Raw genomic sequence first — 144179 nt, 5'->3', positions numbered from 1 at the left:
GTGACTCAAGTCCCACTACATGAGCAACATGGACGCAAGGGGATGACGTCAAGGGTTGTTTGTGGATGTGTCAGAGTGTGACCTGCTCCTTTACGGATGTGGTCCACACTCAGTCACCTCAGTGTCGTGGCGTGCACCATGTCATGATAATTGGAGTGCAGCCATGCTAATCGTCATGCAGTGTCACTTGCATTGTCAGTGTGGCTCATGGACCCGCAGCTTTGCTGGGTTCAGCACATGTGCATGGGTTTGTTGTGAGATTAGTGATGTGTGGGAGGGCCCCCTCTGGGCAAATTGTCGACGGGGGCCTACTTGCTGTTTCTATGTGTGCTGCAGTATGCCAAGGAGATCAGGGACATGATCCAGAGTCATTGTGGGTGTGCACTGTGCTATACTTAATTATGCATGTGTGCCATTGTGCTCTTCTCCCTCTGTCCCCCCAGTCCCTGGTCGTTACTCACCCTGTTGCTGTTGGTCATGTTAGGCAGTGTCCGGTCCCCAACTCCTGTCAACGTCTCCCCACTGATGACTGGACATAATTTCCTCCATCTCATCCAGCTCCTACTGTGGCGCTGGACTCCCACCTCCAGTCTGCTTTGCTGCTTTCCAGTTGTTAGTGAGTTTCAGCTTGGTTTTGCGCTTCACATCATTCCAGCGCTTCTTGGCACTTCACTCCGACTGCATTCACCTTGGCCAAAATGGACTGCCATATTGCATTTTTAGTTGCCAATGACACAGTGGAGGTGATGAACAGTTGTTGGTGGTGTTCTATCACCTCCATAATCGAGATCTTGTTTTCCTGCGGACTCAATCCAGGGTTCCTCTTCTTCTTCTCCTTGCCCTTCTCCTTCCCCGAGGACCCTGGCTGGTCCTCCGGGGGGTTTGTGGGGTTCTAGTTGGCCTCTGTAGTTGCTCCAGCTTCCTCCATGGTGCTTCTCAGTTCTTTGGGGGGGGGGGGGGTGTTTTGGCAGCTTTTATGGTGAATTTTCCCACCTGACGTGGGAATAGCAAGCCTGGCTCTGATTATCGCTGATATTTTTATCGCTGTTGGGCCCATCGCAACTTTTTTCATGTTCGGGTTTCCTTTTTTATCGGCGTCCCGGTAATTTTAATGCGGACATTTGACGCATTATCGGGGAACTATCGCCTGTTGTCAGCGTGTTGAGAATACGCCGTTAACACGGCGTTAGTTTCCTGAGATAGACGGCGTTATGTAAAGTTGCGTTAGCCTAGGTTGGCGATGATTATTGCATGTTCTTGAGAATACCCCCCTCAGAGTTATGTATCCCTTTTCTTCAACTTTTTGGTATTTTCTGCACAAAAGGGAAATACATAACCATGTATGTGGCTTCAGAGTGCCATCATAGCATGCAAGCAGTATTGTATGCAAATCCTTGGCATGAATACAGGAACCGAATTGTGGGAAGGAATTAAATAAATGAAATATTGACTTGTAAACCACTTTAGAATTGCACGTTAGAATATGTTTAGATCGCTGTAGAAATGTTTTCACATAGAAAATGACATGTGGGAAAAATTAGCTTTCTTCATAATTGAAAGAATCCTTTTTTAACGCATTATTAATAATCACAAAAGAATTCATAAATGAATAACACGTAGAGAAAACTTGTTTGCTTGTAGACATATGAAATACTGTAAGATTGTTTTTGTACCAGGCTATCATTCTTAAATGTTCCCCTTTAGGTAGGCCCAAAAGACTTTCTTTTTGAGCTATAAGTGGTTGTAGAATTACTTTGGTGCCCACCCTACCCACAGTGAAAACGAGACTGAGAAACTGTTGAGAATGCAAAGAAAATGATAGGAAGTTGTGGACCAACAGCAAAGAAAACCAACCCGCAAAATCGCAAGACCCAGAGTTGTGGATCCCTTTTCTTCATCTTGTTGGTATTTTCTGCACAAAAAGGAAATACATTCTGGGCAAATCACTTAATCTCCCCGTGCCTAACAAAGAATGAATGTGTGTCCTCATGTAACGTAACTGGTGCTATGTAAGCGCTCTGATACCTGATTGGATTCGGGTCAGGTTAGCGCTATATAAAACTCTGCAAAAAAAAAAAGAAGTAATGAAAACCACCCCTCACAACTACTAACATATGATAAGGGCATGGATAGTAAGTTCTCACTTCTATGAGTTACAGAGGGCAACAATCCACATACCCAACACTTTGTCGTATTATAAGCAGTGTGCGTCTGGTGTAAGGTCTGGATGAAAACATTGGAGTGTGTCCATGTTCTAGGTAGTGGGCAGTGAGACGACTAATGTTCTTTTTACATCGTATGGTGCTCCTGTGTTCAACTACGCGTGTCCTGACTTCGCATGTGGTCATGCCTAAGTAGCGAAGGCCACGTGGGCATTGGATTAGGTATATCACATTAGTTGAATTGCAGTTGGTGTGTTGTAACTGCTTCCATGTCTTCCCTGGTTCTAAATTGAGGTTTTCGATGAGCTTGTGAGGTGGCATACGCAGGGATAGTGTCCTGTTATTTTTGGGAGGCCCCATGCGGTTAGGATAGTGTTGGTGGGTTGTCGGGTGGTTTTGGGGTGTGTAGACACCAGTCTATCCTTCAGATTGCTGCCTCGTTTGTAGGCGAACAAGGGTGGTTCCCAGTTTCTGGTCCCAGATTTTATGATGCACCAGTTTTTCCTAATGATGTTAGTCACCTTGTTTGAGGCTGTGTTGTAGGTGATGACACAGGTAATAGGCGGGTAGGTTGTTTCCCGTATTGTGTTCTTCCGTAGGGCTTTGCGATTTTGGTTGCGTTCTCTCTTTTTTGTTTTCTCTATGATTTTCTTGGGATAGCTGCTTTCTACACATATCTCACTCCCTACAGGTTAGCCCGCATGTACCCAGCATCTATTGACAGGTAGCCCAGGTGCCACGACCCGGGGGCCACATTCACACATATGGTATGGGCCTGCATAAGCATACATAGATACAGGAGCGCAATAGCCACTGTACATGCAGAAGCAGCCGAAACCCAGGTTTCGGTGCAACCCATTCATTTCCTACTAGGTGCTACAAAGCGCTCTGCATCGCGTAAAGCCCTGAATAAATTCCTAGACCTAGCTCTGGGCCTAGCCAAATGCAAAATAGGCATGACATGGAAAGCCCAGACAGGCCCCAGCGTACATTCGTGGCTGCTGGATCTCCGGAGGGCGCTGGTATCAGAGCACACAAACCAGTTATCGCAGATTTCACAAGCGCCGGTGCCCCCGCGATGGCCTCTTACTCAGTGGGGGGACTACATGTCGCTAATTGAGATCAGGCTGGCCGAGATGGACCCCCCTCATAGGCGGTGTCTCCCTCCCTCTTCCCTTTTCTCTCGCCTTCTTTTCCCCTCTCTCCCGCCCTGTACCCCCCCCACCATTGACACACCCAAGCTGAGTGGTGCACGGCGCGCGACTATCCACGTATGCGATACCCACTGAAACTATACACTGATGGGTGCGCACTGTTCTGTACCCATAGGTAGAGATCGACCTATAGTTCTGTTTTTGTTTTTATGTATTATTTTATGTTGATGCCTGCATGTGGATTCATGTCGGAATTGCTTTGTGTTTCACAGAAGGACCATATGATGTATAGAACTTTTGTATCTAAGCTGTAGAAAAGGGCATTCTAATAAGTACATGTGTGATGTTACAGAGTGCGCAATGGGCCTCCCTTGTCAGTGGCAGGAATTTTCCGGACATCCCGCCCAAGCCATTCAAACTACTGTTATTTAACTATCACTATTGAAATGTGTGGCAATACAGAAGCTGATAACGTTCTGTTGCGGAACATCAATAAATTATTTATTTTTTTAAAAACTCGTAAAGATAATCAATAAACAAGGAGTATTCAATTTCAGAGAATCTGCACAGTCGCGGGACGCCCCAGACATTTGCGGGGCATCTAAACATGACCTCATATGGGGACAATCCTTTTCTAGAGTGAGCTGTAACTTTCTTAGACATTCATGCTAGGGGTAAAGAATCGGGCCACTGCAATCCTGTGCTCTCTTTGATCTTAGCCATTTTCAACTTGAGAGTACCATTGTACTTAACCAGCGGATTGGGGGTGGTTCGCTGCATAAAACTTCTGCCTAACGTGCAATCCATTGCACACCAACTGGATAACCTTAGCATTGAAGGTGCTGCCGTGGTCACTCCAGATCAAACAAACGGTGCAAACCAAAACGCGGGAAGAACTCTTTCAAGAGTTCCTTCGCCGTCGCCATGGCGGTGTTCTCTTGCGTGAGGTAAGCCTTAACCCATTTACTGAATGCACAGACAACCACCAGTACATATTTCAAGTTGTTCACTCATTCCATTTTGATGTAATCCATCTGGAGAATCTCGAAGGGGAAGGAGGGCAGTGCAAAGCTGCCAACAGGAGCGGGAGTACCTTTTCCAGGGTTATGCATTAAACAAACCATGCAATACTTTACTAGATGAGCTGCAATTTTGAGAATGTTGTTATTTCGCCACACAGGGTCTAACAGCTTACAAATACCCTTCACACTAATGTGTGCTTGCCCATGCGCCATGGTAACCACAGGGAGGACATACGCTACCGGCAGCATCCATCTCTGCTTCTCGGATTTGTTTGTCCAACACCCATCCTCATCCAAATTACCCATGCTCTTCTGCCCTATTGCTAATTCTTCAAGTGTTGCCTTGCTTTGGATTTCTTTCACGTTCTCTAAGGTATCCTCACACATCCCATTTTCAGGCACCCATCTAACTGGACCTGCCACAAACATCCTCTTCATTTTAGTCCAAGCTGTCTCCTTTGCTGTCTGGTTTGCAAATGATTCCCCCTCCCAACATCATCAGTTATTGCCTTATGAGCGCTACACTTCGCTATTGCTAGTCTCTTAGGGAGTGTCAAGGCTGAGAAAAGTCTGTGTATTAATGGGCCATTCTGTATCCTCATGCCATGGGATGTCAAGAACCCCCTTTCTGCCCAAAGGCACCCAAAATTATGGGCCATGCCGAATGCATACTGACTGTCAGTATATATTGACAGAAAGTCCCTCACTCAACTCACAGGCACGAAGGAGGGCCACTAGCTCTGCAGCTTGTGCTGATTGGTAGGGAACTCCGGATGTCTCGACTACAGTGCGTAAGGTGGTGATAGCGTAGGCTGCTGTTGTCATGCCAACTGGTGATTTAAAACAAGAGCCATCGACGTATAGCTCCCCCTTGGGTTCAGATAGGGGAATATCAGTTTACTACCCGTGAGGATAGGAGGGGCCACGCCTGTATGGGGCGAGGATTTAATCATGTAACCCCTGTTTTGACTAATAATGGCCACAGCAGTGTGTGTAACTTGAACGATATAGATTGACCGGAGGTAGTTCATCTTAGTGTATTCGTTACTGGGGGAGCTTCCTTTATTGCTGATGTGCCTCAGGCGTACCCTGATGTCTCTTTTCAGGTTCAGTTTAGCACCCCCTCCCCTTCTGGGGAAAAGGTCCTAAATTTGCCCACCCAATCTTTGAGTCACCAGGTAGCCATACCTTGTCTTGACACCCAGACTAGGGCATTAGGATTCAGGTTTGGTTCCCTGATTTCCTGGAATGTTGCTGGCCTCAAGGCGAAGATGGACTCTCCCGTATGGTTAGAGTTCATAGGTAACTTTGACGTCTGTTTATTCCAAGAGACTTGGTCGGTTGAGCCTTTGTTTTTGCCAGGCTATTTAAATTTCCATATTCCAGCATCCAAGGGCCCTATAGGCCGCCCTATGGGTGGCCTAACTATTTGGGCTCGTCAGGCTCTATTCCCTAAGGCCAGTGAGTTGCAGACTGGGTCCTTAGACATTCAATTAATTAGGTTGCCTTTGGTCTCTATGCAGGATTTGGTTATTTACAACCTTTATCTCAGAGGGACAAAGGGGAAAAGGTAGCAAGTGTTGGCTACCTTGGATTCTCTTATGGATACCTATGGTAGTAAGGAGGGTACGATTATCGCAGGAGATTTTAATGTTACGTTTGAACCCCTTTTAGCTTTGGATTCGGAATGGGGTCTTGATCCTGAGGAGGATCGTCAGTGGGATATTCCAGCTTTGGATCTCCCCCCAATTAAACGTTGGACCGAGGTCATAGTTCAGATAAATTCTCTTTGTTATGAGCATGGTCTTAGGGCTTTGAATGGCAGAACCCAGGGTGATAAGTTGGGTGCTAATACTTTTGATAATGGTCGCTCCAAAAGTAGGATAGATTATGTCCTCTGCCGTAATAATTTATGGCATTCCATCAAAGATATGGTGGTGGAACCCAGAGTCGAGAGCGATCATAATCCCATTTGTGTCACACACCAGTGGTGGAGTGGTACCTCTTCTGTAGCTGGTGTAATTGAACTCCACCCGCCTGTAGTTGTCTCCTCTAATAATATGCGCAGGCTTAGGTGGCGGGAGGTGGTGACTAACGACATGTCCATAGCAAAAATAGAAGCCGACTTGGCCGGAGCTATTCTGCATCTAGAGGGCGTACTGGCAACCGACGAAGGTTTGACCCAAGTAGCTGACATACATGAGTTATTCTTTGAAGGATTAAAGGGACATTTTCTGAAGTCAGTCACTAAAAATAAAAAGTACCCTCCTAGGCGGCTCCGTTGGTACGACAGGGAATGTAGAAATGCTAGTTCGAATCTATCTGCTGCTCTTTCAAGTAGCAATAGGACTTACATCCAGTTGGCAAGGCAGGCTTACAAAAAATGCCTTGTGCAAGCCAAAAAGAATTGGGATGAGCTCTTTTGGCAAGATCTGAAGGGAGCCAGTTATGGGAATGATCCTAGAAGGTTTTGGAATATTATTAAATGGAATATGGGTGGCCAGCCTGATATTCCTCTAAATTATGTGGCCCAGGACGAGTGGCTTAAGTATTTTAAGCCCCAGTATGCCTGTAGCCTTTCACATATTCCTTCTGTAACAATCTCATACGTTTTTTACAGCAAAGGCCCTTTCAGTCCTAAAGATGCCTTAATAGCATTGGCCTCAGTAGCTACCGGACGTGCACCTGGATCTGACGGAGTTCCGTCTGATGTCTTTCTCCAGAATAGAACCTGTTGGAGCAAGTACATTGCACTAGTGGCCAACGCGGTGGCTGAAGGTGCCCCTGTACCAAAATCGTGGGGGGCGCTATTATTATTCCAGTTTTTAAAAAAGGCAATAAGGCTCTCCCGTGTAACTACAGACCCATTAGTCTGATAGACACCATTCAGAAGATCATTGGGAGGATGGTCTTGAATCTAATATTAGATTGGGAAGAGGACAACGGGGTTTTATCTACATTTCAAGCTGGCTTTCGTAGATCCATCAGCACAGTGGACCAGGTCTTTCGCTTTATCCAATTATATTGGAAGGTTGTGGCTCTGGGGAAAGGCAGTCTCTTTGTTGCTTTTGTCGACTTAAGAGCTGCCTTTGACCTAGTCCCACGCTCTAGGCTGTGGCTTGTCTTAGCAAAGTTGGGACTTTCTCCGGAAGTCCTGACTCTGGTTATGAGACTACACGAGTCCAATTTTGCTAAAGTTCAATGGGGAGGTTTTAATGATGTTACTCCTGAGTTCCCAGTTGAGCGTGGTGTACGCCAAGGCTGTACTATGGCTCCGACGCTCTTCTCTTTGAATATAAACGGGATTGTAGATCTTATGCTCAGTGTTCATACAGATGCTCCCAAGCTGGCAGGGATAGTTACCCCAATATTGATGTTTGCGGACGACACTCTTATTGTGTCAAAAACGCCAAGTGGTCTGCAAAGAGCCCTGTCTGTCTTTGACGATTTTTGTTTAGCCCAGGGTCTGGAAGTAAATGTGTCTAAGACCAAACTCATGGTTTTTAATCCACCTTCTAGTTATAGAGCGAGGAAGTTTTTCATGAATGCTCAGCCACTAGAGGAGGTCAATAGTTTTTATTTATCTTGGTATGCACATATCTAATGACAACAAGTGGAGCAAGCATATCATGACAACCTCCCTGAAATTTCGGCAGATTACTGGGGTCTTACTCAACGAGTTCAAAACCTCTCTCACCAAGCCGATTAAACCTGTTCTCCAAGTTTATGAGGCAAAGGCTCTAAGCTCTGTCTTGTATGGGGCTGAGCTATGGGGTCTTGACTCGTTGAGCCCATTAATGGTAGTTGAAAATAAATTCTTACGTAGTATTACAGGCCTTCCCCAGAGTACTCCCTTGGTCCCTTTAAGATATGATCTAGGTAGGAGAGCTATCCTGGAACTAGCAAACCTCCGTCCGGTTTTATACTGGCGGAGGTTGTGGACTACTCCGGAGCTCTTGTTTTATGCCAGGGGGCTCTTGGATGTCATCAAGTCTGATACTTTTCATAAGGTTGGTTGGCTGAGGAAGATACGTGCGGCCCTCGTAGACCTGGGCTTGGTGGGGTTGTGGAATGATCCAATGACAACGATATTCCCCTCAAAGAGCTCTTTGAAAATGTTATATTGGGAACATATTGATTATAAGACCTGGAGCCAAGTCAACCGTTCTTGGATGACTAATTGGTTCTTAGAGATAAAGATTACTCCAGCCCTAGAAACCTACTGGGACTTGATTACTAAACCAAGTGACAGGAAATTATATTTTCAGCTACGAGTAGGTTCCTTGCCACTCAGGTCCCTTACAAGTAGGTGGTCGAGTGCTGGTAATGATACATGCCCCGCATGTGGCATGCAGTCTGAATCAATTGGCCATTTTCTGTTTGTCTGCCCCGTCTATATTGACCCTAGGCGTATCTGGTTGTCCCCATTGTGTAGGGTTTTGGGCACAAGGAGTAGTCTTGCGGCCCTAAGGATCTTACGTACTAATACCCTTCCGATTATTTCCATTGGTCTTGCCAAATATTTGGGCTGGGCATGGAATTTAAGGAATAAATCGGTACGCTCACTCTGCTAGTTCTCAAGTGAGCCTTGTACGGTAGGGCCAGGGAGTACTCTTGCTGTTTTATCTTTTTGTATTTATATATGTTATCTCACCATCTAGTCATCTGAATTACTGTTTAATCTCTTTTTATATTCATATTTTAATATTTATTATATGATGTAATTTATGGTTCCTTGCATCCATAAGGGGGCTTTTATTGTACTTGTATTTATGTGATACTTGTGTCTTTTATGAAATTTGAATTTTCGAATAAAGACTATGATGATGGAATATCAGTCAGGTCCACCCGTCTCTTCATCTCTTGCGGTAGATGCAATCATGCACGTACGCCTCCTCACTCTCAGAAGGGAGGGGTAGTAACGTGGCTGGGTTCAGAGTGGTACATCGTTTGATGGTGATGTGTGGTGCAAACAGGGTCAGCTCTAACCAGTCAGACGTGCACTGGTAAGGTGCTGTGTCTTTGTTCTGTTCAAAAGTATGTCCACAGCATGCGGAACCATAACTGTGAGATCAGTATCAAGGACGAGCCCTGTCGATTGTCGGATGGAAATGGCCACTGCCGTGGCTGCTCTCAGACAGCTCAAGAGGGCTCTGGCGACATTGTCTAGCAGAGCGGAGAAGTAAGCACACAGACTTTGCTTACCTCCAAAGGCCTGTGTTAAGACAGAGAGCAGCCAGCCTGCCATTTTGTGTACATACAACACGAACGGCTTCTGGTAGTATGGGGTGCCAAGCACAGGTGCAGAGCAGAGCGCTATTTTTAATTGCTCAAAAGCATACTGACAATCATGCGCCCAGGGCAGGGGGCCATGCACATCTTTAGTGATTAGTTGCAATAAGGGTTTCATTAGTAAAGCAAAATTAGGGATCTAGTGGTGACAATACGAAGTAATGCCTGTGAATGTTGGCACCTCCCGCTGTGTCTTAGGGATGGCCATCTTAGTTATAGCAGCCACACGCTCAGGTGTTAGTATCCTTCCCTCCTTCCACAGTAAGTGACCTAAGTAGGTGACCTCCTGTCGACAATACTGAAATTTAGAAAGGGATACTTTATGTCCATGGTGTGCCAAATGCCGCAACAATTTAACTGTACTCTTCTTACACCCTTCTTCAGTGACAGCGGCAACGAGAAGGTGTTCCACATAATGGAACAATACATTATCTGAGGGAAGAGCGAGGGAGTCCAACTGGGCTTGCAAGGCTTTACTATGTATACTGGAACTCTCAGTATAGCCCTGTGGAGTCCGGCAGAATCTAAAACTCCGGCCAGCCAGGGAAAATGCAAAAAGATACCTGCTTTCTGGATGTATGGGAATGCTGAAGAACGCATTCTTCAATTCGATGGCGAGAAATATGTAGCAGTAGGGGGAATCGTTGTCAGGAGAGCAATGATGTCGGGAACAACAGGGAACTGGGGAAAATACTATTTTATTCACCTCACGCAAATCAGTCAGAAAATGGTAGACACTGGGGTGATCATCCGGGGAACCTGAGGGAACCCATTTTTAGAATGGTAAGAATAGGGCTATTGCACACATTAGCATTTGTCTCCTCAACCACACCAGACGCAATAAGATCCTGTATAATCTGCAGCAGCGCCCTTTCTCCTGCCTGCGGTATCTTATACTGGGGAAGACGAGGTAGGACTGCATTGTCTGATGGAAACCGGAGGTATCTGCAACAGCCCTACGTCTGTGTCACCCGTAGCCCATAATGTTGTCGGCACCTCTCTAAACTCAACAGGAAGAGGCTCATCTTTTGACAAACATTGCTTAGAAGTCAACACATTTGGTCCTATGGTCAAATAGACGCCATCCGAAGAGTAAGAAATAGTCGCATGTAACTTCTTCAACAGGTCCAAACCCATTAGGTTTTCTCCACAATTTGATGTCAATAGGAAGGGTGAGTCTACTGTAAAAGGACCAATAGTCAAAGCCAGAGGCTCGGAGATGGGGCTCACAACTGGTACACCTGAGAAGCCTACCGAAACATTTTTTTGGCCAGACAGGGCTGCCCCGGGGACCAGTGAATGAGAAACAGAGCTATTCATTGCGCCTGTGTCCACCAAGATTTTTTTCGCTGAGCACTGTAGATCAGCAGTGACATAGTGTCCTTGCTGGTCCACAGGGATCTGGACTGATCCCCCACCCTGTCCCTGGCTGTCGTAGCCGTGGTTAAGTCCCGTCACTTCGTCAAAATCATAGTCATCATGGTAATACTGGCGCCCACTTGGATCATAAAAATAGTTCTGCTCAGACCGCCCGGGCTGTTCCTCACTTCCCCGGCTCCCGCCATATCCGACTGCTCCCCTGCCTCTCCCTTGTGACCCCTGCCCTCTCAGAGCCTCAACCCTTTGCAACAGCGTTGGACACTCACTATGCCAATGTCTCTCCTCCTTACAGTACGCACATTGATTTGGTCCCACTGGCATAGTATTTCGGCTAGTGCGGGGTAACTGCCGGGCCGGACCTATGCCCCGCCCTCTACCACTGCCCTGCCCTGGGACACCTGCTGCATCACCACCTTCATCTTCAAGTCTTTGCTTTTCTTCTCTACCTTCTCCTTCTCTTCGTTCTCCCTGTGCTCATAAAACTGGGCCATACTTAATATTACTGGTGGGGAGGTTGTAGTCCAAGTGCTCTCTGAAGCCTGCAACTGAGTCGCGATCTCAGGAAGCAAGTTCATGTCAAACCTGTTAACAAACAATCGGACACCTCCCGCCATAGACGAATCCTGTCCGCTAAAATCCAGAAATACCCCTTCAAACCGGGTGAAAAAGTCAGATACACTTTCATCTTTCTTCTGACGACATGCTGTCAATTTAACCCAATCCACTTGTCTCGGTGTGATCAAGGATTGCATATACGTGATAATCCGGCCTGGCAAATCTAGTATCTCAGCTTTAGGTTTCTCACCAGGTTTCTTCTCCTTATCCCATGCCTTAATCTCATCCCAAGTGCCACCCAACTCCATTACGTGTTCCTGCATATGCACCGGCCGCAAGATATCAGCCTGCACCAGTAAGCCGAAAAACATCTCAATGTCGGCCAGCGTCATCACGGTCGAAGACGCAGCCTCCGCCAATTCTTTATAATAGGTAGTCGGATTTTTTCTAGAGTAAGGCAACTGGGTCTTAAGAGATAAAACCTCACTCCTTTAACCCACTGCTCCTGAAAACGGCCCTCTACGCATTGTCTGATGACCTGGAATTGTCCATTTCGAAGCTCTGGTATTTCGGGGTGATAAATGGGATGCACCTCCCTCATTGGGAACTTAGACACTGCAATCGCACTCCTTTGGATCAATCTGCCTCGGTATCCAATCAATGTGGTAACATTACTACAAACGTCATTAGGAGCCATGCCAGTCGCATACACACTATCCTGTATATCATAAATAATTTTATGGGCAACACCGCTAAAGCACTGTTCCCATAGCCCAATCAAGGTAGCCGACATATGCTTAAGTGCATGCTGCTGCACAAACGGCTCATAGTCTTTCAACACACTCCACACATCCTCTACACTGTAAATCGGACTCCTGGCCCACTGAGAGGCCTGATCAGCCACCATCTTCTTCTCTGCAACACCAACATCACCAGAATCAACACTCGCCCCATCCGTTTTTTAGCAGCCTCCCGATCCCAATCACCCTCTCCTCTCAGTGGTGTACCCGCATACAGCAAGGGCGGGTGAATGGAAGGTAGGGAGGACGTACCTATAGATGTAACAGGAACCGGGGACACTAGTGTCTGTGGAGCGGGTGTAAACGAGAGGGGCAGAGAAGAGCCTGGGACAACGGGCACAGCAGATCGGTCTACAATTGCTGCTGTCGCAGCTGCTGGAGCCAAAGAGGGCATGTGGGGTGCTCCATTTGAAACGGTCGAGTCAGGGACAGGGATAACAGGGGTGGTGGCATGAGATGTTGGTGGGACTGCTGTGTATACCCACTGCGGTGCATAAGGGGGTTGTGGCCACATATCTAACAAATTCTCCACAAAAGGATCAGCACATTCTATGTCTTTCTCTATCTTCTCCCTCTCGTACGCTATAGCATTTTGCGTTATCGTCTGCATCTTCCCTTTAAGGGTCTCATTCTCCGCTTTTATCCATCTTTGCTTAGCTTCCTTTTGCCATATCTGAAGATTGTCAAACATTGACTGTCTACTTCTTTTAGCAAACAATTTATCCTGCAGGAAATTCAACTTCTGTTCTTCAAAGGTACCTGTCAAAGGCCACTGTAACTTGGCGTTGACCCTCATATATTTGTGCCAAATGTACTAAACATAATAGGGCCAAGGCCATGTTTCACATACATGTCATAATTCGGAGAGCCTTCCGGAGGCCCAGGCTGCCTCTCCTCCAATCGAGCATCAGCAGAGCAACAACGGCATCCAAAATAGCAAACCTTGCTAAAACAGGGCATCTTCAAAAATAGAATTCACCACTTGCACCCAGCAAACACTCCAAACCCAAAGATCAGTCCACAGACTGCACCAATTTTTCAAATTAGACTCTGCCTCGCGAATCTCAAACCCTAACCAAACCCGGGCGTTTTCAAGAAAAGCCAAATTACCAAGTCGCCTGGCAGAGGGTCCACACAGACACCCTGTATCTCCAAGTCGGTCTGCAGACCTGTCAATTGTACAAACAAACCAAGAGAAAAGGGTCTCCTGACCACATCCAAAATTATTCAACACGGCGCCATATTTACTAGAAGTCAAGACAAACTCACCTGGTGCACACAGGTCGAACAAAGTTATTCTCTACTGCCGTCTCTTCGGACCAAATGGCCTGTTTCAAGGATTTCGCCTTTCAGGACCCCAGCCAGGATGACCACTAGACGAGGCACTGCCCAATCAGACAGACAGGGCAGCTGCAAGAAATAGGCTCGGTCGTGTGGGGATCCCCGATCCGCCCATCTGACCGGACTTGGCCCTGACCTCCACACCTGTTTGTGGGCGAGGATGGGTCACCTGGTGGAGTCCCCATTCGGGCGCCAAATGAAGGAAATGGCCCAATTAGGGTCACTCGGGTCACTCACGACCACCTATATGCCTTCTCAATAAATGAAGAGTCGGTGTGACAGTAGAGAATACAAACCAGTCAGTTTATTGCAAAATACGCTGCAGTGGAGCCCAGTCTGATCAGTCTCCTTGAATGACTGCCATGGGGACTGACTTCCGTCTACACAGTAAACCAAAATATACATTTCCACCATCTCTATAGTCCCACCCAAACTGGAATTTTCCAGCTCAGGCCATGGTGAACAGAGAAGGCACACAAAGAAGGGCTATGGCACAGGATGGGAACATGCTATCTCGACCACAAGGCCACTCGGCCGGTGCCTACCATTCAAAGATGTGGGAACAGGTCTCTGTAACAGCAAAGGTATGCAACAATAGATGGTACATTCATTAGTGCAGCGAAGCCTCAACCTTGAGAAGTACAAGCTTGAGACGCAGGTGTAGCCTTTCTGCTGAGGCAAAAATTAAGCAACAGAAGTCCGATCTTAGTTACAGGACAAGATGGCGTCAATAAAGATGGTGCCATGAATGCTAACTTAACACAGAAAAGAGCTTGGAAATAGCAAAGGGAGCATTTAGAGGCTGTGCATCACGGAAACAACATTTCAAATCTAACAATAGTGTAGCACTTGAGGTTTGTATATGCAGAAATAATATATTTAGAATGACTCTGAAGTCACATAGCATCAAAATTATATTTAGAATGACTATGAATTCATATAGTATCAAAAGGCACTCTAGAAACTTTGAGATGAGCCATGGGTGTCTGTTCTGGCTGGTTTGGGAATACCACATATTTACAGTTAATTGTTTTGTCAGGAAGCTTGCCTCTCATGGGGCATTTTTCAACTGAGCCCTGTTGAAGAATCTCATAACATGCTGGCGAATTCTGTCTGAATGTAAAGTGAAATAGTCTATGAAAGAATCCTTCCATAAATCTTAGAGAGAGAAAGGACAAATGCTATAGACACTTTTTGCAGCCTATAAATATCAGCTGCCCATGATCGATAACAATATCACACAGTTTTCATTTTCCAGGGCTGCAAATCTATTGGTTACCCATGTCTGTCTTTCATAATCTCTGCTTGTGCATGTTAGTTATTATGCTGATGTACAACCTTGCCTTACTAGCAAAGTTGATAGAATTTCTAGGAGTTGCTAATCATCATCTTTACTCATGTTCAGATGGGACTTGGTCCTATGGCATTCAGACCTATTTATTATACCATCTTTCACTAAATTACTTTGTCAAGTGTGTATTATTTCCAAATTGAGTAACCAAGAAATGATAACATGTAGTGACATAAATCTAGCACACACTATGACAGAGACTGTTTGGACAGGCTCTTGTGTACAGCCACATCTCATGTGTCTGTTTTAATTTTGGAAGGTCATTTAAGGACGATGTATTGAAATATGCCAATAATATGTTGCAGGGCTCCTTTTTCCTTGGGTTAGAGGAGGGCAGTAACAGGACTTCAGCCAAAAAAATGACAAAACTCCTGTCTACCCTCCTCTTCATTCCCCTACTCTTCTATGATGGTAGTGTTAGGTACCCTTTCTGGTGGGAGAGCTACCACCAGCTCAGTCATCAGGAATACCAAGTTTTCAAGATGCTGATGGAAATGTTTACTGATTTGCCAGTTTGCCAGCCTGCCACTGTTTTCTGTGATGCCTCCTTTTAGATTGATTAACCTGGTTTATATTTTGTGCATTTATGACAATGAATGTGCTTTTTTATGATTGATTCTCCATATATAGGCTAAAATAACATGCCTGGCATGAATTAACATGCCTGGCATGAAAAATGCATGGCAAGCAGGGACATAGATGCCACAAAGTGTGCAGGAGAGGCAGCTGGTACAAGTCAATTGACTGTGGTTGGTAGTAGCAGCAGTGTTAGTGCTTTTAGAGATGCCATTCACCAGTATGGCCCTGAATTGAGAGGTTATCCTGGCAACACAATACAATGCAATGCTACAGATAGTAAAAGTAACAGTGAGGGCAGTTACAACTTATAAGGCTTATAAGGCATATAAGGCACGAGACACAGAAATTACTGAGGCTGGAGAGCATTTTTCTCCCTGACTGAGGGGTCACAACTTTACCGTTATGAACATTACTCATCTGGAGCAGTCTCCGGTAGTAGTTGAAGTGATTCAGTCGAGAAAAACGATTCGGCAGCGGCTGATGTTGCAAGGCATCATAAGCGGACAAGAGGACGAAAGACAAGGGGCAAGGAGAGTGATAATCTAGCTACTGCTAGTTGGAAATGGGATTCTAGCACTACTCAACATGTGTATGAGGACCTAGTTAATCCTCAGCAGATCCTAGTCAGTCCTCAGGAGAAGCAGAATGAGCCACCTTCGCCACAACCTATTTATCATAGTATCATGCAGCATTGAGGGTATACCTGATCTGACAGTCAGACAGCTAGGATGGCTACCAGGACACTGTAAGGAATCTAGATCCTTTGTAATAAAGATGTTTAAGGATGCCTTTTCAGAACAGGAGAACTGGAAATCCAAAGGGCCCGTAGGTGTCCACTCATGTTGAAGAGAGGCAATCAAGCAAATGAGGCAGGATCACCACAGCCCAGGGCAATTATTGTTTATTTTGGAAACTTTCTTGTAAGACAGGCTGTTTTTGAGAAAGCATGCTCAGACTCCAAACGGAATACACATGGATTTTCTTTCTTCACTAGACTGGACTTCGATCACATGACTGTGGAGAGACACTGGAGGCTTATGTAACTCCTAAAACCATGTCAGGAGAAAGGGGCTAAGGCGTATTTAATGAACCCTGCTGTATTGCTTTGTTCTCCCAGATAATAGAAAATACTTCCCTCCCACATGGAGGCTCAAACATGACAAAACCATGAAAAAACAACAAAATCACCAACTGGAAATGGATTTCACTTACATAAAAATGAAACCCATCTAAACACGGTTCTCAGAATAAAGCATGGGGTTTTATTTGTGCAACATTGTCTAACAGAAAGGCCTTCCAGATGTCAAATGAACAACATTCAAATGTATATAGAGATATATATATATTTATATAGATAAAAAAACAGACTAAAGATTGTATAAAAACAGACTCTGTACCGCCAAAGCGCATCATGTGATCAAGGCTCCTCGGAGCTAAAACACGTAATGCTGCTAGAACTTGCCCGGATGAAATAAAATAAGAAATCTGCACTTACTTGTGGTCCATGCGCCTGTCTTTTTCAAGAGGATCGAAGGAAAGTTGGAGTTTTGCTGATATAATTAGCTGGTTCTGACTCCTACAGCTATACACGGACCCCCTTCAAGATGAGGCCAGTTGCTGTCAAAGGAGCCGCTGCTCGGTAACGGGCAAAAGGAGACGAATCCGGGTGGATTATTTCCAGCGTGCCCCCCTGCACCGAATATAAATGGCACCAACTTCCCCAGGACAAGACAACTTGAAGGTACGAGAACACGAGTCGAGAGACGCGCAGGGCGCCTAACGGGCAGCTGTTGAGACTGGGATACTGCCTTTAAGGATCGGGTTGCGGAGTTTGAAAGTTGTGCAGTAGATGCTTGGCGAGCAAAACAACACAGGACCAAGGATTCCTCTCGCAGAGTATCATTTGTTAAACTTTCACAAATACATTCATACAAGCACGATGTCAGCTGATGAGCTAAAGGAAAGGGAGGCAGCGGCAGCAGATATGTTCAATGATGGCAGTCTTCAGTTTGGACTCAATTCCCCAGCATGCATCACAGGGGTTGCGTAATACCAGCATAAAACACAAAATTAAACAATTGGAAAAATTAAGTAAATCTGAAAAAAATAAATGGTGGGAAGCGAAATCCCTCCAACGTTACCTAGATTTTGGAAGAGTACCACGGGGATTAAGAATATTAACGGCCCCAAATTATGAAAATCCAGACAGAGATATGATGAAGGAGTGGGAGGAGACCAATCTGGAACCATCCAGAAGACTAGTGGTAATTATTGAAAAAATATGCAGAAAAAGACTGGCTAAAACTACAAGAGCAAATTGAAATGCTTAATGCTGAATTAGCCACAATGGGAAGTGATGATGAAATTACTAAACTAAAAGAGGAAACGAATAAAAGACTAAAATGAGAAGAAGATAAAATAAGGGAAAGAAAAGCATACAAATTTCATCATGATTGCACAGATTACAAGACGGGGCGTATCTTTACATTCGCCAAGAAGTACGATGCATTAAAGGTATCAAAATATTGAGAAACTGGAACCGGTAAAGTGGGGATAAACAAAGTGGGGCCAGGAACTTCATCTCATTCGGAGTTCTGCTCTGCAATGGAAAGTGAAACAGAGGCCAGTGATCCCAAGATGCAAAACAAGCAAATACCGGCTAAAATTTCCCTAGTGGAGGAGGTGGATTTTTTGGTATACGAAAGGCACAATACACTTTGCCCAAGAACTCAACAAAACAGACAACAAAAAGTAAATCCACCAAGCGCCGCGAAAGGCGAAAAACAAAATCAAGAAGATTCAAAGAAACAACAAACACGCCAAACCAGACGCAATTGGAGACATCAATAGAAAAAACAAGCAATAGTAGTCAAACAGTCATTAACCTTACAGATATTGATCTTAATAAGGCGGAGGAACAGTTGCTAACATTGGGGCTATCCTACTGCCCAGTAAGCTCTTTTGACTATCCGACTACAAGGTTTGACGTCTTCAAAAGCATCAGGAAATTAAAACTTAAGAAATATCATCTTCTAAACAAAAATAGACTTGTGGAAGAAACAACGCGACACCCTAATCCTACAATGAAAAGTCCCTTGCTCTACAATTTGACAGCCTCAGACCAGTTACTTCTAGAGGATTTAGATGAATTGGCAAACGAAAATAATGCCCCAGATGAAAATATTGTAAAGGATAATACAGCAGAAGAGGATATAGCGCTGATCAAAACCATCACTCCTTTCAAACCTGTCATCAAGTTTAATCCCATCACAGTGAGGGATTCAATTGATATTTTTCAAGAACAAATAGTAAGGGGCATCAAACAACTACACCACAAGGTACAAAGAACAAAAAAACACAAAAAACACAAAAGCAACAGGAAAGAGCTTCAGTATCATCAATTAATGAAGAAACTAAAAACAAACAAAGACTTAATTATCCGCAATGCGCATAAAGGTGGAAACCTGGTTTTGTGGAAAAAGAAAGACTATATAGAAGAAGCCATGAAACAACTGGCAGACACAGCATGTTATCGTAGAAGTGACTACTTAGAATTGAGATCTACGTACAGTGCTTATAACATGAAAATACCAACATGGAAAAATGCGGGACAGCTAACCACCCAGGAGTACAAGTTTTTGAGGAATGGAAAACCGGTCACACCGATCTTGTACTTCATCCCAAAAATCCACAAGGATGCATTAAATCCTCCAGGAAGGCCAATAATTTCGGCAAGAAACAGCCTCCTGTAGAAAACTTCACAATATGTGGATTATTATTATTTGAAGGATTTTGTGCAAAAGTTGCCATCTTACATTAGAGATACCGGAGACTTTCTTTTAAAGATACAAAATATTGAATGGCATCCAGATTTGTTGCTCATTGGAATAAATGTGACGTCATTATACACATCCATTAATCATCAGGACGGTCTCCGAGCTCTACAACATTATCTAGGCAAAAGGACTCCCGAATCTATACAGCACAATAAGATGCTTTTAATATGGTTGAATTCTGTTTACAAAAGAATATTTTTCTTTTCCAGAATGTTTTATATAAACAACAGCGTGGTGTAGCCATGGGTGCCAGCTTCTCCCCCAGTTATGCCTGTTTGCATATGGGTTGGTGAGAGGAGTTGTTACTCATGAAAGAACACACAACTACAGTTAAGACCAAAATTAAATGCTGGTTGCGTTTTATAGATGACTTGTTTTTAATATGGTAAGGTAACCCTGAGGAAGCAGAACAGTTCATCAAGGAGTTAAACACAAATAGTCTCAATCTGCACTTTACAGCCTCCATCAGTGCAACATCTATTAATTTTTTAGATGTAGAAATTTTAATCAAACATGTCAAATTAGAGACTAAATTACACAGAAAGCCCACTGCGGGCAATTCAGTATTGCACGCAGGTAGCTTCCAGCCACAGCATCTGATTCAAAGCATCACCTATGGGGAGATGCTGCGACTCAAACGAATATGTAGCCATGAGGAGGATTTGAATTTGGCCCAAAAAGCATGTGGGAATAGATTCCGATTCCATGTGCCCTACGATATGTAGGGAGCACAATATTACAAGGGCACAAAAGGATACTACAACATATCAGAGCCATTAAGAACAAGGACATCACTTACTTCGTAGCGAGACACTTTGGGGAAGCACATAATGCGGACCCCAAAGAACTCAGGTATTTTATAATTGATGCCATCTTCCCATACAAACGAGGTGGGGATAGAGAAAAGGCACTCAGGCGGCTAGAAATTACATACATTCAAGACCATAGATATCCGGGAGGCCTGAAAATTACAGAGGAATTATACACCTGCCTCTAATATGAATTGTAAAAGATGAAAAACAATTGCCGAAAACAAATTGCCAGATTGATATTAAGACTAAAGGATTTTTAGATTTTCTGATTAAATATAGATTAACACATATATCATGCTGCCGTAAATCCCACTTTTTTAAAACAATTTTTACATTATTTGTACACAGTTTTTTAGAAGGGTTTTAAGAATTTGTAAACACTTTTTTAGTAAACAGTTTCACGGGTTTTTAGATATATAAAAGGCAAAAATATATTTAGCATATTAATACTGTTTCGCAGGTACTGTAAATTGCATTAGCACTTTATGTATTGATTGCAAATATGTCATAATATGTTTGATCAGGTATTCAAGCCTGGATGAAACAACAAGCACACAGATAGAGACTAAAACTAAGTGTAACGATACATGATTTGAAAAGGTATTTAAACCTGAATGAGAAAAAATTATGATAACAGTTACAACAGTTGACACTATGTTGCTTATGTTTATGATATATTTTGCACTTTGGGCACATGTCACTTTAAGAATGAACAGAGAAAAAAGTAAAAAGCAAAAAAAGCAAAAGAACTGACTAAAAGTTGTATAAAAACAGACTCTGTACCGCCAAAGCGCGTCATGTGATCAAGGCTCCTCGGAGCCGAAACGCTTAATGCTGCTAGTGCTTGTCCGGATTAAATAAAATAAGAAATCTGCACTTACTTGTGGTCCGTGCTCCTGTCTTTTTTAAGAGGATCGAAGGAAAGGTGGAGTTTTGCCGATATACATATGTATATATGTCTATGTTCAAGCAATAATAAGACACTTATAAGGAGGCAAATGCAAATGTTAAATGCGTGGATACTAATATTAAATGGAATGCAAGCATATAATACTGGATGTCCTGCAAGAAATCAGAAAGATATATACACTAAATACTTCAGATGATTGAAACAACCGAAGATTTGGATGTGCACACAGACACTCACACATCACAATGAAAACACCTCAGATGATTATAGCCACTAGAGCCTTGAATGTGCACACAGACACTCACACATCACAATGACAATTATAGCCACTGGAGACTTGAATGTGCACACATACACTCACATATCACAATGGGAATAATCAAAAATAAAGTACATCACCGGCTGCAAACTTCATCTTAGCCCACTCCAGACTGGGGGATTCACAGCCGGGGTCAAGAGACTCAGCAAAACCGGAGCTGCTGCACTGTAGATGCGTCCGTCGTTCAGGCCCAAATCCCAGTTACTAAGTCAAGAAACCCCAGCTGTATAATCTCAAAACACACAACAAGGTTCTGAGAGGCCCTCCTCTGCGCCAAGAAAACTTACTGGAATTGGCCATTTTCCATGCAAGCATTCCAAAGGCAACATAGTTCTTCCGTTCCTTCTGCACTTTCACATGTTCCAGCCTTTATCTTAATGAAGCCTACCAACGTCTCCAGCAGTTCATTCAACAATCTGCAAAAGCACAGCAAACAAAATATCCTTGAATGTGAAAAACCTAAACAACTTGAGTAATCGGGGGGCCTGCTTGTGTGCACAAAAAGTTCAAGCAAGACAGAGTCATAATTCACAATGACACGAGGGCATGTCAAAGCCGATAGTAAGAACTTCATAATTCTTCCCAAAGTACACCACAATGTACATTTTTGCACCACTGCCCATAGCAGTGCACACTTCTTCTCCCACTGCACAGCAAAATGCACATTTGAGCACCACTGCTTATAACACTGCACTTCGAGACCAAGAATTACATTCCACATCTCTCTCTCTCTCATGCTTTCAAATGCACATCCCACACGTTCTGGTGCTGGCAAGGCTGATATATTCTGAGAAAGCTCCCACTTTAATTCTACTCAGAGACATGAAAGAACTCTTCCAAGCTAGGATAAGGTAGAACACCAAAAGTCAATTAAAACAATGGTAGTCAAAGGTCATCACATGGTCTCAATACATGGGAGTGCTCTAGCACTACACCTGCGTGGTAAGGTAAACTTTAATGTATATAGTTAATTTAAACTGATACAAAGTTTGCAAAAATGTTTTGTTTTTTAAAACAGCATGCAAATTATGCTCATAAGTGACTAGGACAAAATTTTAAAACCAGATAAGAACATTTGATGATTAAAAGAATTATCATGTGAATTGCCGGGCCTAGTTAAGACAGTGTTCATGAGTCCTTGGGTCTAACCCTCTTGAGCATTTGCTTGATTTGTTCTTCAGCCAGCTTATGGGGAGGTTCATATCAATTCAATGATTGTGTGCAGAATTTCTCCTTGATGGTCCTGGAGTACCCGGCCTGCACTAAAGTATGGTTGAGGTCTCAGTGATACATGGCCGTTTATTGTCATCCAAGCTTGTTTTCTCTACACGAAGGTAACTTTATCTTCTACAAGTGACATACTCCTTATTGTCTACCCCACAATTTTCTTCAAGACAGCATGAGTGGTTGGAATTTCCCAGACCTGGCTGAGACCGATGTTCTTAAGGCACTGATATAGATGTTTACTTGCTGGAGCCGTAATTCTCTTTTGAAGCTCCTGCCACAGTAGATGGCTTAGACTGTTTGCTGTGGTATTCTTGATCTTGTGCCAGCAAGTTATGTACGCCCCCTGCCTTGCTAACTGTTGTTTGAGGAGGCCAAATTCCAGCCGAATCTGGGCAGCGGATGTGTATGAGGGGATGTTAAACATGATTCTGTAGGTCCTGATTGAGGTTCTATCCAGGGTGTGTGCTTCTCTTCCTTTTAGTGCTTCACTGCCGTATGTAATTGTGGGCAGGATTTTGGCTTGCACAATCTAAAGAAGTGGAGAGAGCCTCCGATCCATAAGCTGGGTTTTTTTTTGCCTCAGCATTGTCGCAAGGGCCACTCCTTTCCTTTTAATTGACTCTGGCTGACTTGTAAACTGGCCTCTATTGTCAAATATTACCCCTAGATATTTGTAATTTGTTGTGTTTTGTAATTGGTTGTTCCCTAAGTGCCAGTGGTGGGGATTTTCCTCTTGTCTTTTAATGGACAATGATTTCGTTTTTTCCAGATTTACTTCCAGAAAATTGACATTGGAGTATTTTTGAAAAGCGTTTAAAAGATGTTGCATACCCACATGTGTGTGACTAATTAGGACTACATCAGCGTACAGGATGCTGTTTACACCTGCGTGACTTAAGATAGTCTTTAAAAATAAGAAACATGTTTTACCTTGGAAATTCAGGCTGAGGAGTATCTAGAGAGCTTAGGTTAAAGGACTAAAGATTTAGAAATCAGTCAGGGGAGTTTCCCAATGGCTAAATGCAGGATCTGATTTTTGCCCGCATCTGAGCCATTGCTGTATTCATTGACATGCCATCTTTCTAGGGTTGTTTTAAGATGTCTTCTCCTTTTTCTTTTTTGATTTTTGTTTTGTCTGTTCCCTAGTTTTTTTCTTCTTCTCTCTCTTCTCTTCTCCTTGGAGGGCATAGGGGAATTTAGATTGGTATAGCTAGAAAGGAAAGGGGCACACCATCCATCATTTCAGACTAGTGAGGGCCTGATCGGTTTGCATGGTTGGAGGGGGGATTCGGGGAGGGTGGAATACATAGGCAGGGATGGGTAGAGGACGTGGAGGAGGGAGTATGGCTGGGAGATAAGAGAACATTTAATCATAAGAATTATGAGCTTTGGTTTAAATTATTCCTCATTACTGTAAGATAAAGTACTACTTTGGTTGGTGAGATGCGGGTTGTCTGATACTTATCCAAATGTCTTGAGTAAGGAAGCTACGATTTGGTACAATTAATGTATGTGGGTTGAAGACCTGGCTAAAAGGAGGAATGTGACAAAAGGTTTGAAATTACTGAGAGCAGATTTAATTTGTATGCAGGAGGCACATATTGAAGGTGCACGAAAAGAGCTGCTGGAAACTCTGGGTTCCACTTTACTGGTACATACTATACAGGGAACCACTACAAGGGGGGTAGCAGTCTTGGCAAGCAGTATTATGTTTGAGGTGAAAAGGAAACTTTTTGACAAATATGGTTGCAGGGTGTTATTAGAATGCCCGGTGGCTGGTTTAGTTGTCACCATTTGCTCTATTTATTGGTCTAACTTGGATGATTTGCAATAAGAGATCATATATATACTGAACTGGCCTGATGGGTAACCCCGGTGATACTATGTGGGGATCAGAATCTCCATATTTGAGGTGTTTCAGGAGTCTCATCATCTCGACAATATGTGGGTAGGAAATCCAGGGTTTTTAGGGCAGTGCAGCAACTTTTGTCGAATCATGGGCTTGTAGATGTTTGGGAAAGGTTAAAATCCCCAGACCTAGGCTACACATTCATTCCCCCCCCTGCAAGAAAAACTTCAGATTGGATTATTTTTTAATTTCCTCAGTATTAGTCAGGGGGGTAAAGATTGAGAAGTTCCTATGAAAATCTTTCAGATCATAGCTCCCTGAAAATAGAAATGCAGACCTCGGTAGGCAAATCTCTTATTCAGACCTGATCATTCAACAGGGGGTTGCCGTCTAATGTAGACTACTGTGAACACATGAATAGATGCATTTATGGAGGCTAATAGAGGTAGTGCCTCTGGTGCAGTTGTCTGAGAAGCATTAAAACCTGGAATTAGGGGGGGGGGGAGACCCTCCGTTTTAGTTTGCATAGGCAGAGAACCCAGACTCAGCTGTTACAAGACAAGTGCAAGGATCTTGGCAAATTGGAGGCACAGCTTGCCAGTGCAGCTGAGGGAGGGGATGATCTGCAGGAGATACTCCACAAGATCACAGCAGTCAAAGCCAACTTTAACAACATATATATGCAGAGAAGTTCGCAGAAAAATACTTAGCGAGCAGGGTCGAGTGCTATGAATATAGCGAAAGAGTGGGCAAGCTATTGGCTGTTCGGACAAGGCAAAAGACAGCTTATGGAGGCATACAGTAAATAAAAAACAAGGACGGGTGAGGTGGTCACTACTTCAGATGCGATCTTGGGGTTATTTAGATATTTCTATGTGTAGCTTTATTGGGCAGGGGATGCGCCCTCTGAGAACGAAATTGAGCAGTTGGATTTATCAAAAGGCGTAAGCTAGATTATGAGCAGCGGGTCTCTCTAGATGCCTTGCTTAAGGTAGAAGAACTCAAGGAAGTGCTTAATGCATTACCAGCTGGAAAGGCTTTAGGCCCAGATAGAATTATGCTAGAATTTTATAAAGTGTTCTATTCTGTGATGGAAGATGATTTAATGAACATCTTCAGGAAAGGACGACAGGTGCTAGTGTCCTGGGTTTCTATGAACATTGTGGTATTTAGGAAGAAGCCAAAGCCACCACTGGAGCCTGGGTCATACAGACCCATAGCACTGATCAACAGTAATGCCAAACTGCATTCTAAGATTTAGGCTTCTCGGCTAAGCAGGGTTATAGGAAAATTAGTATCTCCATGGCAACATGGTTTTATACCTGGTAGAGTAACCAATGATCACACCAGGTGGGTAATTACCCTATTTGACAAGGCTAGAGCATCAGATCATCCCATTGCAGGGATGTCCTTGGTTTTTCCTTCTGTTTGCACTATATAGTGATGCACTGATAAGGAGACTAGAGGAGAATGTGTTAATGAGCTGAATATTATGTCACGGTTTTAGTACTCAGATACTAGCATACGCAAATTACATTGCGTTAGTCACACAGTCCACCTGACCCATTAGGGGCTGTAGGGGATGTAAAGATCAAGGCTCTGATGTTTGGGAGGGTGTCTGGCCATTATTTGAACAAAAGCAAGACTCAGATAGTAGTAAATGACTGGATCCAACTGGAGGATAAGCGTAAGGTCAATCATGCAGTATATGTAAATGTAAATATTTCGGATAGAGTGGAACAGATAGTTGAATTAAATCTCACTCCATTGCTGCAGAAAGCTAAGAGCGATCTTGGTCGAATGGATAGCCTGCACTTGACAAAAATCGGGCGGTGCAATGTAATTAAAATGGTGTTTTGCCCAAAAACCTTTAATTCTTTCAGGGCTGTCCACCTAGACATTGAAAAATATTGGTTCAAGAGGATGGAGGAGTTCTCTAGTAGTTTGGTCGTATTCAAGAGCTAGGAGGGCCGTTACATTTCTGAGGCTGCCCAGAGCAAGGAGTGGATGGGCAGTACCTAATTTCAGGTATTATTATTGGGCAGATGCATAACAATATGTGGGAATATAAACTTTGTGCGGGCAAACTGAGTATCAGGCACCCATGGAGTTGCCCTCCATCTATGAGCTGTTAATGGGTGTGGATGCCAATGTATGCTTTTCAAGGATAGTTGAGCCCAGTTGCTTCAAGTAAATGAAGTTTATGGCAATTCAGGGTGCATTCAAAATCTGGGTACAGGTTAAACAGAAGCTGGGAATTTGGCGGTATGCCTACTATATACCTCTGTGGCATCCCAGATCTTACCGGCTATCTTTCATGATGGATACTGTACCAGGTGGGATTCACTAGGAGAAGAGAAGTTTGGGGACCTATTCAAGCTGAGTTAGTTGAAATCATTTGAAGAATTACAACTGGAATATGAGCAAGAGAGGAGTGATTTTTTCAAGTGCCTCCAGATAAGGGATTTCATGTTAAAAAGGGATAGGGGAGCTGTACTAGTAGCGAATGTGCCTATATTGGAACAGCTTGGTGCTGTGGGAGGCTGTAAAACAAGGCAGATTTATAGGGTATTAATTGAGTTAATGCCAGATGATTCGGAAAAGCAATCAGAGAAGTGGGATAGGATGCTGGGGACCTCGAGGGTCAGATTTCTGGATTCACGGGAGATAGGGCATCTAGTATTGTTGTCAGCTGGCTTGCAGGCCTAACTCTACAAGACATTGTTTAATCTGTATTACACCCCAGCCGAAATAGCTAGCCGGGGTCAATCTGCCCGTGTTGTAGCAGCCAAGAGGCAGATTTAGTGCATAAGTAATGTGACTGCACAAAGTTGGAATCACTTAAGAAAGGGATCACCCTGTGTTTCGGGGCATCTCTGCAAATGTAGATAATATTGAGATACCGGTTTATGCCCTTGGGTGTAGGTAAAAAAGCAGTGAAGGGCAGTGAAAATCAGTATTTTGTATTTGTGGCGGTTACCCACATTCGTATTGCCACAAGACCTGGAAGCTGAGATCGGTCCTGGACCAGTGTTCAATTCCCCGCCTCGGCGGGTCTTGGGCTAAAAATTCCAAGGACTCGATAATTCTCGCCCCGGTGCCTCCTCGACTCACGGGTTCACACTCTGCGACTCTGGGCAATAGCTTGCTTAATCTCCACAACGGCCCCTCGCGGCGGGATGCCTGACTTTCACCTTGTGGATACCCTGCTATCTCACAGGGGAATACCAGGACGGGTTCCCTAAGCAAGCGCCGGGAAACCCACAGCGGGTAGCTGTGCGCTATATAAGCTCAACTACATTTACATTTACATTTACACCATGGCTTAACCCAGATACTCCCACTTACAATCAATGGTTGGCGAGGTGGCGAGGTGACTCAATGTTTCATCTGGAGAGTAATCTGTATCAGTGTAAGGGGTGGAAGACGAGGAAGAGGGGAGTCCAGAACTGGGCCCCATTCGTAAAGTGGCTGAAAAAAATGGGGGGCAGATTTACAAGCCCCTTGCGCCACTTTTGCGTCACTTTTCCCATGTTAAAAGTGACGCGAAAGTGGCGCAAGGGGCTTGTAAATCTGCCCCTGGATGTCTAATCACTCGTATGGGTGCATTATTAACACGTCACTCAGATATGCTGATAAACATTTACTGGAAATTGTTTTCTGGAAGAATAAGAAGCTTGATATGAATTATAAGCTGCGTTTGGGGACAATGAATCCAAAGAACAGTAACATAATGTTATTTGGTTTATGCTCCTGTTGTGAAAATGAAAATAAATATTTAAAAAAACGGTGTTGTTAGCTCAACTGGATGACAAAGGTTGAGAGTGTCCCGTAGCATTTATTAGGAGATTACTACCCAGAAAGCAGAACTGGGTAGCTACTTAAAAGGAATGTTTTTGCTCTTTTCAGAGTAGCGTTACATTGAAATGGTCATATACATCTGTCAGAGCAAAACCAAAACTTATGGATGCAGAAAACAATGGTCTCACCCCACACACCACTTCCTTTAACAAGGGCTGTCTGGGTGTGATAAACTTTGTTTCCCGCCAGATCAACTTTCTAAGAGTTATTCTTTCGGTGGACCACCTTCACCATGCTCCGAAGTGGAAGACATGTTCTGCTTAGTCACGTCATTACTTTTCCAGAAGCAGGAAAACCCACCCCAACCTCACTCGTTGGGATTTGAAGTATGCAGGGTATGCATGTATTGGCCTCTATGTAGCACAAACGTAGGAGGGAAGATATGGAGCACTGTAAATTCAAGAAAGGATTTTGCATTTTGGAATGACACAATTACTTTTCACATACTTACAATTTTAAGCAAAGAGAGGTTCAGGGGTTTGTTCTCAATCATATAATGTTCAGTCAAGTGCTGAGACTGCCATCAGAAACTAATCCCCAGGTTTCAAGGTCAACAGACCACATCTTTTCTATGCACTGATTGCAAGTTTATGCCTGAGATACCATGCAGCTCACTGAAGAGTGGCTTAGAGGGGTGCAGAGGGAAGTGTCATAGAGTGTCATGGAAATGCATAGAATAGCGCAAATGTAATGGCAGTGTACTACCACATCACACATACTTCACAATACGCTACTCCTCTGCACTCTGCGCCACTGCACTCTACGTCACTGCACTCTATGCCATTTCACGCTATGCCTCTCTACTCTACCCTGTAATCTCTACTCTATGCCAATGCACTCTTTGCCACACTACTCTACAGCACTGCACTTTTCACCACTGTACTCTATACCAGTTCAATCTAGGCCACACAAATCTACTCTGCACAACTCCACTCTATGCCACTGTAGTATACGCCTCTCTACTTTACCCTGTAATACTCTACTCTATGCCAATGCACTCATTGCCACTCTACTCTACAGCACTGCTCTTTGCCACTGCACTCTACACCAGTTCAGTCTAGGCCACACCAATCTGATTGCCACTGAACTCTACGCCCCTCTGCAACACTCCACTCTGTGCAACTGCACTCTATGCCAGTACACTCTACGCCAATGCACTTTACTCTGTAACACTCAACTCTATGCCTCTACACTCAACACCAATTCACTGTAAACCACTTCAATCTACTCTGCACCACTGCACTCTATGCCACTGCACTCTACACCACTTTACTCTATGCCATTACACTCTTTGCCACTCTACACAACTGCACTCTACCCTGTACCACTCCACTCTACGCCACTTTACTCTACTCTGAAATAGTTTACTCTACATTACTGCACTCTAATCTGCTCTACTCTACTCTGTGCCACTCCACTCTATGCCACTGCACTCTACACCACTCTACTCTTAACCACTGCACTCTATGCCACTGCATTGTACTCTGAATGTCTGTACTTTACACCACTGCTCTCTATGTCTCTCTACTCCACGCTACACCACTGCATTCTGAAACTCTACTCTGCAACCAGGGCCGGACTGGGAACCAAAACCGGCCCTGGCAAAGTGCTCGGCCGGCCCCCCGGGGCTTGGGGGTGCCGCCGAGCTTTTTGCCAGGGCCGGTTTTCGGCCGATTTTGTTACAGGGCTGATTTTGCAGCTATGCTGCAAAAACGGTCCTGTAACAAAAACGGCCCCCAGGGACCCAAAACCGGCCTCCACCCGTGCAGCACACCGGGGGATTGCCCGGTGCCCGCTACGGCCAGTCCGGGCCTGTCTGCAACACTGCACTCTCCGCCACTGAACTCTCCCCCACTCTAGTATGCACTACTCCACTCTACGCTACTCCACTCTACACCACTTCACTCTATGCCACTGCACATTACAGCACTACCCTCTGCTCTGCACCACTCTGTGATACTTCACTCTGCACCACTCTACACCACTCTTTGTCAATTGACTTTACTCTGCGCCACTGCCCTCTGCATCACTCAACTCTTCGACCACTCCACAATGCACCACTCGGCGCCACTCTACACCACTGCACTCTGCGCCATTCTACTCTGCCCCACTCTACTCTACTGTGTACCACTCTAATCTACGCCATTGCATTCTACGACGCTGCATTCTATTGCGCTGAATTCAATGGCGCTGAATTCAATGCCAATGCACTCATTGCCAATATAGTCTGCAACACTCTACGCAAATGCACTGTGCACCAGTCCACTTTACTCTATGCCACTCGACTGTACACCACTCTATGTGACTCCACACTATGCCACTCTAATACACGATACTCTCAACAACTTCCAATATACAACACTCCACTCCACTCTTTGCCATTCCAGTGTACAACACTCCATGTCACTCTCCTCTACGCCACTAACTTTTAGCTGTGCTGAACAGGAGTCACGCTGGTGAACAACATGGCTAACACACATTGGCAAAGCCCATAGCTCTTGCATAGGCGAGACTTACTGGCTTTGCCACTGCTTGTCTCTGCTAGGATTTACAAAGTATGGTTATTTCATCCATGTGCTTTGCATAAGTAATCACGAGGACGAAGTGTGTTGAGAATCTCTTGTTTTCTGTATTCACTAGCAAACAACTAAAAAAGTTTCAAACAAACCAAATAATATGAAAGTGAGAAAGTTGGCATTTTGGTTTACTGAGATTCACGTAGATTTGACCCTTCTCCCTCGCGGCCCCTCGGTATTAAGTGTACCAAACGTAGCATATGTACTCTTAAAAAAGAACTATGAGAGCAAACAATGCGGATAATAGCACCGTAAAACAGTAAGAACTGAAGTAAAACTGCGGGAATCAGAGATTAAGATTAAAAAGTGTGACAAGTCAAAGTGCCTGCAGCATTTTATGGATAGCATAGAAGTTGCTCTCACACAGAAATGCTCTTCATCTCTGTTTTTCCGACTCATCAGTTGTTGTGAGTTAAAGCTAGATGTGGTTGTAGAAAAAGTTTGGTGCTCACCCCACCACACTGAAAACGAGACCGAGAAACTGAAAACCAACCCGCAAAATTGTAAGACTCAGAGTTGTGGACTCCTTTTCTTCAATTTGCTGGTATATTCTGCACACAAAGGAAATACATAACCATGCATGTGGCTGCAGAGTTCTAACATAGCATGCAGCAGTGTTGTTTTCAAATCATAGGCATGAATACAGGAACAGTATCTACGTGCTTTATAAAAAAAAGCAAAGACAAAGACAAAAGAACGATAATAGATCTCGTAGTTGGGTCCTATTGGCTTTGATGGTGATTTTCAGCCTTCCTATTTAGCATCCTGATGCTGTGCCACATGGCTAAAATAAAACAAAGTTAAAACATAAGGCGCCACGGCACAGCAGTCTCATCATTTTGTTGGTGCGTAGACCACACATGCTTATGTCTACAAAATGATGTGAGCAATTGTTTTTTACTGATTTGGATCGGTTGATTAAAAAAAAAAAGTAAGATCAACATGGAGCCGGCGAGGGGAAAGAACACCGGCGAGAAAGCAATGAGGGAAGTATACAAGGGTGAGCGCACTATAGGGAGGTGGGGAGAAGCACACAGGCAATAGACATCAATGTGAAATGTAGAGGGAGAGAAGTATTCAATGGAGATGGCTTGAAAATACTTGCACTTTAATGGAGTACTTAACCCAGAAGAAAACAAGCATTTGCAATGCAATAGGTCTCGCATTTACGAGAGTTTGAGCTACAGGAATTGTAAATGACAATGTATAAGAAAGTGCCCTCTTCTTGCATGGTTGCTCCCACTTTTTGCCAACATGCTGATGTACTTTGACTGAGTGTGCCCTGGGTTCCTGCCAAACAGGTACCCAGGGCCTATGCTCTTTCCCTAAACTGCATTAAAAACAAAACCCAATTGCCACTCTTTGGCCACAGGTCAGTCCCTTGTAAATGGTACCATAAGTACCAAGGGCAATGTGGCCAGGGAAGGCCTCTAAGGGCTACTGCACTTATTGTGCCACCCTTAGAGGCCCTGTACCTTTACACACACAAACTGCCTATGCAGGCTGCGTGTTTTGGTGCAGAACAACGCGAAGAGTCGGCATGGCATACATCCCTATGTGCAATGCCTACAATCCTCTGCCCTGGCATAGATCAGCCACCCCTCTAGCTGGGTGCACTATACCAATGGTGAGGGTACAGGTGCATGAGCCCTGTAGCCCTACAGTGTATCCGTCAATTCTTAGACATTGCAAATGCAGTGCTGCCATTAAGAGTATATGGTGCTGGGAGTTTGTCATTACGAACTCCACAGTATCATCATGGCTTTATTGAAAACTGGGAAGTTTGGTATCAAACTTCTTAGCACATTAAACCCATACTGATGCCAGTTTGGGATTTAATGAGAAATGCACTCAGAGGGCATCTTAGAGATGCCCACTGAAAATCGGCCTAACTCTAGTTTCCTGGCTGAGTGGCTGCTCACCAGCTGCCACCACCAGACATGTTTTTGGACCCCTGGGACGAGAGCCTGCTGCTCCCGGGGGTCTGAAACAATGCACATTCTGGACGAGGTGCGAAGCCTCCTCCCCCAGGATGGGCAGGGACCCATGAAGGAGAAGCTTCAAAACTTGCTGCCTTTGTGAGCTACCCCAGCCCTTTGTTGCTTCCAGCAGCTGGCTCCCATCGGTTCTGACCCCCACTTTTGAGGGGGAGAATTGGCGGGAAAACCAAGTAAGGAAGGGAGTTGTGCCCAACTTTGCCAACCCCAACGCTCAGGTGGGGGAGGCGAGGTGAAGCATAACTCTCAGTCCCTGGCATCTTGCAGTTGGGGGGACCAAGCCAACCAGAGAGAGGCATATGCTCCCCTCCCACAGGAGGGTGGCATAATAGGGGGTGTACCCACCCCAAGGAAGGGACCCATTGGTCCAAACCTTTGCTTACCTGTAATGCCCCTAAATCTAGTATTTAGGGACAACCCCGAACCTTGCCTCCTCAGACAAGAATCAACAAGAAGAAGAGAAGAAGAAGGACCAAAGAAGCTGTGCTGAACTAAGAAGAGGAGGATGCCCACTGACTTGTCCCCAGCCCTACCTACCTGTCCCCATCTCAAACCCGCTCTAGCGAAATCCCGGTGTGTCCTGCACCCAGCAACCTCAAGAACCCAGAGGACCATCCCTGCCTTCCAAGCCTTTGTCTCCCATGAGCACTAGATTTGCTCACCCACTGACTCTGGCTAAAACCACGAGTCTGCACCACTCTGCACCCGACGCCCACGGCCCGAGTTTGAGTGGCCCAACACCACGAGGAGGTCTCCCCAGTGATACTGACCTGAGATCTGGTGATCTCTGACCTGCCTTGAATCTCCAAGCAAAGCCTGCAGCCTCTTTCTGGAGGATCCCCGCAACCGCAACTCGATCTGGCAAGAAAACCCGACGCCTAAAGACACCCCTGCACCCGATGTCCCACGGCCTTAGGTGGCCTAACCGACAGTGTCTCTGCATCCCCAGGCATCCCAACTTGCCTCTCCAACCAGTAGTCACCTCCAGAAGATCTTCGTCCCCGAGCCTGCAGTCTTTGTTGCATCCAGAGAATCCCCATTGAAATCAACATGGCATACAATGCCAAAACAGCACCCTACACCCAGCCACCCCTGCGCCATTGCGGGTGTACTTGGGTGTTAACTCGGATCCCCCTTTGCCCTGAGCCTAACACAGATAGTTTTGCGCTCACAACCTTGTGGCCTGCTCGTGATCAGCCACCAACCGGAGGCTCCCTACACCCATTGGATAACATTGGGCCTCAGCACTCTGCACCCGGCCACCCTACTGCGCTGAGTGTGTTTCGAGGGTGCATCCTTGACCCTGGGGAAACCCTGGTTCTAACCCCAGAATACCAACTCCCACAAATAACTACTTACCAATAAACCGATAACTCTATTTCCTTCCATTGGATAGCATTGACTGTTTTCCTTCAAAAGTGTGGAGTTGGTTTGTATGAAACACTGAAAAACCGCAAATGTTCAAAAACTGATTTACTTACCTTTTCTCTAGGAAATATCCAAGTGTGATATCTAGGCATATCACACTGAGTAGAAAAAGTTACTTAAATGTAATCTAAAAAGTAACGTACAAAGAAATCTGTAAAGTAACTGAAAAGTAATTTAGAAACATTGACTTACCTGTAATTCAACTAACTGCATTTGAACCTGCATTCAACTGTAAAACAATGCATAAGATTTTGCAAAGCATTTATTTCACTTACCTGCCCCAGGCTGGGCTTGGTTCTAGAAATAAAATAACGTAATAATGTTTTTGATACAAATAAATTAGTCTGAGTTCAGTCTTTGGCTTGTGTGACATCATTGTCTGCTTGAGTGTGTACAACAAATGCTTAACACTACCCTCTGATAAAGCCTTACTGCTCGCCTACACTACCACAAATAAAGAGTAAGGTGCTATCTACTTTTACCTCTGCCTACCTTTGGAGTTCCACTGGACTCTGCACACTATATCTCATTTTGGTATTGTATATACAGAGCCAGCTTCCTAAATAATGCCTTTATTTATGTGTTATTTTAAAACAGATAAATAAAAGGCAGAGTCATTTACAATGCCAATAGCTTAAACTCGCAAATGTGAGACATATTGCATTGCAGGTGGTGTCGCCAGGGGAGGTTACAAAATAAGACACGGAAGTACTAAGGAGGGACAACTAAGCCTATTGACCAATGAACAGTTTGCAGTGGACAATGATACAAGCCAATGAAAAATATGGGCAGAGAGTGGGCGGAGCTTCAAGTCCCTACCTGAATATAGCATGCCTCGCAGAGCAGTATATGCGCTGCCCAGGCTCGACCTAAAAATAGTGCCTCAATCAATCACAGCGCAATCAGCAGAAGGCCAGCAATCAAGCTGAAGCAATCAGTACTTGGTGTATGATCCAGCCAAAAGAAGATGAAGTCAAGCCAGTACACGCTGGCAATTAGAAGACAGCAAATAAGAGTGACAATGAAACTAACAAATGGTACGCAAAGGGTGGGCTGCAAGCCCCTTGTTGCATTCAATATCTCTCGCAAGCGAGAGTACATGTGCTGTCCCAGGTAAGACCTCGAAATGGCCAACAGTTCACTGAAAGGAAAGGAACCAGAAAGAGGCGACAGAGTGAAATTTCACAAACAAAAGTAATTCACTTTACAAAAAGAAAGGCTATACAGTGCTACTTCAATATTAAACAATAATTACTGCAAAGTAATTTTGCACAAAGGTAACAGGTGGCATACATGTCGCTAAAATTCTGTAGCCTACTCATCTTGTAGATAGGCAGGAGTCATAACTAACTAACTATCTAATGCTTAAAAGAATAGACTCTTTGCAAACATACACCAATACTTACCTACAGCTTCTTCTTTCTATCCACCTAAAACAATATACACAAGTGACCTGATTCTCAGTTCCTTACAAAGTTTACAAGAAGGCAGAAAAAGATTTTAAGTTCCACTTGTACCATTGTGGTATGCAAGGCGGTAAAACAATGGCAAATACAGTTCCCAAACTATATTCCACATTCCCAGGAGGAAGATGGGGCAAAACTGACCTAATACTGTGAGATAACCTTATTTCCCAGGTGGTGTCTCCATCACTATAATAAAGCCATCTCATTGGGGTCATTAGTACCTTTCCAAACTTCAGTAAGTCAGTATGTGAGTCAGCCAGTGGGTAGGCCATGCCAGTTATTTAGGGGAAATCACCAGAAGTATACCAGGCCATGAATGAGCACATATGTGGGTGAACTGGCTATATGAGAGTGTATGTGAGCATCAGCTGTCCTGCTGCATGCACATGCATTTTAGACTGAAGCCGAAACTGGTCATGGGAGTCCTTACCTGGCCATACTGAAGCTGGGCCGGAGTGTATGTGATTGTGAGTGGGTATTTAATGGTCGTACCTCTTGATATGAAACAACACCTGGAGAGTGAAGACACTACCAGGGCATATGAGGCTGTTCCTGGCATGTGTGTTCATTTCCCATGGTGCATGTGGCATCAGCCCAGTTGATACATGGGGTCAACTTAAAAAAGCTGTTTGTTTTAGTATATTTTTTGTTATTTAATTGCAGTTGCGTAAAGGCCTAGATTTACTATTGTTAAGGCAACATAGAGCTGCATGAAAAATTGCAGCTCTGCTTAGCATGAAAGGGGAAAATGTGTGCAGTGTCAGAGTTAGCAAGATTTCTGCTCAAATTAGGTTAGTGGAAGCACACTTTCTAAAAAAGTCATTGTAGTGGGATGCTCGGCATTGTACCCTTGCACAAAGGCAACCCAGCCATGCCGCAAGTGAGATTTTACATGTGGTAAATGTTATAGTAAATAGAATTAATGAAAGGCCAACCATTCAAAGGTAAGCCACATAAACTGTGTAATTTTGCGGCAATTACACAACTTGCGTGTATCAGTTTCACACATTATTACATTTGTTACTTGTTTTATTTGGCGCTAAGATTTCCAGCGAAGCCAGGTACTATTTTGTTGCTCTGTCTTTGCATGAAAACTTATGGTTGATCGTTGGTGCGGTGTCTGCACTCCTACACTTTCTTTGCATAAATTACCACTCGCACAGCAATCCACGGTGCAAAGAAGTTTTGATGCAGCGCTCGCGTAAAGTTTCAACTCAAACAACGTTTTTGTATTTGAAAGCAGATGAGCATTGCCGTTCAAGCCAGTTTGTGCTGAAAAACCCCATTCGATGATGCGCTATTATCAACGGAAAGAGTGCATTTGGGCCAAAGTATTTTTTTAAGTTGTAGTTTCTTTTTATTTAGCAACTGTAACATTTTGAAAAGAAACCTCAGAGATATCACTCTGAAATGTCGCCCCCCTATTGAGTCATAGGTTACATACAGTCACATTCTGTGATGTCAGCCAGTCGGTTTCAAAGCACACAGGCTACCACTCCTAATGAAACTGGTAATTGTGGTGCAGATATGGCAGTCTAGAGTGACAGAAGTCTACTTTAGATGAGGCTGACTCAGGGTAGAGGTTCTAGAGCCAGGAGAATTTAGATCTGCACAAGTCTGTGATCGTGGTTGATCAGAGGAGGCAAATCAATCAATCATAAGCTGTTATGTGGCCATTAGGGTAATTGTCGACACTGCTGAGTTAGCATGAGCTTTGCTGCCATGATGCCATTTTTGCGCACGTTACTAAAGGACTTTATCTTTGCAAGACTCTGTTTATGCCTTTCACATGAGAACTGTCTGCTTTTCACGTTCTGTGCTAAGTTCCTGGAGTGCAAGGTCGATAAAAAATGCCCCTGGTTATTCTGTTCTGGTCAGTCCCTAGCACCTAGACATAACATGCTAAACACAGCTGCACTGCTGAAGACTCGTGCTTTGATATTACGGGGATGCATGTTGTTTTAACACACATTTGGAGAGAGCCCATTCCATGGAGAAGAGCTATGCTGTTCCTATGAATTAAACCTTACATCCAGGCTTTAAGGTATGGGGTTTGCTGACAAAGCCCAGAGATCTTCTTTTATATAATAAACTTCTTCCAGTCAAGGGGAGGGTGGTTAGGCCTTATAGTTCTTTTTCCACTGTCTTTATATAATGACATCCTCATTCGTACTCTATGAAATTGTAACAATGCTAATTGTTTTGAGTTTATGCATTTTGCTGCTGGTAGTGGTTCGTATACTGTATTATAGAGCACAATAGTTAAAATAAACATTTTAAACTATTACGGTGATTCTGCCAATTCTTATTGTGGACAGGTACGAGTGAACGAGTGAAAGGGTATGTCTTCCTACCGCGATTCCTGAGAGAGTCGGAAGTGTTGTGTTCTGGGTTGTCTAATCAATTGTAGCTTCGTGATTTTGGAGGAGGACGAATGAGACACTATAGCTAGTCGGTTTTGGGATTTTGGGTACAAAGGTGATAGGTTGGTACACCCCTACACACCGAGGTCCTGTTTTCCTGCACATAGTCCTGTGTAGGTGCAGAATCCCCGCAACATGGTGCCGCCATGTGCTTGTCCACATGACCCTCACTTCTGTTTCCGGAGATGGCTGTGACGGTGTAACCTCCTAAATTGATGTTTTATAGGTACTTTCAAGCTTGAAGTTTTCAAAGGTTCCTTCTCTTTCTTCTTAACCCGTTATTGCACTGGCACGCTTTAGGTTGTTGTTCTTTGTTATTCATTATGGTGGCTGTGATTGCACTGCCTAATCGGGCTGCAGTCACAGCTTTTGTGACTCAAAATGGGGTCCCTAATGCTGGTGTTGCGCTCATTTTTGTTGTAGAAGCGGATGCAGCTTCGAAGTGTTTTATTCTTGGGTCACCTTTCTGGCGGTGGACGGAACAGATCCTTTGTTTCATGAATATACTGCAATGACCCTTCCTCAAGTTTATCATCCTTATAGGGCTCTCGAAGTTCCACTGTGAACTTGGCAACTCCAAACATGGTTTAATGGCACCCTTCCTCACCCAATAATGCTGGTCCGTATAGGCTCTTTATCAATAGATGGGGCCACATGGCCCGTTTTGGCAGGATATACCCCACACCCACGTTATGTGACAACTGCAATGCTTGCAGAACTCCGCGTATTGCCTACATCCTTGATACGTGTGCATAGGGCTAATATACAGTTCATGTCGCGCAACTTTCAGGTGGAACCACCTAACGTTGCTGCACAACCCGCTGGACCTGGTGGTGTAACCATTAGTCCTCTTATGGTTAATTCAGTAATGGGCAAGCGTCCTCAAATAAGGATGAATTCCCTTATTGGCTTGCTGAAAGATTTGGACAAATCGAGGCAGTTTTTCCAAATACCACTCTTGTAGAAAAACAGAGGATCCTAACTATAAGTTTGCCTAAAGACTTAATTCCCGAATTAGCTGATTGTAACACCCGGGGGAAGGTGTTTGGGACGGTATATTCAAAGTGTTTCGGCACTCCCTCCATGACCGCACTCCCTTCCGTGATAAAGCGTGTTCAGGATGAACACGGGGCCCAGGCGGCTCTGGAATTAGGGATGAGACTGGTGGGGGTGTTCGATGTGGTGGCTGATATGATCCTTGCTAATGTTAAGGGTGATGCTGTCAGTTTACCAGTGGCTAACCGCTTGGAGGCTGTAGTAGACGCAGACAAGCTGCACGAATTACCAAAGATCATTGCTAATGCTTATAAAACCATAGGCCGCAATAGTCTGGGAGTTAAGCCTTTTACTCAAACGCAGACGCAATCTCAAACTCAACAAAAAGCCCAGACTTATAATTACGGGCGTCCGTTCTTTCCAAAAAAGAACTGGAAAAATAAAAAACAGGGGCAGCAACAGCAGAAGCAAGGGTTGCGTGCTGGTTCAACACCTGAGTCTTCTGAGCGTACTTATGACTTGCGCGACCATGTGAAAATTAAGACTCCTGATAGATTTCAGGTCCCTGATCAGCGTTCTCTTCATTCTTTACAGGACACATCGGACTCTCAAGTCAGTGGAGGGGGGCGCCAGGATCGTAGCAAAGGTCCAACCACTAAACAGAGACTAGATCAACCTCGACAGTTTGACATTAAAGCCAAACAAGAGGACCTGCCTCATTTTCGACCCCCCGTATCAGAAGAAAAAAGTTGCTGCTTTAACCGCGAGATATGACTCAGACAGTGAGAATGCGACTCCTGGACTGGACATGGGCAGTGACTGCTCGACAGCGCGGTGGAGGTTACCATAGTGCGGAAGGCACTGCGTCCCTATCTGGAGGTGACAGCAACTGATACATTCATTGCAGTAGAGACAGCAGATACCCGGGTTGCCCCCCCCTGGATAGACTCTATGAGATTATTTTCCAAATTGAAGGTGATATACAGTGTACAATCAAAGCGGTTTTCTGGGAAAATCTAACCTCCTCATACGACAGTGTACCATAATCAGCTAGGCTGGGATATAGTTTCACCAGCTCATGAGATACCTTTACGATCTATGCCACAGCCACAACCGCAATATCCAATCAGACGTGAAGCTAAAGCTCACGTTTGTGACATTCTAACACAGTTAGAGTATCAAGGAGTGATTGAATCGTTTACATCACCGATGATTAATCCTTTATTTACCGTATTGAAACCTGACGGTTCATATCGCATTGTATTGGATTACCGAAATTTGAATAGTCATTGTGGCACTTTTGCAGTGCAAACCACACACAGCTCTGCACTGGAGAACAATCTTGTTCGTAAAAAATATAAAACTACACTGGACATTTCCAATGGTTCTACAGTCGTTATCTCGCTCCTGGGAGCCGTGACTTGACAGCATTTACTGCCGTCGGAAATCAGAAAAAGGTTGCGCTTTTGCCTATGGGGTATAAAAACAGCCCCGGGGCATTTGCAGCACCTGTTGTGTCTTAGTTGCACAACATAGATCCAGATGCGTTCTCGTACGTTGATGACATTTATCTGATGGAAGATGAACTTATGAAGCATCTCATCCGAGTCGACCACATCACTTTATCATTTGCCGACTATGGATACAAGTTCAATTTTGCAAAATCTCACATCGCTCATTTGGCGGTGCTCTTTTTGGGCTATGAGCTCAATAACGAAGGTAAGGGGTAAGCCCCCAACTTCCTGGAGAAATGTGCACAATTGCAACCCCCTCCTACACTTTGCTGGGATTTCTGAATTTCGGGAGGGCATACATTCCCAATTATGCCCACCGTATCAAACCTCTTTGTGCGTTGATATAACCAACATATTCTTCTGCCAGCTGGCTTCCGTAACATACCACTATCCTACAATCTTTGCAATCTGACATGCTTGCAACTAACTACTTGTTGACACGTAATAACACCACGAACCTGGTAATACGTATAGTGCCAGGGGCGGTGGGTTTCACTTACTTGACATTCAATGAGGGAGACACAGGGCCCGATTCACAGAACTAACTTAAGACAAAATCCTAAACTTACTATCATTTTGGTATTCACAGAAGTTAGGTCCTAACTTTAGGACTCCTAAATGGCTTCTGTGAATACCGAAAGTCTTAAAGTCAGGATGTTTCTCAGTTTAGGAGTAGTAAAGTTAGGACTCCTAACTTTAGGACTCCTGAAAGCCTTCTGTGAATACCGAAACTCTTAAAGTTAGGATTTTTCTCAGTTTAGGAGTAGTAAAGTTAGGACTCCTAACTTTAAGACTCCTAAACTGAGAAAAATCCTAACTTTAAAACTTTCGGTATTCACAGAAGGCATTTAGGAGTCCTAAGGTTAGGAGTCCTAACTTTACTACTCCTAAACTGAGAAAAATCCTAACTTTAAGACTTTTGGTATTCACAGAAGGCATTTAGGAGTCCTAAAGTTAGGACTCCTAACTTCTGTGAATACCGAAATGAGTAAGTGCCTTCTGTGAATACCAAAATGGTAGTAAGTTTAGGATTTTGTCTTAAGTTAATTTTGTGAATCTGGCCCACAGTGCCTATTGCATACAAATCACATTTATACACTGCAGCTGAAATGCGTTTTTCAAATCTTGAAATTTTTTTGACGGCAGTCCAGATGGCGGTTCTAAAAGAACGCTCACTGGCTCAAGGTAAACACAGTCTTATGGTCACGGCTTTTCCTGCTTTAGAGGCCATGACTAAGGCAAGTGTACCTAGCTCTAAGGCACTATATCCCCGTTGGATACAATGGGCTACGTCTTTGTCATCATCTGATGTCATGTTTATCTTTGACCCTGCACTACAGACACAGGAGTTTTTATAATATGAACATGTTCATCCTCCTCCGTTGTCGTTGCTTCCTTACATGAGTACAAATGTATAATTTATACCAATGGCTTGTCTCAACCGGCTACCGGCTCTAAACACGCTCATTCAGCGGCTTGCGCAATTGTTGCTGGCTCCATTGTTGATGGTGAATTTAAGTCTTCCATAGTGCATACTCATGCACTTGGAGACTGTACTGCACAATTGGCGGAGCTGCTGCATGCTCTTGTTCTTGCTCTCGAGTTTGCTGATCCTAATGTGAATACTCTTATTGTGATTCTTTCTACTGTGTTCAGTCTCTTAATGACAACTTATTCTTTTGGTCTCAAAATGACAATTGATCAATCAATCAATCAATCACTGCATTTGTAAAGCGCGCTACATACCCGAGAGGGTCTCAAGGCGCTGGGGAGGGGGCGGGGGGTGCTACTGGTCGAAGAGCCAGGTCTTGAGGAGTCTTCTGAAGGCCATCAGCTCCTGGGTCTGTCGTAGGATGGTGGGGAGAGTGTTCCAGGTCTTGGTGGCGAGGTAGGAGAAGGATCTTCCGCCGGCGGTGGTTTTTCGGATGCGAGGGACTGTGGCGAGGGCGAGGTTGGCTGAGCGGAGGCTTCGGGTGGGGGTGTGGAAGCTGAGTTGGTTGTTGAGGTAGGTGGGTCCGGTGTTGTGCAGTGCTTTGTGTGCCTGGATCAGGAGCTTGAAGGTGATCCTTTTGTTGACGGGGAGCCAGTGCAGGCCTCTCAGGTGGAGTGTGATGTGGCAGCGGCGGGGGACGTCGAGGATGAGTCGGGCCGAGGCGTTCTGGATGCGTTGGAGTCGTCTCAGGAGCTTGTTTGTAGTTCCTGAGTAGAGGGCGTTCCTGTAGTCGAGTCTGTTGGTGATGAGGGCCTGGGTAACGGTTTTTCTCGTGTCGTTGGGGATCCATTTGAAGATCCTGCAGAGCATACGGAGGGTGTTGAAGCAGGACGCGGAGACGGCGTTGACTTGCCTGGTAATGGAGAGAGTGGAGTCGAGGATGACCCCCAGGTTGCGTGCGTGGTCCGTGGGTTCCGGGGCTGTGCCTAGTGACGTGGGCCACCAAGAGTCGTCCCAGGCTGATGGAGTGGGTCCGAGAATGAGGACCTCTGTCTTGTCTGAGTTCAGCTTCAGTCTGCTGTCCTTCATCCAGTCGGCTACGGCCTTCATTCCTCTGTGGAGGTTAGCTTTGGCGGTGTGGGGATCTTCGGTGAGGGATATGATCAGCTGGGTGTCATCGGCGTAGGAGATGATGTCGAGGTTGTGTTGTCGTGCGACGTGGGCGAGGGGGGCCATGTAGATATTGAACAGCATCGGGCTGAGGGAGAATCCCTGTGGGACGCCGCAGATGATCTCGGTGGTTTTGGAGCGGAAGGGTGGGAGACGGAAGCTCTGGGTTCTGCCGGAGAGGAAGGATGTGGTCCAGGCCAGGGCCTTCTCTTGGATACCGGCGTCATGGAGGCGTGCTGATAGGGTGCGATGGCAGACCGTGTCAAAGGCTGCTGATAGGTCCAGGAGGATGAGGACGGCTGTTTCTCCTTTGTCCATCAGGGTCCGGATGTCATCAGTGGCGGCGATGAGGGCAGTCTCGGTGCTTTGGTTGCTGCGAAAACCGGATTGGGAAGGGTCCAGGATGTTGTTAACTTCGAGGTAGCAGGTCAGCTGTTTATTGACAATCTTCTCGGTCACATTTGCCGGGAAAGGGAGCAGGGAGATGGGCCGGAAGTTCTTGAGGTCCTTGGGGTCCGCCTTGGGCTTCTTCAGAAGGGCGTTGTTCTTGGCGTGCTTCCAGCTTTCTGGGAAGGTTGCTGTCTCGAAGGAACAGTTGATTGTTTTCCGGAGGTGGGGCGCAATGGTTGCGCTGGCTTTGTTCAAGACGTGGTGAGGGCAGGGGTCCGATGGGGATCCAGAGTGGATGGAGTTCATGGTTTTGATGGTGTCTTCGTCGCTGATGCTGGACCAGACGGTCAGGCGACTGGTGCGAGTGGTAGTCGCTGGGGTGGTGGACTCGGTGGTGGGTGCGGGGGGGGGTCGGAGTTGAGGCTGTCGTGGATGTCGGTGATCTTGCGGTGGAAGAAGGTGGCCAGGGAGTCGCACAGGTCTTGAGATGGCGGGATGACGTTGGTGTTGGAGCTGGGGTTGGAGAGTTCTTTCACGATGCTGAAGAGCTCTTTGGTGTTGTGTGCGTTGTTGTCTAGGCGGTCCTTGAAGGCGGTCTTCTTGGCGGTCCTGATGAGTTGGTGGTGTCTGCGGGTGGCGCTCTTGAGGGCTGTGTGGTTGTCTGGTGTTCGTTCATGGAGCCATTTCTTCTCCAGCTTCCGACAGGTGTGCTTGGAGATCCGGAGGTCCTCGGTGAACCAGGCGGCTTTCTTGTTGGTGTGGTTGGTTGTAGAGGTCTTGAGAGGGGCGAAGGTGTTGGTGCAGTCGTTGATCCACTGTGTGAGGTTGGTCGCGGCGGTGTCTGGGTCGGTGGGGTCGGTGGGTGGTCTCAGGGCGAGGGCGGTAGTCAGTTGGTCCTCGGTGACCTTGCCCCAGTAGCGGCGTGGTAGCTGTTGGGTGCGGTGGTGTGTGGTGGGTTTTCTGAAGGTGAAGTGGACGCATCTGTGGTCGGTCCAGTATGGTTCGGTGGTTTGGTTGAAGGACACGTGGGGGCTTGCGGAGAAAATGGGGTCGAGCGTGTGTCCAGCGGCGTGAGTAGGTGTCGTTACGAGCTGTTTGAGTCCGAGGTTGGCGAGGTTGTCGATCAGAGCGGTGGAGTTGGCGTAGTTGTTGTTCTCGAGGTGGAAGTTCAGGTCCCCAAGGAGGATGTAGTCCATGAAAGCGAGGGCATGGGTGCTGATGAGGTCGGCGATGGTGTCACTGAACTGTGGGCGGGAACCGGGAGGTCTGTAGATGAGAGTTCCTTTGAGGGTGGTGTTGGGGTCGGTGTGGATCTGGAAGTGCATGTGCTCGGCGGTGGTGAGGGTGTCATCGGTGTTCGTTGAGATTTTGATGGAATCTTTGTGGATGATGACGATTCCTCCTCCCACTCCGTTGGTGCGGTCTCTGCGGGAGATCTTGTAGCCCTGTGGGATGGCTATGGCGATGTCTGGTGCTGAGGTGGCGTTCAGCCAGGTCTCCGTCAGGAAGGCGACGTCGGGGGCGGTGGAGTCTAGGAGGTCCCAGAGTTCGATGGCGTGCTTGCGAGCGGAGCGGGTGTTGAGGAGGATGCAGCAGAGGTGGTTGGGTTCTCTGGCTGATGGTGTGGAGGGTTGGATGCTGGTGAATCTGCAGTTCCGGCTGGTGAAAGGCCCCTGGGTGCGTTTCGGGGTGGCCCGGTAGCAGGGGTGGTCTTGTCTGGTGTTGAGAGCATGGAGGGTGCTTGCGTCGTAGTGCAGTCTGGCGTTGCGGGGGGTGCGGAGACCAGGGGTTCTGGCACTGGGTGTGGTCCAGGCGCGGACAGGCGCAGACGGGCTTGCCTTAGGCGCGGCCTCCATATGAGGGCAGAGGGAGGGAGGAGCAGCTGGGAAGTGGGAGCTGGGCGGCCAATGGGAGTGAAGGGGGCGGGGCCGCAGTGGCTCAGCGGCGGGGGAAAACCCAGGGAAAAAACGGCGGGAAAGACGGCGGGAGAGGGACAACAGAGCACAGGGGTACAGAAGGCAAAACACAGGGGCACAGAATGAAAAAACAAAGTGGCACAGAAAGCCAAGCGCAGGGGTACAGAATAAAAGAGGGAGCAAGCAGTCAGGCGGCAAAAGCGGCAACGGAGGTTCAACCCACAGGGGGCTGCGTGGTGGATGGGGGAGCGACCTGCCTGGTGACAGGGTCAAAGGTCACTCTAAAGGCAGCGCAATAAAGCATAAATCGCTTCGGGTTTGAGTGGCAGACCTTAAAAAATGTCTGACCCTCACACAGGTTATACATACCCTTGGCAATCAGCGTGTGGGATGCTCTTGGTAATTCTTTGGCTGACGAAGCGGCCAAATCTGCACTAGCCACGTGTTCCGTAGCAGCAGTTACAAGGTCCATGACTAAAATAGATAATGATATTCTGGCAGCGGTGGCTGCTACTAGGCAGGGAATTGCTTATCCTCAGGGTTTCCCTTCAAAATATTTTTATCATATATCTCCCGAACAAGTTCCTTATGCTGAGATTCCATCTGTTGGGAATCGGCTGATTGGACCGCAGACTTGCTTTGGTCAAGGCCGCACACGAGGGCATGGCTTCTGCACATGCCGGGGTGTCTCCTACAGTCTCGATTTTACAGCAACGTTATTGGTGGCGTGGTTTATATAAACAGACCCATAATTATGTACTTACTTGTGACATTTGTCAACAAATTAAACCGTCTACGGTCGAACGCCCACCTTAAACACAGCTCTGTATTTCTAATTAACCATTTACTGTTTATATCTTGATCACTGCAGTCTATTATCTTCTGATATTGTGTATAAATATATATATGCTGCATTTGATTTGTGCACTAGATTCCTTTGGGTTTGGCCACAACGCAGTGTTGACGCTCAAAATGTCATCAGGGATTTGCGTGTCTTTGTCAGGATGTTTGCCTGTGGCACCTTCCATTTGGACCAAGGTCCAGCTTTCGCCTCTAAGGTGTACAAGGGCGAGATGAAGTCATTGGGGTTACTGGTGCAGTTTTCGTCTCCATACAGGTCTGAGGGCAATTCAATTATGGAGCGTGTGAACCGTGACTTAAAGCAATCTTTGACAGCTAGAGTCTTAGGTACTGGCAGGAACTGGCTGGCCCATTTGTATGGTGTTCAATGTGCACTCAAGATTCTCCCTAGAAGATCTCTGGGTGGGCGGACCCCAAACGAAATGCTCTTTGGCATTAAAATGTTTGTGCCAGAACTTCATGGTCTCGACGTTGGGGGCAGCCGCAACCTTTGACGTAGATAATCATTCTACTGTGTTACAGGATCTACAAAAGACCCATGCCAGCTACGCAACTAAATATTTACCATCTTCCAATGATGCAGCACTGCTGATTCTGGTTGCCGGATGGCTTTCCAACATTGGAGATCTGGTACGAGAAAAGCTAGAGAACAAAAAAGAATTTGGTCACTCATATTGTGCACCAGTTCCAGTACTTGGATTGAAGGCTACTCGTACCGTAGTTTTACCACCTTTACCTGGTCACAAAGACAACAGATACATCTCAGTGGACAATGTCAATTTACACCATCTGGCCGATTCTGAATAGTGTAACACCTGCTGTTTCCAGCAACACTATTTTTTTTAATCTAGTAACCTTAACCTCTACGACTACAGCCCGTACCAGTGAGGGTGAGATGGAAACTTCTGTTGACCTTTCAACTGTTCTGCCTCCAACCTCTTCCAAGGAGGATGTTAAGTATACATATCCCACAGATGAGTCCCCGAGGGAAGTGCAGAGCGGTCCTCAACAACATCATGCTGATACATCCCACCCACCATTAATACCGAGGGATGCAAATGGTTATTTTGGGGACCATGCCAGCTTCTCTTATAACTCATCCTCCTCGTCTTCTAGTTTGGTGCTTCCACCGAAAAAATTAAGCATTTTCGTCTCTTGGTTCACAAAGACTTACCTGGTCCCCCCATGGACCTACATCTGGTTGGCGCTCATCCTAATTTTCCTCTTTACGTTGATTGGATTTGTGACAGTATTATTTTTACTCATCAATGGTTATTATTTGCCAGAACGCTCTGCTGTGAACTTGGTCGATGGAATTCTGGCCCCACAAACATCGTCCCATATCATGAAACATGATCAGACTCTTGTGAACACTTCAGCATTCCCGGTTACAGATGGCATAGTTTGGGATAAAGTAGCTTTTGAAATTCATTGTCCGACTGAGGTGCTCAGGGTGAAATACGTGTTTTGCATCTCATTAGGAGATGTGGTAACAAGGGACATACATTCTGACGATTGGGATGTGCAAGCAGTACATGTCTTGTTTTCCGATTTAAAAATATAATGCTGCTTTTGATGCTGAAGATTTGTATTTAAATTCTGCCAATGATGCTGATCTCTTCTGTTATCAACATTATGGGAATCATTTTTTGCACAAAAAAAACAAGTTAATACCTGTTCTTAATTACACTCAATGGGAACATTGTCCTACTCCCGTACTAAAACTCTTAGAGATAAGTTCACTTACATTACCGATTATGAGACGTCTAATCCGGAATCGTATTTCTTTAAACTGCAAATTGTCTTCACAATCCAAATTTATCTTTACCCACACTAAATTGATTAACAACAACTCTTTTAGGACTAAATTGCCCACACAGGTTTATGATCATTGGAAAGAGACCAATTCGATCTGGGGCACTAAACAATGGCAGGTTCAGGGGACTGAAGCATTACATTCTGCCTGCCTGATCCCAACTCAAATTTTATTTTTAAATGATACAGTGTACCAAACCACATGTTTCGGCCTGGCAACTGTAAAAAATGTAAATGTTCCATCCATAGCGGAATACAACAATTGTCGTGCTCAGACAAATTATACCATCAATGCATTGCAGGCTTTGTTTCGAAATGAGACTTTCAATGTCTCTGAAATTTAATCATCCGGGTGGTTGGTGTGGCAAGCAAATTCAAATGCATGTCTATTGTGTTTTTATAATGTAACACCTGGTTTCACACAGACTAGACCGGATCCTCGTTATCCACTTACACATTCGGTCACCACATACTCAGTGGGTAAATTATGCCAACAATGGTCGGAATATTCCACCTTATCATCAGTGAAACAACACCTCACACTCTTGTCGAATGACATCAATTTGGCTGATTTTATATTAGCACCTAGGATTCCTAGATCTAGGCGGTTTATCTGTGCCGTTTACAATGAAATATGGAAACTTTTGAAGATTGTAGCAGCCCTTCGTCTGCGCCAAATTAACCAGGCCAATATAGAAAAAGTCCTTGCCGTAGTCGACAATAGCATCAATACACTTTCATCACGCATCTATATATTGGTTAATATTGTTTCTTCTGTTATTGATATTGTTCAGAGTGATGGGACTGTGTCATATCATCATCAGAATCAGTTACGATCAGTTATGAAGTTTGCATGGACGTTACAGACCCTTAAAATAGGAAAAGTCCTTTGGGGTTATTTGAATGCTTCTGCTTTGTTTCTACCTTTTAATCTGACTGATAAAGAGAAATTTATGTCCATGAAAGATGCTGCATATACACTGTTGCCCTTGCTGTTCTCTGTAGCGGATATGGACTCTGCTGTTTGGTTAATTCATGGGGCTATATCTCTCCCATTTTCGTTGTTTCAATTTAAATCATGCATGCAACATTTTCCGATTGACCGTTTTGAACCCCTGGGTAGTGCATTTCTCCATGAATTATGGTCCCTACCTTTCGCTTACAGATGTCGACGGGAGGATAAGGAAGTTTTCCTAACAGAGGAGGACTGCGATTCTGCAGTAGGATATTCCCTGGTTTGTAAACACGTTAAGTTGCACGGCGCTTGTAATGTATCAGTGGCTAATCTTGCATGCTTTTTTAAAGGAACACCAGTCCCGTCAATAATTCCTGCTTTTACCTTGCTTACTAACGGCAGTTATCTTATTTTGAACAACCAAGACTGCTGTGGTTTACGGGCAGGAATCCCGTATTTAGTAACTGTTTCACAGCGTGTTACTTGTTGTAGCAACATGCTTTTTCCGTCCCCGCATGGGAGTGTAGCTAGTTCCATTTGGTCTTCCTTTCTGACTTTGAAAACAGATTTCAACAAATTGAGCAGGCTCAAAGCGCTATTATTCCAACAAGAAGTGGCTCTCACTTCGACTCGAGAGACCTTCGAGTTACAGGTGGCTAGGACCTCTAGCGAGATTTAGTCACTTCTGAACACCAACCTCCCACTTCACTATGGGGAGCTTATGCATCAAATATTTAATACGTCTGACATTAAAGGCCTTGCACACTCTTTTAAACAGGTGAGGTCCGGCCTTGTGACTTCTTTTCAGGTAATACTTGGAGTAATACCGGCTTTTATTCATTCTATTTTTTCCAGCGTCTTCGGCGGATTCCCTTTAGTACTAGGGTTAGCTGGTGGAATCCTGCTTCTTCTGTTCCTGTTGCGCAATGGCTGCTCATCTTGTGGTAATACAAAGACCAGGCCAATTGCAACTGTACCGCAATTAAATGCAACAGGTTTTTGGATCCTTGCCATTAGCAACGCTTGGCGTGAGTTATGGATTAACTTTTCTCTTTGCCTACTTTACTTGCTTGCAACCAGTTTTCTACTGTCAACGGTGCCCCTTCTATTGCGCTATGGATTTATGCCTCTCCAATAAGTCTATCTAGTCCCAGATTTTAACCAGTTAATGGGTCCCTTACAGGCTCATTCCAGGCTTGTTCTGGGGATGGCTGTATGGCGCGTGATGCAACAATTGGAGTATTGGCTGAATGGGATATCTGTGCGGCTGCGCAGATCCTCCTGCATCAGAGTTTCATCGACTATCACGCAAGTTGTCCGGTTAGACTAGACCGGATCCTCGTTATCCACTTACACATTCGGTCACCACATACTCAGTGGGTAAATTATGCCAACAATGGTCGGAATATTCCACCTTATCATCAGTGAAACAACACCTCACACTCTTGTCGAACGACATCAATTTGGCTGATTTTATATTAGCACGTAGGATTCCTAGAACTAGGCGGTTTATCTGTGCCGTTTACAATGAAATATGGAAACTTTTGAAGATTGTAGCAGCCCTTCGTCTGCGCCAAATTAACCAGGCCAATTTAGAAAAAGTCCTTGCCGTAGTCGACAATAGCATCAATACACTTTCATCACGCATCTATACATTGTATAATATTGTTTCTTCTGTTATTGATATTGTTCAGAGTGATTGGACTGTGTCATATCATCGTCAGAATCAGTTACGATCATTTATGAAGTTTGCATGGACGTTACAGACCCTTAAAATAGGAAAAGTCCTTTGGGGTTATTTGAATGCTTCTGCTTTGTTTCTACCATTTAATCTGACTGATAAAGAGAGATTTATGTCCATGAAAGATGCTGCATATACACTGTTGCATATTGAACAGTTGGAGCCCTTGCTGTTCTCTGTAGCGGATATGGACTCTGCTGTTTGGTTAATTCATGGGGCTATATCTCTCCCATTTTCGTTATTTCAATTTAAATCATGCATGCAACATTTTCCGATTGACCGTTTTGAACCCCTGGGTAGTGCATTTCTCCATGAATTATGGTCCCTACCTTTCGCTTACAGATGTCGACGGGAGGATAAGGAAGTTTTCCTAACAGAGGAGGACTGCGATTCTGCAGTAGGATATTCCCTGGTTTGTAAACACGTTAAGTTGCACGGCGCTTGTAATATATCAGTGGCTAATCTTGCATGCTTTTTTAAAGGAACTCCAGTCCCGTCAATAATTCCTGCTTTTACCTTGCTTACTAACGGCAGTTATCTTATTTTGAACAACCAAGACTGCTGTGGTTTACGGGCAGGAATCCCGTATTTAGTAACTGTTTCACAGCGTGTTACTTGTTGTAGCAACATGCTTTTTCCGTCCCCGCATGGGAGTGTAGCTAGTTCCATTTGGTCTTCCTTTCTGACTTTGAAAACAGATTTCAACAAATTGAGCAGGCTCAAAGCGCTATTATTCCAACAAGAAGTGGCTCTCACTTCGACTCGAGAGACCTTGAGTTACAGGTGGCTAGGACCTCTAGCGAGATTTAGTCACTTCTGAACACCAACCTCCCACTTCACTATGGGGAGCTTATGCATCAAATATTTAATACGTCTGACACTAAAGGCCTTGCACACTCTTTTAAACAGGTGAGGTCCGGCCTTGTGACTTCTTTTCAGGTAATACTTGGAGTAATACCGGCTTTTATTCATTCTATTTTTTCCAGCGTCTTCGGCGGATTCCCTTTAGTACTGGGGTTAGCTGGTGGAATCCTGCTTCTTCTGTTCCTGTTGCGCAATGGCTGCTCATCTTGTGGTAATACAAAGACCAGGCCAATTGCAACTGTACTGTGATTAAATGCAACAGGTTTTTGGATCCTTGCCATTAGCCACGCTTGGCGTGAGTTATGGATTAACTTTTCTCTTTGCCTACTTTACTTGCTTGCAACCAGTTTTCTACTGTCAACGGGGCCCCTTCTATTGCGCTATGGATTTATGCCTCTCCAATAAGTCTATCTAGTCCCAGATTTTAACCAGTTAATGGGTCCCTTACAGGCTCATGCCAGGCTTGTTCTGGGGATGGCTGTATGGCGCGTGACGCAACAATTGGAGTATTGGCTGAATGGGATATCTGTGCGGCTGCGCAGAACCTGCTGCATCAGAGTTTCATCGAATATCACGCAAGTTGTCTGGTTATGCTTTTGGAAGCATCAGACTACGAAGAGCATGTTTGTTCCTTTGACCTACTTGAGTGGATGGCATCCCTTTTTTCTACACCCGCTAGGGATGATCTTTTGGAGGGAATTGCATTCTTAAATTCACGTACCTCGATGGATTTACCACCTCCTTCATAATGACATTATCCTGGTGACAACACTCTTTCAATAATCACAAAGAATATATTGAATGTTTTTTTTTAATGTGTTTTTTTCAAATGCTTTGAACTCTGTTTTGGTGCTTTGTCTGTGTCCTATGTCCTTAGCAAGAGGAAGGTGTTATATGGCCATTAGGGTCATTGTCAACATTGCTAAGTTAGCATGAGCTTTGCTGCCATGATGCTGCTTTTGCACACGTTACTACATGACTTTATTTTTGCAAGACTCTGTTTATGTCTTTCACATGAGAACTGTCTGCTTTTCACGTTCTCTGCTAAGTGCCTGGAGTTTAGTCTGACCACGATGTGCAAGGTAGATAAACAATGCCCCTTGTTATTCTGTTCTGGTCAGTCCCTAGAACCTAGACATACCATGCTAAACACAGTTGCACTGCTGGAGACATGTGCTTTGATATCACGGGGATGCATGTTGTTTTAACAGACACTTTGAAAGAGCCCTTTCCATGGAGAAGAGCTATGCTGTTCCTATGATCTGAACCTTACATCCAGGCTTTACGGTACGGGGTCTGCTGACGAAGCCCAGAGATCTTGTTTTATTGAATACACTTCTTCCAGTCAAGGGGGAGGGTGGTTATGCCTTATAGTCCTTTTTCACTGTCTTTATATAATGACATCCCCATTCGTACTCTATGGAATTGTAACAATGCTAATTGTTTTGAGTTTATGCATTTTGCTGCTGGTAGTGGCTTGTATACTGTATTATAGATAAACATTTTAAACTATTACGGTGACTCTGCCAATTCTTATTGTGGACAAGTATGAGTGAACGCCCAAAAGGGTATGTCTTGCTACCACGATTTCTGAGAGTCGGGAGTGTTGTGTTCTGGGTTGTCTAATCATTTGTAGCTTTGTGATTTTGGAGGACAGCAAATGATACACTATAGCTATAGCTAGTCGGTGTTGGGATTTTGGGTACTAAGGTGATAGGTTGGTACACCCCTATACACAGAGGTCCTGTTTTCCTGCACATAGTTCTGTGTAGGTGCAGAATCTACGCAACAAAGCAATGCCCCCAGTTTACTTTTTTTATTTTACAGATAAATACAGTCTGGAATCTATCTATATCCCTGTCTGACTTTCTTGTTAAATATGGATAAAAACAGAAACATTAATTTTGAGTAATTTACTATGCTGTCTAGTATGACTGCCAGATCTATAACTGTGCAGAGTGACAGGCAGGATAGTTAAAAGAGGTTTCCTTTGTGATGTTGACCCTGATATGGTCTTCTTAGCTGAAACGTGACTCCATGACGGTTCCTCACCTGATATAATTTCTACTCTTCCTGCTCATTTTCGCCCTTATGGGATTAACAGACCACATAGAATAGGTGGAGGCATTGCCATCATTTTCAAAAAAGGATTACAAATGCAATATTAAAGACCTCCAAATTCCTAATTGCGAGTTGCGAGGCTCTACTTGTTCCCTTCTTGTCTTGCCTAAATGTACCCTTTCAGGGGCCCTTATTTAGCATTCCCAGGGCCTCCTAGTAATTGGTGTTCAGCATTACCAGACTATCTGGCTCCACATATCTTGCAGGCAGCCCATATTACTTTGCTTGGAGACATCAATTTGCATCTTGAGGACCCCAAAAATAAGCTGGCCCTAACCCTTATAGATGACTTGGGATCACTTAATCTTTCCCTTCTTAACCACCCACACTGCTGGCCATATCTTGGACCCCGTATTTGGGAAAGGACAAGGGGTCCCCTGCAAAAAGGATAAGCCTTAGCAGGGAAGTTCAATGTATGTAAAAAGTGACGGTTGCACCAGGCTAAGTGCAAAGATTAAGTTACACAAAACGTAGCAACTTCAGAGATACACAACAAACCATAATTTTTTCAATACAATAATGTAACTTAAACAATTAGAAATTTTGTATTTTTTATTTTAATATTTCATTTTTATTTTTGTAGTTTCATAACCAATTTGATATTCATGATGGGTATTTAATTTACTCACAAAGACTACATATATAAGACAATCAATATGATACAAACAACAAATACATGAAACAATCAAGCATTAGCAATTGGATATATTGCTAAGATGCGCAAAGGTGATTTCGTTGATTGATAATTCACTCAATGACATTAGATTAATTCAAGAGTATACAATTTTATAACAAGATAAAAACACTGAGTAAAATCACAGAAATATGAAATGACGCGTTTCGGCAAAGCCTTCTTCAGATTATTCTGTGTCAGTGATTGCTGTAAAAAAAACAGACATTTTTTTATATCCTTACTTCTCTGTAAGAATCTAATACAATATGTAGAAACACAATTCAACAACCCAATATGACAATACTGGTATGTATTATTTTCACTCTGAAGTTACCTAATTTTGTTGATACTTGATAAATGAGTCAGGAGACTCAATGGCAATTAGCTCATATTTAATATTAAAAACAATATCTACCACTGTACCCGTTAGGGAACCCACATCCAAGTAATGTCATAAAATTTAGAACAATTTGAAAGACCAATTAGTGACAAATGATACAAAAATTCTCCTCTATAACACCACAAAGAAAGGATAAAAGAAAAAGAAAACAGAAAGAACTAAGAGGTGATAATGGTACAAAAAATAGAAAAGAATTGTTAAAGATCGTCTCCTACCTATAGTTTTAATTAATTGACAATTTGATTCACAGCTCTATGATTGATCAAGTAGCTCTCTGGCAGTCGGATTTAATCTTAAAAGAAAAGAATATAACAGAATACAATATTGATTAACTCATATATGTATAAGAATGATTATGGTCCCACAAGTCTAAAGCAATGAAAATGGATAAGAGGGAGGGAAAGAATAGCTGTAGACTCTTACCCAATGATGCTATATTGAGACAACCCTCGATGGTCTTGATACGAAAAAATAGGATAAGATGGCCCCTACTCTTATCTTCTAAAAGATATGCCTAGAAGAGATGGAGGGAAAACCTCAATGTCGTATACTATAATCTGTAATGGGACTGGTACAATATTACAATAGTGATCACTGTTGACGTGCATGAACTAATTGATTACACTTACCCAATATCTCGGTTGTGAATATTTGAAAATTTGATAGTTTACAAATGCCGGGAATAGGATGTTTCTCTCTTACACAAATCTGGCATTAGTCGTTATATGGGTGACCTCTCTCGTGGACATAATCAGTATAAATATAAATGCTACCGGAGAACGATATCCTGGACTTCAGAGGGCATTCACGGGTATGACTGTGAATGGAACAAATTGATGTTTTAGCGTGGGGAAAAAAAATTTGCAAAGAAGCATCATACATACATAATGTAGCGAAAAGCGGATTAGTTATATTTACTACTTGATTTAATCCCCTTGCAGTGAAGTGCACGTGGGGCCAAATTTCTATTATGGATATATGCAAAAAATTTTTTTGTTCTTGACCCCCTTGATGCCTAACTGGCATAGAATCTAATACGCCATTCTCTAAAGAAAAGGTGGCTACATACTAATCAAGCACAGAGGTAGAAGACCTCCCCAAATTAACTAGTCTAATCTGCAGTTTAAGTTGTTGGTACATACCAGAGTGGGGCAAAGATGCGGCGTGGCTAGTTTCTCTGTATCGCCATACGGAGGTAAACGCTCGCAACACGAGAGCTTATATGTGGTGGAGTGAACCATTGGGTTCGTATTGATGACGTAAAGAACAAGCGCATGCGTGTAAGATTCAGGTATGTAAGGTCCTAATAATTCGGCCATTTTGGAGTGGTGAATAGTTACGGAGACTTGACATGGACGATAATGGGAGATAAGACTAATCTGACATGAAGATACGCACCCTTGATTAAAATTTTTTTGAAAAACAACCCTCAATTTATCCTGTAACGGGGAGGGACTGGTAATATCACGATATTTACCAAGGTGACTAACGTGGCAAAATATAAAAAAAATTTTATTGCCTGTATCGTGCATAAGTAGTCGCCAATGATACGGCCATCTTAAAATGGGGCGCTGTACGTGTAAAGAACGTGTCCGAATAATTACACCAGATCAAAACCGTGTGTTAACAAGAGAGAAATATATAGAAATTAGGGGCATTATGTTACGTGTAGTACGAAGATAAACATGATAATCTAATCCATCTGTAAATAGGTCCATCCATAACAAACGTAATAATCGAATAGACAAGTGGAACACTATATGTCATGACTTAACCCTGTCTAATTGGTATGAAATGCATGTATTAGTCTGTTCGAATCAAAAGATTCAAAATAGTTTGAGCCAAACAAGCCATGAGAATTAGCTATGTAATTATAATACTACTTTATAGCTTGATCCCATGGAATGGACAAATTCAAACCCTTGGTGGCCGTGCCCAAAGTGAAAATCCAGTACACTTCCCTGAACTTTCTAATGGTATCCATATTAGTTCCTACTTTCTTTATGATTTTTTCAATAATATACCATCGCATCTCGTCCGGTTGGTGATTATGTTCCAAATAGTGAGTCACCATTGGAGCTACAGTCTTTTTAGTCCGTATAGCGGACCTGTGTTCCGTAAGTCTAACATTTATAGGTCTGCTGGTTTCACCTATATATCCAAGACTACATGGGCATACTATCAGATATATTACGTTCGATGTTTTGCAATTACTCATGCTGGTCGACGTAAGAGTCTGATTGTTAAATTGATACGTTGGGCCTTCTATTGCTGATGGACAGGATTTGCAACTCGTGCATTTATATGTGCCAACCACCGGTTGACCATCTGTGAGTCTGGTTTGATGCAATGGGACACTATCAATATTCATACGTGAGTTGACTATGTGATCTTTTAAATTTTTGTTTCGTCTGAACGCAAACATGGGTTTAGGTATGATATCTGTAGTCAATGTATCCACATTGAGTATTTGCCAACTGGAGTAAACTGCATGTCTAATCCTGTCATTGAGCATGGAATGACGGGCAATAAACACTAAGGTGGGTTCTACTCTGTCCTGCTTAGGAGTGAGCAAATGCTGTCGGTCGAAGAACCGAGCTCGCTTGTATGAATCCCTAATAATCTTTTTGGGATAACCTCTGTTCTTGAATTTAATTTTCATTGCTACAGATTTGGTATCAAAATCCAAGATGTTAGTACAGTTACGTCTGAGACGCAAAAATTCCCCGAAGGGAATACTGTTTTTCTGGGTAGCAGGGTGAAAACTGTCATAATGTAGAAGGGTATTCCTGGCTGTCGGCTTAATGAATAAATCAACAACTAAGGAGCCTGATTCATGCTTAATAAGTATGTCCAAATACTCTACTTGTTTGGAACTAATAGTATATGTAAAATGAATATTCGGGTCACATACATTAATCCATTCTAGGAATTGTTTAAGATTTTGTTCATCATCAATCCAAACAAAAAAAATGTCATCAATGAATCGTGACCATTTGGTCACAGATTCAAAAAAAGGCGCAATTTCATTAAAGATGAACTTGTTTTCAAATGAAGACATGTAAATATTGGCTACCGTGGGTGCGCATGAAGCGCCCATACTTACACCTTGGCTTTGCTTGTATAATTGTCCATTAAATTCAAAAATGTTATCGGATAATACTATTTGAAGACATTCCAAAATGAAAATGCTAGGACCTACAGTCTTATAAGCCTTGATGAACCAATGTACAGCTTCAATTGCTCCATCTATGGGGATGTTGCTGTATAAAGATTCAATGTCCATGGTAACTAGAAATTGAGTTTGAGGGTGAAAAATTGTACCTTCAACTAAGTTAATAATATGTCTTGTATCTTGTACAAATGCAGGTGTCTGAGTGACATATGGGCAAAGTAGTGCGTCCACATATTTAGCCAACGGTTCTGTAATCGACCCTATAGTTGTAACGATGGGTCTGAGAGGGGGATCTTTTTCACTTTTATGGATTTTGGGAATGCCATAAATACTGGCTAATTTGGGATTATCAACATTGAGATACTCCCATTCTTTCTCACTGATTTCACCATCTCTCAGTGCTCGATCTGTGATTTTGCGTATCTTGGCAGCAATTGTTTTAGTTGGGTCTCTAGTGATTTGAGTATAAAACCGAGTATCTGCCAACATATGTTCCATTTTGGTGACGTAGGTGTTAGTGTCATACACAACAATACCGCCCCCTTTATCACACGCTTTGACAGTTTGTTCTTTACTGGTTTTCAGGTTTACTAATTCCTTATACTCTTCTTTGCTAAGGTTGAATGGAGTTCTTTGTACATGTTTAGTTAAATTCTCAAATTTCTTATATAAAACCTGTTCAAATACTCCCACTTGTGGTGGTAACTGATCAATGGTGGGGGTAAAAGAAGATTTTAATCGAAGACCCGAGAGGTTATGTTCCGCCTCGTTGTATTCGCGGCTAGCAAAGAATACTTTAAGTCTGATCTTTCTCAAAAAAGCTTGAAGATCTCGAAAAAGATCGAATTTATTTAACCCAGAATGTGGCACGAAGGTAAGTCCTTTAGATAGTAAGGATAAAGACGATGCTGATAAAGGTGAATTACTTAGGTTAAAGACAGGAGTTTGCTCTATTCTCTCCAGTACCTTGAGTTCCGTGTTACCAGGAATTGATCGTAGTCCATCTGTTGATGTGCTTGGAATTGGTTTGGATTGATCTGAGGATTGGTTTGAAACCTCGGTTGGTATTGGGTTCTCCAATTGCCTCTCCTGTTGTAGCGTCTCCCTAAAAAAGGAAGGGTGGAACGCTGTCTACCAGAATTAAATCTTGCATTTTGAAATCCCTGAGCTCCTTGATGCCCCTCATTGTCAGAATCCGAGGAGTCTGAGAAAGTGTTAACTTTTTTTCCATAATTGTATTGCCGGTTTGGAAATTGATCATATTGGCCACCCTCCGGTTGTTTATAATATTGATCTGTTAGATAGGGATAGGTGGATTCTTTACTAAAAAACCTGATATCTTTCTTAAGCTTATCTAATTTGCGTTTAGTGAGGTATTCAGTATAGGAATGTAGATCTTTCTCTATATCTTCCAACTTTTTTTTGGATTCTTCCAAGACACCTGATGCTTTGATTTTACTCTCTAGATCTAATATTTCTGTAGCCAATTGTGCAAGAACCTCTTTTGATGTCTCTACTATGAGCATCATGTAATCTCTGGAGCAACGATTAGATATCATTGCCCACCTCTCTAAGAACTCTTTGATTTGAACAAAGAGTCCTGGAATGTTCCTTACTCGTAAACCATGAGGAATCACCCCCGCCTTAAGGTATTCCAGCATGTAATGACCGTGCATTTCTATTCGCTTCATCTTCTTTTTTAAGGCTAATAGACTAATAAAGTCTTCATTTTTATCTGAGTTCAGTACTGATTGAGTACTAAAGTTGACTGTACTACCTACCATGTTAGCAAATTGTTCATCCGAAAAGCCAAACGTAGGTAAGTTCGACATGGCAAGACAATCAAGAAAATTTACCCCAAGAGAATCTAAACATATAAGGACAAATATAACTATGAAGGATAAATTGAGAACACAAAAAGTAAAATTGAGAAGGGAAGTGAAGAAAAGGATGAAGGGTCCGGATAAGAATAGTAGAAAAATTGGTTGATACTTAAAAAATTGAAAATAACAAAAATGAGACTTACCCAATTGTGGAGACCCAAAAACGAGACAATGTAGATACTATATAGATAAAACAAATAAATACTACAAATATGTATAGATAACACTAATAAACCCCTCACAAACAGGTTGCGAGATACTGTATTTGGGAAAGGACAAGGGGTCCCCTGCAAAAAGGATAAGCCTTAGCAGGGAAGTTCAATGTATGTAAAAAGTGACGGTTGCACCAGGCTAAGTGCAAAGATTAAGTTACACAAAACGTAGCAACTTCAGAGATACACAACAAACCATAATTTTTTCAATACAATAATGTAACTTAAACAATTAGAAATTTTGTATTTTTTATTTTAATATTTCATTTTTATTTTTGTAGTTTCATAACCAATTTGATATTCATGATGGGTATTTAATTTACTCACAAAGACTACATATATAAGACAATCAATATGATACAAACAACAAATACATGAAACAATCAAGCATTAGCAATTGGATATATTGCTAAGATGCGCAAAGGTGATTTCGTTGATTGATAATTCACTCAATGACATTAGATTAATTCAAGAGTATACAATTTTATAACAAGATAAAAACACTGAGTAAAATCACAGAAATATGAAATGACGCGTTTCGGCAAAGCCTTCTTCAGATTATTCTGTGTCAGTGATTGCTGTAAAAAAACAGACATTTTTTTATATCCTTACTTCTCTGTAAGAATCTAATACAATATGTAGAAACACAATTCAACAACCCAATATGACAATACTGGTATGTATTATTTTCACTCTGAAGTTACCTAATTTTGTTGATACTTGATAAATGAGTCAGGAGACTCAATGGCAATTAGCTCATATTTAATATTAAAAACAATATCTACCACTGTACCCGTTAGGGAACCCACATCCAAGTAATGTCATAAAATTTAGAACAATTTGAAAGACCAATTAGTGACAAATGATACAAAAATTCTCCTCTATAACACCACAAAGAAAGGATAAAAGAAAAAGAAAACAGAAAGAACTAAGAGGTGATAATGGTACAAAAAATAGAAAAGAATTGTTAAAGATCGTCTCCTACCTATAGTTTTAATTAATTGACAATTTGATTCACAGCTCTATGATTGATCAAGTAGCTCTCTGGCAGTCGGATTTAATCTTAAAAGAAAAGAATATAACAGAATACAATATTGATTAACTCATATATGTATAAGAATGATTATGGTCCCACAAGTCTAAAGCAATGAAAATGGATAAGAGGGAGGGAAAGAATAGCTGTAGACTCTTACCCAATGATGCTATATTGAGACAACCCTCGATGGTCTTGATACGAAAAAATAGGATAAGATGGCCCCTACTCTTATCTTCTAAAAGATATGCCTAGAAGAGATGGAGGGAAAACCTCAATGTCGTATACTATAATCTGTAATGGGACTGGTACAATATTACAATAGTGATCACTGTTGACGTGCATGAACTAATTGATTACACTTACCCAATATCTCGGTTGTGAATATTTGAAAATTTGATAGTTTACAAATGCCGGGAATAGGATGTTTCTCTCTTACACAAATCTGGCATTAGTCGTTATATGGGTGACCTCTCTCGTGGACATAATCAGTATAAATATAAATGCTACCGGAGAACGATATCCTGGACTTCAGAGGGCATTCACGGGTATGACTGTGAATGGAACAAATTGATGTTTTAGCGTGGGGAAAAAAAAATTGCAAAGAAGCATCATACATACATAATGTAGCGAAAAGCGGATTAGTTATATTTACTACTTGATTTAATCCCCTTGCAGTGAAGTGCACGTGGGGCCAAATTTCTATTATGGATATATGCAAAAAATTTTTTTGTTCTTGACCCCCTTGATGCCTAACTGGCATAGAATCTAATACGCCATTCTCTAAAGAAAAGGTGGCTACATACTAATCAAGCACAGAGGTAGAAGACCTCCCCAAATTAACTAGTCTAATCTGCAGTTTAAGTTGTTGGTACATACCAGAGTGGGGCAAAGATGCGGCGTGGCTAGTTTCTCTGTATCGCCATACGGAGGTAAACGCTCGCAACACGAGAATCTGAATCTGAATCTTACACGCATGCGCTTGTTCTTTACGTCATCAATACGAACCCAATGGTTCACTCCACCACATATAAGCTCTCGTGTTGCGAGCGTTTACCTCCGTATGGCGATACAGAGAAACTAGCCACGCCGCATCTTTGCCCCACTCTGGTATGTACCAACAACTTAAACTGCAGATTAGACTAGTTAATTTGGGGAGGTCTTCTACCTCTGTGCTTGATTAGTATGTAGCCACCTTTTCTTTAGAGAATGGCGTATTAGATTCTATGCCAGTTAGGCATCAAGGGGGTCAAGAACAAAAAAATTTTTTGCATATATCCATAATAGAAATTTGGCCCCACGTGCACTTCACTGCAAGGGGATTAAATCAAGTAGTAAATATAACTAATCCGCTTTTCGCTACATTATGTATGTATGATGCTTCTTTGCAATTTTTTTTTTTTCCCCACGCTAAAACATCAATTTGTTCCATTCACAGTCATACCCGTGAATGCCCTCTGAAGTCCAGGATATCGTTCTCCGGTAGCATTTATATTTATACTGATTATGTCCACGAGAGAGGTCACCCATATAACGACTAATGCCAGATTTGTGTAAGAGAGAAACATCCTATTCCCGGCATTTGTAAACTATCAAATTTTCAAATATTCACAACCGAGATATTGGGTAAGTGTAATCAATTAGTTCATGCACGTCAACAGTGATCACTATTGTAATATTGTACCAGTCCCATTACAGATTATAGTATACGACATTGAGGTTTTCCCTCCATCTCTTCTAGGCATATCTTTTAGAAGATAAGAGTAGGGGCCATCTTATCCTATTTTTTCGTATCAAGACCATCGAGGGTTGTCTCAATATAGCATCATTGGGTAAGAGTCTACAGCTATTCTTTCCCTCCCTCTTATCCATTTTCATTGCTTTAGACTTGTGGGACCATAATCATTCTTATACATATATGAGTTAATCAATATTGTATTCTGTTATATTCTTTTCTTTTAAGATTAAATCCGACTGCCAGAGAGCTACTTGATCAATCATAGAGCTGTGAATCAAATTGTCAATTAATTAAAACTATAGGTAGGAGACGATCTTTAACAATTCTTTTCTATTTTTTGTACCATTATCACCTCTTAGTTCTTTCTGTTTTCTTTTTCTTTTATCCTTTCTTTGTGGTGTTATAGAGGAGAATTTTTGTATCATTTGTCACTAATTGGTCTTTCAAATTGTTCTAAATTTTATGACATTACTTGGATGTGGGTTCCCTAACGGGTACAGTGGTAGATATTGTTTTTAATATTAAATATGAGCTAATTGCCATTGAGTCTCCTGACTCATTTATCAAGTATCAACAAAATTAGGTAACTTCAGAGTGAAAATAATACATACCAGTATTGTCATATTGGGTTGTTGAATTGTGTTTCTACATATTGTATTAGATTCTTACAGAGAAGTAAGGATATAAAAAAATGTCTGTTTTTTTACAGCAATCACTGACACAGAATAATCTGAAGAAGGCTTTGCCGAAACGCGTCATTTCATATTTCTGTGATTTTACTCAGTGTTTTTATCTTGTTATAAAATTGTATACTCTTGAATTAATCTAATGTCATTGAGTGAATTATCAATCAACGAAATCACCTTTGCGCATCTTAGCAATATATCCAATTGCTAATGCTTGATTGTTTCATGTATTTGTTGTTTGTATCATATTGATTGTCTTATATATGTAGTCTTTGTGAGTAAATTAAATACCCATCATGAATATCAAATTGGTTATGAAACTACAAAAATAAAAATGAAATATTAAAATAAAAAATACAAAATTTCTAATTGTTTAAGTTACATTATTGTATTGAAAAAATTATGGTTTGTTGTGTATCTCTGAAGTTGCTACGTTTTGTGTAACTTAATCTTTGCACTTAGCCTGGTGCAACCGTCACTTTTTACATACATTGAACTTCCCTGCTAAGGCTTATCCTTTTTGCAGGGGACCCCTTGTCCTTTCCCAAATACAGTATCTTGCAACCTGTTTGTGAGGGGTTTATTAGTGTTATCTATACATATTTGTAGTATTTATTTGTTTTATCTATATAGTATCTACATTGTCTCGTTTTTGGGTCTCCACAATTGGGTAAGTCTCATTTTTGTTATTTTCAATTTTTTAAGTATCAACCAATTTTTCTACTATTCTTATCCGGACCCTTCATCCTTTTCTTCACTTCCCTTCTCAATTTTACTTTTTGTGTTCTCAATTTATCCTTCATAGTTATATTTGTCCTTATATGTTTAGATTCTCTTGGGGTAAATTTTCTTGATTGTCTTGCCATGTCGAACTTACCTACGTTTGGCTTTTCGGATGAACAATTTGCTAACATGGTAGGTAGTACAGTCAACTTTAGTACTCAATCAGTACTGAACTCAGATAAAAATGAAGACTTTATTAGTCTATTAGCCTTAAAAAAGAAGATGAAGCGAATAGAAATGCACGGTCATTACATGCTGGAATACCTTAAGGCGGGGGTGATTCCTCATGGTTTACGAGTAAGGAACATTCCAGGACTCTTTGTTCAAATCAAAGAGTTCTTAGAGAGGTGGGCAATGATATCTAATCGTTGCTCCAGAGATTACATGATGCTCATAGTAGAGACATCAAAAGAGGTTCTTGCACAATTGGCTACAGAAATATTAGATCTAGAGAGTAAAATCAAAGCATCAGGTGTCTTGGAAGAATCCAAAAAAAAGTTGGAAGATATAGAGAAAGATCTACATTCCTATACTGAATACCTCACTAAACGCAAATTAGATAAGCTTAAGAAAGATATCAGGTTTTTTAGTAAAGAATCCACCTATCCCTATCTAACAGATCAATATTATAAACAACCGGAGGGTGGCCAATATGATCAATTTCCAAACCGGCAATACAATTATGGAAAAAAAGTTAACACTTTCTCAGACTCCTCGGATTCTGACAATGAGGGGCATCAAGGAGCTCAGGGATTTCAAAATGCAAGATTTAATTCTGGTAGACAGCGTTCCACCCTTCCTTTTTTAGGGAGACGCTACAACAGGAGAGGCAATTGGAGAACCCAATACCAACCGAGGTTTCAAACCAATCCTCAGATCAATCCAAACCAATTCCAAGCACATCAACAGATGGACTACGATCAATTCCTGGTAACACGGAACTCAAGGTACTGGAGAGAATAGAGCAAACTCCTGTCTTTAACCTAAGTAATTCACCTTTATCAGCATCGTCTTTATCCTTACTATCTAAAGGACTTACCTTCGTGCCACATTCTGGGTTAAATAAATTCGATCTTTTTCGAGATCTTCAAGCTTTTTTGAGAAAGATCAGACTTAAAGTATTCTTTGCTAGCCGCGAATACAACGAGGCGGAACATAACCTCTCGGGTCTTCGATTAAAATCTTCTTTTACCCCCACCATTGATCAGTTACCACCACAAGTGGGAGTATTTGAACAGGTTTTATATAAGAAATTTGAGAATTTAACTAAACATGTACAAAGAACTCCATTCAACCTTAGCAAAGAAGAGTATAAGGAATTAGTAAACCTGAAAACCAGTAAAGAACAAACTGTCAAAGCGTGTGATAAAGGGGGCGGTATTGTTGTGTATGACACTAACACCTACGTCACCAAAATGGAACATATGTTGGCAGATACTCGGTTTTATACTCAAATCACTAGAGACCCAACTAAAACAATTGCTGCCAAGATACGCAAAATCACAGATCGAGCACTGAGAGATGGTGAAATCAGTGAGAAAGAATGGGAGTATCTCAATGTTGATAATCCCAAATTAGCCAGTATTTATGGCATTCCCAAAATCCATAAAAGTGAAAAAGATCCCCCTCTCAGACCCATCGTTACAACTATAGGGTCGATTACAGAACCGTTGGCTAAATATGTGGACGCACTACTTTGCCCATATGTCACTCAGACACCTGCATTTGTACAAGATACAAGACATATTATTAACTTAGTTGAAGGTACAATTTTTCACCCTCAAACTCAATTTCTAGTTACCATGGACATTGAATCTTTATACAGCAACATCCCCATAGATGGAGCAATTGAAGCTGTACATTGGTTCATCAAGGCTTATAAGACTGTAGGTCCTAGCATTTTCATTTTGGAATGTCTTCAAATAGTATTATCCGATAACATTTTTGAATTTAATGGACAATTATACAAGCAAAGCCAAGGTGTAAGTATGGGCGCTTCATGCGCACCCACGGTAGCCAATATTTACATGTCTTCATTTGAAAACAAGTTCATCTTTAATGAAATTGCGCCTTTTTTTGAATCTGTGACCAAATGGTCACGATTCATTGATGACATTTTTTTTGTTTGGATTGATGATGAACAAAATCTTAAACAATTCCTAGAATGGATTAATGTATGTGACCCGAATATTCATTTTACATATACTATTAGTTCCAAACAAGTAGAGTATTTGGACATACTTATTAAGCATGAATCAGGCTCCTTAGTTGTTGATTTATTCATTAAGCCGACAGCCAGGAATACCCTTCTACATTATGACAGTTTTCACCCTGCTACCCAGAAAAACAGTATTCCCTTCGGGGAATTTTTGCGTCTCAGACGTAACTGTACTAACATCTTGGATTTTGATACCAAATCTGTAGCAATGAAAATTAAATTCAAGAACAGAGGTTATCCCAAAAAGATTATTAGGGATTCATACAAGCGAGCTCGGTTCTTCGACCGACAGCATTTGCTCACTCCTAAGCAGGACAGAGTAGAACCCACCTTAGTGTTTATTGCCCGTCATTCCATGCTCAATGACAGGATTAGACATGCAGTTTACTCCAGTTGGCAAATACTCAATGTGGATACATTGACTACAGATATCATACCTAAACCCATGTTTGCGTTCAGACGAAACAAAAATTTAAAAGATCACATAGTCAACTCACGTATGAATATTGATAGTGTCCCATTGCATCAAACCAGACTCACAGATGGTCAACCGGTGGTTGGCACATATAAATGCACGAGTTGCAAATCCTGTCCATCAGCAATAGAAGGCCCAACGTATCAATTTAACAATCAGACTCTTACGTCGACCAGCATGAGTAATTGCAAAACATCGAACGTAATATATCTGATAGTATGCCCATGCAGTCTTGGATATATAGGTGAAACCAGCAGACCTATAAATGTTAGACTTACGGAACACAGGTCCGCTATACGGACTAAAAAGACTGTAGCTCCAATGGTGACTCACTATTTGGAACATAATCACCAACCGGACGAGATGCGATGGTATATTATTGAAAAAATCATAAAGAAAGTAGGAACTAATATGGATACCATTAGAAAGTTCAGGGAAGTGTACTGGATTTTCACTTTGGGCACGGCCACCAAGGGTTTGAATTTGTCCATTCCATGGGATCAAGCTATAAAGTAGTATTATAATTACATAGCTAATTCTCATGGCTTGTTTGGCTCAAACTATTTTGAATCTTTTGATTCGAACAGACTAATACATGCATTTCATACCAATTAGACAGGGTTAAGTCATGACATATAGTGTTCCACTTGTCTATTCGATTATTACGTTTGTTATGGATGGACCTATTTACAGATGGATTAGATTATCATGTTTATCTTCGTACTACACGTAACATAATGCCCCTAATTTCTATATATTTCTCTCTTGTTAACACACGGTTTTGATCTGGTGTAATTATTCGGACACGTTCTTTACACGTACAGCGCCCCATTTTAAGATGGCCGTATCATTGGCGACTACTTATGCACGATACAGGCAATAACATTTTTTTTATATTTTGCCACGTTAGTCACCTTGGTAAATATCGTGATATTACCAGTCCCTCCCCGTTACAGGATAAATTGAGGGTTGTTTTTCAAAAAAATTTTAATCAAGGGTGCGTATCTTCATGTCAGATTAGTCTTATCTCCCATTATCGTCCATGTCAAGTCTCCGTAACTATTCACCACTCCAAAATGGCCGAATTATTAGGACCTTACATACCTGAATCTTACACGCATGCGCTTGTTCTTTACGTCATCAATACGAACCCAATGGTTCACTCCACCACATATAAGCTCTCGTGTTGCGAGCGTTTACCTCCGTATGGCGATACAGAGAAACTAGCCACGCCGCATCTTTGCCCCACTCTGGTATGTACCAACAACTTAAACTGCAGATTAGACTAGTTAATTTGGGGAGGTCTTCTACCTCTGTGCTTGATTAGTATGTAGCCACCTTTTCTTTAGAGAATGGCGTATTAGATTCTATGCCAGTTAGGCATCAAGGGGGTCAAGAACAAAAAAATTTTTTGCATATATCCATAATAGAAATTTGGCCCCACGTGCACTTCACTGCAAGGGGATTAAATCAAGTAGTAAATATAACTAATCCGCTTTTCGCTACATTATGTATGTATGATGCTTCTTTGCAATTTTTTTTTCCCCACGCTAAAACATCAATTTGTTCCATTCACAGTCATACCCGTGAATGCCCTCTGAAGTCCAGGATATCGTTCTCCGGTAGCATTTATATTTATACTGATTATGTCCACGAGAGAGGTCACCCATATAACGACTAATGCCAGATTTGTGTAAGAGAGAAACATCCTATTCCCGGCATTTGTAAACTATCAAATTTTCAAATATTCACAACCGAGATATTGGGTAAGTGTAATCAATTAGTTCATGCACGTCAACAGTGATCACTATTGTAATATTGTACCAGTCCCATTACAGATTATAGTATACGACATTGAGGTTTTCCCTCCATCTCTTCTAGGCATATCTTTTAGAAGATAAGAGTAGGGGCCATCTTATCCTATTTTTTCGTATCAAGACCATCGAGGGTTGTCTCAATATAGCATCATTGGGTAAGAGTCTACAGCTATTCTTTCCCTCCCTCTTATCCATTTTCATTGCTTTAGACTTGTGGGACCATAATCATTCTTATACATATATGAGTTAATCAATATTGTATTCTGTTATATTCTTTTCTTTTAAGATTAAATCCGACTGCCAGAGAGCTACTTGATCAATCATAGAGCTGTGAATCAAATTGTCAATTAATTAAAACTATAGGTAGGAGACGATCTTTAACAATTCTTTTCTATTTTTTGTACCATTATCACCTCTTAGTTCTTTCTGTTTTCTTTTTCTTTTATCCTTTCTTTGTGGTGTTATAGAGGAGAATGTTTGTATCATTTGTCACTAATTGGTCTTTCAAATTGTTCTAAATTTTATGACATTACTTGGATGTGGGTTCCCTAACGGGTACAGTGGTAGATATTGTTTTTAATATTAAATATGAGCTAATTGCCATTGAGTCTCCTGACTCATTTATCAAGTATCAACAAAATTAGGTAACTTCAGAGTGAAAATAATACATACCAGTATTGTCATATTGGGTTGTTGAATTGTGTTTCTACATATTGTATTAGATTCTTACAGAGAAGTAAGGATATAAAAAAATGTCTGTTTTTTTACAGCAATCACTGACACAGAATAATCTGAAGAAGGCTTTGCCGAAACGCGTCATTTCATATTTCTGTGATTTTACTCAGTGTTTTTATCTTGTTATAAAATTGTATACTCTTGAATTAATCTAATGTCATTGAGTGAATTATCAATCAACGAAATCACCTTTGCGCATCTTAGCAATATATCCAATTGCTAATGCTTGATTGTTTCATGTATTTGTTGTTTGTATCATATTGATTGTCTTATATATGTAGTCTTTGTGAGTAAATTAAATACCCATCATGAATATCAAATTGGTTATGAAACTACAAAAATAAAAATGAAATATTAAAATAAAAAATACAAAATTTCTAATTGTTTAAGTTACATTATTGTATTGAAAAAATTATGGTTTGTTGTGTATCTCTGAAGTTGCTACGTTTTGTGTAACTTAATCTTTGCACTTAGCCTGGTGCAACCGTCACTTTTTACATACATATCTTGGACCCCATCTTTTCTAATCTGAGGTAAAAACGAGGCAAAATGCCACGTGCGATCAATTCAACCACAATGTGTGGATTCCCTTTGCCTCAGAAGTACCCATGTCACGTTTTCTCTTGTGAGTGCCTCCAAATTACCTCGTTCTAGTAAATCACTTCTGAGGTGTCGGCCTATTTTACTCTCAGTAAAAATTCAAATAAAAGCATTCTAAACCCCTACATATTATTTTAAGAAGCGTGTTGGCATAAATTACTTCACAAGGTTTAATAAACTGAGGGAACAATGCTCATGTACATCGGGCCGGCTTGCTGCTGCTTTACATATACCCAACTTAGACACTAACTATATTCGCTTCTATTTTAAATGTTGCCTTCTTATATATTTCAGAGGCCATGATACGTCCTGGGCCGCAACAAGGTTCAGATAATGTTGCATTGTGAACTTCTGTTTTCATTATCGGGACGGCTTAATAAATTGGTAATTAAACAAATATGGACGGCTGGTTCACAACACGGGCGTTCATACAAAAAGAACACCGGACTTGATTAATACACTGGCCGAATAAAGAATTAGGGAATTAAAGAGCTTAGAGTGAGACTGCCAGCTCGGCAGCATAAAGTAAAGACTGACCAAGGACTAAACGAGCAGTCTGGATGCAATGGCGCGACGCGAGAATGCCAAATTTTGCAACTTGCGATGTGATGCGGTCGTAACTTCTGATATCGGTTTGGACGTATTATGGTCCCAAGAATGATGCATACATACCAAAAATGACGAGAACTGATTCTATTTCACATATACATTCAAAGTCGGACATCAGATGGGATTAAGTATCCAGAACTGACAAGAACCATTACGATATAATTAGAATGGAAGTTGAAACTTGATGAGAGACAATAGATGCAGGAATATCCCATTTTGGAGCCTTTAGGATGCCCTTTGGGCGAAACGCGCGTCCGCTGGCTGTGAATTAGAAATGGCTGTTTTTTATGAATTTGGAATAAAAGCCAATCATTAACAACTCAACGTGAATCAATATTTGAACTGCCTATTTGAGCTATTCAGTCACATGGAACGGACTTGATGATATTAAATCAATGACTTTTTTCGGTGTGCTACAGTGTTTTTGGTGTTAAATTGATCTTGAGAGTCAATTGTGATCTCAATATTTGGGATACTTGAGGTGGATAAGTATCAAACACTGTATTAGCACCCAATACGGAATATTTCTAATATTACATTTGATCTATTATGCTTTAGAACTCATGATGATGTGCAAGTCAATATAGAATATCCACCTTGTTCTTTTGTGTATAAAGACTAAAGAAGACGTACTGTGTGACAACCGAAGTAAAAGGGACAGTCCTCATGGGAGGTTACAAATGAAGACAAGGCGGTACTAAGGAGGGACTAACAAGCCTAATAATAAATCACAAGCCAGCATTTACAAAGGACAATGACATAAACCAATGAGAAATATGGGCAGAGAGTGGGCGGGGACTCAAGTACATACTCCAATACAGCATGGCTCGCATAGCAGCACATGCGCTGCCCAGGCTCGACCTAAAAAGTAGCGCTTGAAAAGCAAGGAGCGGAAGCATAGAAGTGAGTCAATCAAAAGAGAATGTCAAGAGACAATGGTTCGTGGGAGGGACAAACAAAAGATTGACAAGTTGAGACACAAATAATACGGAGGCAAATGAGATGACTGTAAAGTCAACCAATGAACAATGGACAGGCTACAAGTCCCTTTATGTTCTTGACTTGAGAATATTTGGTCCAACAGACAGCACATTAATTGTCCAGCATGCTTGCCTTAATGTGACAGGAAAAATCACAAAAGTGTTTGGTTTTACTTCAAAGGAGGGGTTTCTCGTTTCTGCCAAATTTTGTGGCATTGCTTTAGTAACATGCCAGGCATTGTCTGGTACTAGTCGTACTTTCCTTAGATGGTTCTGAGTGTCTCTGATTAGATATTTTTTGATACATCAAGGACATTGTGCCAGGTTAGGCTAAAATCACTCCCATTGAAATTGGTACCACCAACTTCTTCAAAATTGAAGTCCACATGGGACAGCTATCTATATAGTTTAGCCCATATAGGGTGTTTGTTTAGGTAGTGTAGCATTTTAAGTTCGGCATTCTGTAATGATGTATTTAGAATGACTATGAGCTCACATAGTATCACAATTATATTTAAAATGACTATGAGGTCACATAGTATCAAAAATCACTCCAAGAACTTTAAGCCATGGGTTTCAGTTCTGACTGGTTTGGGAATATATTTATAGTTAAATGTTTTGCCAGTAAGCTTGCCTCTCATGGGGCTTGCCATTTGAGCCCTGTTGGAGAATGTCATAACATGCAGGGGACTTCTGTGAAATAGTCCATGAAAGAATTCTTCCATAAATTCGAGAGACAGAGAGAAAGAACAAATGGTGTAGCATGATTTGCAGCCAAAAAATATCAGCTGCCTATGATTTATAACACTATCACACAGTTTTCAGATTCCAGGGCAGCAATTTTCTTGTTTACCCATGTCTGTCTTTCATAAACTCTGCTTGTGCATGCAGCCTCGTCTTGGTGGCAAAGTTGATAATTTTCACTCGTTTTCAGATGCTAATTTGTCCTATGGTATTCATACTTATTTATTATAATATCTTTTGCTAAATTAGTTTGTGAAGTGTTATTATTTCCTAATGGAGTCAACAAGAAATTATAACTTGTAATGACATGCATCTAGCATAGATTGTGGTAGAGACTATTTAGGCACAATCTCTTGTACAGTTACATCTAGTTTGTCTGTTTTAGTTCTGGAAGACCATTTAAGGACGAGGTAGTAAAATATGGCAATAATATGATGCAGACTCCTTTTTGCTTGGGTTAGAGGACAATAGTATCGGGACTCCAACCAAAAAATTACACAAGTCATGTATAAGTTCTCTTCATTCCCCTACTCCTCCATGAGGGTGTGTTATGAACCCTTTCTGGTGGGAGAGCTGGCTCATGCTCAGTCATCAGGAATGGCAAGCTTTCAAGATATAATTGACGATGCACTTCAAATCCTAGACCAGAACGAAGCCTGCTTACTAATCTTGCTCGACCTTTCCTCGGCCTTTGATACCGTCAAACACGACAACCTGCTAGACCTTCTGCAAAACATAATGGGACTATCTGGATCAGTTCTAAACTGGTTTACTTCGTTCCTCCAAAACAGATCTCAACGATTCAAGGTCGACCACTCCTGTCCCAGTCACTTTAGGAGTCCCACAAGGATCTTCCCTATCTCTGACACTGTTCAATCTATTTATGGAACCACTCACTGAAATTTTATACACGTCTAACGTACAATATCACATGTAAGCAGACGACACACAACTATACCTAAAGATCCATTCTCTAGTAGACATCAAATCGCTCAACAGAACTCTCGGAAAAACTCAGACCTGGCGGGTAGAAAACCATCTAAAACTGGATACCCTCAAAACCGAATTCCTCCTAATCACTCCTCCCGCCCAAGTACCCATAATGCAAGACTGGATCAAAAACCTAATAGCACTCAAATGCCAACCTCTTATCATTGACTCAGCGAAATGGCTGGGAGTAACGCTGGACAGAAATCTCAATATGCAGAAACACATCAGCAACGCAACAAAAGGAGCAAACTTTCAGATAAATACTTTGAGAAAACTGAAACCTTTCCTGCCTGAAAAGGACTTCAATCTGGCAGTACAAGCTCTAGTCATCCCAAGAGTGGAATATGGGAGTGTCTCTATCTGTGGCCTTCCCAGATCTTCAACGGCCCCTCTAAGAGCCTCAATCAACGCCGCAGCTAGACTTATTACTGTCTCCAAAAGAAGCTCCCACATATCCCCGGACCTAAGATCCCTTAATTGGCTACCTTTTGAAGCCAGAATTCAACTAAAAATAGCATGTATGGCGCATAAAGCCATTCACCACAACGCACCCAGCTATCTGGCACAGAAACTGGCGCCCTCATGTGGGAACAGATCTTCCAGAAGTGCCAAAAACCTCTTACTAAAACCGCAAAGATTCAACAAGAAGAAAACCTACAACCGAACCTTTTCAGGGATGGGCCTGAGAATTTGGAATAATTCTTTGCCCCCAGAAAGTAGACTTAATCACTCTACTGCGTCTTTAAAAAAATAAGTGAAATCTCTTCTCATGGCTAAGTTCACTGGACTACTGTTATTACTCGACTCAACACTTGATCTACATGGAACTATATATTATTTACTTTCTCTCTGTGTATCCCAGATATTGTGTCTATATTATGCTTGATCTATATGGAACGTTTTGTTATGCACCATATACCTATGTATCTACGATATGGTGATTACACAATCATTGACTGACATGGAACTATATGTTATTTACCATGTACCTATGTATCTAAGATATATACCTTGTAAAGCGCTCTGATACCCGCAAGAGTCTTGTTCGCGCTATATAAAACTTTCAAATAAAATAAAATAAATAAATAAAAGATGCTGATGGAAATATTTACTGATTTGCTAGTTGGCCAGCCCATCATTGTTCTCTGCAGTGCCTCCTGTTAGACTGTTTTTTAGGGTTTATATTTTGTGCATTAATGACAATTAATGTGCCTTTTTGTGATTGATTCCACATACATAGGCTTAATTAACATGATTATCGTTGAAACCTATTATATATGATACGCAGAAGTGTATTTATTAATATATTATAGTTGTGCCACATTTCCTGTTAGATGCTATCTAAGACAAGATGGATGCCATCTATGTCACTTGCTCTTCCTTCCCCCTCTGTGTGCATCTTCTCCTCACAGGCTCTGCAGAACATGGTCACGCTGAAATGTAATGGTTTATTTCCAATGTTATGAATACATTTCTTTGGATGAGCTTTCTCCTATTCCCTATGACTTGAAACATTAGCAAGGTCTCTTCTACTAGGTTTCGGTTGTGAATAGTAGTCCATGCATTCACTGAAAGTTCAATTTTTTAAATGTTTCATATTATTAGAACATCTATGGAGGATATTAGCCTAGCGGGTGCTAAATACTTTTTTTTAAATGAGGTGGTTCCTTTGTGTTAAGGTAATGATGTGTATTTTTCACTGTGTTCTGATTTGCCAAAGAGATCATGTTTTTGCTCAGATAATGATGATTTTTCAGTTTTGCTCATTTGTTAAGCAGAAATTAAGTACAAGAACCTCTTGACTTTAGGGGTGAGCAAGAAGACTTTCCTGTTCTACTACGGATGCTGGCCAAGATCTTTTTGATTGTGCTCCTCATTTGGGACTTAAAATAATTCTGATTTTGCATACTATCTATAACTTTGAATTCGAGAGCCTTTATGGTATTGCCCTGTATCACTTATTGTTTTATTTTATATTAAAACTCTGCGCTAGAATTTGGTTATTGTGTGGGTCCCATTACTTTTCTTAATTGACTTACAATGTTAATCGATGTTTAAGTGGTGCCTTAATGTGCAATTCAACCTGTGAGAGATCCGGATGAGGTCAAGTTTTGGGGTGTCAAAATTTTGGGGTACAGTTTTGGGCCCACACTCCTTGCAAGACTGTCTTGTAAATCAGGGCTGTTTTCTGCAGCACTTCAAAGAAATGCTGCTAACGCTGGGAGAAAACTTCAAGAATGGCAGGGACACGTCTAATGTGAATAGGGGAAATGTACCATAACTCTGGGCAAAGTGGAATGACTATTTCTCCTAGAGGCTACTCCTGCAAAGCCAGTAGGATCTGCCTCGAAGACAACAAATACATCTATGGTTGGAATGTGTGTGCTTGTCTGTTTGAGGTGCTTCTTCCTTGGCCACTTTGGTGCTGGACGAGACATCTACCATGATTTAATGACGGTCCATTCCATTGGTATCATCAATGGGAAAGCCTCCTTCCACCATCTTTGGTATAGAACTGTGGAACAGAGATGATGATTGACAGGAATTACAATAGTCTACACTAGAAGTGTTATTATTGTCCTGACCTCCTCTAAACCACTTAACTCATCTTGGGCCTCATGTAGGTAGCCAAATACCGGTCGGTAACGGCCGATTTTCGGTAAATATGCCGTTACCGACCGGTATTCAGACAAGTGATATGTAGGAGTCCAAAAACCACTTTTCGGTAAATATGAGGCGGTAAATACCGATTCATATATTCCGAATTCTAAAATACCGATTCAAATTTACCGAATACAAAATTAACGAATCGGTAAACATGAAGTGGTAAATATGAAGTGGTAAAATTTTAAAATGACATGTAGGAGCACTCGGTAATTAAGAAATCCTGTAAATTCGTTAAATAAGAGTCGGTAATTAACACGGATGAAAAGCAGGTGGTAACCATCAACAATGGATAAATGCAAACCCAAAATGCTACAGCGTGGACAACATGGCCGCTATGTACGTCATTGCAAGGCGCCTACGTCTACAGGCAGCAGGACTGAGGGTGTGGCGACGGGAGGAACAAATCTACAGACTGCGCATCACACTATTCCAGCTGACTGATGCAGAGATACATGAGAGGTACAGGCTAGACCCCGAAACCATCATGGACTTAATCAGGGACCTACACCCACGCCTGGACCAGCCAATAAGAAGGGCGCACGCCATACCCCCACATGTGCAGGTGCTCTGCAGCCTACATCTGCTGGCATCCGGCAGTTATCAGGTGGTGATAGCTGCGGTGGGTGGGGTATCCCAGAGTTGCCTGTCACGTTTCTTCAGGAAGTTTCTGGATGCCATGATGCAGAGAATGCACCACTACATCAGCTTCCCCAACACACAGGCTGCACTGCAGAAAACAAAAACAGACTTTTATCACATGGCACAGTTCCCCCATGTCATCGGCTGTATTGATGGTACACACATCCCAATCTGTCCACCAGCTGATACAGAGCACATCTACAGGAACAGGAAGTCCACCCACTCCATCAATGTGCAGGTGATCTGTGATGCAGGGAACATCATCACAGATATTGTTGCAAAGTTTCCTGGGAGCACCCACGACTCTTACATCTTCCAGAATAGTGGGATATACACACGACTGAGTGCCGGAGAATTTGGAGAGGGATACCTGCTAGGTAAGTAACAGTGACGCCCCTTGAAACCTGCAAATCATAGTGTCATGAGGCATGTTACTGATGGTTCCCTTTCACTCATCCAGGCGACAGTGCATATGCATGCCGGTCATTCATCCTCACTCCCTACCTACACCCAGCAACCCAGAGTGAGAGACGATACAACGTGGCACACAAAACAACACGCAATGTGGTGGAGCGCACGTTTGGACTACTGAAGAGCAGGTTCCGCTGCCTGCACAAGAGCGGAGGCGCACGCCAGTACAAACCCATCACCTGCTGCAAGATTATTGCCACTTGTGCAATGCTGCACAACCTTGCCACGAAAAAAGGGACAGATGTGGAACTAACATATCATGAGGACAACGAGGATGAGTCAGGCCAGCCAGAGGGCAACGCAGCTAGAGTGCCAACTGCAATCGATGGGAGAGAGAGACGGGCAGAGATCACAGCCAACTATTTCTGAGTAAGTAAGGGGACACAGCGAGTTGTGAGAAGTCATGACGTAGTTTTAATGTGGCACCACGCCATGAACACATGAACAGGCCAATCTGGCAATATGCCATCTATACAAGTAGTATGTCCAGGGTTACGTCACCCAATGGGAAGTGGCAAAGCAGGGCAACATCAATGTTTGCGCATACGCGCTGCAGTGGTGGGTTGCACGGCCTGTGCATCCTCACTAGAGCCAACCCCAAGCCGCCTGCTGCTCCTGCGTGCTTCTGGGACGGGGGGTGTGATGCTGCTGCTGGTGTCGATGCTCTCCGCAGCATCCCCTGCAGCAGTTGTCGACGCCTGACTAGGCAATAGCACCCCTAGTGCACTTGTCACCTGCACCATCCCCCGAGACAGGTCGCTGCAGCACTGTGTGAGGCCCTCCTGCATCGTCACAGAGCGCCGGCACAGTAGAGAAGTCGCAGTTGCCAGACGGTTGAGTGCCCTGCTGGTGGTGTCCCTTCTCTGGCGTTCCCGGCGCCGTGCATCGATGTCAGCATCTAGTTTGCTGCACAACTGCTGGATAGACTGGGACATGTCCCGAATGCCCGCAGCCATGCCGCTAATGTTAGTGTCCATGTTGACTAATGTTGTCGTCATCACCCGCATGTGCCTCTGGACTGACATGACTGCCTTTGATTGCAGGCGCTGTTGCTTTAACATTTGGCCCTCGAGCCCCAAGAAGACACCATGGCCGTCAGTGGGTGCTGGTGGACTCTGGACACGCGACCTGCGGCGCCCTCTTGCTTCCGTCTGTGCTGCCTGTGAGGTGTGGGGCACAGTGGCATGGCTCCCTTCCTGGGTCCCGGTGCGGTCTTCTGGTCCCATGCTGTCGTCTGACGAGGTGTCTAAGGCTCGTAGCCTGGCTGCTGGACGCCTCCTCATTCTCACGCCTGCAAGCGGGGATGTGGCTGGTGATTCGAACATGAGTGGCGATGCTGGCTCTGGTGGTGGTGATGCTGGCTCTGGGTGAGGTGATGCTGGCTCTGTGTGCGGCGAGGCTGGCTGTGTGGGTGGTGCGGCTGCCAGTGGGCCTGCTCCCTGGTCTGAACATGTGCTGGCTTGCGGCGATACATGTGGCCGGTGTGCCGTCTCTCCTGCAGCATGCCCTGTCCTGCATGGTGTCACATCTGTGGACAGAAATACAACATTGGCTCAGTGTCCCCGAAGGGCTGCATTGCATGCGTCACAATAAATCATTTCACATTCCAATATGTCCCCTGTCTCCTTGTGCCTCGAGTGCGTGACATGCCTTGTTGCCCTGTAACATTTACGTCATGGTTAGTGTTGCCCTGACTACATCTCCCGGAATGCATTGCCTGTCTGCACTGACACGTGTGGACTGCAGTGTGATTCTCGATTCACAATTGGGGGATGTGGGATAGGGGTTGGGGGGGCTACATTGCTGTGCTTTCGTCTTACCTTGGTGTGTTGCGGCTCTGGCAGAGCTGTCGGCGTCCCCAAGTCCCACGACGCTCTCTTGCTCGATTGTGGCCGCCACCAGCTCCTCCAGTTCGGTGAGGGCAGGTGCCCTGTTGGTTCCACCTCCGGTCTGGCTGGCCTCCTTCTGGATGTCGCCCATCTTCCTCTTGGTTACAATCCGGAGGTCATACCAGCGCTTTTTGAGTACCTCAATGTCCCTGTGGGTCACTCCCACAGCATTGACCTGCGCCTGGATGGCCAGCCATGTGTTGCGCTTTTCCACCTCAGGCACTTGCAGGGATTGCCTTCCGAACAGCTTGTGGTGCTGCTTCACCACCTCCTCCACCAGCACCTGGAGTTCCTTGGGGCTAAATTTCAGCTTCCTCCTCCTTTCCCCTCCGTCTTTCTGTGTTCTCTGGCTGGACATGCTGTTCGTTTACCCGCTCGCACATGCAACGGCTCCTTGCCTCTCCTCTGCACTCCAAGCCTCTCCAGGGTCGGCTGATTATGTACACCTGCCTGGGTGTGGCCACTTCGGCTAATTTTGTACACCTGCCTGGGTGTGGCCTGTTCCTTGTTGGGTGGGCTGTCGTTGCACTTGATTAGCTGTTTCGTCAAGTCATGTGATTTTCTTTACCGAATCCGTACATGCCGATTCGGTATTTTCCGATTCGGTATATACCACCTCGGTATTTTCCGAGTCGGTATATACCACCTCGGTATTTTCCGATTCGGTATATACCACCTCGGTATTTACCGATTCGGTCATTTCCGATTCTTAATTACCGAATGTTACCGATTCGGTAACTGTTACCGAATTTTTACCTACATGTAACTTACCGATTCTTATTTACCGATTCGGTACGGCTCGGTATTTTAGAACCGGTAAAATTTATTTACCTACATGAGGCCCCTTATGTGGTCTTTGACAAGCTATACATGGTTTAACAAGTTGCCAGAACCTATCCCTTTAAGCCCATTGGTCTGGGCAGGTAGCAAAGAGTTTATATTTTTGAACTGCACTATCAGCATGCAGGATAAAGTTAAGATCAGTGTCCTCTGGTAATTGGGACTCCTTTCTGTTTATTTTGTTTTATTTTTGTGTACAGAAGAGTGTTTGCACCCATTCATTCACTAGAACGAATGTGAATAGAGGAATGACTATAATCATATTTTCTTTAGTGTATCTGTCAGTAGGGTTACTCTGAAATGATCATACACATCGGTTTGTGCAAATCCAAAACATAAGATAAAGCATGGATTCAGAAAACAATGGTCTCATCCCATTCCCCGCTTTTTGTAAAAGGGCTGCCTGGGTGTAGAACACTTGGCTTCCTACCAGATCTGCTTTCTAAGAGTTATTCTTTCGACGGCACATCACCACCATGCTCTGCAGTGGGAAACATATTCTGCTTAGTCACGTCATCACTTTTCCAGAAGGAAGACAACTCGCCCCCAGCCTCACTGGTTGGGATTTAAAATATGCAAGGGAAGCATGCATTTGCATTTACGCAGCACAGCCTAGGAGAAGCTACGGTGCACTGTGCAGGGATTTGCATTTTGGAATTTACATTTACAGTTCACATACTTACAAATTTAAGAAAAGAGGGGTTACGTTGTTTGTTTGTCCTGAATCCTATAATTCTCAGTCGAGTGCTGTGACTGCTATCAGAACCTAGGTCCCCCTGGCCCAAGATCAGCAGCTAAGCCACAGACCACTGATTGCGGATGTTTGCCTGAGCTACCATGCAGCTGACTGAAGAGCTGCATCATCTCTAGATGACTGTGGATGATGCTCCGGTGATTACTGGATTTTGGAACTGCAGACTATCTAGATCCTGGAGGATAGGAGTGAGGAATTGCCCTATTAAGACACCAGGGGGTTGCTGCTGCCTTGTTCGTGTAGAAGCTTTACCTGCATAAGGAGTTAAGGGCGAGGGTCTAGATAACCAAATAAACTCCCCTTTCCTTGGCCAGAAACTGGAAAAAGACCTCTTAAGCATCTACCATCCAAGTGTAGCTAAGATTCTTTTTTTTTTTCCAGAATTTTATATAGCGCGAGCTTGACCTACATCCAATCAGGTATCAGAGCGCTTTACATAGCGCCAGTTACGTTACATGAGGACACACATTCATTTTTTTTTGTCAGGCACGGGGAGATTAATTGATTTGCCCAGAATCACAGGATGTTTAGCGTCATTACCGAGACTCGAACCCAGTTCCCCAGGTCCGAGCACGAGCGCCTTAGCCGTTAGGCCAACTCCTCTCCCCAACTCTCTCCTCTCTTGGAGCAATAACTTCGCTCAGGGAGTACCTTCTGCTGTAGGTGTACACACTACTTCCTGTATTCGTTTTGTGTTGGATACCCCCATTGTGCAATCCCTGATATCAGTGAGTTTAACTTGAATGTCATGATTGCGGGCCCATCACGAGTCTGTTTTTAGTTTGGGTGCCAGAATAAGTGTCTAGAAGCTACATTTGGGAGACACCTCCCTCAACCTGCCTGGCTTTGCAGAGGGTCAGTACATAGATGGCCTTAACACGACCAACATTCTCATACCTGTGAGAGTCCCTTTTTTCTTGTGGGTACTTTGTCCAATTTGGGTCACCAAATCTCATTCATGTACAAGATTCGCCTCTCCTAAATTAGGAGCTACTGATCCTGCACTGCTAGCACTTTGGGGGTTGCAAGCAATCTGATTTTTAATTTCTAAGGAAAGACTCATTGCGAGACAGTGCAGGTGTGCCTGCCGAACCACTGTTGGCATCACACACCTATAGACATTAGGAACCAAGATAAAGTGGTTTTAAGGTTTTATCAAAGTTTAAATGAGTTAACGTTAAGCGAGAATACAGACCAGTGCTTACTTAACTTGTAAAAAAAAGTAGTAAGTGCCAGGACTCTAGTCAGCAGGCCTTTTCCACTTGCACAGCCCATTGCTGCTGTCAATTACAGTAACAAATGCAAAAAGAACAATTAATGGACAGAATGCTGATCAATATCAAACATTCACCTCAGTACAGAGATCTGGGCCTAAATCCATCGTTTCTTTGCTCCCCCAACCATATGCAAATCAGTCTTGCCCCTGTTACCCATGGGAACAGTCCACCCCGAACTGCCAGTCTAAGTCCTCCCTGGACCGGAAACAACCATCCCGGGACCGGTTCTGGGGCATCACCCCTCATCAGCCAGGCTAGCTTGATTCCAGTGGCATGGAGAGCACGGGACGAATAGGCCATGTTATATCGCATGCGTTTACAACGCGGTCATTACAATGGCTGCGTTGTTACATCATATACCATTACAACGCAAGTCATTACAATGACGTGCTGTGGGGGGGTGCTGGATTTTGGAATAGTATAATTAACTATTCCAACTCCAGTCTGTGCAACAGTAGGGAAAGTGTTCGATTTTAAATCCAACACCTTCTGCCCCCTACAGCAAGTCGTTGTACTGACTTGCGTTGTAATAGTATGTGATGTAACAATGCGGTCGTTGTAATGACCGGGTTGTAATGGCATGCGTTGTATTGCATGCATGGTAAACGATGTTTACCGCACGGGACCCATGTCTGGGTACTCGGGGTGACAAATGCAAAAAGGATAATTGATGGAAAGAATGCTGATCTGTGCCAAATATTCACCCTAGTGCAGAGATCTGGGCCTAAGTTCATCGCTTTTTTGCTCCCCGTGCCATTCCAGTTTAGACCCAGCCATATGCAAATCAGGCTTCGCCACAGCCCAAACTGCCAAGTGGGAAGGGTATGCCCGTGCTCACTGCTCCAATGGATTAAAGCTAGCCTGGTTGATGTGGGGTGACGCCCCGAAACCGGTCCCAAGATGCTTGTTTCCAGTTGAGGGAGGACCTGACTTGGCAGTTGGGGTCATGAAGAACAGTTTCAAGACTGATTTGCATAAGGCTGAGTCCAAACTGGGGTAGCATGATGAGCAAAAGAATGATGGATTAACCCCAGATCTTTGTGACTGGGGGTGAATGGTTTCATTGTTCAGTATTCCGTCCATCATTTGTTCCTTTTGCTTTTGTCAATTACAGTAACAGCATAACTAATAAGTAACACTCCTACAAGTGTTACAATTCTGACAATTTCAGGACTCCAAATTTAAAAGAATGGCTTTGGCAGCAGGTATTAGTCATTCCTAATGTATATTGAATTAATAAACAAGAGTTGTTGTGCTCATCTCTGAATTAAGAAAACAGTGCCACCATGTGGCGGACCGTCATAGGTAACGGTGCTGAAAATTAAGTGCCAGTGCAGAGCACCTGAAATCACTGGCTCAAATTAAGCTCTTATATAGGGTTGCATTTTGGGTTGTGATCACAATCTGCGTATTGAGCCAGTCATCAGTTTGGCAGGGGCATTAGTTGGCAGATCCCCCTTACCCATGACAAAAATATTCTGTGGTTTCCAGTAAAAGAGAATCACAACACCTGTAACATCAGAAGAGTGAAAACGAACACTATCCTGATTGCAAGCAGCTAATTTTGAGTATAACTTAACAGAGTTCAGCATTGTTAACCCTAACGTTTTAGTGTATATTGATACCGTGCCGGTGAAAATTAAATGTGACAAGTTATTTAAAAAAGTGTTCTTATAAGCACAGATTAACACATTTATGACAACAGTGCAAAGGTGAAATATCACACTATTACTATGGTTCAGTAATACAGCGAAATTACCAATGTCGTGAGACAGATATAGTAGAGTTTACAAGTTTTAGTGCTCTGTCACAGCTTCACCGACACGTTTCAACTGTCTCTGTCTTTTTTGACAGTGAAAACGACTAACAAGGCCAAAACGCATAGATGAAGCTGTAACTGAGATGATAAAACGTGTAAACTCTACTCCCTGAAGTGCGTTGAATACTTACTTGTATTTGGATTTAGTGGGAAGGAATGTTCTGCCTTCCTCGCCTGCAGCAGCTGATAGCGCGCTCCTCAGAGCCTCTAATTAAACCGCATTGCTACTATATATGTAAGACTCGCGGATCAGCAGTCAAAAACAAAATGAAAATAAAATATATTTATTGTCATTTTATTTTTCTTCTGCCTGCTGTGTTTTAGCAGTGGGGTGACTCTTCGCCTCCATAGCGGAGTAACCGCTCCTTATTATATGTCACTGTAAAGTTAAAGTAAAGTTAAGGTTACTTTTCGTTACACTGTCCAAAAATTTTTTAAAAACCCCTCAGATATCAGATATTTATTTAAAAAATACAAAGTTAATGTATTGTTATGAATTAAAATAAAAAAGGCCACTAAAATTCACAAATTAGGGTAAATTCCACTATCAATAACATGCATAATAGTGATGCAGACTATAACTCTCACACCAAATGCAATGCCGATGACATAAATTCTTTTCATTTGTGAGATGCCATTACAAATGTTATGAATATTTTTACAGATGAGATTATAGATCAAATTACCTTTAACACTTTGAAGAGATAAATAGCCATATAATATTTATTGGTTTGGGTATGTATTATTAATTACGTTGTGCTTTCAGGTGTTACTTATTGATACAAATAGTGTGAGATCAAACACTGCATTAATTATGATGACAGCATATATACACATTAAAACACTATCAAACATCCAAGACACATAACTCAATTACTTATTGCAATGGCCGTAGAGTTTATGTAAGTTTGTTGCTGTACTATTCCCCTAATAAATAAGGTTTTGCTGCACTTGCCACATTATCAATCATCTGTTGCATAGTTGCAGATTTTAATTACAAAAAGTTTAACTGCTCACCTTTCATTAGTTAATTAGTATAGGCGTTAAACTGATACTAATGAAGTGAAATCTATGCCCAGATTGAGTTAACATGTGTAAAAATCACAAAATTATTAAGTTATAGTGCCACAAAATGTGGTTCATTACTCTACATGATTTGCCTTGGTGCATAATTAGGCAACCTTGCGTAATAATTTGGTCCTTCCCTCACGCATAATTCATTTGGCCCTTTTTAACACATAAAACAGCAACACTACACACAACCTATACACAGAGACAAGCATTTACACAGATATAATCTTAACACCGTACACATATATTACACAGACACATATAGTACAAGACAAAGTGCTGATAAAAAACCCATACACCATGTATATCATTTATATTAAATATTTGTACAAAAATAAAAACCAACCATTCCTAATAATGTACACATAAACATGCACTCACAAACGCACAAAGCAGAGTTAAACACACTTTAAAAAATGAAAAAAACTTGAAGGGACACCAGTACTCACATAGTATGACATAAACAAATTCATGTGCTATTTTCCAAATATCTATTTGAAAAAATATATGTTATCAAAAAATGTATCTCAAATACATCAATCAATCAATCAATCAGTATTTGTAGAGTGCACGCTGTCACCTTTAGGGGCTTCTGGGTCCTGAGTTGCAGTGTCTCTATCGAAAAGCCAGACCTTGAGCTTCTTTATGAACTCTACCAGGAAGGGGGCTGCAAAGAGGTAGTTGGTTAGGGCGTTCCATGCCTTGGCAGCAATGTAGGAGTAGGAGCGGCCCGCTGTGGCTGCAATGGATGCAGGGGGTGTGTGCGAGGGTGAGTGTGGCAGAGCACAGGTGTCTTGCGGGCAGGTGGAAGTTCATTCGATGGTTGATGCAGGCTGGTCCTTGGTTGTGTATAGCTTTGTAGGCGTGCATGAGGATCTTGAACTGGAATTTCTTCTGGATAGAGAGCCAGTGGAGGACTCTGCTGAGGGGTGATGTGGGACCATTTGGGGAGATCCAGGATGCATCTGGTTGTGGTCTGGTCAGGTTATAGTCTGGAGTCTTTTGAAGAGTTGGGTGGAGATTCTGGAGTAGTGAGCTTTGCCGTAGTCTAGGCAGCTGGTGACGAGAGCCTGCATGACGGTCTTTCTGGAGTTGGTTGGGATCCATCTGAAGATTCTGCAAAGCATGCGGAGGGTGTGGAAGCACGAGGAGGTGACTGTCTTGAGTTGTCATTTCATGGTTAGTTGGCCGTCGAGGATAATGCCGAGGTTGAGTGCGTTGTCTGTCCGTGTCGGTATTGGTCCGAGTTCTGCTGGCCACCAGCTGTGGTCCCATATGGAGGTGTTGTTCCTGAACATCAGTACTTCTGTTTTGTTAGAGTTGAGCTTAAGGCGGCTGTCTCTCATCCATTTGGTTACATCTGTCATGGTGCTGAGGAAGTTGGTTTTGGCGTTGTTAGCGTTTTCGGTGAGTGAGAGGAGATGTGTGTTGTCGGTGTAGGCGATTATGTTGAGGCCGTGGGATCTGAAGACATCTGCGAGGGCGGTCATGTAGATGTTGAATAGGGTGGGGCTGAGGGATGATCCTTGGGTTACACCACAGGTGATGTCCTTGTGTGCGGAGAAGGGAGACATCTAAACTTAAAGTAATTTTCCAATTGAGGATCTTTTTCTTCAACACACCTGAAGCAGCATGAGAATGGGTAGATTAAAGGCCCAGCATGGAGAGGTGCCCAAAGATATATAAATACTCCAAGCCCGATAGAAACCCCCCCAAGAGAACCCTGAAAGAGGACATTGGAAGGTACATCTCTAGTCAAACAACTGACAAGCGGTAACAGATAAACCACACAAATGGAGCCACACACTCCCGTCCATTGAACCATGAGCATTCGCAGAGCCCTTCAGCCAGGACAATAGCAAGGAGGCAGATATCCGCTATAGAAGACCGACATGCATATCTAGCCAAGAATGGAACTCAGATAGAGATGCAATAAGAGCTTGAACCTTGGGCCTCTCTTCCAGTAGGGAGGCTCAGGTACTACAAAGGGGGGGAGACCCTCCAAACCCATGCCTGTTGCAATGCCTCACATTATATAAGAACCTGACACACGCAAATAGAGGCTCAGTAAAAGCTACAGCATCATCGGTAGCCTCATGGGAATTAACACACACACCAAGTTTAATTTGAACGCCCTGTCTTTAGTTAACATCAGGGTAATAGTTGGGGAACATGATTGAGAAACATTCAGCTACTTCATTCTGGGTGGTGGGACTCTCAGTTAATGCTTTTCGATAGATGCTTCAGCTCTAGAACTAATAATCAATCAATCAATCAGGGATTTGTGAAGTGTGCTACTCACCCGTGAGTGGTCTCAAGGCACTGGGGGGGAGGAATGGCGTGCAGCTCCGAATCAGCCAAAGAGCCTTCCTGAAGGTGTGCAGAGTGGGGGAATGTCTAATGTTCAGCTGGAGTTCATTCCAGGTTTTTGCTGCGATATAGGAGTAGGCTCTTCCACCTGTTCAGGCTCTGCGGATGTGCAGGGTTTTGGCGATGGCGAGGTTGGAGGAGCGGAGGTTTCTCTTGAGTGCGTGGAAGGAGAATCTTTCATTGAGGTATTGGGAACCAGTGTTGTAGAGGTATTTGTAGGTGTGAGTGAGTAGCTTTAAGGTTACTTTCTTCTCGACGGGGAGCCAGTGGAGGTCTTGTAGGTGCTGGGTAATGTGTTCGTGTCGTGGTATGCCGAGGACGAGCCTGGCGGTGGTGTTCTGGGTGGTCTGGAGTTTCCTAAGCAGGGATTTGTTGATTCTGGCATAGAAGGCCTTTCCGTAGTCCAGTCTGCTTGTTATGAGTGTGTGGGTGACAGTCTTTCTGGATTCAGGGGGATCCACTTGAAGGTCTTGAAAAGGAGGCATAGGGTGTTGAAGCACGTGGAGAAGACAGCGTTGATCTGTCGGGTCATGGTGACGGAGGAGTCGAGTATGATGCTGAGGTTCCGGGCGTGGTCTGTGGGGTTGGGGATGGGGGTTGCTGAGGGCGGTGGACCACCAGGTGTTGTCCCATGCTGATGGGGTGGGTCCGAGGACGAGGACTTCTGTCTTCTGCGAGTTGAGGTTCAGACAGCTGCTGCTCATCCAGGACGGGGCATCTTTCATTACTTCCTGGAAGCTGAGTCTGGTGGTGCCGGGTTTCCTCATGAGGGAGAGGATGAGCTGGGTGTTGTCGGCGTAGGATACTAAGCTGAGTCGATGCTGTCTGACAATGGTCGCGAGGGGGGCCATGTAGATGTTAAAGAGCATGGGGCTGAGTGACGATCCTTGGGGTACTCCACAGTTGATCTCTGTGGGTTCGGAGAGGAAAGGCAGGAGCCTGACTCTTTGGCTTTGGCCGGTGAGGAAAGAACAGATCCAGTCGAGGGCAGTTCCCTGTATGCCGGCGTTGTGGAGTCTTGCCGTTAGTGTGCGGTGGGAACTATGGCTTTGGGGATCGGGCTAGATTGATTTAAACTACAGTCATAAAATTGTAGTTTAGGAATTCAGGCTTAGATCATTTTTAGGTCTCGCCGCTCTCGCGAGAGCTTTTGTTAAAGGGGGATCTGGAAGTGCAAACGAGTGCTTTTCAGACCTCCAAATACAGTGCATGTGCGCCGGTCGCGCGCACCATTTGGCAGCCTGAAAAGCACTCGTTTGCTCACTTTCACGGCCGCTTTGATGTCCTCAGTGAGCCGCGCGGCCACTGAGGACATCAAAGCGGCCGTGAAAGTGCACACCATTTTCCCACCCCCTTCCTGCTTGTTTCCTGCCTCTTCATTGCTTGCCCGTCCCCCAACCGCTCCTGCCTTAGTGACTTGCTACTGTTTTCGGACTGCCGATTCTGCTGTGAAACCACTCTGTTTTGCCCTCACTGTGTTGATGCTGCATGAGTTGTTTCGAACCCTGAATCAACATTAATTGCTGGGGTTATATGCAAGGATATGGTCAGTACTTCGGGGCTAAATGTGTCTGCGGGTCGGCTCACCGTGATTAAAAAAAGAAATTCTTTAAAAGGGAAATCATGCTGACTTATTTAAGCATTGGTACAAAAATGTGCTAAATGTTTATATTAAAAACATCTCGAACTGGTTCCTTCAGTAATTTCCTGAAGAAGCTCAATCACACAATTATTAACATACCATTCACGCACCATGAGCAGCACAGGACACTTCCCTCAGAACTCCTCTTTATGCAAATTATAAAGTTCCAATATGAGCTTTGCACTTAGTAAGGTTATTGTTGAAGACATGGGGCTTACACACAGTGCTTGAAATGATACTCCACGTAGAGGCACATCTAATAATCCTCTGCACATACATCTAGACTATCATGCATTTTTTGGGGCTGTAGGGAGATTCAGAATAGGCACAACTTCTCTAGGCCATCTGTCCGTACGCTGCCTCATATTACCCATGCAGGAACATGATTTAGGAATGTTTTTATAGAAAGCATTGGCAAAGCAATAGTTTTTGTCAATGCAAAATCTATACGCTTGTTAATGTTTTTTCTTGTACTGTGCACAGCAGTTAAGCTTCTGAACAACATGTAAAAAATAAAAAAAGCATTTGCAATTCAATAGGTCTTGCATTACTGAAAGTTTGAGCTATTGGCGTAGCAAATAATAATGCAAGGCCAATAGCTCAAACTTTCAGTAATGCGAGAGTTATTGCATTGCAAATGCTTGTTTTCTCAGTGATTTGTCATTGATTTATCTAAATTCAAGCATGAGTGAAGTATTCTAGGTAAATAACCACATTCACTTTAGAATACCTCTCAGAATGTCAATGGCTTCCTGACCAATATTAAACATACAGAAGTAATCAAAATGACAAAACAATATAGCCCAGAGGTTCTGATGCTATATAACATGGGTACTCACAAACATTTTACCAGGGGCCGCAAAGTTTGGTCTGTGATGTGACAGATGGCCGCATTAATGCCAGCAGGGTGGTGGTCAGGGAATGGGGGGCAGAGGGGAGGTGGGTTGTTTGGCAAGGTGAGTGTAGGGGAAGCCAAGCATATACAAGGGCAATGTAAACATTACTGTAGGAGTGCCACCAGTAGCGTGACTGGGCAGGTTTTAAATGGCAAACTTCACTTATCAAAATAATCCCCTTTGACAGGCATAAACCTTCCTTTTAAATGTACTTCTAAGTAGGCCTTACTTCCAATATGGCAGGGGCATGGTAGTTAAATGTAGGACATGTCAAAATATAATGTTAAACATATCCTTACAGTGAAATAAGCTATTTTCACAATAGGAGGGTTGGCTGTTCAATAGAAAAGTAATGGGATACAGTATCAGGTCTACAAAGTAAGTTTTTGGACTTTTTGAAATATCTATTACAGGCCCAATTCACTGGCAAAGTCAGAGTTGTAATAAATATTTTGGAAAGATGGCTTTTAAAAAGTTGAACTAGCCCTGTCTGAAGTCTGTGGAAGGTAAATCCGCATTGTGACCTCCCTCTACTGCCAGCCAGTAATCAACATTTCAATAGCCATAAATGAGATGAGAACCTGCTCCCAGGAGCAAACAATAGGCTGACATGAATAGGCAGAGAGGGCTGATCGGAATCTGGGAGAATATTTAGGGAGGCTGGGAGGAACCTCTTTGACATTAAAGTGTCACATCCTGCTTGAATGTCACATCCTTCATGACAGGTGAGTTGGGATTTTTCATATGACACTTAGGGCACACTTTAAAGAGACTTCCCCTGTCACTGACAAATGTTAGCTGATACTGGGGCAGGGTCCTTCTTGTTGTCTCAGCAGCCATGTGGGTGAGGAACCCTTTTGCTCATATGCAATAATTTCTCTGCTATCTAGTAGACTCAGTGTAAGTATTTGAATAATATGGGTCTGTAAGAAAATGGGTTATTGCACTGAAGATATCACTGATGACATCATCGAATGGTACCACTACTCTGCCTGCTTCTAGTGGAGAAAATTATTATTAAGTAGATTCATATTTACCAACTGTGTTACCTAAAGTAATATACTAACTAATGATACTCATGGTATATATACTATACCTTGTCATCAGCTTATGAATACACCATATATTTAATAGATAAACTGTCACTATAGAAACATAACTCCCCTTTGTGCATTAGCACAGTCACAAGAGGAACTTAAAAACATTATTTAGTCATGGAGCAAGAGTTAGAAACCACTATACAAGAAACATTATAGACAAAGAATCCCTCTAGCTCAGTGCAAACATCCTCCTTCTCAACATTAAACTAACACCATAATGTAATACTGACATAAGAAGTGAAACATTCAATACTACTACAACAAATCTACCATCATATAAAAATGCAGTCAGATAACATAACTATGCCACACATCCTCTAATAAATAGAAAGACAAACAAACATTGGCAATACGAGCATATCTGGCTTGCCTCTAATACGTAGACTAGACACATTGCAGCAATACAGTTCCCTGCATAGAAAGTAGTGAATCAGAAAAAGTGTCTTCTTCGCCTGCCAAATAATGTTGTCAATTACACTATGTGTATATCTGTGATATGCCATTGCATCAACAGACAGCTACGTCTGTCTGTAAGCAGACATTAAAAAATGACATACACTTAATAATAATGCAACAAGCATGAACAGGTAGACCATTATACCTTTGTATAACCCTGTAGCATGCCATAATATGTACCCTGCCAAACCTACATAAACAATGTCAAACACTCATACAACCACTTCAGTATATTATGATAAACATACAGCATGCACCATATAATCAATATATACATATGCAACCACTGCTACAGGATCCATCCATCCTTACTTTGCAAAATGTTATAAACAATCCAAATGCGGCTTACCCTTCCCAGGGCTAGATTCGGCCATTGATGCTGACACTGGGGAGGGGTCTAATGGATCCTCCAGTGCCCTCAGTGGAGGATACCATTTTTTTTAAAAAGGGCAGGACTGACATAGAATCACTTCTCCGTCAGTCATCGCCCCCTCCATCTGTGAAATCTGCACACCATGATGCGTGCTGAGGTCACAATTTCTTCACTGGAGCAGGAGGAAGGAGCAATTGAAAATGGCCTCTCCAGGTTTCAGGGAAGCCCCGTTTCAAAGGAGAAAGTCTCCTCTTTCAAACAAGGCCTTCCTGAAAAAGTTTCCTGATTGTGGATTCAGTCATGATCCACAACCAGAAAAACACTAGAACACCAGGGATCTTTGTTTGGGTGATTGGCCCTCATGATAACAGGCCGCTCCCCCCCATTCCCTGGGTCAAAAACTGTACAAAAACAATTCAGTTTTTTCCCTGGAGGTGTAATTGCAGCCTCCAGGAAAATGTATACAAATATCTAAAAAAATTATCTATATGTAAAATGAACTTGACAGGGGGTTGGCCCTCATGGTAACAGACGTATCCCCCCCATCATAAAAAATAAAAGGTGTTCCCCCTGGGGACGCGATGCAGCCCCAGGTTAATGTATAGATATACAATAATGAAAAATCAACAGGGGGTCTGTCCTCCTTGTTCTTGTGCATACCGGCCCTTGGGCCTCGATATTTTTAGGGGAAATGTATGGTTCCCTAGGTGAACCATGTATGAAAAAATTAAAAGAAGATAGGGGGGTGGTCGATCCTCATCACATGGGTCGACCCCCTTGCGTGGCCAGTATATATATTTTTTAAAGGAGTTGAAGATATTTTTGGGCCTTACGTTCAAAATGGGGTTAGTACAGAAACCATCCTTGGAGTCCTACTGGTCTACTCTCACGGTTTTGTTAACCCCCATCTTTGCACCTTACACGAGCAAAGGTTCTTTCTGGCTATTGTAGTGTATGCTGCATTTCACTGACAATTCTGTTGCATTGTCCCGAGACCATTGAGATCATGACCTGTTGTTCAAAATTTGGACTGTTGTGGAACATTTTCTGCCAGTTTCTAGAGATTTATACTACTAGAATGAATATAGCCATTGATGCGTTCTTGATCCTGAACAAAGGGCGTCTGCTGTTCAGGCAGTATATTGAAAGCAAAAGAGCGCGTTATGGGATCAAGTTGTACATGCTGTGTGAGAGCTCTACTGGCTATGTATACAGCTTAGGAGTGTATACAGGGAAGGACTCCACTCTAAACCTGTAGGTTGCCCTCCAATACTAGGAGTCACAGGAAAGATTGTATGGGAGCTTGTCTACCTACTCCTTCCCAAAGGTTATAACAGTGGAAAATTTGTATACGGGAATAGAGCATTTCAGTGAGCTGTACAAAGCTGGTACTGTTGCATGTGGTACAGTTTGTTGTTGCCGCAAAGGATTACTGCAGGAGCTTGTTTGTAAGAAGCTCCAAAAATCTGAGAGCACTACGGTGCATTCCAAAGTACTGCTCTAAGTCAAGTTCTCTGACAGGTATGATGTGTACATGCTCACTACAATTCATCATGAGAGCACTTCCCCTGTCAGGTTTAGGGGTCAGATGGCTGAAGTTCACAAGCCCACCTGTATACTTGATACATGGGTGGAGTGGGTAAGAGCGACCAGGTTCTTCAACCATACAACGCAAGTCATAAAACTTACACTTGGCATAAGAAACTGTTAACCCACCCGATCCAGATGGCAACAGACAATGCATACGTTGTTTATTGTCAGACCACGCAGGAAAACTCATGTCTTTCCTTGACTTTCAGTTGATCGTCATTGAAAAGGACAAGGCAAGGCTGCAGGATCGACACTTTGCTGATTGCATTCCTGAAACAGCTAAAAAGCCTCAACCATGTTGTTGTTGTAGAGTTTGCTGTAAGTGAGGAAAGAGGCAGGAGATTTGTGTTTACTGTCCCCAGTACCCATCTTAGCCAGCCCTGTCTTACTACTTGCTTTATGTTGTACTATACAAAAGTGAAGTATTGGGAAACTGACTGAGGTGAAGCTGCCGTAAGGTAAACCTTTCAATGGCTGTGCATGGATACCTACCTTCCATGGGCCACTACTTCACCAGGCAAGCAGATGTACAATTTTTGATCCTCTACTTGAGGAAATCATGGACTTGTTTATGGCCTGCTCTACGCCTTTATCTGCCATCAGAACGTGGTAGGTGTTCTGTTTGCTGATTGACAAGTGCATTATAATCCACACACTGCACATAATGTAAGATACCATTCTTATTGGGAGACTTGGATGAATGCCAGGTGGATGGACACTTGTGGCTCCCCAGGCATTCCAGAACTTTCCATTGCAGAAATGGGAGGGAAATATGATTTTTTATTTAAAGTTTGAGGTTCGTATGGCATTCTGGGTAAAAGAAAACAAGTAAGAGCCATGCATGTCACCTCACCCTGGATACTGCTAGCTGTCAAGTTAAAAAAATATACAGGTTTGCTAGGTTTCTCTAGGTGCCGAATGAGCTAGGGTCCAAAATCTACAGCCACCCACATTGGAAAAAGAAGGTCAGTTTTCAGTGGAAAAATGTGATGAGTCCATGTTGTGTTTTGGGCCATTTCCTGTCACAGGCACTATGCCTAGCCACACAAGTGAGATACTATTTGTCCCGAGGGACTTGGAGAAATGTCGGGTGGATGGAAGTTTGTGGCTCCTGACAGATTGCAGAACTTTCCATCACAGAAGTGTGAGGAAAATGTGTGTTTTTAGTCAAAATTTAAGGTTTGCAAGGGATTCTCGATTAAAAAGTATGGTGAGAGTCATGCTAGTCGCCCCCACCCTGGATACCCCAAGGAGTCAGTTTCCAGTGGAAAAGTTGAGGCGTCCATGCTGTGTTTTAGGCTGTTTTCTATTTTTGTCTGGAGACATGGGGGAATGCCAGGTGGATGGAAGTTTGTGGTTCCCTGCAAATTGCAGAACTTTCCTTTGCAGACAGAAGGAAAATATGTTTTTTAGTCAAAGTTGGAGGTTTGCATTGAATTCAGGCTAAAAGAATCTGGTGAGAGCCATACTAGTCACCCCACCCTGGATACCCCTCAGTGTCTTGTTTTAAAACATGTACAGGTTTTCTAGGTTTCCCTAGATCCCAGCTGAGCTAGGGTCCAAAACCTATAGCTACCCACATTGGAAAAAAAGGGTAAGTTTTGAGTGGAAAACAAATGTATTGAATACAATAGATCCAAAACAACCCTCCCTAGGAAAAGATTTTACTTATTACAAAATATCATCACATCATTAAAATAATCAAAATTAAGGCCTAAAACAGAATAATGGGTGTTTATAAACACAACTTCACTTTAGCTATGTTTTAATTTGTGTCAGCGAATTTCTGTGTTTTTGTAAACTATAAGTGATAATATTTTCTGAGTACTAACTGTAACTTCACATTTCATTTTCGGTGATATATATTATCTCAGCACAAGGCAGCCTGATGGAACATATGTTGATGTACATTGACCATTTTCTTTTTTAATCTGTTGTTACCTTGAGTTTCTACGTTCAAGATATAAAAGACTTTTGAGACAAATTGCAAATACCGAATGGGAACCTAATATACTGATGATTGTGCTTGATATTACTAGCGTATATATGAGCATTTCACACCAACAAGACAAAAAGCTGCACAGTATTTACTTATGGGAAGGTCGCTTAAATTTGCAGAGATTATTTTGGAATTTATGCACTTTTGTCTGACAAATAAAAATTTTCTTTTCCAGCAACAACTTTACAAACAGCTGTATGGAACAGCCATGGGTACATGCTTTGCCCCCAGCTACGCAAATTTATTTGTGGGCTAGTGGGAGAAGCAGGTAGCCTGGTCAGACCCAATGAAATCTGGGTCAACCAAATGGTGAGCTGGACGGATACATTGACAACCTCTTTATTTTGTGGAGGGTGTCTGTCGAATCAGCGAATTAATATATTGCTGCTCTAAATGATAATGATGCCAACCTGAAATTCAGAGAGTGGCATCTGTACTGCTCTATATAAAAAGTTGATGCAGGTAATTCCCTACTCCAAGTCACAAGTAGCCACCCCAGCACCCTCAAGTGTATCATCCCCTATGGGGAGTTGCTACACTTGAAGAGGAACTGTACTAGAGAGGATTATGAAGAAGCAGCAGTAGAGCCAATAAAATTATTCTAACAAAGAGGGTACCTCAAGGAAGTACTGAACAGAGAAGCAATTAGGGTGACAATTAAATCTAGACAAAGTCTCCTCTTGGATAGTATTAGAGAAGCATCTCCTCTTGAATAGTATTAGAGAAAGTGAAACCACACAGAAATTTAGAATGATTACCAACTTCTCTAGAGACACAGGTGCACTAAATATAATTCTTCAAAAGAACCGGCATATCTTAAAAACAGATTCTGTAATTGGCAGGGATTTACAAGTCCATCCAAGCATTGCAAACAGAAAAGCAAGATCTATCAAAGACCAAATATTCCAGACCCACTTGTCAATGTAAAACACTGATTCTGAGTTCTGTGACATTGTGGAATTCTTTCCATGCACTAATTGCAAGGAATGTAGGAAGAGTAAATAAGTTCTTACTTATGAGGTACCAGGATTAAGGAAACCAAGGAAGATCAATAAGCTAATGAATTGCAACACCCCATATACTGTTTACTGCAGATCATAGCCATGCCAATTAATATATATTGGCAGCACTATACACCAGACAAAAAACTGCATCCTAGAACATGCACGAGCAATTGTGAACAAGGATCAAACCTATCCTATCTCATGACACTTCTAATCACACCATAATAGTAAAAGAAATGCATTACAGTTTTTCCTGTTAGACCATATGCCCATAGATGAAAGAGGAGGGGATCGAGTGTCTAAGATTAGACGGTTGGAATCTTGGTACATATTAGACTTACAAAAATAAATACCACAAGGCCTCAATATGGAAGAGGAACTTGCAGTGCACTTAGGAGAATAAGCTGCAGGGTGAAATGTCCTGCCCTCTCCTCCGCCAAGTGGTAGTAACCTCCTTTATGTTCAAGGAATGTTAGCGGCCCTCCATCTTTTCTTCTCCTCTTTATAGAAATGTATTTATTAATTTCTTTGCCTGTAATTGATGTCTCCAGAGGAGACTTGCCCTGGTTTGAAGTTCAGTGCAGCACGCATCTGAATACCTGCAACGGTATATACTTAGGAGTCTTACAAACAAGTATTATAAAAAGAATATTGTTGCTGTATTATATTGTTTCTCCTTGTATTTCTACCTTTGCCCATACAGGGCTTAATTTGAATTGTGGGGTACCCATTTGTTTTCATCTTGTCCATACAGGACTTTGAGAGGTAGCACAGAGCTGAATTACAATGCCTGCCATCATGTGACAGGTATATGTAAAACATGAAAGTAAACAGATGAATATAACCTATTATATACTTTAACATCTATGTTTGAAAGGACCTGAATTTGCAATAGCATCTTGGGTAACAAGCGTTCCAAGTAATGAATTGATGGCAGTTGCACGTTGTAATTGAATTTGCCTATGAGCAAGGCGTCCTGAATCAATAGGCATTAGATCATACTAAAAAATTAAGGATTGGAGAAATTGTGACAAATGTGTCACAGTTATTATTTAATTAATATATAAAACTATTGATTACCTCAATCATGTTATGGTAGCCAAAAAAAAGCGAGATGAACTGTATAGACAAATATCAGCTCTTTTATATACTATAAGATAGCGGCCGCGGAAAGGAGTGTATGCATATATAACCATTGTTTGTCCCTCCTCGAGTTTCTGTACGGTGATGTCATCTGAAAAGTAACCAATGGCATATGTTTTAAATTGCACACACAGCAGACACCAAACTGAACATGGACCAAGGCATCTGCCTAAGCGTGTTTGTTAGATTTGTGAAAATAAAACAAGTGTTTTGTCTTCTCCCCCGCGAGTGCTGACTCTACTTTGAAGTAACAGAGCTGTTATATGTCCGTGAGCCCACCCTCATGTTATGCAAGCACCCGCCCAAGTGTGCAGTGGACCTCAGTGGTTTAGAGCCTGATATATATACAAACATATGTATTAAATATACATATATATAGTATATGCTAATGTGCAATGTATAGTATCCTGTTTATTACCATTGTTGAGAATAAGGCGGAGCCATGACTCATGACATTTGAAGATTCAAAGCCTAGTTTGGATGATTATGCCCCTCCCTTTCCCAGTGGTGGTTGGTGGAAAATCCCACTGGGGGTCGCAAAGATATACACATAACATCCACACATAGCAAATACACAATAATATACACATTTACATAAATATACACATTAAAAAGATCGATCACTTACTTTACACTGCTGTTCGTTTGGCAGTACTTTCTGGTAGTTCTGCGGGCAGTATGTCCTCCGAGCGCAAAGCCCACAGCCAACTTTCATCCAATCAAGATGCTGTTCTAAAGCACATTGATTGGCTGGAACATGCTGGTTCCACTCTCCAAAAGGCACTGTAGGCCTCTGCCTGCTCTCCAACCCGGCTGTTCAAAACAGCCATGTTGGAGAGGTTTGAATTGCGCATGTCGGTTTAGCCGTGCGCAAGGTAGCTGGCCAAACCAACATAAGCAATCCAAACTCAAGTGGCCACTCCTCACTGCTGCCAATCATTGGCAACAGTGATGCACTGGTCCCACCCTGCCTTCGCACTCCGTTTGCTGGCAAACATAAATAGTAACTAGTAATACCGTTATTTTATTACAATTTCGTTTTTGGCATTTTCTGCCCAGCAGTGTGGGCGGGCAACACTCCTCCGCTCCGACGGAGGACCCGCCACTGCCCCTTCCTTAAAAATGGTAATAAATGGCATATTAAACTCTGTGCATTCGCAATTAGGGTTAATGTCATGACGTTTTTTTCATGTGCATTTATTTCAAAATGGGAAAACCAGATGCAAGGGCTTCAATTCGTGCAGTAGAGTAAAACACATTTAAAAGGCATTGTGACTGTTCTAAGAGTAGTGGACTGTTGTAATAAATGTTCGAATGAGCACTTATTATCCCATTTGTTCTTAATAACATATGTTATTGGGTTACATTCATTTTCACACTGGCATGGCATAACAGCTGTATCAAGTCTAAAAAACTGAAGAAATATACGCTGAGTACGTGGATTAGATTAATTGGAAACTTTGTAATGAATTTGAATTGAAACTCTGCCTGTAAGAATTGGATATCGTTTGACCCGAACAGAACTCTCTCGATTAATAGTGAACAAGCGTTACCACTTGTGTTGAACTACATTATTGACTTTGGACTTTTTTTGTGTGCTCAGTTCGGAGTTCTGGTGTTTATATATTTATTTATTTATTACACATTTTTGGTTTTGCTAATAACTTTTGCACCATTCTGTGAATCTGCACCAAAACCTTTCAATAAAAAACATTCAGCCACTTTGTGTTCTCTGTGGCAAGTCTTCTGGAAATTGGGACAAAAAAAAAAAATAGGTGGGGTCCTAAAGTGATTATTCCCATAATAACATGTATATCATTTTCAGAACAAATGACTGAATGGAATTGCACCAAACGTGGCATTAAAGTAGAACCATACTCAAGGAAGTGCCTTTGCTTGATTTGGCGTAACTCCGTTCTGTAGTTTTTGAGAAATTAGCATCTGAAAAGTGCTCTGGTCTGGGCAAAGAGGTAAACTTCAGAGATATCTGGGCCATTAATTCACGAATGTTCCGCTTATTTGCAAATCCATGGAGAAGTCCTGAATACGATTAAAAAGGTAAAGGCACATCATTAGACTATGGAGGTTTTCCTCCCATCGTTCGCTGATTTTTCATGAAGTCGGCTATGGATTCACTCTAATTGGCTGGCCGTCACATAAAAAATATTGTGCAGCACCTTATGTAACACAATGCACTGAGCACTGTGTTGTAAAAAAGAAAAAAAGGCATAATGGGGCAAGGTGAGCCACAGTGACCCCAGGCCCAAAGAGGCTTCTAGCATTAAAATATGTATAAAAAATATTTTTATTGGCAGAATCCACAAACCCCAGGACCTCTCTGAGTCCCATGGTCATTCCTGGGATTTGCAGATTCTGCATAGGAGAGTCAAACACTTAAAGAAATTGAAAAATAATTTACTGCACCACAGTTTGTCTTGGCAAACCCCTACTTTCCATGGTCTTCAGTTGTGTGCAGTTAGCTGGGCAGTTGGCTGGGCTGGTGCAGTATCTGCCCAGGTTTTCATTGTGACTAGACCATGGAGCCAACATCAGCTGCACATGGTTAGAGGCCATGTGCAGTGGGGGTTGATCATCGATGAAAGCTTGGACGCATGACCTGGGCCTTGTGGTCAAATCTGCTGCACAAGGCTGAAGCCCATGCTCAGGGGGCTTTTACCCCATGTGGTGAGATGGGAGCAGTTCCTGAGTGAAGAGTACACCCTGTAGTTAACCCCTGCTATGGCCGAAGCTGAATGCGGGGCCTGGCTCTAAATCCAAACCTGCTGCTGTGCATGGCAAAAGGTTTTGCACAACAGTGTTGACCATTGGTTGTAGTATAAGTTAAAGGAAATCCTAAAATGAACTTACAAAAAACAAACATTCAAGTAAAGTTATGTCGAAATGAACGTATTTTTTTTTACTTTAACCTTTCCTTTTTTCAGTGGATTTGTGATTAAATGCAACCTAAGATCCTATAAATATATATATATATATATATATATATATATATATATATATATATATATATATATATATATATATATATATATATATATATATATATATATATATATATATATATATATCTATATATTACCTACTGGCGGTCGCCAGTAGGTAGTTATAGTTAGGACCACGTTTCCATAGGAAAACCTCAACATTCTATTTTGAATAACTTTGGCGCCGGTCGACGAATCCTCGAGAATTTCTCAAAATAGGTGGGGCGCTACGCTCCGCTCCTACCCTGAAAGTCTCGGGGGGATTCGTCAAGCGGGGGCTGAGATAAAAGGGGGGTCCCAAAACGCGTTTTTCCCATGCATTTTTCCATAGGACCTTTAGAACGAGCTACAGCCCGAACGGCTGAACAGAATTACTAGAAATTTGGCAGAGAGGTAGTCCCTAGGTCAAGGAAGTGCCTTTTGTAGGTTTGGTGTAAATCTGTTCAGTAGATTCTGAGAAAATAGCCTTTAAATCAATATATATATCTGAGCCCGCTTACGGTACGCTTACCGTACGCTTACCGTACGCTTACCGTAAGCTTACGGTGGCGTGCGCGAGCGCGATTCTGATTGGCTCTTAGATCTTAGTAAACATTCGAATCGGCCGAAACCAGGAAGCGGCGTCCGCCATTTTGTCTCTCGCACTGAGTGTTGTTTATCAAACATGATGGCCAAAAACATGTTACGGGGCTGTTTTGACAACTCCCTCCCACATAGTCATGTTGAGGGAGTCCCCAAACATCCCCCAAGAGCAAAAACGGTTTTATTTTTTTTTCGGCAATTTCGCGGGGTACGCTTACCGTACGCTTACCGTACGCTTACCGTAAGCTTACCGTACGCTTACGGTAAAAAAATAAAAATAAAAAAAACACTATCCACACTTACCCCACCCCCTGTGCTTTTGGTGGCCGCAGGCCACCAAATGTGCAGGGCTTATTAATAGAGAAAAAAAACGTAATTTTGGCAACATGAAATTATAAAATCGAAATAAAAAAAACACTATCCACATTGACCTCACCCCCTGTGCTTTTGGTGGCCGAAGGCCACCAAATGTACAGGGCTTATTAAAGTTGATAAAAACCGTGCACGGAACGAACTGCGTTAAGTGGGCGCGCACGCCACAAATGGCGTAAAGTAACTTAGCATTTAAAAAACCGTACAAATTCACTGAAAAAACCATAGGTTTCACACACGGTATAGTTAGGAAATAGCATTTAAAAAACCTTGCTAATTCACTGAAAAAACCATAGGTTTCACACATGTTATAGTTAGCTGGACATTTTACTGATAAAAAACCAATGAAATTCCCCCGTTATAGTTACTGTAGGCAACTATAACTCACGCGACCGTAATCCTCTGCTGATGACATATGTGTCTTTATGAAAAAAAAATATTTGTAATATATGTATAGCTAAAATTTAATGGAAGAAGATATGGGCAAATAAGTGTCTAAATACAGTATTAGCATCAGCAGAGGATTACGGTCGCGTGAGTTATAGTTGCCTACAGTAACTATAACGGGGGAATTTCATTGGTTTTTTATCAGTAAAATGTCCAGCTAACTATAACATGTGTGAAACCTATGGTTTTTTCAGTGAATTAGCAAGATTTTTTAAATGCTATTTCCTAACTATAACGTGTGTGAAACCTATGGTTTTTTCAGTGAATATATATATATATATATATATATATATATATATATAGATATATATATGTATATATATATAGATATATAGATATATATATATATATATATTCACTGAAAAAAAAACAAGGTTAAAGTAACAATAAAAAAGATCTATTTTTGTTTGAAGAATAAACCTTAGAAATTCACTGAAAAAACTAAGATTAAAGTAACGTTATAGTTAGGTGAATATGTCAGTGACAACATTAAACTAAAAAAAATACAGAAATTCACCAGTGATAGTTACAGAGCTAACTATAACTTGCAGCTTTGCCGTGCACTGCTTATGGCCTCACATATTACATCACTCATGACATGTTCTATGACATCATTTATGACATCACTCATTACATCTCAACTGACATATTTGATTTCATCACTGATGACATCATCCAATGAGTGTTTTAGTTTAAATAGTGGGGGGTGGAACTACCATATTACTTTCCTACCTAATAATGTACAGTTTGTGTCTATCGAATCAGTGTAAGTTGTACTAAACACACATGCTACTAATGCACCATAAATGTGTAGAGGCATTAAACATGTTATAAATCTTTGTATTGAAGAGTAACTCTGTGTGCAGGTGACAGTTGACACGTTGTTTTCATTATGTTCCACACAAGTCTTTTGGTACTGCAGAACAATTGTCTAGCAAGGCAAAGAGTCTACGTACTACATACTAAGAAGTGTGAGCAGGCTTGAGTCCTTAGACAAAATTGTTACAGCGTGACAATTTCAACATAACAAAGAAGACTGTGTGCACCAGGTACTAACCTATGTACATGTGCTTGTTTTGCTTCAGAATATTGGCTATCTGTAACATTTTCACCACAATATGAAGGCTGCAGGTAGTATGATCTGTAGCACCTTTAGTACTTGGTTATTGTAAGTGAATAATCTCTCTTTGGACAAAGTTTGCATAGAGTGAACACTGTTCTTAGTAGATACTTGTTAATACTCTGTTGTGTATTTCTCATGAGAGTTTCACTCTCTGAAAACTATGATACTGAGTAAACTCTCTCCATAGAGTAAACAGTGTTAACAGTAAACACCTTTCTTATTATATCCACTTCTTTTCTCAGTGTAGGTTCAGTGACTGTCAGTGGTTTATTACAGGTAAAGACTCTCCATAGTAGAGCATTAGTTATGTAACAGGGCTTCAGTATCTGGAAGAACTTGGTTTTCCCTGAACAGCTGTATACAGACTGAACACTGTGTGCAAGATAGGTTACCCTTTCATCTGTGGTTCATAGTCAACATGAACTCAGCTACCCATGAAGTGTATGGTATAGGATCAATGTTGCACATGGCACAAGCTTGTTTTACCTACAGTGGTTGTGCGTATGATAGCAAAAATGATGCTACATATTATTCTGAGCTAATTTGCACGTACTTTCATAGCTCTATTGATATAACAATTTATAGGGCAATGTGAACAAAAGAAGCTTGGATGATGTCAGTAATGCAATAAATGATGTAATTTGAGATGTCATCAGTGCTGTCAAAGAACATGTCATGAGTGATGCAATATGTGAGGTCATAAGCAGTGCATGGTGGTAGAGCAAATTATAGTTATAACTGGTGAATTTCTGTGTTTATTTAAGTTCAAAACATTAATGTCACTGACATATTCACCTAACTATTAAGTTTCTTTAACCTTTGTTTCAGTGAATTTTGAAGTTTTTTTTAACGATAAACAGATCTTTTTATCACACCTAACTATAACGTTATTTTAACCTTTGTTATATATATATATATTATATATATATATATCTATATATATATTCACTTAAAAAACCATAGGTTTCACACAAGTTATAGTTAGCTGTACATTTCACTCGTAAAAAACCAATGAAATTCCACGTTATAGTTAGATCAGGTAACTATAACTTGCGCGCCCACAATAAACTGCTGATGACGTCACGTATTACATCACTTATGACATGGTCAGTGACATCACTCATGACATCAATGATGACATCTGAAATGACACATTGTGCATTGCGGTCGCGCAAGTTATAGTTACCTGATCTAACTATAACGTGGAATTTCATTGGTTTTTTACGAGTGAAATGTACAGCTAACTATAACTTGTGTGAAACCTATGGTTTTTTAAGTGAATTTGCAAGGTTTTTAAAATGCTAATTCCTAACTATAACGTGTGTGAAACCTATGGTTTTTTCAGTGAATTTGTACGGTTTTTTAAATGCTAAGTTATGTATTTATTTTAAGTTTTTGCGCGCACGGTGCGCTTCGCGCACCGTGCGCGCGCTGTGGGCACTCGGTGCGCTTCGCACACGGAGCGCCCACGTTGCGCATTTCGTACCGTGCACGCCTCGCCATTTTTTACAAAATATCAATTGTTTTTTTCTCCCTTGGGGGTCCTTAGATTTATATATTAAATGTGATTGTTAATTCTTTTTTTTTTTTTTTTTTTTTTTACCGTACGCGCACTCCGCTATTATTACATTTATTTTTCATACTTTTTGGTCCTTTGTGAACCCCCTGACGAACGCTAGGGGGTCTGCAACTCTCTTTGTTGCCCCCTTTTCATGTTATCAACCTTTGTTTTTCAGTGCGAGAGATAGAAAATGGCGGTCGATACTTTCTGATTTCGACCGATTCGAATGTTTACAATCATGTAACCACCAATCAGAATTGAGCTCGCGCACGGCACCGTACGCGTACGGTAAGCTTACCGTAAGCGCACGGAGCGCGCTTACAGATATATATATTGATTTAAATTCTATTTTCTCAGGACCTACTGAACAGATTTACACCAGACCTGCAAAAGGCACATCCCTGACCTGAGGACTACCTCTCTGCCCAATTTCAAGTAATTCTGTTCAGCCGTTCGGGCTGTAGCTCGGACTAAAGGTCCTATGGGAAAATGCATGGGGAAAACGCGTTTTGGGACACCCCTTTTTTCTCAGCCCCCGCTTGACGAATCCCCCCAAGACTTTCAGGGTAGGAGCGGAGCGTAGCGCCCCATTAGTTTTGAAAAATTCGCGAGGATTCGTCAACCGGCGCCAAAGTTATTCCAAATAGAATGTTGCGGATTTCCTATGGAAACACGGTCCTAACTATAACTTTTCTACTGGCGACCGCCAGTAATTAATGTATATATATATATAGATATATAGATATATAGCTATATACACACACACACACACATACATACACAGATGCCTGAAAAAATGATGTGGTGAGCTCTCCAAAGGGAGCATAGCAACCCTGTGTTTAAAAATAAAAACGATTGATTTTCTTACAGGATCCATGCATGAATCCTTAAGGATCATCGGATCCTAGCGAGACCCTCCTGGTTAGATATGAGGCTCGTCCATGGATTTGAGACTGCACAGAAGATACTCAAACGTGGAACCAGCCAAAGAAACCCGGGAGGGCAACGGAGCTGCTACGATCCTGCGGCTCAGAGACTGTCATTCCGAGTTTTCAAATGGCAGAGGTACTGAATGCTGCAGTACAGGAGGGCTGGGAGAGTGTGGGAAATCCTGCTATGTCCACAACGCCCTCTGTTTCTCCAATCAAGACCTTGGCAGGAGCATTGGGCTTTCGGCTAAGACCTCAGAGATAATGGTGGAGGAATCTGCTTATAAGAAAGTGTATGACTCAGTTGCTTGCCCCAGCCTCTCTGACACTCTAAGAATTAATGTAGTTCAGACCTCAGAGCCTAATGGGTTAACTACAAAGGACTCATTGAAAAATCAGGTGCAGTCAAAAGTCAATTCATCGAGCACTGGTATTGTGGGTGAGAATGGGAGTATTGATACCCACAAGGAGTTGGAGCAACTGACTTGTGATTCCAATGGTAATGGTGGTGGTGCTATAAATGCTGGACTGCTCGAACGATCAGAACAACCTCTTAATGTGGCATTGCTCAATTCCGCTGCGGTTTAGGGACAAGGTACTAAGTCTGGCCCAAACAGTAAAACGGGGGCTCATAGCAGCCCAAAACCCAATACACCAGCGGGGGGTAAAGGTGTAAAACGAAAAGGCCCCAAAACTGTTTGGGCATGTAAAGCAGGTAAAGGTCAGGGTGCCAGAGTAAAAACACAAGTGGCAGATGCACTGGGTCGTCTCAAGGATACAGCATAGATATCTCTAGGTTATCTAATCCTGGCAACATAATAACCGTTTCAACAGACGACGAACGTCCTGCACCGGCAGCAAACATTTCTGAGGGTGTATTTTTGGCGAATGTGGGCGTCGAGGATTTGGATGGCCAGGGCAGTTTGCAAAACGGGTTTAACGATAGCTGTAAGGAACTCCCTCAAGTGTACACAGCAACGCCGGCAGCACAGGGCAGAGGAGATTGCATCTCTCACTCCTACAATATCTCCTACAATATCTCCCACAATGTCTCCCACTATATCTCTGACAACATCTTTTACAATGATGCCTCTAATAGAAAAAGTAAGTACCAACAAGGCCCAGCATGCTGCTAGTGACAGTAAGGAACCTTCGCTTTCTAGAATCATGCAGACGTTAGCCATTCAGAGAGCTGAAGCTCAAGACTACTATCGACAGGCTAAAGCTGACAGCAGAGAGATCCAGCAAGCTCTGTCAGATGTGACTTCCAAGGTCACCCAGCTCTCTTCTGAGGTTATTGATCCTCAACAACGAGTTACAGCTGTAGAGGAGGTCAATACTCATACTGTGAACCTGGTGAAATCGCATGATTCTCAAATAACTCTCATGCAAGTTAAGATTGAAGATCTTGAGAATCGGCAGCGGCGCCAGAATTTAAGGATTTTTGGTATTCCGGAAGGAAGAGAAGGCTCAGATCCATGGGCCTTCATTGAAAATCTTTTTCAGAAAGCCTTTCCCGACCTAGCAGACTGGGATATGGATACTCAGGTTCAGCGAGCACATAGATTGCCTTTGTTTCTATCCCAAGGCAATCAAGCCAGATCTAATTTTTCACGCACTATACTTGTGTTTTTTGGGCAAATTTTTGCTTTGTCAAGCAATATATTTTAAGGCGTGTCCTTTGGCTCCTGTCAAATTGGATAATATGTCCATATTGTGTGCTCTGACCTGTCCAAATCGACTATGAACAAGCGATGTCGGCTGCGTCAATTTATGGATCTCCTGAAAGCTGTGTGCAAACAGGTTTTCTTACACGAGCCGGCCCATCTAAAGATTATTAAGGATGGTCGCACACATTTTTTTTTCAACGAGCATGAGGCCAAACAAGCACTTTTTAAGTGGCAACCCACAGCTCAAGACTGATCTGATGTATAAAAGGTGGATATTTTTGTGAAAATCGACATTAATTCAAGCTTGTGACCACTTCAGCTTTATTTCTTTCAAAGTACGATTATGACTTGCTGTTTTGATTTTTTTTTTCTTCTTTTGACATTACTATACGCTTATTCAGGGTGGAGTGGTCGGGGTGTGGTGGGTTCATGGGGACTCCTGGGGGGGGGAGTGAAGGCGGCGTCTTCTGTATGCTGTAAAATCGGGACAGCAAGGAAGGGGCGATTCCTTTTTCAGACACGGGGGTGGGGGGTTGGAAGAGTGGAGGATGAGCAGAGAAGGGTAGTCGGCCGCTCATGGTCGTATAGTAGGTGGGGGTTGACAGGGATGGAGGGGGGTAAATAGCCAAAGATTTGCAAAAGATGCACAGATGGAGCACAGGAGTAAGGGGCACACATCGAGGGGGAAGGAGACTGAATCGAACGTACACATTTTTTTAAATGCTGTGTGTTAAGTACATGTGTTGGAATGTGTCTGGGCTTAATCAGGCCGGTAAATGAAGATTAGTAGCAAAAGAACTTAAGGTATTTAAACCCCAAATATTAGGGCTTGCAGAAACACATATAGCTTTTAAGGATAGAGCTCACTTTAAACAACTTGAATATGACTTACTTGTTTGTACTTCACAGCTTCTAATCGAGGGGTGGCCTTACTGAAGTCCAAGCAATGTAGAGTTAAGGTGTTTCGAACAATGGCTGATGCTAAAAGGAGCTGGGCAATGGCCCAACTCCTGATTTAGGGCGTAAGGTCAGGGTATGTATGGTATATGGCCCTAATACTGAATGCCCGGAGGTCATTTATTTTTTATGCTCTGAACAATTGGAATGGGCAGGGGAACTTATAGTTATGGGAGACTTTAATTGTATTCTAGATAAAACAATTGGCACTACGAATACGTTAGCACGAGCTAGAATGGTTCAGACTAGGGCAGCCATTTTTGATTTACTTCACATACACCAATTGGAGGACGCTTGGAGGAAACTATTTCCAACAGTACCAGGTTATTCTTTTTTTCAGATCTGCATAAACAGTATTCCAGAATTGATATGATTTTTACTACTAAAATGATATTAGAAAATGTATTCATAGAGGTATGTCCTAAAATGACATCGGATCACAACCCTGTTATGTTGACAGTTCAGCTTCCGCCTGGGGAAGAGCTAGTTAGGGAATTCTCGTTTCCTAGACACCTCCTTAATAACCCTGATTTTGTGGAATACATGCATGGAATATTGCGTGAATACATTGAGAAAAATCAAGGCACGACATCTAGTGCTATAGTGTGGGATTCTTTGAAGGCATAAGTGAGAGGGGCAACATTACAATATATTATCAAACAGAACTGGCAAAATGGAGGCCTAGTGGAAAAGGAACACAGGCAGAATATAGAGTTAGAACAGCAACATGCAAGAGCTATTGCTTTAAAGGATACTGGGGAGCAGATCATTTATTTTCAGGTTGTCGAATTAAGAGCAAAGCTTAAGAGAAGACTAAGGGATAGAGTAGCTAGCAACTATCATAAGTTTAAAACTAGACAATACGAATATGGGGAAAGGGTTGGACAGGGACTGGCCTATCACTTATCTGATCAGAGGGCTAAATCATATATTAAACAAATTAAAGGGGCAGATGGTTCAGTTTATACTAAATCCACTGATATTGTGGAACAATTCAGGCTATTTTATGCTGAGCTTTATAGTGACACAACATATTTTAATCAACAAATAGCTATGGATTATATACAAAAAGTGCAATGTCTGTTTTGAATCCACTTCATTCTGAGCTACTGCAAGAAGATGTGGATCTAATAGGAGTAAACAAACCAATTAGCGCATTACCTATGGGTAAAGCTGTAGGCGAAGATACTATTCCTCTAGAATTTTATAGAACTTTTAAAGATATACTGGTTCCGGTTTTGCTCGAGTTGTGTAGTAAAATAATGCAAGGGGAGGATGCCCCTCTTCTTGGAATATTATTAACATTATTGTTTTTCCTAAAAAGGGGAAACCGGTAGAGGATAGGAGCTCTCACCGACCAATATCCTTATTCAAAGCTGATGCCCAAAATGTTTCACAAATTCTTGCCTCTCGTCTAGCCCCTATAATCCATTTTCTGGTATCTGAACAATAACATGGCTTCGTCCCGGGTCGAGATACTGCTGCTCACATAAATACATCGATTGCTGCATTTGATGTCTCTGGCCACTTGAATCAGCAGATCGGGATGCTGATGTTGGATGCTGAGAAGGCCTTTGACCGAGTGGTCTGTGGAGCTTTATGAGACACGATGTCATCATTAGGTCTCGTCAGAGGTATATCTCGCCGGTACAGAAACTATACTGCAAACAGACTGCTGCTGTCAGGCTCATTGGTCTCTCTTCACCTTTTTTTAGTATTCAGAGGGGTACGCGGCAGGGATGCCCGTTATCCCCATTATTATTTGCTCTTTATATTGAGCCTTTTATTAAGCACTTGTTCCATAATGCTCATATCTCTCCAGTGTACCTAAATGGTATGGAATTAAAAATAACTGCATACACAGACGACATTGCTATTTTTACTACGAGACCATTGAAAGCTATGGCTGAGATAACTCAAGAGGCCCAGCGTTTCGGTTCCTTCTCTGACTATAAATTAAATCTGGATAAGACACAAACGATCGTAAATTTTCAACCTGAAACAGCCCCAATTTCACTAGGAATCACAAGAACATCTACATACCTCGGAGTGTGTCTCAGTTGTCAAATTGATGATGTGTTTGCTTTAAACTACGAGCCACTATTGAAAAAGGTTGTTGCAAATATGCTTAGCTGGCATGGGCTACCCCTCAGTATTATTGGGAGGTGTAACGTAGTTAAAATGATCATTCTTCCGAAGTTTCTGTATCTGTTTCGTACTATCCCATTAAGGGTGTCATTGTCTTTTTTTAAGCGATTAGAAAGAGCTGTAGGCAGTTTTATATGGGGCTACCGGCGGGCAAGGAGAGCTCTTAGGCACATTAAGCTATCATATGAACAAGGAGGTTTTAAACTCCCAGACTTTAAAGTATATTTCTGGACTGCTTTTGTTAGTCAGATTCAAAGTTTACTCAAGGGGCCTGACTCTGTTTTTAAAACACGTAAAATAAAAACATTGTCATTTACAATGCCTATAGCTTAAATCTTGCAAATGTGAGACCTATTACATTGCAAATGCTTTTGATGTCCGTGCTATACTTTTTTTTTTTTAAAGCGTTAGACGAGAGCGTGTCCTGCCTGCAACAGCAGGCAGGACGAAGCTATTTTAAGAAAAAAGCGCTTGGAGGTTTTATTTAAAGCCTACTGAGTAACAACACAGATGACAGGGTGATAAATGCTATACAGTCATGTGGAATCCTAGCAGATCACCTGAAGAACTAGTTTACACAGATTTCACCAGCTATCCAGCAAAATGTCCACTGTGAAATGAAGGGTGATTCACTGAAACACCTTTCTGGTCTCAGCTCAGGATCCTTGGACTGCTCTCCAGGTATGCCTGTGAGAGGTCCGCAGTAGCTCTTAAAATATGAGCTACTCCAGGGTTACCTACACAACCTGTGGCTGCTGGCCTCAGTCCTTTCCATTCTCCACTAACTCACTCCTATCTCTGCAGCCTCCTACTCCCATATCCTCTGAAACAGACTGAATCCTTTTTTCCTCCACTTGAGACACAACATTGCAATGATGAAATCATTTTTTCCTCCACTTGAGACACAACATTGCAATGATGAAATCATGAATGATTCAGCCCGGCTGATACAAGATCATTCTGAACAACACTCCACAGAAATCTTCAAACAGAAAAAGAATCATAAGAAATTCAACTCTCTATCCGTAAACAAAGCACTAAAAGCTTCGAAGACTGAATAATACTAGGATGGGGATTAGTCTACCAGCCTTAATCCTGCTAGGACAATTAATCCTATGCAAGCACTAGAATAGTAACCCTCAAAGGCGCAAAACTTTCCCCAGGCTTGAATAGAAACAATCTGTGACATCTACAAAAACGTTTCGGACTTACGTTTAATCCCAAAAGATATGCCACTATAAATAAACCATTGCTTTCTGCCACGTGAATTCACTCAGGGTTGCAGTTTTGTGTGCTCTAGACATACAGCGCAGCAGGTGGTGCAAGCTGCAGTGGCCCCCTGACAAGGCCCCCGGCACTTACTTTTTCACGAATTAAGCACTGCTGCTATCCTTATTAAAACGTCCCCCTGAATCCCTAAACATAAAGGGGCAGATTTACAAGCCCCTTGCATGACTTTTGCGCTGCAGTTGCGCCACTTTTGTGACGCAACAGCGGCGCAAACAATGCGGCCTATTTACAACGTGACGCATCTAGGGAGATGCGTCACGTTGTAAAGCCTTGCGTCACATTATACCTGCGTCAGGTATAATGTATGCAGGGTGGGCGTTCCCACACAGGAAGGCCTCGTAAAAGTGGCTCAGTGAAATCTACAAGATTTCACTGCGCCACTTTTAGGACGCCACTGCGTCAAAACCTTACGCCTGCTTCAAGCAGGTGTAAGTAGTGACGCAGTGTAGTGGGAATAGGCCTCAACACGCATTGCTGGAGTTGCGTCGTGCTTGCGACATGACTCCAGCAATGCGTGACTTTTCCACCAACAGATGCATCAGAATTTCTGATGCATCTGTCAATCCTTGCGCCATAGTGCACCGTATTGTAAATACGGCGCATCTATGGTGGCGCAGGGAAAGTGACGCATCTATACAGATGCGTCACTTTCTTGTAAATCTGCCCCAAGGTGCATATATGTGTTGCACCTGCACACTGCATCAGCTTGCAGCACAAAGAGAACCTGCAATCAGCTCGAGATGAATTGGGCAGCTTCTTCGTGGCGCCTTTACGTGATGGCTTCAATAAACGGCCTCAACACTGACTTTGCTGTTAGCAAACTGCCGAGGCACTTAAAGCCAAACTCTGTGCTACCAGGGGCTCCAGAACGTCCCTGCACTGTAGCAGCTTCCCATGCGCTGCTGTTCTCCATTTTAAGTACTGCAGAGAGAATATACATCAGTATTTGATATTTAATTGAACCCATTCAAAGAGTTAAAATATATGCTGCTCTATGCTTATCATGCGATTCAAATGATAAGATAATCAACAAGATGTGATTTCTCTCTATCTGAGCGGCATTTCAAAGGTGTGGGAAAATACATTCCAGAAGCGCGCTCCTGTTTCTTTAGTTGCACATATATGAAATTCCCATGAAAGGAGCCCCGGAATCTTGGCAGCGCACCTTAGAAAACTTGGTAAGAAAATAGACATCTCGGGACGAAGTGGTTGACTGGATAAACAGCAGATCCATTGTGCTCTGCACCAGGGCCGGACTGACTACCGGGCGTTTTGGAATTCTGCCGAGCAGGGGGCCGATTTCACTGCGGTGGGGGCTGATTTCGTTCATGGAGACCTGCGTGCACTTCGAAATAATTAAAGCAAAACAAATATTGTTCAGTACACGCAGGTCCCCATCAACTAAATCAGCCCCCACCCCAGCAGCATTCCAAAACGCCCGGTAGTCAGTCCGGCCCTGCTCTGCACGCGGGTTCGAATCTCATATGGCCTGGTACTCCCCGAGTCCCCTATTTACCTTTTGCAATCGCAGCCCTTGTACGGATGGGGTTTCCATCCCTCCTTCAAGGCAATTAATAAGACTACACCAACTTTTTACTTTTTGGATTAGGGGAGTAACCCCCGGCCGTATTTATTACAAAATTAAAGAATAATATTCATTCACATTACGTACATTTACGCAGAAAGCCCAGATAAATTGTTAGACAGATGATGTAACGTGGCTAACCTTAAACGCTAATACACACGACACTCCTACCGTAAATCTAACAATGCATATATTCACTTTCTGCGTGTCCCCTCTAGAGCCTACGGCAAGGTCAATGACTGGCAGCCTATAGATCCCAGCAAACTACCATTTACTCTGCCGGAGTAGGGTTGCGCATGCGCAGGGGGTACAGCTTATCGGACGGATATTCTCCCCCGGGCCCCCCCTACGCCCGGTGCCTTAAACTCCATAAACGGAGGCTGCACAATTCTGCATACTTGCGCCCTGATGCGCATGCACGTGCAAGGGTGGCCACAGGCCCACTTGGAAGAGTGTCTCCACTAGCCCCCGCACCCCGACAGCCTACCTACCGGCTGTCACTGCCCCTGGAGTTACATGGTTCTGACAGCTAAGGACCGAAGACTATGCTTACCAATCATGACCTTACCGCCACAGGACAGCATAGTTGCCTGACTATCTGTCCTCCCCCTAAGCCCACTAGGAAGGTCATGCCCTGTAACTCGCCCTCCCCTGGACTCAACTAACCCTTTGTCCCCGGCGAGCCGGGTCATTACCCCCAGGAGCAAGATCCGGGTTGCTGGTGGTCCCTTACCTTCTATTACCAGCGTGGCTCCCCAGTCCCCTGCATGGCCCTGCGCGCCGTCTGCCCTGTCCCTGAACTCTATTCTTGTTCCTCACTTATGCACCCTGGCCTCTTGAAACTGCAGGAAAAATGAAAGTAGAACATCCGATGTATTGCCCCACTGACAGGCTAAAATGTACACTACTGCACATGATACTATGTAACAGTGTACTGATGCAAAACTTCTCCCTGAGTCACAGGTTAGAGAATAACTGGGAATTCCTATGAAACAGAACCAATGGGCTACAGCAAGTCAGCTGAAACCAAAACTGCATCTTGGATTGGCAAAACCTTTAACTCTTCTGCCCCTGGACTGAACTCAACTAAAAACTCTTCACCCCAGTCGAGTCGGGTTGTTACCTCCTAGGTGCATATCCATGAAACTATACTCTTGTTCCCAAATTACGCACCTTGGCCTAGTGCAACTGCAAGCAAACATGAAAATAGCACATCCGTCTGTGTATTGCCCTCCTGACAGTATCATGTACAGTAGGGAGGTTCTAGCCTATGTAACGGTGTCCTGATGGAAATTTCTCCCTGAGTCACAGGGTAAAGAAACTTGCAATTCACGTGCAACAGAACCAATGGGCTACAGCAAGTCAGCTGAATCCAAACCAGCGTAACCCATCGCTGCGTAGCAGAAGTGGCCCTGACAGCTCGCCGTCATTGCGGTATGGGTCACTTACCAGGTGTCACCTTTATGGATCCACCTTACATAAAGGAACCTAAAACACAGATGATTAGTGCTCCTAGCTTTTGGATAAGAGATACCTTCTTGGTCCCTTGCGCCTTTTCCTACCCTCAGCCCAGGTTGCAGGGGTACGGTGTGACAACGCGGACATCGAGTGCGCAAGCAAACGGCTGCATAAGTACTGTGTGCCACCACATACGTATCTAGTGCAAAAAGTGTAAAAACACAAGGTGTGCAGGTATTGTAAGAAATGACCTAGGCATCTAATGCCGGAATGCACCCAAGCGTATATACCGTGACACGAAACATGGACATCCACTGCATAAGTGTTCGGGCACAAGGGCGCCGAGGAACTGTGTTACAAAATACCTAATAATATAAGTGCATGAGCACATAGGGGGGAGGGGGAGGATGAACCCCAGGTAAATAAAGCTTGATTGCACAAGCACAAAAGGGGCGCATAGGCACCGTGTGGCACGACACAGACATACTAATGCCTAAGCGTTCAGGCCCAAGGGACGGTGGTGACCCGGGTGCGGTGCCTGCGGGGAGCAAAGAACAAGAGATTGTTCTGCTCCCCGCACCCCCCTTTTAAGGGGCGGCACGGGCCAGGCCGGACTAAACCGTCCATACCCCCAAAGTTGGGCGCCCTAGTGAACCGGAAGCACTAAAGTGCTTCCGGTTCACGCCCCTCCATACACTGCCTATGGGACCATCACAGGAGGTGGGAGTGCTCCCACCTCCTCCTAGCCCCCGGGGACCGGTGCGACCGCCATAATGGCGGCACCCGCTATTCTAGCGCTCAGCCTTGCCCACTCTCGTCGGTGTCCTTTTTCATCTTCAGTATGATGAACTGTTGTTGCTCTTACTCAGCCATCTCGCCCATTTAAGAGCACTCTTTGCAACTATTCATGCTCGTGCTGCCGAGATTCCATTGCGTCTTTCTTTCTTTGGGATATTATATGTTTGCAACTACGGAATCAGGACCGAGCTCAGAGGGGTAGACAATTAAGGTGAGCACAAAAGTTACGGACCAAACAAAAAACTGCACAACGAGGTCATTCATGTTTATATATTTCATAATGTATTTACAAGTGTGTATAATGCACAACATATGTCTGGAAACAAAGCTGGGGGTGTGAAAGCTTTTGAAAAATAAACTGTCAATTCGAAGGCTACCAGTGAATTCTCCACCAAACGATCACATTATCTTTTTTGCGGAAACCACACATTAACATTTAACACATGCGATCTTCCTGATGGGATAAAGCACGCGTGGAGTGTTAGAAAACACATTTTAATAATGGACAGGAAAACAAAAGTAATATTACAATAGCAATAATGATGAAAGCGCCTGTGCATATTAAACATATGCGCACGGCGTCGGGAGATCCAGGCACCATGGTGCTTTAAAAAACAAACAATGAAGTAGTGCCTAAATTAAACAAGCCCGGGAGTGGTGTGCTCACATTAAATAGGCTGAAAACAAAAATGTTGAAACAAACGCGACTGCGAAAGCGAGCATGTTTGTTTACTTAGGAACATGAGGCAAGATCAGATAAGGAAGGTATGCAGCTGCCACCCAGCGACGCTGCTGCTCGCTCCCGAGCTCCCGAGGCTAGGGTAGAGAGAAGGCAGGATATGCACCCACCTTTGGCCAATTGCGTGCTGTCTTTCTTAGAAAGACGCACGCAAATAGCGGGTGATGAAAAAAAAAGCCTAGAAGGCCACAATGCCTGTGACTCTAGCTAATCGTAGTGGGTTGCAATTTGCAACCTGCTTCATGCATAACAATGAGGTGGGTAGAAATGCGACCCACAACAATGTGGAATTTGGTGAACTGGCTAATTAGTACTTAGGTCGGTTCGCAAAATTCCTTTCCATTCACAAAAGGCAGTGCAAACTTTGCAACCCCTTTTTGCAAATGGAAAATTCGCAAATCAGGCCCCAGATTTAAACTAATAAATAACAACACGTAACAGCAAAATGTAATCAAAGTACATCACATAATCAAACCACATAATGATACTACACTCATAGTTGTCTCTGACAAGGTGGCATGGGTAATCTGTAACATGCTTTACAACCTTTGGAAGTGCATGTGATTCAATAAGTGTGTGTTCAAGAGCATTGCATTTGGTCTGCTGGTTTTACGCTTCTTTAAATAGAACATTGTTGGTAGTCATAATAAACTGATGCTGACATAAGTATTACTTATGTGCAGGGGAACTGGAGTTATATGATTCTGGGGCAGCATTGTTTTCCATTTAATTATGAATTTTCTGCATTGATTGGCCACATAATCCACCTTCATCTGCAATTTGCAGGTTTTCATTTCAGAAATGTTGTTTCTGGTTCAATAGGACCAAATGAACATGGCACACATGGAGTCATGCAGTAGCAAACAATATGGAAAAGGGAGATGGGAGGTGTTTCCTCGGCATGGCCACCTACTGCGGGAGGTTCATCCCTGACCTCGCAACCTTGACAAAACCACTCAGAGCTCTCACAAAAAAAGATGCTAGTTAGATATAGTGCCACCAAGAGGAAGAATCGCTTCAGAAGACCAAATACGCCCTTTAACCCCGAGAAACACACCAAACTATTAGTGGATGCCATCCCGGTGGGGGTTGCACTTGTACTTGCCCAAGAACAGGTGCCTGGGCGATGGGCAGTCCTAGCGTTTGCAAGCAAGGCGCTGACACCGATGGAAGCACAGTATGCCTAAATCGAACGGGAAGCCCTGACCCTCAAGTGTGCGTGCCAGCATTTCCACCTCTACCTGAGCAGCCAGTCCTTCAAGGTTGTTACTGATCACCACCCTCTGGTCTCGCTCTTCAAGGGTTCAGCCCCTCACCTGACCCCCTGAATCGAGAGATGGGCCATCCAGCTGCAACATTAACAGATGGAGGTGGTCTACTGGGTGAGATGAAAGAACCCTGCAGACTCCCTGTCTCGACATCCCACACCACCAAAGGGACATGAGAACACCGTAGAGGCAGAATAATATATTCAAATGATCTCAAGCACAGCATGCCCCAGCACACTGACTCTAGACGAGATCAGAGTAGCGGACGAGTCAGATCCAGTCCTCGTGTGAGTGTGAAGTGCAATGCAGAGTGGGATGTGGAGAGACTTCCTCCAGGATGCCAATAATTGAGCACCAGAAGACAAAGAAGCTCTGAAACAAAAGGGAGAGTGCGAGACGAACTTAATGGTACCCAAGATAGAATCTTACTACAAGGATCTCGCATTGTGATCCTGAAGGCACTTAGACAGCAGGTTACATAATTGGCGCATGGAGGACATCAAGGTGCCACAAAAATTAACTTGAGGATGAGAGAAAAAGTGTGGTTCCCGGAGCTGGAATTGATGGTAGAAGACCCAGTGCGAAGATGCCCAGCATGCCAGCTGACAAGTGCACCGGAAGGACCGGCCCCAGTGATCACCGAACAACCATGTACCGACCCCTGGTCCAAACTGAGCATGGACTTTGGGAGCTTTCCCGGTGAAAGGACCACCCTAGTTCTCATGGATGCACACTCCAAGTATCCAGTAGTAGAAGTGATCCCCTCCTCCGCACTCGTCCACGTGGCCCCCATTCTGGAAAAGGTGTTTGCGACCTTTGGCCTCCCCATGGAAATTTGGAGCGATAATTCCATGGGGTAGAATTTGCTGAGTTTCTCAAGCAGCGAGGGATCCGCCACCACCGTATCACCCTACAGTGGCCACAAGCCAACAGAGACGTAAAAAGGTTCATGAACACGCTGAACAAGACACTGCACATCACCACCGTCGAACAGGCCGCACCTGAACAACATCTCCACTTGTTCTTCAGAGAATACAGGAGAACCCCCCATGGCACAACCCAAAAAACCCTTTGGGCCCGTTGTTCAACAGGCCATGGTGAGACCTGATCCTCACTTACCTGGGGTGGGTGCCAGCACCCCATGACATCCAGAAGACCCAAGCACGTCGAGAGCAGTTCAATAAACAAGCCTGCGTATGGCTCCGGGCATGACCGAGATCACTTTGACCCCGAGATGCCGTTATCCTCAGGGACCACCGCCCAGGGTTGAAGTTCTGGCTCCGTATGAACACGGGACATTGTCAGTCACTGCAAACGATGGCGCCATGGTGACGGCCAGGAAGGGGCAGGAAGAAATATCAAGGAACATCTCTTGGTTTAAATGGAGTGCTGATGGGCGTTGCAGCGCGCGCACTGCATATTCTGTTTATTTATTAATGTATTCACTTAACTTCATTCAGCTGTATACTACCCCCACTCTGCCCCTCCCCCGCCCCGCCCTACCGCCCCGCAGAACTCCCTCGAGGAGCCACCATTGCCCCACCAGCCCCAAGCCCTTTGTGGATGAAACAACACTAGCTGGCCAGAAAGTGAGGACAGCAACAACGTCAGGGGCACGGATGGTCAAAGCCCAACGGACACACCGGCCCTCGCCAGGGTGCTCCGCCTAGCATACCCTCTCGGAGTGAGCCGCCCCTTCGAGGCCAGTCTCATCACTATAGTCTCAGGCCGAATCCCTAACCGAGCCAGCGACTCATTGACTTTGCATGTTGAACACTATAAACCTGTTTTTTCAAGACCTAGTTGGTAAGGGATGTAGCAGGTCAGCGGTCCTGCTGCTGCTGTCTGTCCCCCACCAGATGTACAGGTACGTCATCCTCTGGCCAGGCGTGGCCAGAGGGAAGTTAATAAATGGGAGTGAACCGCTCGAGGTTCATCTCCGGCACTGCAAAGACTAGTGTGAGTGCGTGGTTATTGGCGTGCATATGACGCGCAGCGTAATTATCACCAGGCCTAAGCAGGCTGCCACATGTTGGTCATTATTTTTTGTTATCTTCTAAAACAAAATTCTGCTTAAATTCTGTTTAAGTTTTGGCCGCCATGTTTGGCAGAGCCGTCTGTCAACAATTTAAATCATTCTACATCTGCCGCATTGCTTGTATCAATTGTATCTGTATATATTGTCTGTCTGATTGTCTAGTGATGATATATAAATTTGCACAAAAAAGAATAATTAACAATATCAAAACATTTAATGAATGATATATATATATAAAAAAATGACTAAATAAATATCATATATATATTTTTCCAATTAATAATTGTGTATGGTCAATACTTTTCACTGAATTTCTCATGAATGGTTGACTTTATGGTTTACACCTAGATGTTGGTCTGTGATAGATTTATTCACTTGCTATAGCACTTTTTACATAAATAACAATTTAAATCATTGACAGGAACTGCCCTGACCTATCAATGACTAGCGTTGTCCGCTGGACGGCGAACAACTGTTAATTCAGAGCGCAGGTACTCAGTCAGGGCGACAGAGCATCCCGTGAAAGAGTGAATACCGGCCTCCGATCTCTAAATCAGGCCCTATGAGTCTAGGAATACAAAAGCATTAATCACCTGTTGGTGAATGGCATTTTAAATACAAGCTACCGATTCTGTATGATGTTGTTTTTAAAGGCACATTTGTGTTTTCTATAGTTTTGGGATCCCTTCTGATTTAATGTTAGTAACGTTTCAAAACAATGATATAATAATAGCAAAGAATATGCCGCATAATGCAGAATAATTTGCCTTTTCTTGCCGCATTATTTAGTACGCTCTGCTGTGGAAGTTGATACCCCATATAGCCGCCCATTTCCAGTGGCCTTTAATGGATGACAGGCGTCAGCAGATTGCAGCCACCTGCACGTCAGACTATGGTTACGCTTTTCCTTTGTGTCGAGAAAATGCCAACGAAGCAGAGAAACTGAACTTTCCCTCAGTCTTCCAGGCTAGCCTGCGTGCTGAGGCGCACTTCTCCGGAGACCCCAGAGCATCATTTCTTGTGCATTCTCGCTTTTCTTGGCCTCCTTTGCAATGTGGGTGGGCACCTGGTAAATCAGTAGATACAGCAGTCACGTAGAGTTCGTACTTGAACCAGACAGCTGACGAGTCACACACATCACCGGTGAACTGTGAGGCCTTGTGGTTGAGAATAACTTGAACCGCAAACACTTTTTCTGGACTCCTACGCTTCCGCCAGCAGCTGTGAGGGGACTTTTGAGTTTGCTAGAAATTGGTACCATTGTTTTCGCGATACAAAGTTCACTTAAGTTAAAGTTGTTTTATTCAGCACAAGCTTTTGTTTAGCGCGCCGTGGGTAGGTAGGCACAAATTATAGCAAACCATGTCAAAAATACAAGGACACCGATATTGTAATTAGTAACATGAACATAGGCATTTGCCGGGAGTCTAAATTTGAGCTTTTAACCGCTGTAATAAAAGCATTACATTTGTGTGTCAAGGATTTTAAGCTAACTGAACTTGAATCCGTGTGTTGCATATTCTTAAGTAGTTTAGGAATTAGAAAACAGTACAGCTGCCTGTTGTGTATACATGTTTAATTTATACTTTGCTACTATCGGACATGAGGTGCGGCCTAATGAAATATGAGATATTATGAACAAGATTTAGCTGTGAGATACTCTTCTGGGAGTGACATGCCGTACAAAACAGGATCTGTCTTAAGGAATAGGTCCAGACTGCCCAAAAATAGGTATGATCAATGCTCTCCTCAAAACGTATGGTGCAGTTCATACAATCTCGATAATTTCCACCCAATATCAAATCTCTCCTTCCAGTCGAAAGTGCTTGAAAGCTATGTAATTAAATAACTAAAAATCCACATTGAAGGAAACCATCTCCTCGAAGATCGCCAGTCAGGATTTAACCCTAGTGCAGCAGGGAGGCCGTTGGGAGTCTTTCCTTCTCATTCTTCTTGACCTGTCAGCAGCCCTCACCCATGCTTCCCTCCTGGAAATCATGCAAAAGTGGATCGGGATCAGTGGCATAGCTTGAGCCCTACCTTACCAATCACTCACAAGTGAAACTGATGCACTCCCTATCCACCCTTTTCCACTTCGACAAGGAGTTCCGCAAGGTCCAGTCCCTGCCCCCAGCTCTTCAGCCTTTACATGGAACCCCTCAGTTCACTCCTGAGAAATATAAACACTTCTTTCCATCTGCACTATGCTGTCACCCATCTCTATTTGACAGTTACCTTTCCAGAGGCTAACAAAGACACCTGAGGGTCTCCAGTCACGGATGGCTCAATATCATCTTAATTCCGTTTGTCTCGCCTGGGACCAGAGAACTGTCCTCGCTGCTGTCTTGGACCACCAGAACTGGGATTTTACCTGCTTCCAACGCGGTCCCGCTTCGTTCTTCCCTCTTGCGGTGACTCTGCGTGCTGTGAGGATCTCTGGGGCATCATTGCTGTTGTTGGTGTGTGTGTGGGGAACACCAGGGCTGCGAGCTGACCCGCAGGGACTCAAAGTACCAGGAGTCCCTGCGTGAGGTCGAGACCCGCAACACCTGGGTCGCTCTCCCTGCCTGCCCCACCACTTCCTCAGCAAATAAGTTCCTGCAGTTGTGTAGCACCATTGGGACCGTTTGTCTCGCCTGGGACCAGAGAACTGTCCTCGCTGCTGTCTTGGACCACCAGAACTGGGATTTTACCTGCTTCCAACGCTGCTCCTCGCCGGACCCGCTGCGCGGGTCCCGCTTCGTTCTTCCCTCTTGCGGTGACTCTGCGTGCTGTGAGGACCTCTGGGGCATCATTGCTGTTGTTGGTGTGTGTGTGGGGAACACCAGGGCTGCAAGCTGACCCGCAGGGACTCAAAGTACCAGGAGTCCCTGCGTGAGGTCGAGACCCGCAACACCTGGGTCGCTCTCCCTGCCTGCCCCACCCCTTCCTCAGCAAATAAGTTCCTGCAGCTGTGTAGCACCATTGGGACCATTTGTCTCGCCTGGGACCAGAGAACTGTCCTCGCTGCTGTCTTGGACCACCAGAACTGGGATTTTACCTGCTTCCAACGCTGCTCCTCGCCGGACCCGCTGCGCGGGTCCCGCTTCGTTCTTCCCTCTTGCGGTGACTCTGCGTGCTGTGAGGACCTCTGGGGCATCATTGCTGTTGTTGGTGTGAGTGTGGGGAACACCAGGGCTGCGAGCTGACCCGCAGGGACTCAAAGTACCAGGAGTCCCTGCGTGAGGTCGAGACCCGCAACACCTGGGTCGCTCTCCCTGCCTGCCCCACCCCTTCCTCAGCAAATAAGTTCCTGCAGCTGTGTAGCACCATTGGGACCGTTTGTCTCGCCTGGGACCAGAGAACTGTCCTCGCTGCTGTCTTGGACCACCAGAACTGGGATTTTACCTGCTTCCAACGCTGCTCCTCGCCGGACCCGCTGCGCGGGTCCCGCTTCGTTCTTCCCTCTTGCGGTGACTCTGCGTGCTGTGAGGACCTCTGGGGCATCATTGCTTTTGTTGGTGTGTGTGTGGCGAACACCAGGGCTGCGAGCTGACCCACAGGGACTCAAAGTACCAGGAGTCCCTGCGTGAGGTCGAGACCCGCAACACCTGGGTCGCTCTCCCTGCCTGCCCCGCCCCTTCCTCACCACTTACCTTATTACTGGTCTCTGTTCCAGCTGCGTGGGAGCGCCCGGGGCAAAGCCCGGGCAAAGGGCGGGCCGTCTGAGCCTGTCAGAGGCTGAGGGAGGCTGGGCTGGGCCGTGTCTCTTTCGCCCGAGCAGGATTGTTTGTTGGTGGTCATTACAGCTGTCAGGGAGTATCATGGCTTCAAGTCCCACTGTTGGTATATCACTGTTAGCAGCGGGACTGAACCAAGGGACCCTAGATGGTTATTTTACTAGGACTTTACTAGAAGCTGATAGGGAGCAAGCACTGGTTGAGCGATGAATCGAGCGTCGTCGCTCGATTGAATCCATGAAGGGTAGACGCCCATCTTTAGACCCCCTACAATTGATTGTTTCACCTCCTCTGAGTATCCTTAGCTTATCCGAAGGCCCTTTTGCGTCTCAATTAGACAGCACTCCCGTACTCTTTCGCGAAAAATCTCCTGTACCTGACATAACTGCTCCTTTGTCTCTTATTCCTGTACTCCCTGTTAGAGGCCCAACTACAGTGGTGGAGATTCATCATGAGCCACGTCCTATAGTTGTAGGGACCGCACATGTGAATAGAGCTAGAAAAAAGCGACTTCTAAGGTGCTGGGGCCCCCTCTTAGTAAAAGGAGAAAAAGGGGGGGGTGAGCAACCTAAAGCCAAAATTAGTCACTCAGACTTTGGTAAACCGTCTAAATCTCTTGTATTGTCCTTAGATAAGCCAGCAACCACATCCCTACAGGCACAACCTACGGGGAATGAGGTAGTATCTCCTGCTCTCCTAGGTGGCATAGAACAGCTAATCAAATCCCTCATGTTCCCTATCAAACAAACACTAGACAGGTTGGAACAAAGGTTAGGGACCCTAGAGCAAATCATTGCTGCTAATACTGGGTTGTTAAAAACTTTTGAGAAATCGGTACTGCCCTCTCCAGCTCCCGCAGCACTTGCTGCTATTAGTACTACTCGCAGCAAAGAGGCAAATAAAACCACTAAATCCACCATTAGTGTTAAGCAGAAGGCTCCGCCTAAAACTATTGAGCATCCTGCACAGAATGACGATAGAGTAGCTGTGGGGGGGCACAGTATTCTCCACCCAAAACCTGATAGCAATAGAGGGGTATGTAATGCGCAAGCAGTGACCACAGAGTATAATGGGCGTACAGTTGAGCTACCCCCTGAATCAGTACCATATGTGGTAGTCCTTACTGGAGTTCCCGCGCTAGCAGAAGGTACAAGAGAGGGTTTCTTCCAGCTAAAGCACAAAGTTATGCATTGGTTGGCCCTGAATAGACCTCTCCCCTGTAATATCGATGGCGAGATCTTGCATGTTCGGCGCCTCCCGTGGCTAGGTCGCAGGGTTAAGGACCTACAGGGGGATATTATTATTGTCAACTTCAGAGAGCAGGGAGTTGTTAGGCATATATTAAACTGGTTCCCGGGGAGTGGAAGTAATCTTATCACTCCCTACGACCTAACGTATTTCTATCCAAGACCCCTGGTAGGTCCCCCAGTAAATCCTGGGATCTTAGCTTGTGATAGACCTAGTCATCATCCCGCACCCCGAAGCAACTGGCCTGTGCCCCATGTATTGTACCCCTTGGCTCCTAACAGATCTGTTGGGTGGCATAATATTCCACAGAGTCATTGTGGTCCTAGATGGAGAGGTATAACAGGCCCACTGACTCCACTAACCCCTTGGATGTGTCAAATAGATTTAATGCTCTCTCGGGTATGAGCGATTGTGATTGACAGTCAGGGCCCTTAGGGTATTCTATACCTGCCTCCATGGAAGTGGAGGGATTGGCTGACTGTGGTAACACCCCTAAGACGCTGATACCCGACCAGGGATTGTACTCTCCAGTGGCCATCCATTCTCCTAATCGATCCACACTAAGCAATCCAATAGTGGTAACGGAGGTTGTGAATTCAGACGACACTAGTGCTGCTTGTATAAAGAATTCTGCACATGTACAGGGAGGGTCCGATGGCAATGGACCGATGATGGGGGTTATGTGTTGGAATATAGCGGGCATTTGTAGGAATCTGGACCACCCCGAATGGCACTCACAGGTAGAACAGCACTGTATCTGCATCTTCCAGGAAACTTGGAGCCTTGAACCTGTTTACAAAGTTGGATATTCCACATATTATCTGCCTGCCCTTCAGTCACCATCTGGGAGGGGCGGGCCTTCGGGGGGACTCCTCATCTGGGTGGATATCTCTTTGGGGTGTAGTATTACTCAGAAGTATAGTGGCTCAATGGACATCCTTAGAATCTCACTGAAAGGCCCAGGATTTAGGGGGCATCTAGAGATTCTGAATGTGTATGCCAGAGGTACTAGAGGTAGCTCTTTTTCCCCCACTATAGTATTACTGGAGAAAGTCTTAGATGAGTGTGGTGAGGATGCCCAAGTTATGATTGCAGGAGACTTGAATTGCACGTTCGAACCACTTGCCGCAGAAGATATTCTGGGTGTGGTAGAGGATGATGTGAGGAGGGGTATCCCAGCATTATCTGTTGAGCCGATAAAGAGATGGACAGAGAGGGCGATACAGTTAAATTCTATGACCCTGGAGCACGGCCTGCAAGCCGTTAATGGAAGAACCACCTCTGACCCATTGGGCAGTCATACATACAACAGGGCTAACCATTCTTCCCGGATCGACTACATCTTGCTTGATTTTGACCTTTGGCAGTCTGTTGTGGATATGGCTGTAGTACCTACCATAGATAGCGATCATAATTTTCTTTCGCTTTCCCTAAGGCACCTATGGTTAAATCATAGTACCCCAACCTTATCACCAGCCAAAAGGTCAACATCGGATGTCACTCTGTCTAATTGTGGTAGGCGTCTCAAATGGCGGAAAGTAGCCTCTGACGCACCAAAATTACAGGCCATAGATCAATTTTTGGAAGCTACACTAAGTGAGATGGCAACAATCTCCTTAGATCATTCTGCTATACCCAGGATTACGTTGATGTTCCAGGAGACCATCAATTCGATTGGTAATCTTTTCAAGGCGCAAGTACGTGTAGGTAGGCCGGATGGCCACCCCAGGTCAAAAGACAAGCAGGGGTGGTATACGTCAAAATGTAGAGAATTGAAGGCGTGCCTTATTCAAGCTGTTAGGACAAAATCGCAGCCCCTTGTGCTGCAGGCTAGAGCAGAATACAAACGAGTGATTGGGATTGCAAAAAAGGAATGGGAAGACGAATACTGGCAAATTCTAAGAGAAGCAAGCACTGGGCGGGATGCAGCCCATTTTTGGAATACTATTAGGGAAAGGAACAGACCTGATAGTAACTTTATAACGTGCAACATAACTGGTCAGGCCTGGTTCGAACATTTCACTAACTTGTATTCGAATCTTCAAGAGGCATTCGCCCCCCCCTTATCCTACGGACCCCTAGTACCCACGAGAAATGAAATTGTTTCCCCATTTACAATTAAAGAAGTAGAACACGCAATTAGGTGTATTGTGCCACAGAAAGCAGCGGGACCCGACGGAGTTCCGGGGGATCTGCTGCGTTTAAACCTGCAGAGGTGGGGGAAGCTTATTCACCTTCTGATTAGTGCAATCGACAAAGGAGCAGCCATTCCCGACTCTTGGAAGGGGGCAGAGGTTGTCCCTATCTTTAAGAAAGGCCGGAGGGACGACCCTGCCAACTACCGACCAATAAGTCTATTGGATTCAACCCAGAAGGTTGTGGGAAAGGTGCTCCTAGAAAGAATCCTCCAATGGATTAAGGACGAAGAGATTCTGTCGGACTATCAGGCTGGTTTCAGGGCTGGAACGGGCACGATAGAGCAGGCCTTCAGGCTCTTACTACTATACTGGAAGGTGGTGGTGATAGGCGGAGGCAGTCTTTATTTGGCATTCATCGACCTGAATACTGGCTTCGACCTTGTGCCCAGAGAACAGTTATGGGGCGTGTTAGCTGAACTTGAACCGCAAACACTTTTTCTGGACTCCTACGCTTCCGCCAGCAGCTGTGAGGGGACTTTTGAGTTTGCTAGAAATTGGTACCATTGTTTTCGCGATACAAAGTTCACTTAAGTTAAAGTTGTTTTATTCAGCACAAGCTTTTGTTTAGCGCGCCGTGGGTAGGTAGGCACAAATTATAGCAAACCATGTCAAAAATACAAGGACACCGATATTGTAATTAGTAACATGAACATAGGCATTTGCCGGGAGTCTAAATTTGAGCTTTTAACCGCTGTAATAAAAGCATTACATTTGTGTGTCAAGGATTTTAAGCTAACTGAACTTGAATCCGTGTGTTGCATATTCTTAAGTAGTTTAGGAATTAGAAAACAGTACAGCTGCCTGTTGTGTATACATGTTTAATTTATACTTTGCTACTATCGGACATGAGGTGCGGCCTAATGAAATATGAGATATTATGAACAAGATTTAGCTGTGAGATACTCTTCTGGGAGTGACATGCCGTACAAAACAGGATCTGTCTTAAGGAATAGGTCCAGACTGCCCAAAAATAGGTATGATCAATGCTCTCCTCAAAACGTATGGTGCAGTTCATACAATCTCGATAATTTCCACCCAATATCAAATCTCTCCTTCCAGTCGAAAGTGCTTGAAAGCTATGTAATTAAATAACTAAAAATCCACATTGAAGGAAACCATCTCCTCGAAGATCGCCAGTCAGGATTTAACCCTAGTGCAGCAGGGAGGCCGTTGGGAGTCTTTCCTTCTCATTCTTCTTGACCTGTCAGCAGCCCTCACCCATGCTTCCCTCCTGGAAATCATGCAAAAGTGGATCGGGATCAGTGGCATAGCTTGAGCCCTACCTTACCAATCACTCACAAGTGAAACTGATGCACTCCCTATCCACCCTTTTCCACTTCGACAAGGAGTTCCGCAAGGTCCAGTCCCTGCCCCCAGCTCTTCAGCCTTTACATGGAACCCCTCAGTTCACTCCTGAGAAATATAAACACTTCTTTCCATCTGCACTATGCTGTCACCCATCTCTATTTGACAGTTACCTTTCCAGAGGCTAACAAAGACACCTGAGGGTCTCCAGTCACGGATGGCTCAATATCATCTTAATTCCGTTTGTCTCGCCTGGGACCAGAGAACTGTCCTCGCTGCTGTCTTGGACCACCAGAACTGGGATTTTACCTGCTTCCAACGCGGTCCCGCTTCGTTCTTCCCTCTTGCGGTGACTCTGCGTGCTGTGAGGATCTCTGGGGCATCATTGCTGTTGTTGGTGTGTGTGTGGGGAACACCAGGGCTGCGAGCTGACCCGCAGGGACTCAAAGTACCAGGAGTCCCTGCGTGAGGTCGAGACCCGCAACACCTGGGTCGCTCTCCCTGCCTGCCCCACCACTTCCTCAGCAAATAAGTTCCTGCAGTTGTGTAGCACCATTGGGACCGTTTGTCTCGCCTGGGACCAGAGAACTGTCCTCGCTGCTGTCTTGGACCACCAGAACTGGGATTTTACCTGCTTCCAACGCTGCTCCTCGCCGGACCCGCTGCGCGGGTCCCGCTTCGTTCTTCCCTCTTGCGGTGACTCTGCGTGCTGTGAGGACCTCTGGGGCATCATTGCTGTTGTTGGTGTGTGTGTGGGGAACACCAGGGCTGCAAGCTGACCCGCAGGGACTCAAAGTACCAGGAGTCCCTGCGTGAGGTCGAGACCCGCAACACCTGGGTCGCTCTCCCTGCCTGCCCCACCCCTTCCTCAGCAAATAAGTTCCTGCAGCTGTGTAGCACCATTGGGACCATTTGTCTCGCCTGGGACCAGAGAACTGTCCTCGCTGCTGTCTTGGACCACCAGAACTGGGATTTTACCTGCTTCCAACGCTGCTCCTCGCCGGACCCGCTGCGCGGGTCCCGCTTCGTTCTTCCCTCTTGCGGTGACTCTGCGTGCTGTGAGGACCTCTGGGGCATCATTGCTGTTGTTGGTGTGAGTGTGGGGAACACCAGGGCTGCGAGCTGACCCGCAGGGACTCAAAGTACCAGGAGTCCCTGCGTGAGGTCGAGACCCGCAACACCTGGGTCGCTCTCCCTGCCTGCCCCACCCCTTCCTCAGCAAATAAGTTCCTGCAGCTGTGTAGCACCATTGGGACCGTTTGTCTCGCCTGGGACCAGAGAACTGTCCTCGCTGCTGTCTTGGACCACCAGAACTGGGATTTTACCTGCTTCCAACGCTGCTCCTCGCCGGACCCGCTGCGCGGGTCCCGCTTCGTTCTTCCCTCTTGCGGTGACTCTGCGTGCTGTGAGGACCTCTGGGGCATCATTGCTTTTGTTGGTGTGTGTGTGGCGAACACCAGGGCTGCGAGCTGACCCACAGGGACTCAAAGTACCAGGAGTCCCTGCGTGAGGTCGAGACCCGCAACACCTGGGTCGCTCTCCCTGCCTGCCCCGCCCCTTCCTCACCACTTACCTTATTACTGGTCTCTGTTCCAGCTGCGTGGGAGCGCCCGGGGCAAAGCCCGGGCAAAGGGCGGGCCGTCTGAGCCTGTCAGAGGCTGAGGGAGGCTGGGCTGGGCCGTGTCTCTTTCGCCCGAGCAGGATTGTTTGTTGGTGGTCATTACAGCTGTCAGGGAGTATCATGGCTTCAAGTCCCACTGTTGGTATATCACTGTTAGCAGCGGGACTGAACCAAGGGACCCTAGAGGGTTATTTTACTAGGACTTTACTAGAAGCTGATAGGGAGCAAGCACTGGTTGAGCGATGAATCGAGCGTCGTCGCTCGATTGAATCCATGAAGGGTAGACGCCCATCTTTAGACCCCCTACAATTGATTGTTTCACCTCCTCTGAGTATCCTTAGCTTATCCGAAGGCCCTTTTGCGTCTCAATTAGACAGCACTCCCGTACTCTTTCGCGAAAAATCTCCTGTACCTGACATAACTGCTCCTTTGTCTCTTATTCCTGTACTCCCTGTTAGAGGCCCAACTACAGTGGTGGAGATTCATCATGAGCCACGTCCTATAGTTGTAGGGACCGCACATGTGAATAGAGCTAGAAAAAAGCGACTTCTAAGGTGCTGGGGCCCCCTCTTAGTAAAAGGAGAAAAAGGGGGGGGTGAGCAACCTAAAGCCAAAATTAGTCACTCAGACTTTGGTAAACCGTCTAAATCTCTTGTATTGTCCTTAGATAAGCCAGCAACCACATCCCTACAGGCACAACCTACGGGGAATGAGGTAGTATCTCCTGCTCTCCTAGGTGGCATAGAACAGCTAATCAAATCCCTCATGTTCCCTATCAAACAAACACTAGACAGGTTGGAACAAAGGTTAGGGACCCTAGAGCAAATCATTGCTGCTAATACTGGGTTGTTAAAAACTTTTGAGAAATCGGTACTGCCCTCTCCAGCTCCCGCAGCACTTGCTGCTATTAGTAATACTCGCAGCAAAGAGGCAAATAAAACCACTAAATCCACCATTAGTGTTAAGCAGAAGGCTCCGCCTAAAACTATTGAGCAGCCTGCACAGAATGACGATAGAGTAGCTGTGGGGGGGCACAGTATTCTCCACCCAAAACCTGATAGCAATAGAGGGGTATGTAATGCGCAAGCAGTGACCACAGAGTATAATGGGCGTACAGTTGAGCTACCCCCTGAATCAGTACCATATGTGGTAGTCCTTACTGGAGTTCCCGCGCTAGCAGAAGGTACAAGAGAGGGTTTCTTCCAGCTAAAGCACAAAGTTATGCATTGGTTGGCCCTGAATAGACCTCTCCCCTGTAATATCGATGGCGAGATCTTGCATGTTCGGCGCCTCCCGTGGCTAGGTCGCAGGGTTAAGGACCTACAGGGGGATATTATTATTGTCAACTTCAGAGAGCAGGGAGTTGTTAGGCATATATTAAACTGGTTCCCGGGGAGTGGAAGTAATCTTATCACTCCCTACGACCTAACGTATTTCTATCCAAGACCCCTGGTAGGTCCCCCAGTAAATCCTGGGATCTTAGCTTGTGATAGACCTAGTCATCATCCCGCACCCCGAAGCAACTGGCCTGTGCCCCATGTATTGTACCCCTTGGCTCCTAACAGATCTGTTGGGTGGCATAATATTCCACAGAGTCATTGTGGTCCTAGATGGAGAGGTATAACAGGCCCACTGACTCCACTAACCCCTTGGATGTGTCAAATAGATTTAATGCTCTCTCGGGTATGAGCGATTGTGATTGACAGTCAGGGCCCTTAGGGTATTCTATACCTGCCTCCATGGAAGTGGAGGGATTGGCTGACTGTGGTAACACCCCTAAGACGCTGATACCCGACCAGGGATTGTACTCTCCAGTGGCCATCCATTCTCCTAATCGATCCACACTAAGCAATCCAATAGTGGTAACGGAGGTTGTGAATTCAGACGACACTAGTGCTGCTTGTATAAAGAATTCTCCACATGTACAGGGAGGGTCCGATGGCAATGGACCGATGATGGGGGTTATGTGTTGGAATATAGCGGGCATTTGTAGGAATCTGGACCACCCCGAATGGCACTCACAGGTAGAACAGCACTGTATCTGCATCTTCCAGGAAACTTGGAGCCTTGAACCTGTTTACAAAGTTGGATATTCCACATATTATCTGCCTGCCCTTCAGTCACCATCTGGGAGGGGCGGGCCTTCGGGGGGACTCCTCATCTGGGTGGATATCTCTTTGGGGTGTAGTATTACTCAGAAGTATAGTGGCTCAATGGACATCCTTAGAATCTCACTGAAAGGCCCAGGATTTAGGGGGCATCTAGAGATTCTGAATGTGTATGCCAGAGGTACTAGAGGTAGCTCTTTTTCCCCCACTATAGTATTACTGGAGAAAGTCTTAGATGAGTGTGGTGAGGATGCCCAAGTTATGATTGCAGGAGACTTGAATTGCACGTTCGAACCACTTGCCGCAGAAGATATTCTGGGTGTGGTAGAGGATGATGTGAGGAGGGGTATCCCAGCATTATCTGTTGAGCCGATAAAGAGATGGACAGAGAGGGCGATACAGTTAAATTCTATGACCCTGGAGCACGGCCTGCAAGCCGTTAATGGAAGAACCACCTCTGACCCATTGGGCAGTCATACATACAACAGGGCTAACCATTCTTCCCGGATCGACTACATCTTGCTTGATTTTGACCTTTGGCAGTCTGTTGTGGATATGGCTGTAGTACCTACCATAGATAGCGATCATAATTTTCTTTCGCTTTCCCTAAGGCACCTATGGTTAAATCATAGTACCCCAACCTTATCACCAGCCAAAAGGTCAACATCGGATGTCACTCTGTCTAATTGTGGTAGGCGTCTCAAATGGCGGAAAGTAGCCTCTGACGCACCAAAATTACAGGCCATAGATCAATTTTTGGAAGCTACACTAAGTGAGATGGCAACAATCTCCTTAGATCATTCTGCTATACCCAGGATTACGTTGATGTTCCAGGAGACCATCAATTCGATTGGTAATCTTTTCAAGGCGCAAGTACGTGTAGGTAGGCCGGATGGCCACCCCAGGTCAAAAGACAAGCAGGGGTGGTATACGTCAAAATGTAGAGAATTGAAGGCGTGCCTTATTCAAGCTGTTAGGACAAAATCGCAGCCCCTTGTGCTGCAGGCTAGAGCAGAATACAAACGAGTGATTGGGATTGCAAAAAAGGAATGGGAAGACGAATACTGGCAAATTCTAAGAGAAGCAAGCACTGGGCGGGATGCAGCCCATTTTTGGAATACTATTAGGGAAAGGAACAGACCTGATAGTAACTTTATAACGTGCAACATAACTGGTCAGGCCTGGTTCGAACATTTCACTAACTTGTATTCGAATCTTCAAGAGGCATTCGCCCCCCCCGTATCCTACGGACCCCTAGTACCCACGAGAAATGAAATTGTTTCCCCATTTACAATTAAAGAAGTAGAACACGCAATTAGGTGTATTGTGCCACAGAAAGCAGCGGGACCCGACGGAGTTCCGGGGGATCTGCTGCGTTTAAACCTGCAGAGGTGGGGGAAGCTTATTCACCTTCTGATTAGTGCAATCGACAAAGGAGCAGCCATTCCCGACTCTTGGAAGGGGGCAGAGGTTGTCCCTATCTTTAAGAAAGGCCGGAGGGACGACCCTGCCAACTACCGACCAATAAGTCTATTGGATTCAACCCAGAAGGTTGTGGGAAAGGTGCTCCTAGAAAGAATCCTCCAATGGATTAAGGACGAAGAGATTCTGTCGGACTATCAGGCTGGTTTCAGGGCTGGAACGGGCACGATAGAGCAGGCCTTCAGGCTCTTACTACTATACTGGAAGGTGGTGGTGATAGGCGGAGGCAGTCTTTATTTGGCATTCATCGACCTGAATACTGGCTTCGACCTTGTGCCCAGAGAACAGTTATGGGGCGTGTTAGCTGAAATGGGGATTCCACTAAACATCCTCTCCATCTTAGTGCGCCTGCATGATGGCAATTATGCGCAGGTACGTTGGGGTACCGATGGCCAGAAAACTAGCAGGATCCCAGTGGCAAAAGGGGTGTGTCAGGGCTGTGTCCTGGCTCCAACCCTTTTTTCACTTTATGTGAATGGGGTTGTGGACCATCTACACAAACAACCTTCGGACGCATCATCATTGGCAGGGGAGAGAATTCCCACCCTTCTCTTTGCCGATGATACGCTTCTAATCTCAAAAAGCTCGGCGGGTCTACAGAGACTTTTAAACAACTTTCAGACCTTCTGTGACCAACGGGGCCTAGTAATAAATACAAATAAAACTAAGTACCTGGTATTAACCCCCCCAAAAAATTAGGCCGACCCCCTGTTCTTAGTGAAACCCCTCTGGAAAGGGTCACTGTTTTTGACTATCTAGGGATCCATATTACAGATTCCATGCAGTGGACCCCTCATTTATTAAAAATGTCTCTTAACCATAAAAGGGTTATAGGGGCACTTGTTAGAGAGCAGAGATCTTCTTCAACCAAGCCCATTGCCCCTGTTCTGGATATCTACAGGGCAAAGGGAGTTAGTTCCGCTTTGTATGGTGCTGAACTTTGGGGTTCCTCTAACATCAGCGTCCTAACTAGGTCTGAGAATAAGTTTTTAAAATGTATTATGTCTCTCCCGCAGAGTACACCCACGCTACCCCTGTTTTTGGACCTTGGTTGCCAGCAAATTAGTGACGTAGCAAAACTGCGTCCACTGCTTTTATGGGCTAGGCTATGGCGCGTCCCCGAACTCGCCAAGTATGCTAAAGGCCTAGCAGAGGGGATGTCGATGGTAGGCTGGTGTAGGATCAGATGGCTTACTGATGTCAAGTCTATGCTTGGCAAACTAGGCCTTAGTGAAGCTTGAGAAAACAGGTCTTCCCCTCCGAAAGCAGCCTTGAAAACCTTATATTGGAATTGGGTTAGAAGCAGAATTTCCACGGATCCTTCTCATGGTAGGCTCACAGAAGAATTTTTAGTGCATAAGGACTCACCCTGTTTGGAGCTCTACCTGGATTTGGTCTGGAAGCCATATGATCGGGCCCTTTATTTTAGATTTAGAGTGGGGTCCCTCCCTGTGCATGCCCTAACATCTTGCTGGAAACCGCCCTACCAGACAGTTGCATCTTGTCCCTCCTGTAGCACTCCCAAAGAGACAATTGAACATTTTCTTTTTGCGTGCCCGGCCTATGTTAGCCCAAGGCAAACGTGGCTTAAGCCTGTGTGTAGGGCCTTGGGCACTAGGCATTCATCTGTGGCACTTCGAATTTTAATATCAGATACCCGGCCCTTGTATGTTTTTAGCCTCTCGAAATTTCTGTCATGGGCTTGGTCAATCAGGGCAAAACGGCTGTTAATCACTGTTTAATTGATGACTTTTAATTGTTTATTTGTTTGATACCTCGCTTTTCCTTTTTTGCATAAAAACCTGCATTTGTGTTCCTTGTTTTTAGATACAAAATTTTAAACGATTGTGCTTTTTTTATCTGTCGCTTTTATGATGTAACAATCGAAATAAAGCTGTTGACTGACTGACTTAATTCAAACCACCCAGAAACAGAGTTCATCTTGATATCCCAGCCCTCACACAGTGACCATCCAGGGCAAATCTGTCACAGCACAATCACGCTAATCCTCCAGAAACACACAAATGTCAAGCATGCTAAATAATTTCACTTTATGCTTGAAAGTAACCTGCATTGCATGGTCACGTCAGTGTGAGGATGATTGAGTGACAGTAAGAGTGACTGAGCATGAATGTGAATGAGTGAGCGAATGTAAGTGAGCATGAGTAAGCGTGTGTGGGGTGTGTGTGAGTGCGTCAGTGGCCTTGCTATCCTGGAGGTAATTCTTGGCTTACAGAGGCAGCCATGACAAAATTCTAGCACTATGGAGGACATTCTTTGTACAAAGACACACAAGTCTAAATGCTGGTGCTGGAGCACTAGAGGTAGTTCATGGCAGAAGTGATACCACTGGCACGCTGGCATACTGAAGGTAATTCATGGTATAAGGGACAATCATGGTAAAATGTGGATTCTTGCACACTAGGCTAGCATACTAGAAGCTATTCTTGGCATAAGAGGCTCCCATGGCAAAAAGCTGCTGTAGTTGAAGTCATTCCTGTCATAAGGAGCTCCCATAGCAAAATGCGGGTGCTGGCACACTAGAGGTAATACTCAGCATAAGGGACACCCATTGAGGCAAAATGCTGACATACTGGAGGTAATACTTGGCACAAAGGGTAACCATGGCTAAACACCAGTGCTTGTAATCTAGAAGTCATTCTTGGGATAAGAAGAATACATAGCAAAATGCTTGCACTAGCATATTGGCGGTAATTTGCGACATGGGAGAGGACAGCAATGGGGGTGTGGGAATGGACGGGAGAGGGGCAAAATGCTGACCCTCACATACTAGAGGTAAATTTTGACATAAAGTCGCCCATGGTATATGTACGTCATCGACAGCAGAAATCTTACCCTGGCATACTGTAAATAGTTCTTGGCATTAGTTGATACCTCCCCCTTGGCATATTAGGGCCAACCTATGTCTACACACAGGCCCTAGCACTGTGAAGGTTATAAAAAAAATTAGATCATCTCACAAGGGGGATCAGGTTTCAACAGTTTGCTAAACCATGAAAGTACCTGAATATTGACTGCCTTTCAGACCATATGCGTTTTACCAAAGTTATGTGAAAATCATCCCTTAAGATGCACTATTTGACCCGATCTTGTCAAACATTTGTTTCATCGTTGGTGGGAAAACCCTCTTAGAATAAGTCAGGCTCACTTTGCTAGCTGGAATTCAGGGAAAGGATTATGCCTCACCGCTTTCAAACTTCATCAACGACCACTGAGAAGCTTCATACAGACAATGTTGCAAGGAATTCTTGCAACCTATTTTAGCTGTCAAAAGATCAGTCACACAATCACTGCTTTTATCAGACATGAATGCTGCACCTTAAAACAGAGATACATAATCCGCCTGTTCAAAAGGTCTGACAGTTTAAATGTAAATCCTATGTGCGTAGTAGTACATGATACATATATTTACTATTACCCATCTTGAATAATTAGGGCATTGTGAGAACATGCCCTCTTTCTGCATGGTTGCCCCCACTTTTTGCTGAACTGCTGATGTGCTTTGGCTGAGTGTGCCCTGGGCTCCTGCCAATCAGGTGCCCAGGGCCTATGTTCTTTCCGTAAACCTGCATTAAAAACAAACCCCAATTGGCATCTCTGGCCAAGGGTCAGCCCCTGGTAAATGGTACCACAGGTACCCAGGGCACTGTGACCAGGGAAGACCTCTAAGAGCTGCAGCACTTATTGTGCCACCCTTAGAGGCTCTGTACCATTATACTCACACACTGCCTTTGCAAGCTGCATGTCTTGGTGCAGAAGAAAGTGAAGAGTCAACATGGCACACATCTCTGTGCGCCATACCTACAACCCTCTGCCCCGGCATAGATCAGTCATCCCTCTAGCTGGGTGCCCTATACCAGTGGTGAGGGTGCAGGTGCATGAGCCCTGTACCGCTACAGTGTCTACGTCCATTCTTAGACATTGTAAGTGCATGGCTGCCATTAAGAGTATATGGTGCTGGGAGTTTGTCATTAAGAACTCCACGGCACCATAATGGCTGCACTGAAAACTAAGTTGTTTGGTATCAAACTTCTCAGTACATTAAACCCACACTGATGCCACTGTGGGATGTAATGTAAAATGCACACAGATGGCATCTTGGAGATGCCACCTGAAAAAGACCTACCACTAGTTTCCAGGCTGAGTGGCTGCTTTTAGCTGCCGCCACCAGGCATGTTTCTGGACCCCTGGGTTGAGAGCCTGCTGCTCTCAGGGGCCTGAAACAATGCACATCCTGGAACGAGGTGCCAAGCCTCCTCCCCCCGGATGGGCAGGGTCCATGAAGGGGAAGCTTCAAAGGCTTGCTGCCTCTGTGAGCTTCCCCAGGCCACTTGCTGCTTTCAGTAATTGGGCCCCACTGGTTTTGACCCCCACTTTGGGTGGGAGAACCGGCAGGAAAAACAAGCGAGGAAGAGAGGTGTGCCCACCTCTGCCAACTCCAACCCTCAGGTGGGGGAGGCGAGATGAAGCACAACTCTCAGTCCCCACCATCTTGCAGATGGGCAGACCCAGCCAACCAGGGAAAAGGCTTATGCCCCCCTCCCACTGTAGGGTGGCATAATAGGGGGTGTACCCATCCCAGGAAAGGGACCCTTTGGGCCCAACCTTTTACTTACCTGTAACACCCCTACATCTAGTATTTAGGGGCACCCTTGAACCTTGCTTCCTCAGACAAGAAACCAGAAGAAGAAAAGAAGAAGAAGGACGGAACAGCTGTGCCGAAGCTAACAAGAGGAGGATGCCCACTGACTTGGCCCCAGCCCTACCGGTCTGTCCCCACCTCGTACCTGCTCCAGTGAAATCTCGGTGTGTCCTGCGCCAGCAACCTCAAGAAACCCGGAGGACCTGCCTGCCTTCAATCCCAAAGACTCTGTCTCCTGTGAGCACCGGATTTTTTCAAATAACAAACTCCAGCTCCGCAAGGATCTGTGGGTCTGCACTACTCTGCACCCGACGCCTACGCCCGAGTTAGAGTGGCCCAACACCAAGAGGAGGTCTCCCTAGCGATCCTGACCTGATATCCGGCAACCCCTGACCTGCCTTAAGCCTCCTGCTGACACTTGCAGCCTCAAACCGGAAGGTCCCCCCAACAATGACCAGGAGCTGGTAAGAAGATCCGACCCTATGGCCTTCGTTGGCCCAACCGACGGCACCTAACCAGCCCTCAAGATCCCAACTTACCTTTTCAAGTTTTTGTCGCACCCAGAAGACCTTCGTCCCTGAGCCTGCAGTGCTTTTGCAAACCAGAGACTCCCCATTGAAAGCTACAGGCCTTCAAACACCAAAACAGCACTGTGCACCCGGCCGCCCCAGTGCCGCTGAGGGTGCATCTTTTGTGCTGGCCTAAACCCCCATTTGCCCTGAGCTTAAGTCCAGGAGCTTTGCTCCCACAACACAGTGGCCTCCTCATCAGCAGTCACCAACCGGAGGCCCCCTATCTCCCATTGGATAACTTTAGGCCTCAGCACTTTGCATCCGGCCGCCCTAGTGCTGCTGAGGGTGTAGCAAGAGTGCATCCTTGACCCTGGGGGACCCCTGAGTCTTACCCCAGAATACCAACTTCCACAACAAATTTTTCCCTTTTAAATCGATAACAGTATTTTCCTCCATAGGATAACTTTGACTGTTTTTCTATGACATTTTCTAAGTGTGGAGTTGGAAAATCTAAGAAATCCTCTAAAACTGTAACTAAATAACCAAAACGCTTTTACTTACCTGTTTACAGGAAATGTCCCAGTGCAGAATCCAGGTATACTGCACTGTGTAAGAAAAGTAATCTGAAAAGTAACTTTCATGATATTCTACTAATAATTCGATACAATGTACATGTCCTGTATTCTGAAAAGCATTGCATTATCAGTAACACTACTGTAATCAAATCGAAGTACATTTACAATTGCAATTCAGACTGTTTACGAACTGTATCACTACTGTAAAGTATTTATTGATTACCTGTGCCAGGCTTGCTTGGTTCTAGAAAATAAAATAACTAAAAGATTATTTTTATACAAAAAGAATTGGTCTGAAGTTCAGTCTTTGAGCGTGTCAATTCATTTTCCTGACTGAGTGTGTACAACAAATGCTTAACACTGTCCTCTGATAAAGCGTTACTGCCCAACCACCCTACCACAAATAGATTGAGGTACTATCTACTTTACCTCTGCCTGCCTTTTGGGTTCCGCTGGACTCTGGGTACACTATACCTCACTTTGGTATAGTATATACAGAGCCAGCTTCCTACAGGCATCTGCTGGTTAAAAGAGATATAATCTGAGAATGTAAAAAGTGGAGAAGAGTAAGGACAAGCTAGGGTACGAGCAGATTTACAGAGATTGGAACCGCTAATCAGCGTGGAGGCAAGGGGCTCGCTCTGTAAGCAATTGCAGAAAAAACACAGCTTAGACCTTGCTCTCTAACTTTAATTGGGATCTGGAAGACGAGTGGGATACTTTGGAAGAAGCTGACCTACCGGGCAACAGCCCCAGCTCAGCTCAGACTGCTCGGGCTTTAGCAGCATGAGGCGGTGGGGGGGTTGTTACGAGGGTGGGGGTGGAGTCAGTGCTTTATTTGTGCTGGTGTTATCTGATGCTCAGCACTTAATCATTAACCCCCGCACTTATTTTTGCCAGTCCACCCATGTGGCGGTGCTGTCGGTCTTTTTCTTTTCTTTTTCAGAGCCCATTATCAACAACGCCAATATACATTTAAATCACTACAATATCAAGTCGTTCAGGCCATTCTTGCAACCTGCGAGACCTGATATTTTGTTATTGGGTGAGATGGAATCGTAGAAATTGTGACATTTGTTGGTACCTGTGGGCATCGATAGCACTGGCTTTTGTTAGAACTGGCTGGAGCTGCGGGTGCTGCAGCATGCAGTGGCCTCGTGTTTAGTACCTTGGCCCTAGCACTTATTTTTTAAACATTAGGCTCTGGGGTGCCTAGATGGAAGGCTGAAAACGTATCTCAATACCCCGGGGCAGATTTACAGACCCCTTGCGTCATTTTTGCACCACTGTTGCGTCACTTTTCGTGACGCAGCAGCAGCGTATAAATGCGGCCCATTTACAACGTGACGCATCTAGAGAGATGTGTCACGTTGTAAAGCTATGCGTTACATTATACCTGCGTCAGGTATAATGTATGCAGGGTGGGCGTTCCAACGCAAAAAAGCCCTGTAGAAGTGACGCAGGGAAATCTAGAAGATTTCACTGCGCCACTTCTAGGACACCACTGCGTCAAATTCTTACGCCTGCTTGAAGCAGGCGTAAGGAGTGACGCATCACAATGATGATAGGCCGCCCCCTGCATTGCTGGAGCTGCGTCGTGCTTGCGACACCACTCCAGCAATGCGTGACTTTGCCTCAAATTGTGATCCATTTGTCAATCCTTGCACCATGGTGTGCCGTATTGATTTGCATATGGCTGTGTTCAAACTGGAACGACATGGTGAGCAAAAAAACGATGGATTTAGGCCCAGATCTTTGTACTGGGGTGAATGTATGACATTGTTTTGCATTCTTTCCATCAACTGTTGCTTTTGTATTGTAAATACGGCGCATCCATAGTGGCGCAAGGGTTTCTAATGGTGGCGCAGGGAAAGTGACGCATCTTTATAGATGAGTCACTTTCTTGTAAATCTGCCCCCTTAAATCTCATGAGTGTTTACCACATTCCCATTGTATTTCTCGCTGAACATCAACTCCCACCGCCTGGAACACGCCTTACAAAATGATACCATCCAGTATATGCTGGTGTAATATTAGATGTGAGTAATTTGAGTGCTAGGCCACATATTAATTTGAAAAAGTGAATTTGTAAATCATGCCACTGACACCTAAGCTGAACTTCCAAATGCAAATGGCTCCATGATTCGGGCGCCTAAAGTCCTAAATGAATGCTGCATAGGAAAAAACCACGATTGCCCCATTTCCAAAGGCCTACCACCTCCTTGCAGAGTTAACCACATCGGTCATTATAAGTGCCCTGCTTCATCATTTGTGGTCTGCTTTCCCACTTATTGGTGATACAGCTCCTTCACAGAACTTCTCCTTGAGAATATTGAAGAATGTTAATTTTAAAAGTACATCCAATTGTTGTCATTTGATCACATGCACCTTAAATCATTTCTATTGATTTGTTAAAGTGTAGAGCTGGCGCGGTCCAATGCCACCATCTCCCTGCCAAAAGCGTCGAACAAGCCTATAACAAATCACAGCCCCCACCACTTGCCAAAAGAATGACAAGGCATTTTTACACTATGAATATAAATTGCAGAACAATGAACGGTGACAAATTGGTATTACTTTCAGGGCAGCCAAGAATACTGTCCCTTAATAGTGAATGTGCAGCAAGACAAAAAAACGAAACAGAAAATATGAGGCACTGCTTTTTTACCCTGACTGTAGTGTACTGCAATAAGCGATATTTACCAGAATCGTCACATTTTACTTTATTTTTATTGTAGAAACCAGGCATTCATAGGCCATCACAACACTCCGGGAACTTAAACAAACAAGGAAGTAATACATAAGGAGTGCCATATCAAAATAAAACTAGACGGGGTAGAGCCTGGACACTACCCCGTTTTGTAGACCTTGTCATCATTGATCTGGGTGCTTTTCCCTGGGGCGAGTTATGGTTAGGGGGTAAACTTTTGGCAAATGAGGTTTAGGGCTTTGAGATAGCTGAGTTTTCTTCACTGTGCTACAGCAACAAATGATGGAAGGAATGCTGAGTAAATCAAACATTCACCCCCAGTCAAGAGATCTTGGTTAAATCCATCATTCTTTTGCTCACTATGCCACCCCAGTTTGGGCCCAGCCATATGCAAATCAGTCTTGACCTTGTTCCTCATGGGAACAGTCCAGCCCGAACTGCTGTTGGGTCCTCCCTGGACCAGAAATACGTATCCTGGGACAGGTTTCGGGGTAACATCCCTCATCAGCCAAGCCACTGGAATAAAGCTAGTCTGGCTGATGAGGCGTGAAACACTGAAACCGGTCCCAGGATGCTTGTTTCAGGTCCAGGGAGGACCTGGCCTGGCAGTTCGGGTCTGGACGGTTCCCATGAGAATAGGGTCAAGACTGATTTGGATATGACTTGCGTATAAACTGGGGTGGCATAGTGAGCACAAGAATGATGGATTAAACCCAGATCTCTTGACTGGGTGTGAGTGGTTAAACATTTTCAGCATACTGTCCATCATCTTGTTATGTTTGCTATGTTTGCCCTAAGTTGGCCGGGTATGCCCAGACATGGGCCCCTTGCTCACTTTGCCACGGATTCAAGCTAGCCTGGTTGATGAGGGGTGTTACCCTGAAACCGGTCCCAGGATCCTCGTTTCCGGTCAAGGGAGGACCAGGCCTGACAGTTCGGACTGGACTGTCCCATGAGGCACAGGGTCAAGACTGATTTGCATATGGTCAGATCCAAACTGGGGTGGAGAAGTGAGCTAAAGAACAATGATGGACTCAACCCAGATCTGTGACTGAGGGGAATGTCTGAAAAGTTTCAGTACTCAGTCCATCATCTCCTTTTGTTTGCTTTGTTCGCCCTAAGTTGGCTGAGTATGCCTAGACGTGAGCCCCTTGCTCACTTTGCCACTGGATTCAAGCTAGCCTGACTGATGAGGGGGTGTTACCCCAAAACCGATCCTAGGATGCTTGCTTCTGGTCCAGGGAGGACCTGGCCTGCCAGTTCGGGCTGTACTGTTCCCGTGAGGCACAGGGTCAAGACTGATTTGCATATGGCTGGGTCCAAACTGGGGTGGCGAAGTGAGCTAAAGAACAATGATGGATTCAACCCAGATCTGTGACTGGGGGTAAGTATCTGAAAAGTTTTAGCAATCTGTCCATCATCGCCTTGTTTTACTGGATTCAAGCTAGCCTGGCAAATGAGGGGTGAAACCCCAAAAACAGTCTCAGGATGCTTGTTTCCGGTCCAGGGAGGACCCAGCCTGGCAGTTTGGGCTGGACTGTTCGCATGAGGAACAGGGTCAGGAATGATTTACATATGGCTGGATCCAAACTGGGGTCGCATAGTGAGCAAAGGAACAATGGATTAAACCCAGATCTCTTTACTGGGGGTGAGTGGTTGAAAAGTTTCAGCACTCAGTCCATGCTCGCCCTAAGTGGCCAAGGGTATGCCCAGACCTGGGTCCCTTGCTTGCTTTCCAGTGGATTCAAACCAGCCTGGCTAATGAGGGTGAAACCCCGAAACCGGTCCTAGGATGCTTGTTTCCGGTCCAGGGAGGACCTGGTCTGGTAGTTCAGGCTGGACTGTTTCCATGAGGAACAGGGTCAAGGCTGATTTGCATATGGCTTGGTCAAAAGTGGGTTGGCTTAGAGAGCAAAAGAACAATGGATTAAACACAGATTTCTTGACGGGGTGTGAGTGGTTGAAAAGTTTCAGAACTCCGTCCACTATCTTGTGTTTGCTGAAGTTTGTTTCACTGGGCATGAGCTCCCTTTCAAACGGCCTTGCGAGCAAGATAGCGATCAGTGGTCAACAGCTACGCTTGGGGCCCATCTGGCCTGCCAGTGAGAGGCGCAGACAGAGAGAGCCCTCAGCATGGGAATTCACAAATTTTGACACACGAAGGTCAGAAACATACCCTCAATCAGTTGGAAGGTACCGGTTTAACTG

This window comes from Triturus cristatus, chromosome 3_1, assembly GCF_964204655.1.
Source record: "Triturus cristatus chromosome 3_1, aTriCri1.1, whole genome shotgun sequence".
In the NCBI taxonomy this organism is placed as follows: domain Eukaryota; kingdom Metazoa; phylum Chordata; class Amphibia; order Caudata; family Salamandridae; genus Triturus; species Triturus cristatus.
The sequence above is the reverse complement of the archived record's forward strand: the minus strand, read 5'-3'. Positions refer to the sequence as shown.